The 138,337-nt window shown below is 46.0% G+C and overlaps 10 protein-coding genes and 1 long non-coding RNA gene across 31 annotated transcripts in view; 4 read left to right on the top strand and 7 right to left on the bottom strand.

Moving 5' to 3' along the window:
• The first annotated feature begins 276 nt into the window (after positions 1-276).
• LOC308469654 (uncharacterized protein) lies at positions 277-10,752 on the top strand. Of its 6 annotated transcripts, none has more exons than XM_080992423.1 (5): positions 277-393; positions 4,762-4,845; positions 5,674-6,663; positions 7,514-7,637; positions 8,239-10,752. In XM_080992423.1, the coding sequence occupies exons 3-5, from the start codon at positions 5,905-5,907 to the stop codon at positions 9,054-9,056; spliced, it is 1,701 nt and encodes a 566-aa protein (XP_080848549.1). In that variant the 5' UTR covers positions 277-393; positions 4,762-4,845; positions 5,674-5,904; the 3' UTR covers positions 9,057-10,752. The 6 variants fall into 6 exon arrangements, with proteins under 6 accessions (XP_080848549.1, XP_080848552.1, XP_080848550.1 ...); XM_080992424.1 differs by having other exon boundaries at positions 299-382; XM_080992428.1 differs by lacking the exon at positions 277-393 and adding an exon at positions 4,204-4,302 and having other exon boundaries at positions 4,762-4,849; positions 5,684-6,663.
• A 1,169-nt stretch (positions 10,753-11,921) lies between these two features.
• LOC308465319 (uncharacterized protein) lies at positions 11,922-34,131 on the top strand. Its single transcript, XM_080985186.1, has 7 exons — positions 11,922-12,103; positions 13,385-14,275; positions 15,300-15,429; positions 17,556-18,403; positions 26,138-26,899; positions 28,146-28,278; positions 29,400-34,131. The coding sequence occupies exons 2-7, from the start codon at positions 13,556-13,558 to the stop codon at positions 30,209-30,211; spliced, it is 3,405 nt and encodes a 1,134-aa protein (XP_080841312.1). The 5' UTR covers positions 11,922-12,103; positions 13,385-13,555; the 3' UTR covers positions 30,212-34,131.
• Positions 34,132-36,948: 2,817 nt separating this feature from the next.
• LOC308469581 (uncharacterized protein) lies at positions 36,949-42,313 on the bottom strand. Of its 2 annotated transcripts, none has more exons than XM_080992253.1 (4): positions 42,068-42,313; positions 39,172-39,939; positions 38,906-39,032; positions 36,949-38,022 (listed from the first exon to the last, which is right to left on the bottom strand). In XM_080992253.1, exons 1-4 carry the CDS (start codon positions 42,143-42,145, stop codon positions 37,142-37,144), a joined length of 1,854 nt encoding a protein of 617 aa, XP_080848379.1. In that variant the 5' UTR covers positions 42,146-42,313; the 3' UTR covers positions 36,949-37,141. The 2 variants fall into 2 exon arrangements, with proteins under 2 accessions (XP_080848379.1, XP_080848380.1); XM_080992254.1 differs by lacking the exon at positions 42,068-42,313 and adding an exon at positions 41,922-42,061.
• Positions 42,314-43,601: 1,288 nt separating this feature from the next.
• On the bottom strand, positions 43,602-56,118 carry LOC308469569 (uncharacterized protein). 4 transcript variants are annotated; one of them, XM_080992213.1, is made up of 10 exons: positions 53,772-54,533; positions 53,074-53,214; positions 52,660-52,734; positions 51,012-51,083; positions 50,594-50,665; positions 48,962-49,138; positions 47,615-47,637; positions 47,043-47,155; positions 45,948-45,980; positions 43,602-45,206 (listed from the first exon to the last, which is right to left on the bottom strand). In XM_080992213.1, exons 1-10 carry the CDS (start codon positions 53,787-53,789, stop codon positions 44,080-44,082), a joined length of 1,851 nt encoding a protein of 616 aa, XP_080848339.1. In that variant the 5' UTR covers positions 53,790-54,533; the 3' UTR covers positions 43,602-44,079. The 4 variants fall into 4 exon arrangements, with proteins under 4 accessions (XP_080848339.1, XP_080848340.1, XP_080848341.1 ...); XM_080992214.1 differs by lacking the exons at positions 53,074-53,214; positions 53,772-54,533 and adding an exon at positions 56,045-56,118; XM_080992215.1 differs by lacking the exon at positions 53,074-53,214 and having other exon boundaries at positions 53,772-54,532.
• Positions 56,119-56,580: 462 nt separating this feature from the next.
• On the bottom strand, positions 56,581-61,518 carry LOC308469708 (uncharacterized protein). Of its 2 annotated transcripts, none has more exons than XM_080992562.1 (3): positions 61,406-61,518; positions 60,047-60,079; positions 56,581-58,762 (listed from the first exon to the last, which is right to left on the bottom strand). In XM_080992562.1, exon 3 carries the CDS (start codon positions 58,622-58,624, stop codon positions 57,041-57,043), a length of 1,584 nt encoding a protein of 527 aa, XP_080848688.1. In that variant the 5' UTR covers positions 58,625-58,762; positions 60,047-60,079; positions 61,406-61,518; the 3' UTR covers positions 56,581-57,040. The 2 variants fall into 2 exon arrangements, with proteins under 2 accessions (XP_080848688.1, XP_080848687.1); XM_080992561.1 differs by having other exon boundaries at positions 56,581-58,765.
• A 9,020-nt stretch (positions 61,519-70,538) lies between these two features.
• Positions 70,539-95,678, top strand: LOC308469586 (uncharacterized protein). 3 transcript variants are annotated; one of them, XM_080992263.1, is made up of 11 exons: positions 70,539-70,731; positions 77,077-77,156; positions 79,668-79,742; positions 83,046-83,252; positions 83,901-83,923; positions 84,434-84,546; positions 85,765-85,815; positions 87,595-87,674; positions 89,172-89,298; positions 90,419-90,538; positions 90,922-95,678. In XM_080992263.1, exons 2-11 carry the CDS (start codon positions 77,136-77,138, stop codon positions 91,947-91,949), a joined length of 1,845 nt encoding a protein of 614 aa, XP_080848389.1. In that variant the 5' UTR covers positions 70,539-70,731; positions 77,077-77,135; the 3' UTR covers positions 91,950-95,678. The 3 variants fall into 3 exon arrangements, with proteins under 3 accessions (XP_080848389.1, XP_080848388.1, XP_080848390.1); XM_080992262.1 differs by having other exon boundaries at positions 70,699-70,737; positions 77,086-77,156; XM_080992264.1 differs by having other exon boundaries at positions 70,699-70,737; positions 77,086-77,156; positions 90,419-91,059.
• Positions 95,679-100,472: 4,794 nt separating this feature from the next.
• LOC308469631 (uncharacterized protein) lies at positions 100,473-106,675 on the bottom strand. The gene is made up of 4 exons (XM_080992367.1): positions 106,556-106,675; positions 105,617-105,695; positions 104,295-104,421; positions 100,473-102,337 (listed from the first exon to the last, which is right to left on the bottom strand). The coding sequence occupies exons 2-4, from the start codon at positions 105,689-105,691 to the stop codon at positions 100,794-100,796; spliced, it is 1,746 nt and encodes a 581-aa protein (XP_080848493.1). The 5' UTR covers positions 105,692-105,695; positions 106,556-106,675; the 3' UTR covers positions 100,473-100,793.
• Positions 106,676-107,347: 672 nt separating this feature from the next.
• Positions 107,348-113,832, bottom strand: LOC308469916 (uncharacterized protein). Of its 2 annotated transcripts, none has more exons than XM_080993020.1 (5): positions 113,676-113,832; positions 111,617-111,699; positions 111,183-111,306; positions 110,222-110,308; positions 107,348-110,044 (listed from the first exon to the last, which is right to left on the bottom strand). In XM_080993020.1, the coding sequence occupies exons 2-5, from the start codon at positions 111,629-111,631 to the stop codon at positions 109,086-109,088; spliced, it is 1,185 nt and encodes a 394-aa protein (XP_080849146.1). In that variant the 5' UTR covers positions 111,632-111,699; positions 113,676-113,832; the 3' UTR covers positions 107,348-109,085. The 2 variants fall into 2 exon arrangements, with proteins under 2 accessions (XP_080849146.1, XP_080849145.1); XM_080993019.1 differs by having other exon boundaries at positions 111,183-111,309.
• A 1,623-nt stretch (positions 113,833-115,455) lies between these two features.
• Positions 115,456-122,316, bottom strand: LOC308469855 (uncharacterized protein). Of its 5 annotated transcripts, none has more exons than XM_080992891.1 (3): positions 121,890-122,316; positions 120,071-120,195; positions 115,456-118,112 (listed from the first exon to the last, which is right to left on the bottom strand). In XM_080992891.1, exons 2-3 carry the CDS (start codon positions 120,102-120,104, stop codon positions 116,800-116,802), a joined length of 1,347 nt encoding a protein of 448 aa, XP_080849017.1. In that variant the 5' UTR covers positions 120,105-120,195; positions 121,890-122,316; the 3' UTR covers positions 115,456-116,799. The 5 variants fall into 5 exon arrangements, with proteins under 5 accessions (XP_080849017.1, XP_080849018.1, XP_080849021.1 ...); XM_080992892.1 differs by having other exon boundaries at positions 122,207-122,315; XM_080992895.1 differs by having other exon boundaries at positions 115,456-118,109; positions 121,890-122,315.
• A 65-nt stretch (positions 122,317-122,381) lies between these two features.
• LOC308470229 lies at positions 122,382-134,140 on the top strand. Of its 2 annotated transcripts, XR_013982281.1 has the most exons (5): positions 122,382-123,381; positions 125,667-125,891; positions 126,172-126,248; positions 127,270-127,394; positions 133,998-134,140. It is a non-coding gene; the product is annotated as an uncharacterized lncRNA (long non-coding RNA). The 2 variants fall into 2 exon arrangements; XR_013982282.1 differs by lacking the exon at positions 127,270-127,394 and having other exon boundaries at positions 125,667-125,746.
• The window catches only part of LOC308469726 (uncharacterized protein), a 9,485-nt gene continuing 1,626 nt past the window's right edge, over positions 130,479-138,337 (bottom strand). For 2 of the 3 annotated variants that reach the window (XM_080992599.1, XM_080992600.1), the window contains exons 2-3: positions 137,169-137,294; positions 130,479-133,461 (exon numbers count right to left, since the gene is read on the bottom strand). In XM_080992599.1, coding sequence (XP_080848725.1) covers positions 131,954-133,461; positions 137,169-137,202 — 1,542 coding nt within the window. In that variant the 5' untranslated portion in view covers positions 137,203-137,294 and the 3' untranslated portion in view covers positions 130,479-131,953. The remainder of the gene's footprint in view (positions 133,462-137,168; positions 137,295-138,337) is intronic. The other variant, XM_080992601.1, reaches the window with a different exon arrangement.

Here is a 138,337-nt window from a genome sequence, read left to right on the forward strand (position 1 = left end):
CCATAGATGTCAACGTTTCCCTTTCTTTAAGGGAAATTCCCTTATTCCGAATAGGATTCCTCTCAAGAAAAGGGAAAAGTTGACAGCTATGGCCAAAACGCATCCGTGAAGCAGGCAGGAAAAGAACCACCTGGGATCTGACCCACCCAGAGAAGGAGCTTCTTGTGTTTGGTCCTGTAATGGTTAAATCCAGCAGTCGAGATCGGGGTTCCTAGAGAGGAAGGGGAGGGGGAAATTTGGGGAGGGGGGAGTAGGTGGGATGTCTCTACCATAGAGAGGTCGGGGGTGGGGAGCTCGTGCCTTTTCCGTCCCCTCTATCCGGAAAGCGAAATGGCTCTCTGGATGCAGGCTGGAGTTGGAGGCTGCTGAAATCCAAGCAGCGGTGAGCCGAAGGTGCAAAAAGAGAAATGATGTCGGATATATATATATATATATATATCCATCCAGCTTTTATATTTGGGGGGGGGGGAAGCGTAGGGATGCAAAGAGGTTGGAGGGTGGAAGAACAGAGAGGGGGACCTTTGCAGACCCTCCGCCTAAGGGATAGGAAACTGGGGAGACTGGCTCTGGTTGTAACCTGCTATATGCATATTATTGCATTGCCGGGGTTGGACTAGATGATCCTCAGGGTCCCTTCCAACTCTGTGATTCTATGTAGAAGTCAACTGACTTGTCCCTCCAGCCCCTGCCTTCGCCAGCCTGCTGTCTTCCGCTCCAGGCGTTTTGGGCTACAACTTCCATCAGTCCAAAATCCCTTGACAGAGGAACGGTCTCCCTTGGGAGGTTGTGTGTTCATATCTTTAAAAAACCCATTGGAAAGTAGGATCTCGATGATTAATTGCTGCTTATTGCCCTATGCAGCCTAGGACCCACGTCCCTACGGGACCGCCTCTCCTGGTATGCCCCACGGAGGACCTTAAGGTCCACAAATGACAACATTTCGGAGGTCCCAGGTCGCAAGGTGATTAGATTGGTCTCAACTAGGGCCAGGGTCTTTTCAGTACTGGCCCCGACTTGGTGGAATGCTCTGTCACAAGAGACCAGGGCCCTGCGGGACTTGACATTTTCTTTTCTTTTTTTTAAATGATTATTATTGAAAAAAATTTAGAATTACAAAAAAAGACAAAACAGAAAAAGAAAAAATGAATCCATCATTCCCAAATTCTCAACTTTCATTACCTTCTTTCTTTGACCTCCTCCTCCTCCCTTTTCTTGTATCCTAATTAATAATTATCGCAGCAAATCCTTTCCATAATTCATAATATTCTGTCATTACATTACCTTAATCTATTTTCATCTTATCTTATAAAAAACCTTAAAGCTTAAAACTTAAATCTTATTTTTACCAACTTCTCATTACCATAATATTCTTACCTAATTCTTTAAACATTTTTGCTAGAGCCAAGTAATTTCATTTCAACATTTTTCTAACATTCATCAATTTTATAAAACAATCCTAATGATAGAAAAAAGAAATAAGAACAATCCAATCTTCATCCAGCATCCCTTCCTCCTGGTCCCGGGTTTTGTCAGTCCTTTTTATCCCATCGATCTAGCGCATTAACCTGGTAACCTTATATCCGAGGCCCTCAAGTCTCTTCCATGTCCCTTCCGCGGCTCTTCTTCATATTTTCCTTTCACTCGTGGGAACTCCAGCTTGGTAATGTTTTTGACCCTTTTCAACAAATCAGCCCCTTTTCCATAGTCCAGACTAAACTCCATGTGGTATTTAAAAACATGTTTCAGATTCCCTCCAAAATTGAGAGCCCCCACAGCTCCAAGCATCTGACGGCCCATTGCCAGACTCGGAATGTCCAAACATCCCTGCATGGGGGGGGGGTCAATCCAACCCCCCATTTCCAAACCGATCCAAACTTTATCTTTCCAAATCTGGTTTTTTCCAAGTTCATTTGTCAAATCCAAAGGCTCGTGTTCCTGCAGGGCCGCAGCTTCCTCCATCTCTGGCGCCCAAGATTCAGCAACGTCCTCTTCTCTCATCTGTTCTGTCAGGGCACACTCCTGTTTTAGTTCCTGGGTGGGCTCCATATAGTTTCCCACTGCCTGTTCAAAAGTTCTGACCGCATTAGTCATCAAATCCGTCTTCTGATTTAACTGATCCAGTAGGGCATTTATTTTACAGAGAGCACACAACAGAGCTTCTGAAAACATTGTCCTGCAAGGTCACAAGTCCTTTCCCATGATTGTAATCTGTGACAGCTGCAAGCTCCCTGGAATTAGTTACAGTTTCACAGTCTCCCTCTAGGGGGAAAACTTCTGTTTGTTCTTTCTTTTAAGGACAATAGCAACAAAGTTTCTTTTTTGAGATATTTTGTCAATATTTGTTCCTTTAAGATGCGAAAGGAAACAGTGGAATCACTATGTTACTCTTCTTTTAGTTGTCTGTCAAAAACATTTGTCTCTGGTCAATGAGCTTCAAACGTCAGTCCTGACACCCTGCTCCAGGATCAGGACGGTGGAAAGTTACTTTACTTTAAACTCACTTCTGCAGGTTTAAACAATCCAAAAAAAGATCCCCCTTCTTCTCCTGCTACCGAAGGGGGGTTCAACAATTTTAAATGATGAAAGCCAATCCTTTAGAAGTGATTTTCTAAGCTCTAGTTTACATTGTCTTTGCTTTATTCTGTCTACAAAGAAACGGAAGGCTGACTTCCTGTTTAGACCTTCCCATTTCAGTACGAAATTGAAGTAAATTTTTATGTCCAATTCCTTTCTGCTCGCCAGTCCTTATTTAAAGTCCAATTGTTCAAAGTTTAAGTACTCACGGGTGATTATTTTAGATGCCAAATTGTCCCAGGAAAAAGGCAGCGCTCTCCGGCAACGGCTATGCGGCTTCGCACCACGGAAAAAGCAGTTGACTCACAGCACCGCTCCACTTCCCCCTCTTCGCTTCGGAGCCCGTTAATGGGTTCCTTTGCGGGTTGGGGGGGCGCTAAGGGTGCCCGCCGAGTCCCATGGTCACAGGCTTCCTCCGCCTGTGATTTCTAAAAGGGTCCCCGCTTCGCCGTAGCGGAAAAGACCCGTTTCGCGCGGAGCTGGTCCCTCCAGTTCAGAGGGAGTCCGCCATTGCCGATGGCGCCACCCCGGAAGTGGGACTTGACATTTTCTGCAGGGCCTGCAAGACAGAGCTGTTCCGCCTGGCCTTTGGTTTGGACTCAGTCTGGCCCTTATGTTTCCTTCCCCTTAAGGTTTTGATCTATGGGCTACTTTTAAAATGAGGCTGCATTTTAAATTGCATTTTAACCTACATTTTAAATGCCCCCCCATTATGTTTTTACTGTAATTTTACTGGTGTTAGCCACCCTGAGCCCGGCTCTGACTGGGGAGGGCGGGGTATTAATAATAATAATAATAATAATAATAATAATAATAATAATTACTTTAACGTTGCAAACTGTCCTGTCAGCTGAAGCATTTACCCTCCAGCTCAGTATTGTAATGGACTCCCTTCAGAAGAGGGTGGACTCCCCTTTCTTGAAGGTTTTAAAGCAGAGGTTGGATGGCCATCTGTCATGGATGCTTTAGCTGAGTTTATTCCTGCATTGCAGGGGGTTGGACTAGATGACCCTCAGGGTCCCTTCCCACTCTACAGTTCTATGATCTGGAGGGCACCAGGTCGGTGATTATGGGCTCAGCTATACAGCCACAAATAAAACATTTTAAGTGTGTTTTAAATGCAATATACAGTGTGACACCAGATGGCGATGCTGAGCCTTATGGAAAATTCAATGTATTTCTTTTAAATGCTTTAAGAAGAAAAAAAGCTTTTGAAAGCAGGAGGTCCCAGATTCAATCCCCGGTGTCCCCTGTTAGGGCTGGGAGAGGTGCCTTGTCTGAAGGAGGCATGACAGAGGTGTGTAAAATTAGGCATTTTGCAGAAAAATTGTGGCTGGGAGCGGTTCATCTCACTCGTAAAGCTAGAAGTCAGGGGCATCTAATGAAGCGGAATGTTGGAGGTTTCGGAACGGGCAAAAGGAAGGACTCGTTTACACAGCTCATCGTTAAACTGTGGAACTCCCTCCCACAAGCTGTAATGATAACCACCAACTTGGATGGCTTTTAAAAAGGGTTAGGTAAATTCGTGGAGGATAAGGCTATCTATTGCTACTAGCCATGACGGCTGTTTCCTACCTCCACAGTCAGAGGCGGGATTACTGAAGTTCAGCTGCTGAGAATCGCACGTGAGGAGAATTGTGCTCCGGCGCACTAGTCCTGCTTTCAGGCTTTGCATTGACCGCTGTGAGAACAGGATGTTGGACTTCTTTGGCGATCACTCGTAGCCGAGTAAGATTGTCTTCCATGAACACAGTCTTAACAGTGAGTCCGTAAGTCACTGGGGAGGCCAATTCTGGATCCTCACGTCCTTCCACAGTGGGGACATTGGTTTCCGGGCGGGAGTTGATCACGGTGTGGATTTGCCAAACGTGCCTTCCTCCTAGCACGTTTTTCCCTTGCGTCAAAAGACACCTTTGGTAGAGGCTGTTCTCCAACTGGAGCACTCGCAGGCTAATGTTTCCCAGTTGTCAGTGTTTATACTGCATATTTTTTTATTTGCCTTGAGAGAATCTTTAAACCTCTTTTGTTGACCACCAGCATTACGCTTTCCATTTTTAAGTTCCCTTCCAACTCTACAGTTTTATGAATAGATGGATCTTTGGCCTGATCCAGCAGGTTCTTATGTTCATTATTGTATATATGATTTTTATTTTTATTTGCATTACTTTCACCTGCTTGCCTTACCAGTTCTGGTGTGTTGTGGCTAAGCACTGGACTCAAAACTGGCATCCAGTTCCCCCTTCACTTCCGAAGCTCACCAGCCTGCCTGGGGTAAGTCACCATCTCTCAGCTTATCCTACCTTCTCAGCTTGCTGTTAAGATAAGGCGGTTTTAAACAGCTAGATTCCAGAGAGTTTTCACCAAAAATGTGTTTTCCAGAGATCCCCACTTCCGTTACTTTGTAGGGAAACATTCTGCACTATTATTATTATTATTAATATTATCTGTCCTTCATGCTAAGGTCCAGGATGGGTTACAGCAACAATATTAAAAAACAGTGGTAGGAAGTAGGGGGAGGAGAGGTGGGGAAATATTGTTAAAAAGGTGTAGTCATAGGTATAGTAAGGGTAAAGGGACCCCTGACCATTAGGTCCAGTCGTGACTGACACTGGGGTTGCGGCACTCATCTTGCTTTACTGGCCGAGGGAACAGGCATACAGCTTCCGGGTCATGTGGCCAGCAAGACTAAGCCGCTTCTTGCGAAGCAGAGCAGCTCACGGAAATGCCATTTACCTTCCTGCCGGAGCGATACCTATTTATCTACTTGAACTTTGACATGCTTTTGAACTGCTAGGTTGGCAGGAGCAGGGACCGAGCAACGGGAGCTCACCCTGTCGCGGGGATTCAAACTGCTGACCTTCTGATCGGCAAGTCCTAGGCTCAGTGGTTTAACCCACAGCGCCACCCACATCCCAGTCATAGGTATATCAGTATTCAAATATGAATTGTCAAATTGTGTTATTAGTGTTATTATGGTTTTTGTTGTATGTGTCTTTTGCGGTTGTTGTTTGAATTGAAAAAATGATTAAATAATTTTTTCAAAAATATTAAAAACAGTTTGAAACAACTTAACAGATTGCTCTTGTTTTCTTCTGACAGGAGGAAGAAGCGCTTGGATATCCCATCCGCGGCCAAGGGTAGCTCCCAAGCGCCGTTGCGGAGATAACTTTGCCCTGTATCCCTCTGAACTCTCCCTGTCATACTGTAGTAGCTGGGTGCACTAATCCGATTGGCTGGATTCCTCTCCTGCATTAGCCCTCAGGGGCGGAAGCGCTGCTCTGAGTTCGAATTCCATCTACCCTTCCCAACTGCAAGAGCCCCAGTTCCCAAATGGCGGAAGGGAGGGAGGGGGAGTTGCAGGCCCCAGATCTCCGCTTCCAGGCGGCGCTGGAGCAGGAACTGAAGCTGGGTGTGAAAACGGAGAGGAAGGACCCAGCGGGTCCCAAGTCTGAGATGGGATCCAAGGGACTGAGGAAAAAGCCCCACCCTTCTGCTCAGGCGGGACCTGCGGGGTGCGAGGACCTGCAGCAGGTCTGGGAGGCCCAGTGGCAGGCCTTCCTCAAGGCGATGGAGTCACCCCACTCTGAAGCGGGGAGCTCGCAGCTGGCGGAAATGGCTCCCTGGGCGGACCTGAGGACTTCCCTAGCCCCTTTTGAGGCCATCACTGGAGCCAGCCAGCCTCCAAAAGAAGGGTACCTCCTTCCGATCCTCAACGGGGCGAGCCGCCAGGTCCGCGTCAACCTCGATCTGAGAGAAAAGGGCCCCTACACCAAAGTGAAGGAGGAGAAGGAGGCCCTCAGCACAGAGGGCCACCGGCAACGCTTTAGGCAATCGCACTGCCACCAGGCTGAGAGCCCCCGCCAGGCCTGCAGCCGGCTCTGGGAGCTTTGCCGCCAGTGGTTGAAACCGGAGAGACGTACCAAAGAGGAGATCCTGGACTTGCTGGTCTTGGAGCAGTTCCTGGATGTCCTGCCTCGAGGGATCCAGAATCGGGTGAAGGATCAGGCTCCTGAAACCTGTGCCCAGGCGGTGGCCCTGGCAGAGAATTTCTTGCCGGCTCAGGCAGAGGCAGGGAGTTGGGTAGAGCAGGTGAGGCTGTTTCCTTTCTTTTTAAAATAATAATTACAATAATTTGTACTTTGAAATATGCACAAATCGAAGTCAACAAAGTTCCCAGTCTAATATTTCCAAAATTTGTGTTGCAGTGGTTCACAAAAAATGCCCCCTCTCAACAAATGTGTTGTAAAATATACTGCTCCTCTTATGAGTCAAATCAACTGATTTGTGCATTTTTGCAAATTTAAGACATTTCCATAGGCATTCCCATATAATTGGAACCTGATAATCTTTACACTTTCAAGCCCAGACTGCTCTGGCTGCCATCACAAAGGTTGCTTTTGTTTGTTGGTTGGTTTGTTAAAAGGCTGTTGTTTTGCAGATATTTCCCTCTCAATCAAATAAAAAATAATCAACTGGGGGAGAGTTTTCTCCTGTCATTGAATTTATATGATGCAGGATTTGTCTCCAAAGGCATGCTGACACTCCCACAGCATATACGTTATGTTTGCATTGTCTGTTAAAACAACTTCAGACATTTAAACCAAGTATCCTTATAGGAGGCTGTTTGCATCCTGGGAATCCTGAACTATCCATAGCTAGTAGCGAGATCAAGAACCAAAGGAAGCTACCTTATGTCGTGTCAAACAGTTGATACATCTTGCCCAGTTATCGCAGTGTTCTTCAAAACGTGGGCCTCGGACGTTGTTTGGACTACAAATCCCATCATCCACAGCCATCTTAGCCAACAACGAGGGATGATGGGATTTGTATTCCAGCAACTTCTGGGGACCTAAGCTTGAAGAACTCTGGTCTACACAAAGTGTGTCTAAATGCTGTGAATAACACAAGTCATTGAACAACATGACCCCTGCTGTTTCAGGGCCCAGGTCTCTTTCAGAAGGTGATGGTGAATGTCCCAGGTGAGGCAACTACTTTGGGAGATGCAGGCAGGCAGATCTGGAACATGGTGAAACATGAGCGTGGAGGAAATGCTGGCTCAGGGGGTAAGTAATATAATAATAATAATAATAATAATAATAATAATAATAATAATAAATATTTATACCCTGCCCATCTGGCGGCTCCCAACAGCTTAAAAACAGAATAAAACATCAAACATTAAAAACTTCACTAAACAGGGATTACTCCATGCTAACTGTAGAGCATTCTATAGTCGGGTAGCTACCATGGAAAAGGCCCGTTTTCTTGTTGCCACCCTCCGAACTTCTCTGGGAGGGGGGACATAAAGAAGGGCCTCAGCTGACAAGCGCAGGGTCCAGGTTGTTTTGTATGGGAAGAGGTGATGATGAAGAAGATGGTGATGATTTATACCCCGCCCATCTGGCTGGGTTACCCCAGCCACTCTGGGCGGCTCCCAGCAGAATATTAAAAACACGATAAAAGATCAAACGTTAAAAACTTCCCTAAACAGGGCTGCTTTCAGATGTTTTCTAAAAGTCAGATAGTTGTTTATTTCCTTAACATCTGATGGGAGGGCGTTCCACAGAACGGGCACCACTACCGAGAAGGCCCTCTGCCTGGTACAATACTTGATACTTAAGGTGTTGATGTTCTTATATTTCATCTCTCTCCTTCTTCCTTCAGGTAAGCAGTATGTGATGCAGAAAGAGGATCATGGGCAAGAAAGCTCTGAGCAAGAACCGCAAGGGATGCTGGAGGAGAGAGAGACAGCCAATGGGCTCAAGCCCTGCAAGCAGGCAGGGTCGAATGAGGGTCTGTGTGGGCCATGGAGGCAAGAACAGGCAAGCTGTCCGAGGCAGAGGATGGATCAGCTCATTCCTAGCGTGGGCCTTTACCAAGAACTGAGTGGACTTCTTACCAGGGAGAGGCCTGTGACCCTGACCGAATACAGACGGACTTCCAGCTCCAAGGCAAGCGAGAGGACCGAGGCAGAAGAGAAACCCTTCAAATGTGTGGAGTGCGGGAAGGCCTTCCGCACAAAGGACAAGCTCATCCGACATCACAAGACCCACACGGGAGAGAAGCCGTACGGTTGCTTGGACTGCGGCAAATCCTTCAGCACTAAGTACGGGCTTTTCCGGCACTACCGAATCCACCGGGGAGAGAAGCCGTACGGATGCTCGTACTGCGGCAAGTTCTTCCGGATGAACTACGACCTCATCCGCCATCACCGGGTCCACACAGGGGAGAAGCCCTTTGAGTGCTCGGACTGCGGGAAGTCCTTCGGCATGAACTCCGACCTCGTCAGACACCAGAGGATCCACACGGGGGAGAAGCCCTTCCAGTGCTTGGACTGTGGGAAAACCTTCAACGTCAAGGGCAGCCTTGTCTCCCACGTCCGGATACACAAGGGCCTGAAGCCGTACAGGTGCGGCGAGTGCGGGAAATGCTTCAACCAGAGTTCGAAACTGAAGGCCCACGTGAGAATCCATGCAAGGTAGAAACATGGAACAAACGTCCCGGACTCTGGTAGTCCTAGACCTTCAGTAGTCGCTCCGGTCTCTGACTGCACGGTCGTCTCCTCCTGTATGGATTTTTCCGGATGCGGATGGAGGCATTACTCTGAGCCCCTCTAGGAAGTGAAGTGGTGCAGTGCTGGGATTCAGACCATGACAACTGCGAAGTGCTCTGCCCCAAGAAGCCTACTAAGCCTCTTTGCTAGCTAGCTGGTCTAGACACTCCTATTTCTGAGGGCTGGTGCCAGTGGAGACTAGTCCGTCAGGGTGAATGGGGCACTGTCCCACCAACCTCAGTCTAGCCTTTCTCATGAGAACGTAGTGTCAGGAGCGAGCCAGCAGTCAATCACACTGTGCAAGTTGCCATTAACTCTTTAATATCAAAAACATGATCTGCACCAACTTGGCAGAGTGTCAGGCCTAATGAGCACAGCAACGCATCCCTGGTAGGTCGTGCTCCCATGAAGCAGTTGCTGAGATTGAAGGTTCCTGTCTCCCCATAGCTGCCAAATCCCCTCCTCTCCAGGGTTTTCCCCAAGCAATTGAAGACTGAGTCTGTGCATCACCACTCTCTCCTCCGCCCTTTTGGTTCTGGGAAACTAGGGGAAAAGGGCGCTCGTTGCAGCAGGAAGAGGAGAAACCTGTGACACTTCCCCAGCCTTCTCTACTTCTTGGCTTCCGTCATCTCACCCTCCTGCATCGGCTTCTGCCCCTGATTCTGCACTGCTCTCTGCCTCTGCCTCTCCCAGCTCACTAAGCCCTGTTGCTTCCTCAGCCTCTGACACCTTCTCTTCCCAGTATTCTCCCTTTGACTGCTCATCGTTGTCCCACCACCACTCCCCAGGCTCTGGGTCTTCTTCCCACTACTGGAGCATCCTGTTTCCGAAGCGGATGCCACTGGGAAGCCCATCAGCCCTCTTCCAATTGTTGCTTTCCAGCAACTAGTGTCAACCAGAGGAATGTGGCCTCTGATGCTGGAGGTGGAATTCGTGTCTATAAGATGCTGGATTTCGTGTCTATAAGAACAATTACCCCTAAGTGCACCTCGAGCAGCATACACTCTGAAGTAGCATTAATTGGGGAAATCCTGTGGCAGGGGAGCCATCACTTACTAAGGCCAGGAGAGTGGAGGGCGGGGGCTAATAGGTGGCCCTTCAGCGGCTAAGAACATAAGAAGAGCCTTCTGGATGAGGCCAGAGTGGCCAATCTTAGTGCAGCATCCTGTTCTCTCAGTGGCCACCCAGATGCCTATGGGAAACCTGCAAGCCGAACCTGAGCACAAGAGCTGTCTGATAGCCTTGTCAATTTGTCCCATCTTTTAAAGCCATCCATTTTGTTGTCCATCACTTCCTCCTGTGGGAGCAAATGTCATAGTTCAACTATGGTGGTATTCAACTACTGAAGTTAATGGAACTAACTTAGTCATATTTATTCATTTTAATAGGTCTGCTCTGAGGGAAAGTGAATGCCAACCATGTATTTTTAACTCCTGGTTTAAAAAATAAATAAATGCTTGGGTGTGGTGGGTTGGTGTTTTTTTTATGTCAACTTGTTTTTGACTACTGACTTTGGCTGCTAATTGCATTTTATGTTACATGTAAATCACTTAGAGGTTTCAACAATTAAGTGACATGTCATTTTAAATAAAGAAACAAATACACTGTTCCCGAGCTGTTTTTTAAAAAATGCAATATGTTTGAATCGTGGTTTTTTAATGGAAGTTGTATATGTAAGGTGATGAATAAATCCATAATAAGTAATAGGTTGGGGAAAATGGATAATTTTAGCATTTTTTCTTAGGGTTTGGCAGTATAGTTTTAATTCGCAATCTTGCCACTTTGGCGGCAAGTCCCCTTTCTCAAGTTATCCTGAAGGATGAGAGATCTCTGGTCCTTTAGATAATATCTGGCTCCACACTACACATTTAAAGCACTATGTTGCCACTTTAAAGAGTCAAAAAAATACTGGGAACTGTTGTTTGCTAAAGACACTGAGAGTTTGTTAGGAGACCCCCATTCCCCTCACAGAGCTACAATTTCCAGAGTTCCCTGGGGAGACAGTTTGGTTGTTAAACTGCTCTGGGAATTATAATTCTCTTAGGTGAATTCAGAACCCTGAAGAAAACTACAGTTCCCATAATTCTTTGCGGGCAAAGACTTGGCCATTTAAAGTGGGGTCATTGTGCTTTAAATGTATGGTTTTGAATGTGGTCCTTAAGATGTGGGAGAACAAACGGATAGCTCAGTCGGTAGACCATGAGACTTTATCTCTGGGCCATGGGTTCAAGCCCCATATTGGGTTAAAGATTCCTGCATTGCAGAGGGTTGGACTAGATGACCCTCACGGTCCCTTGCAAATTTATGGATCTAGGAAATAAATAAACAAGAAGTCATCATGCAGTAATGAGAGGGCCTTTCCCTGAGCTGGACCAGCAGAGGGCTCTAGTGCAGAGGAGCTGGAGGATAATTTGGTTCCCTCTGTTTGAAAGTTCCTCTTTCACCCATCTCCTGCCCCAGCTTCCTAGGTCAATCCCCCAAAGAATCATGGGAACTGTAGTTTGCTAAGGGTGCTGGGAATTGTAGCTCCATGAAGGGGTAAACTACAGTTTCCAGGATTGGGTGTGTGTGTTGAATGTGCTTTAAATGTGTCTTAAGTGCATGGTATGTATGTAGCCCTGGGCACAGCTTTTCATAGCAAAACATAATCCAGTTCTGTAGCAAATCACAGAGGGGCATTTTTTTTTTTTTAAGTTGAGAGATGCACCCAATGGGTTAAACCTATCGAGTTCTGGTCTGAGCCCTAGAAAGGAAATTGTGGGGGAGGCGAGGAAGGGAAGAAGGAATCCTTTTTCTTTGTTATGGAAGAAACGTGCTGGGTGATGTCATTTCTGGTGCCCTTTCTTCCCTCCTCTTCCTGGTGGGAATCTGACTTTTGAAATTTCCTCCTCCTTCCTTCTTTGTCAAAGCACTGTGGAACTGCAGCAGGTGCTGCTCAGGCAAATTGGTGGTGCACTGCTTAGCTTATAGGGAGAGGTGAGTTGTATTATTATTATTACTATTCTTATTATTATTAGTTCCAGAGTGCTGCAGAGAAAAAAAAGAAATTGCAGATAAAGTAGGAGAAACCCTGCTTCAAAAAATAATAATAATAATAATGAACGTGGACACTGAGCTGAAGGTGGGCAGAGTAAGCTAAAAGCCAGTTCACCTTTAAAAGCTAAGCTGTTCTTCATCAGGATCTCAAAGGTAGCTTGCTTCTGGACTTGGAGGTTCTATGGAACACAAGAGTAGCCCTTCTGGATCAGAGCAGTGGCCCATCTAGTCCCACACCCTGCGGCCAGTCAGATGCCTCTTGGAAAGCCTCCATGAGCCACTCTCCCCAGCATTCTTGCCTCTGGGCACGGAGGCAGAGAATGGTCCTCATAGCTTGTAGCCACCAGTAGCCTTTGTTATTGTTGTTTAGTTGTGTCCGACTCTTCATGACCCCATGGACCAGAGCACGCCAGGCACTCCTGTCTTCCACTGCCTCCCGCAGTTTGGACAAACTAATGTTTGTAGCTTTGAGAACATTGTCCAACCATCTCGTCCTCTGTCGTCCCCTTCTCCTTGTGCCCTCCATCTTTCCCAACATCAGGGTCTTTTCCAGGGAGTCTTCTCTTCTCATGAGGTGGCCAAAGTCTTGGAGCCTCAGCTTCAGGATCTGTCCTTCCAGTGAGCAATCAGGGCTGATTTCCAGCCTTTACCTCCATGAATTTGTCTAATCCTGGGCCACATTCAGGTCAGTCTCAGTGCTATAGCCAGGTTCTCCTCCTCTTCAGTTGATTTGATTTGTTATAATTCTATTCCACTTTTCATTCAAATGAATCACAAAGCAGCTTACGAACAATAGAATCAGAGTTGGAAGGCACCACAAGGGTCATCTAGCCCAACCCGAATCTTTTTGCCCAGTGTGGAGCTTGAACCCGCAACCCTGAGATTTAAGAGCCTCATGCTGAGCTATCCCATGGATAGATAAGTAACAATAACACAACAGAATATCACAAATACGTGGCATATAGAATGAGCAACAAATCACCAGCAAAAGAATTACAAATAATCAGTAAAACAATTACAATATATAAAACACAATTAACACCACCACCACCACCACCACCCGAAGAAACCAGCACAATGCCAGCAAAAGTCTTACAGGATTCACAAAGTACTACAGCAGTCATAATCTATAAAACCATATTGACAACACTGACAAAGTAACAAGCAAAAAATAAAATCAGCACTGTTTCCTCTCACTTATTTTTTGTTTCTTGCTGTTAGGAGGAGGAGCCTCCCTCGCTGGCTTGGCTTGAGAATTTCTGGCCGTCGCTTAGAAATAAACCACTTCTACTGATTTTGCAGATCCCCCTGAGGGTCTTGGACCTCCTCCATTTTTGACAAGAGACGGGAGAGAAAACGAGAGGCGGAGGAAGGGGCAGTCCGGTTCTCAAAATGGACATGCAGAACGTGACAGGCTCCAAAGCATGGGAAGAAATGGAAGGTGTAGCAAAAGCCCCACATCACAGGGGCACAGGGCATTTCCTTATTGGGACACCTTCCCATTATATAAAACGTGAGCCGGAAGAAGGGGCGCTGGAACGCTGGGAAGCCCAGTTGCAGGAGTTTCTGACGATGCTGCAGGCCCCTCACTCAGGATGGGGGAATCATCAGGTATCCCCCTCCCCATGGGAGGATGCTAAGGCCTTCCTGGCCTCCTTTGAGCAAGTAGCCTCAGCCTGCCGGTGGCCTCGGGACAAGTGGGTGACCCTCCTCCTGCCGGCTCTCAGCGGAGAGCCTGAGCAGGCCTTCAGCGGCCTCAGTGCCCAGGACAAGGGAGACTACAGGAAGGTGAAGGCGGCCATCTTGGAAGGGGAAGCCATTGCAAGGGAGAAGCAGCGGCAGCACTTCAGGCAACTCCGCTATCGGGAGGCGGAGGGTCCGAGAGGCATTTATGGCCGGCTCCGTGAGCTTTGTGGCCAGTGGCTGAAAATAGAGAGGCACACGAAGGATGAGATTCTGGAGTTGTTGATCTTGGAGCAGCTCCTGAGCATCCTACCGGGAGACATGCAGAGCTGGGTCAGGGAGCGAAAGCCGGAGACCTGCGCCCAGGCGGTGGCCCTGGCGGAGGGATTCCTCTTGGGGCAGGACGAGAGGGAGGGTCCGGAACAGAAGGTGAGAAATTCTGAAGGTGTACAGCAGCAGTGGGGAAGCCCTCTCTGGCTGGTTCATTTAGACCAGGCACCCCCAAACTCGGTCCTCCAGATATTTTGGGACTACAACTCCCATCATCCCTAGCTAACAGGACCAGTGGTCAGGGATGATGGGAATTGTAGTCCCAAAACTTCTGGAGGGCCGAGTTTGGGGGTGCCTGATTTAGACCTTCCAGGACTCCATTGGGCCTGTGGTCAGCTAATGGTGAGTGTTTGCAAATGACGATCACCTGGTTGTTAGAACTTGCACATGGCTGCATGTGTGGGCGCCTCATCATGTCACTGTGATGTCGGGGATTGACAGGTGGGCAGCCCCGCCTACCTGTCAAATTTCGCCTGTGGGGTGGGAGGGGGGGATAAGTATCCAGACTGCTAGACACATCCAGTTTTTCACCTGCTGGCATATGGTGTCTATGATATATATGGTGCTGAAATGGATTTCTACTGGTTACCGTATTGGCCCGAATATAAGCCGCACTTTCCCCCCAAAGTCTGATCGTGAAAGTCAAGTGTGGCTTATATTCATGACTTTTCCTGCCAGCAAAGTGGCGCAGTCCCCCCCCCCCCGAAGCAGCCCAGGAGCGCAGGACAACGGCACCCAGCCCGCCCACCGCTCCCAAGTCTCCCCCGAGCCGTTGGAATGAAGGGGGGTTGGGGCAGAGGCTGCTGGCAAAGCTGCCCAGCTCCCCCCCAAGAGCAGCCCGGGGGCAACGTGGCGCGTCCCATCCGCTGCTCTCAAGCCGCTTCTAAGCCGCTGAATTTTAACGGTGCGGCTTACTTGCAGGTGCGGCTTATATTGGAGCCAATACAGTAATTTGCTATTTCAAGTGTCTGGGTCTTAAGTAACCCATGGAAATTAATGTATTTGGAGGGATTTGCTCTAGCCCAGATCTTGGTAGCCAGAAAGTATATGTCATGTTGGGTTCCTTCAGACCATTGCTTGTTATCCAACTTCAGGCTCATGATCTTCCTCACTGCTGTTTCAGGTACCTGTGCCTTTTGCAGTGATGGCTGCGGATCCTTCTGAGACGGGCCAGCTTCTGCCACGGGACACCTGGGCTGGGCAGGTCTTCAGAGAAGCCGCGGACAGGCCGAGTGAAGTGACGAGATTGTCGAGTAAGGATTCACCATGCTCAGGCGGCGGTTTTCATGAGGCGGTTTCTCCTCTCACTCCTCCCCCCCCCCCGGCAAACATGCACTTGTCTGTCATTGTTATTATTATCATTATCCCGCGTCGGTCCCTACAGCCACAGCAGGCGCTGCAACTTCCAACAGGTTGACTTCACCCCTCAAGGCAAACTGCTCCATTGCCTCCCAAGACAGATGGGTGCCAACAATCCTATCATTGCTGCTGCTGCTACTTCTAGGGGCTGACACTCATGCTAAGTTCTGCTCACCCCCCCTACCCCCCCACTTTAGCTCACTCCATGCCAAAGCCTCCCACCCCAAGCTCCTCCTCACCAAACCTCCACATAGGAGCCAACTCCTAGGGGATGAGATCCCCCCGGTCTCCCAATAAAATATTTGAGGGGTGTCTCTACCCCAAGTTGATGGGTGTTGCCATTCAAATAGAGTAAGTGCACTGCATCATGTGATCTATTATGTGGGGTGGGGCTTACCTGACCCCCCCCCCAATATTTTATTAAAGTTGGCACCCCTGTCCACAGTTCTCCCTCACCACGGTGCTGCCCCTGTCGCACAACACCCTCACTGCCACAAGCCCTTGTTCAATTCCATTGGATGTCTCCAGGTTCTAATATTATGAGATGTAGTGTTCCCAAAGCAAAGAAGGATTGGACTCTGATTAATAAAATACACGCAAGGCTTGACCAGCAAGACTCTGGGAGGAGTGCCAATAATAATTCTCTCCACCCCTCAGTCCAGGTCGTTTTATTCACAAAAGGACTTTTTACACAGTGTTCGTAAGAACCAGTCAGATTTCCTCTAAGCATTTCAAAAAACCCCACATGGGACAAAGTCAGATGAGAGAAATTCTTTTAACTACAAAGAAACTATTTCCTACTTGAGCATGCATATGTCATTCAGTGTTAATAAAAGAGGAAGCAAGGAGGAATGCTTTTAGGAAACCCCAGAGGTCATAAACAGGAGTAAACAGGAGAGGCAAGATGGCAGTATTTACCATCTCTTTGTGAACTCTCTTCCTGGCCCTTAAGATCTATCTAAAGATTAACAAACTACATCAAAGTAACCTACTATCTTTATGTACTGAGGATGCGCAGTGAAGCAACTGGCCTGTGTTTAGAATGCTTATACTCCTGTCAGGCGTAGAAAATGAACAGTAGAGAAAATGGGCAGAGATGCAGAGGCTTGTGGGATTTGATCAGAAATTATTGTCAATGAATCAAACCCAGTCAATGCAATGCTTTCATTGCTGACACAATGGCTTGCTCCATATTTCATAATTCCTCATAGTAATCCCACCTGACCACTACAATGAGATAAGGTGGAAAATGTCTCTGTTCACTTTCTCCATATCACAATCACATCCCTTACTCCTCTTTCTTCTAAACTAAAAAGTTCTAAAAGCTGTAACCTTTACTCAAGCTGGGTTTATAGGCCTCAGCCCTCTATTTTCTGGGTTGTTGTTGTTTTACTCTAGCATCTGATATTCATAGCTGGACAATATTTGACTAGAGAGATCCAGTACAATATGACTGACCTGTTTTCCAGTGTGGTGTAGTGGTGTAAAGCCAGTGTGGTGTAGTGGTTAAGAGCGATAGACTCGTAATCTGGGGAACCGGGTTCGCGTCTCCGCTCCTCCACATGCAGCTGCTGGGTGACCTTGGGCCAGTCACACTTCTTTGAAGTCTCTCAGCCTCACTCACCTCACAGAGTGTTTGTTGTGGGGGAGGAAGGGAAAGGAGAATGTTAGCTGCTTTGAGACTCCTTAAAGGGAGTGAAAGGCGGGATATCAAATCCAAACTCTTCTTCTTCTTCTTCTAATTTCTCTAATCCGTAAAAAACTCCCATAAACTAAGCCAGCAGCCATTGCCTTGTCTAGTAGTTTTAAAATTTAATTAGAAGTGCTTTCTATTGTCTGCACTGAAGCTACGACTACACAGTTTCAGTGGAAGACTTTAATTCTCGTATTATGAGGGGGAAAGAGAATATTCTCACATATTCTGCCTGCAACAGCTCTGATACTAAACTCTGTTGATTTTCTGTTTGGAATAATCACTCCAGAACAGATAAGATTCTCTGGGATTTTTTTATTCCTACAGGTAATGAGCAGGTATTGGAGAATGAGACAAATACCCTCCACCAGCAAGGTTCTGTGCAAGGAGAAGCAAACAATGCCTGTTTGGGAAGAGAGGAGGATTTCCATGACCATCAAAAGCGAATAATGTTTGAGAATCAGCCAGGGTTGTTGAATGATGAAGAAAGAAGCTATGAGAGTGGTCTGGTGGAAAAATCCACTTTCTATGCAGAAGTTAGCAGAGAGGAGAGAGAATCCGCTGACTCACAAATAATAGAGTGTAGTGAGGTACAAAAAGCATCATCTGACTGTCGAAGAGACTTTGAACGGAGCTCAGACCTTATGGTACAGCAGAGCATTCACATCAGAGAGAAGCCGTACCTGTCATTCTATTGTGGAAACAGTTTCATTAAGACGCAGGGCCTTCTTGCACATGAGAGAACCCACACAGGATTGTGGAACACATATAATTACTCTAACGGTGGGAAAAACTTCAGTTGCAGTTCAGGCTCCATGCAGCACATGAGAATCCACACAGGAGAATCTCTGTACACGTGCTCTCACTGCGGCAAAAACTTTGACAATTGTTCAGTCTTCCAGGAACATGCCAGGCTACACACACTGGAGACACCGTACAAGTGCTCAGACTGCGGGAAGAGCTTCGACAAAAAGCGTTACCTTAACAACCACGTGAGGAAGCACAGAGGGGAGAAGCCGTATGAGTGCCTGCAATGTGGGAAAAGCTTCCCTATAAAGTCCAAACTTGTAAAACACGAGATAATACACATGAGGGAGAAGCCATACAAGTGCACCCTCTGTGGGAAAACATTCGTTCGGAAGACAGACCTTTGTGCACATGATAAAATCCACACAGTACAGTAGATATTTCAAAATTTATCTGGCAGGGGAAGAAGCCAAGAATAAAACACAAATCATTAATAGATTCTAAGGATAGAGGTGGCTTTTCCCTGCCAGATTTAAGGTTATATTATGAGGTGTCCTGCCTTTGCTGGCCCCGAGAATGGATACCACTACAAAATACAGATATTTTAGATTTGGAGGGTCACGATAATAGATTTGGTTGCATTCATATTTATGGTATGAAAAAGTCAAAGTACACAGAGATTTCCTGAACCACTTAGTAAGAAAGTCACTATATGTTGTATGAGAAAAATACAAAAATCTCTTCGAGCAGAAAACACTATGGTGGCTCTCCCCGCTAGAAGCGATTTATGTGAAAAAATTGAATATGAGAAAGGGTTGGGCAACATATAAGGGATTATTAGTAGAAGAAGAGCACCAGTTGAAATTGAAAAAATTGAGGATATAAGAGATCTTTTAACGGATTGGTAACAGTATCACCAGTTAAAGAGATGTTTTTAAAACAGATAAAAGAAAGGGATTTTCTAATGAAATATTGAAGTCTGAGAGAGTATTGTTGGAGAATAATGTGAAATTACTCTCTAAAATGTATAAATTGTTATTGGAATGGTTTACTAAAGATGAAAAAGTTAAACTGGTTATGATACAATGGGCAAGGGATTTTGGATACAACACACAGCTTTCAACATGCGGAAAACTACGTAGAAAGGATTTGAAATTTACAGTGTATTATACATTAAAAGAAAACTATGAAAATGATGTACCACTGGTATTTAACTCCAAGTAAATTAGCAGCAATGTATAGGACAAGCTCAAATATTTGCTAGAAATGTAAAGAAAAGTTAGGCACCTTTTACCATATGTGGTGGAACTGTAAAGTAATAAAGGAATTCTGGGAAATGATATACAATGAACTGAAAAAAAGTTTAAAATAACGTTTGTTAAAAAAACCCAGAAGCCTTTTTGTTAGGAATTGTGGGTGCAGAGATACTGAGAACACTGTTTATGTATGCTACAACAGTGGCAAGAATGCCACTGTTGGAAAGAAAGCAAGGTCCTACCAGAGTGGACTGGCAGAGCAAAATATTGGCTTATGCAGAGATGGCAAAAATGACAGGGAAAATCAGAAACCAGGAGGATCAAAACTTCAACAAAGAATGGGAGAAAATTATACTATACTTGACAGACCACTGTAAACACTTGAACACTTTGGCAGGTCTTAAATAACTCTTGTAATGTTATATAGACTTTGGATACAATGGAGGGCTGAAAATTAGGAGGACTTATAGTATACAATTGAAAAAGTTAACTAAAGAACCCACAGAGGGGAGTGGGGAGGTCTTGAGATTTGGAAGAATCTTGTGTATTTTTTATTATCTGTGATTTTGAATGTGAATGAATTTGTAAAATCAAGTAAAAATTCTTCCCCCTCCCCCCCAAAAAATCCACACAGGACTGGGTAAAGGTTATAACACTGGATGCGCAGCTTGTGCGTTGAAAGCGTCAGTAAATTTTATTTTATATATTTAGGATATATAAAGAAATGCCTTTCCTGGGGGGGGGGGGTGGAAATCAAGGCAACTAAAAGAAGTAATTTTCAACAATTAAAGCTTTTAAAATAAAACTAGTCTTACAGAAATAACTATGCAGGAGTCAACCCCTCCACATCGGTGAGCAAAAGCAGTGAATGCTATCGCCCATCTCCAAAATGTTCTGAAAAAGCCTGTGTGATGGACAGTGAGCAGTGGCATAGCTACATCTGTTTCTCTTGGGAGGGCATTCCACAGCGAATGGTGCCACGCTCAAAAAGACCCCGTCTTTCCCACCCACCCACCCAAACTCAGGCAGCATGGGGGGATAGGAAGAAGGGAATGGATTCAGCAAAGCCAGAGCCTCACCCCACAAGAATGATCCCACACAGAAGGAAACGTGTGTAAGTGCTCTCTGGACTTCTCCGCGACCCTTCCCCTCTGCAGGGAGGTGGGACCGATTCGGATGGTCCGCCCCCGCCACTTAATGGATCCAGTTGGCTTCCAGAGAGTGGTAGGGGATGTTTTATCCCACGTTGATGGCCTTTCAGCCGATTCCCTGGTGGCCCGCTGGAATGTGGAGTTAACCAGGGCTTTCGACTGTCTGGCTCCAAAGCGCCCTCTCCGATTGCATGGAGCCCGGACAGCCCCGTGGTTTTCCCCGGAGCTGAGGGCGATGAAACAATCGCTGAGACGGCTAGAGCGCCGGTGGCGGAAAACTCATTCTGAATCAGACCGGACACGGGTTAGAGCTCAGCGTTGAGCCTACCAAGTGGCAATGGCGACGGCGAAGAGGGCCTTCTTCGCCACCTCCATTGCATCTGCAGAAAACAGCAGCAGGAGACTTTTTCAGGTGGTTCGCAACCTATCGGAACCACCTGCACCACCGGGGCCTGGTAGGGACCCCAAGATCTCCTGCAATGCTTTTGCAAAGTTTTTTGCAGATAAAGTCGCTCAGATTCAGAAGGAGGTAGACTCCACCGTGGGAGCAGGGCCAGGGCGGGAGAGTGCTAGAGTTCTGTCTAGTCCTGTTACATGGGATCAATTCCAATCTGTTACCTCCGAGGATGTGGACAGGCTGCCTGGACAAGTGAAACTGACCACCTGTCTCCTTGATCCTTGCCCATCCTGGCTGATAAAAGCGAGCCGGGAAGGGCTGGGCGATGGGCTCTTCGGTGTGGTGAATGCTTCCCTCTGTGAGGGAGCCTTCCCAGACCCGCTGAAAGAGGCGGTCATTAAACCGCTTCTTAAAAAAAACATCTTTAGACCCAGCCAATTTGGCCAACTATCGCCCAGTCTCAAATTTACCATTCTTGGGCAAGGTGATTGAGCGGGTGGTTGCCAAACAACCCCAAGCATGCCTGGAGGATGCGGACCATTTGGATCCCTTCCAATCGGGATTCAGGCCTCACCATGGGACTGAAACTGCCTTGGTCGCGCTGGTTGATGATCTCCGGCGGGCTAGGGACAAAGGTGAGAGCTGTTTCCTAGTTCTGCTGGATCTCTCAGTGGCCTTTGACACCATCGACCATAACATCCTTCTGGACCGTCTAGAGGGGCTGGGAGCTGGGGGCACTGTTATACGGTGGTTCCGCTCCTTTCTCCTGGGCCATGTCCAGAAAGTGGGGGGGGGGATGAGTGTTCAGACCCCTGGGCCCTTACTTGTGGGGTGCCTCGGGGTTCCGTCCTCCCCTTCATGCTTTTTAACATCTACATGAAGCTGCTGGGAGAGATCATCAGGGAGTTTGGGCTCGGTGCCCATCAATATACGGATGATACCCAGTTCTACCTCTCTTTCAACTCAGAACCAGTGAAGGCGGTGAAGGTCCTGTGTGAGTGCTTGGAGGCGGTTGGAGGATGGATGGCAGCTAATGGATTGAGGTTGAATCCTGACAATATGGAAGTACTGTTCTTGGGGGACGGGGGGGGGGACTGGTGTGAAGGACTCCCTGGTCCTGTATGGGGTAACTGTGCCCCTGAAGGACCAGGTGCGCAGCCCGGGAGTCATTTTGGACTCACAGCTGTCCATGGAGGCACAGGTTAATTCTGTGTCCAGGGCAGCTGTCTACCAGCTCCACCTGGTACGCAGGCTAAGACCCTACCTGCCCGCAGACTGTCTTGCCAGAGTGGTGCATGCTCTGGTTATCTCCCGCTTGGACTACTGCAACACGCTCTACGTGGGGCTACCTTTGAAGGTGACCCGGAAACTGCAATTAATCCAGAATGCGGCAGCTAGACTGGTGACTGGGAGTGGCCGCCGGGACCACATAACACCGGTTCTGAGAGATCTGCATTGGCTCCCAGTACGTTTCCGAGCACAATTCAAAGTGTTGGTGCTGACCTTTAAAGCCCTAAACGGCCTCGGTCCTGTATACCTGAAGGAGCGTCTCCACCCCCATCGTTCAGCCCTGAGATCCAGCGCCTTCTGGCGGTCCCCTCATTGCGAGAAGTAAGGTTACAGGGAACCAGACAGAGGGCCTTCTCGGTAGTGGCACCTGCCCTGTGGAACACCCTCCCAGTAGATGTCAAGGCAATAAACAACTATTTTACTTTCAAAAGACAACTGAAGGCAGCCCTCTTTAGGGAAGTTTTTAATGTCTGATGCTGTATTGTTTTTAATATTCAGTTGGAAGCCGCCCAGAGTGACTGGGGAAACCCAGCCAGATGGCCGGGGTATAAATATATTATTATTATTATTATTATTATTATTATTATTATTATTATTATTTTGGGAAGGCAAAGTTGATGACTTGAGTCATGATTTAAGATGCTGGGTAGCAGAGAAGATACAGGCCACATTCACACCATACGTTTAAAGCACTGTGATGTCACTTGGAACAGCCATGTCTTCCCCCCAAATAATCCTGGGAGCTGTTAAGGGTGCTGGGAATTGTCAGGAGATGTCCTAGTCCCATCACAGAACTACAACTCTCAGAGTGGTGTAACAATATCTCTTCACAGGAAGCCTTGAGAATTGTAGCTCTGACAGAATAGTCTTCTCAGGAGTTTGGACACACTCATTTTGCAGGGTGGCAGCAGGTTTAAATTCATCCAAATGAAGTTGGGAAATCTAAATAATAATACAGTGGTACCTTGGGTTACATACGCTTCAGGTTACAGATTCCGCTAACCCAGAAATAGTACCTCGGGTCAAGAACTTTGCTTCAGGATGAGAACAGAAATCGTGCTCCAGGAGCGCAGCAGCGGGAGGCCCTAAGAATGGACCTCCGGAACGAATTAAGTTCTTAACCCGAGGTACCACTGTAAATAATAATGTTGTTGTTGTTGTTGTTGTTGTTGTTGTTTAGACATTTAGTCGTGCCCGACTCTTCGTGACCCCATTGACCAGCGCACGCCAGGCACTCCTGTCTTCCACAGCCTCCCGCAGTTTGGCATCAGCAATAAAAACAATGGCACAATTTTATTTCTAAGCCATTACAATGATTAAAAATGTATATGTAAAAAACGCTTTCAGCTCCAAAAACAATTTCGAATCCGATACAGATGCAGGGAGGGATAGAAGTCCAAGAACAGCTCTTTCCAGTGACCCTCCAGGTGTTAATGAACTACAACTCCCATCAGCCTCCAGCAGGAATGGCCTAATGGCCAGGACTTCTGGGAGGTGTAGTCCAAGCAACATCTGACGACCCGCAGGATTCCCCAGCCCTCTTCTTGCCCGAGAAAGCTCACAGAAAAGCAGCCCAGGCCTGTTTGGAAAAGGTTAAATCTACCGAGTGCAACCACGATTCCTAGCAGCGCCTGGCAATGTCAGAAGGGAAGTATCAGGAATTGCGAAGCCACTTCCTCCCCCCCCCAACAAACCCCACTTTCTAAGAGAGCCCTGGTGGGAAACATTTTTTAAAAAATGAAATAAAATATAAATATAAATTTCTCAGCTGCTGAGAGTGAGTCTGGATCAAAAGTGCCCTTATTCATGGGCCATGCACAGCGCAGATTGCATTGCTAAGCCAGCCAAGGAGAGGTGAGTGCAAAAAGTGGGGGGCGGTGAGCATTGAAAGCTGAGAAATAATTTCCAGGGGGGCATAAAGGAACAGCACCAGCCGCTGCAAAGGGGCGAAACCACTTTTGCAGGGGGAGAGAGGAGAACAGCCTGCTGAGAGATGCAACAATAGGGGCGGGGGAGGAACACAAAACCCTGACACTTCAATTTCGTTTGGGTCTGACCTCCACATCTGTGGCTTCTTGCTAGTAAGGGTTGTTGTTGTTGTTTAGTCGTTTAGTCGTGTCCGACTCTTCGTGACCCCATGGACCAGAGCACGCCAGGCACTCCTGTCTTCCACTGCCTCCCGCAGTTTGGTCAAACTCATGCTGGTAGCTTCGAGAACACTGTCCAACCATCTCGTCCTCTGTCGTCCCCTTCTCCTTGTGCCCTCCATCTTTCCCAACATCAGGGTCTTTTCCAGGGAGTCTTCTCTTCTCATGAAGTGGCCAAAGTACTGGAGTCTCAGCTTCAGGATCTGTCCTTCCAGTGAGCACTCAGGGCTGATTTCCTTCAGAATGGAGAGGTTTGATCTTCTTGCAGTCTATGGGACTCTCAAGAGTCTCCTCCAGCACCATAATTCAAAAGTATCAATTCTTCGGCGATCAGCCTTCTTTATGGTCCAGCTCTCACTTCCATACATCACTACTGGGAAAACCATAGCTTTAACTATACAAACCTTTGTTGGCAAGGTGATGTCTCTGCTTTTTAAGATGCTGTCTAGGTTTATCATTGCTTTTCTCCCAAGAAGCAGGCGTCTTTTAATTTCGTGGCTGCTGTCACCATCTGCAGTGATCATGGAGCCCAAGAAAGTAAAATCTCTCATTGCCTCCATTTCTTCCAGTTCTATTTGCCAGGAGGTGATGGGACCAGTGGCCATGATCTTACTTTTTTTGATGGTGGAAACCTGCAAAGGCGAGATTTTGCCCCCCCTTGAAAACCAGTGGGATAGGGAGCTGGAGTCTAGGAGACAGTGACACTTGGAGGGCTTCAACAGACGATTAGACAAATTCATGGAGGAGAGGGTCTTGCTTGAAACCTCCAGGCATTGTGAGCAGTGTTAGAAATTAGCCAGCTGCCTGGCGCAGTTTGCTACTGGCATAGGTCCAGTCATGACTATGTGGAGATCTCTGGGTGCCAGACTGACGACTGACATCTCCATCTGACTGCCCCCCCCAGCTTTCTTAAGGAGAAGAGCTTGTTTATTGCATTTATATCCCGCCTTTTTATCCAAGGAGTACATGGTTCACACACACACCCTCAGTTGATCCTCACAACGACTCTGTGAGGTAGGTAAAGAGGCTGCGACTGGCCCAAGGCCACCCAGTGAGCTTCATGACTGAGTGGGGATTCGAACGCTGATCTCCCAGGTCCTTTGCCGACACTCTAACCCAGCGCCTCCCAAATTTTGGTCTCCAGCTGTTTTTGGACTACAACTCCCATCATCCCTAGCTGGCAAGACTAGTGGTCAGGGATGATGGGAACTGTAGTTCGAAAGCAGCTGGAAACCTAAGTTTGGGAAACACTGCTCTAATCACAACAACATCCTGGCTTCCTGGGGAACTTCTGCTATGGGGCAGATCTATAAATTAAGTTGGTAAATAAATATGGGCAGAACAGAATGTCATTTAGAGAAGGATCTGAAATACTTTCCTTGAAGCTTGAATTTGTTTTACTCTGAATCGGGCATAGGCAAACGCCGGCCCTCCAGATGTTTGGGACTACAGTTCCCATCACCCCTAGCTAACAGGATCAGCGGTCAGGGATGATGGGAATTGTAGTCCCAAACATCTGGAGGGCCAGAGTTTGCCTATGCCTGCTCTGGATTGGTTTATTTGGTGTTTTAATGCGTTGTAAACCAGAGCAGGGTTCTTCCTTTTTTAATTTTAATTTTTGATTTTCAGCTTTTACAAACACTTCAGGCAGAAAAACAAAGTCTTTACAAATCCACTTCTTATGTTCTTTTGCTTTGCAGCTATCACTGCCCTGTGGGGCTTACTATTTACCATTCTTATTCTCCCTCTCTCTCCCCCCCCCCCGCCTTTGTCTCTCTTCCTGTTTAGGAGAAGTGCATCTTCCTTCCTGAGAACCAAACGGGAGACCCTTGATTGTGACTCCAAGAGAAGCCCCTTATCTCTAGAGGGTTAAGACATTGAGGCTGTCCCGCGTTGGAAGCGGGAGACTGGAATAGTTTGAAAGAGAAGCAGGGGAACGCAGCTAGCTGCAGGCACCCCAGAGCCTCTGAAAATGGAGGAGCAGGACACGGCCGGCTCCAAATTGTGGCAGGGGATGCAGGGGGAAGGAAAGAGAGTCCCGCAAGTGGTCCATGTGGGGAGCATCGGGACCTTCGTGAGCAAGGAGCTCCCACCACAGATCAAGCGGGAGCCAGAGGAGGGGCTGCAGCAGCAGCACTGGGAGACCCAGTGGCAGCAGTTCTTGCAGAGCGTGCAGGCCCCAGACTCCAGATCGCAGCCTCATTCCGTCTCTGGGGAGGAGGCCAAGGAGATCCAGGCCTCATTCCAAGGTGTTGCCAATGCCGTGCAGTGGCCGAAAGGTGGATGGGTGACCCAGGCAGTGCCGGGCCTCGGCGGGGAAGCCCAGAAGGTCTACCGAAGCCTGGACTCCTTTGCGAAGGTGAAGGAGGAGGCCGCGAGCGAGGGGGCCCTGCGGCCAGAGACACGGCGCCAGCGCTTCCGCCACTTCTGCTACCAGGAGGCCAAAGGGCCCCGCGAGGTTTGCCAAAGGCTCCGGGAGCTGTGCTGCCAGTGGCTGAAACCGGAGAGGCAGACCAAGGAGCAGATCCTGGAGCTGCTGATCCTGGAGCAGTTCTTGATCATCCTGCCCCTGGAGATGCAGAGCTGGGTACGCGAGAGCGAGCCAGAGAGCTGTGCCCAGGCAGTGGCCCTGGCAGAAGGCTTCCTGATGGGGCGGCAAAACGGCAAGAGATGCGGCCAGCAGGTGAGAGGCCTCGATGGCGGGCAGATCGCAAGAAGGAGTGTGGGTTGGGTTTGGAGGTGACCCACTTTGTGTGTTGCTTGATTTATTATTTACTAAATTGATCGGTTGCTTTTTTGCCGTAGAAACTCAAAGCAGCTTACAGCATTTTAAGCAACACAACGAAACATCCTTCCCATGCAGAAAGGCCATAGATAGTTAAAAGCCAAAGGCCTGGGGAGAGATAAATGTTTTTGTCTGGTGCCCATAGGAGCCAACGTCTAGGAGCTAAGGTCTTTTTGGCCCCCCATAAAATATTTCAGGGGTCTGGGCCCCCCTAAAGTTGATGGGCATTGCCATTCAAATGGTGTGTGTATGCCGTGTCATATGATCAATTATGCGGAGCAGGGCTTACCTGACACGCCCCACCAATATTTTATTCAGGTTGGCACCCCTGCTGCCACCTAAAGATATGTAAGGAAGGCACCTGGCAAGCCTCCCTGGGGAGAGCATTCCACAAGCGGGGAGCCACCGCAGAAAAGGCCCTCTTCTAGTGTTGCCATTATTACTACAGTGGTACCTCGGGTTAAGTACTTAATTCGTTCCGGAGGTCCGTTCTTAACCTGAAACTGTTCTTAACCTGAAGCACCACTTTAGCTAATGGGGCCTCCTGCTGCTGCCGCACCGCCAGAGCACAATTTCTGTTCTCCTCCTGAAGCAAAGTTCTTAACCCGAGGTACTATTTCTGGGTTAGCGGAGTCTGTAACCTGAAGCGTATGTAACCCGAGGTACCACTGTATTATAGTAACACTCACACATAACAGGCAAAATGTAGGTTAGCAGCAGCATCTGGTTCCCCATCGCATTTACTAACAGCCTGACGGCCACCAGGGAGTGGGGGTGGGCAGGCAAATAGTGGCTGTGGTGGTGAAGGCGCCACACGTAAAATAGTTGCTTTCCCAAATGTGGCCTCAACAGTGTCCGTAAACACCCCCCTTGGAGCTGTCTACCAGTGCACCTGGAGGAGCAACGGTGTAACAATTCTAAATATCACTTCATTATTATTCACGTACCGCCGGTTGTAAGGAGGAGAGGCAGAGGGCTCTTGTGTTCGAATCCTGCTTGCTGGTTTCCCACAGGCATCTGGTGAGCCACTGTGAGAACAGGATGCTGGGCTTAGATGGGCCATTGACCTGGTATCTAGCTGCGTTCTTAGGTTTTTAATGTATGTTCTTAATGTCTGTCCATCCGTCTCCCCGCTCTCTTTCAGCTGCCAGCACCTTTTGCGGAGGTGGCTGTGAATTCCTCTGAAGTGGACCAGATCCTGTCCGACACTTGGAACAGGCAGTTCTGCAGAATAGCCAAGCAGGATCAGAGCAAGGAGGAAAACCAACTCAGTAATGGTGAACACGGAGGGTCTGTTTGATCAGGGGGTGGGAAAACTTTTCCAGCCTGGGGGTTTGAACTCTCTCCTGGCCTGGGCAACCTCTTGAGACCTGCATCCCAGTGGTGGGTGGTGCCAGCGGCAAAAGAAGTGTTGTATTATTATTATTATTATTATTATTATTATTATTAGACATCCCTTCATCTGTAGATCTCAGGGCGGTTCACAACGTAAAATTACGATATAAAAAACCACAAAATACATTATAAAAAGAACAACAAAACAAACCAATAATCCCTGCATTTATCTCAGATTTTAATCTTCAAGCTGTTGTTGTACAATGTTTTAAATGTATTTTTTATTCTTGTGAAAGCTGTCCCAGTTCTGCTTTTTGAGCTGGTTTTTGACCGTAATAAAATTATGTATGTATGTATGTATGTATGTACCGTATTTTTCGCTCTATAACACGCACCAGACCATAACACGCACATAGTTTTTAGAGGCGGAAAAGAAAAAAAATATTCTAAACAAAATAGTGGATATATGATTTTTGTGGTTCATGCTGTGGCCACAGACATGTGATCTGACAGTGAGTTTGGAGTAGCCCAATGCAAAAATCCTGAGGATCCATGCATTGTAACCACGGAGGAGGGAAGGAAGGGGAACCATGGATCCTCTGCTCACGACTGCAGCAGATCCCCCCCCCCCCGCCACCCACAGGCATTTGCTCCATAACACGCACAGACATTTCCCCTTACTTTCTAGGAGGAAAAAAGTGAGTGTTATGGTGCAAAAAATACGATAATCCCCGCTCCCATAACACATTTAAATAGGCATCGGATGTCAGTCAGCCAAAGGCCTGGCTGAAGAGGAAAGTTTTTACCTGGTGCCTAAATATGCATAATGAAGGCACCAGGTGAACCTCCCTAGGGAGAGCACACCACAAACAGGGAGCCACCACAGAAAAGGCCCCTTCTCATGTTACCACCCTCTGGACCTCTTGTGGAGGAGGCACACGAATAAGGGCCTCAATTGACGATCACAGGCTCTGGGACGGTTCATATGGGAAGAGGTGGTCCTTGAGATACTGCAATTCTGAGCATTTTGCCTCTGTGTAATAAGCTCTTCTTATCTCCGCAGCCGACCAGCAGGTGGGAGATAACCATCGCCAGGAAGGCTCCGAGCAGGTGGAACCACACGATGCATCCATGAGAATCGGCTTGGTCTTCCAGAATTACGAGGAGGGAACTGGGTTGTTGGGTCAGAAGGCACTGGCAGGCAAGCAGGACCCTGAAAGTAGAAGGGGTGGAGCTGTAGCCTGTTGGGAAGGCGGCTTCCGCAGGAAGGAACCCAAAGCCCAGGATTGTGTGGAGGTGAAACCGCACAGCGACACCAATGGAAGCTTCCGGCCGAGCCAAGGCATCCTTAAGCAGGAAGCAGTCGCCGGGGACGAGAAACCGTTCAAGTCCTCGGCCTTTCCTCCGAGCCCAGGCCTCCTCGTCCCACATGAGAGGAGCCACGCGGGGGACAGGCGATATAAATGCTCCGAGTGTGGGAAGAGTTTCAACCAAAAGCGGTACCTGGCGGGGCACCGGAGAATCCACCGAGGGGAAACCCCATACAAATGCTCAGACTGCGGGAGGAGCTTCAACCGGAAGTGGAACCTCATTGCTCACAAGAGAATCCACTCGGGGGAGAACCCGTACAAGTGCTCGGACTGCGGGAAAACATTCAGCCAGAAGGGTAACCTTATGACCCACGTGAGGATCCACACGGGGGAGAAGCCCTACAAGTGCGCTGAGTGCGGGAAGCGCTTCAGCCAGAGGGCGGGCCTCACCTCACACAGGAAGAGCCACATAAAAATCAACAGCGTAGGAAAAGCCACCTTGGGGTATCTGATTTTCCTAAACCTCAGTGAATCTGGGAAAGAGGGGAGCCCCGTAGAAGCTTAGGAGTTGGGCGGGAAGCTCCGTGCAGAGCTCGAAAACATTCTTTGTCCGGGAAAAAGGAAAGGAAGGAGGAAACCCTTAGAATTCCCAACTGTGATAGAAACAGGCTGCGGATGCGTAGGATTGAGAGGAAGTTCTGTAAATGCTGCGACTGAATGACACTGGGACAGAACTATCATTCGCAACTCATCAAACGGCAGGCTGTGTGGCACGAGACTCTTAATTGTAGGTTCGAGCTGCATGTTGGGCAAAGGCCGGGGGTTGGACTAGATGACCCATGTGGTCCCTTCTGACTCTGCAATCCTATGAAAAGTGTTCTGGGCTGTATGGGAAGGGCTGCATCTCAGTGGTAGAGCATGTGCGTTCAGTTTCTGACATCTCCAGTTAGCGTCAACGATGCTAAGCTCGATGGACCAGTGGTCTGCCACAGAATGAAGCAGCGTCCTTTGTTTAAGCAGCTCTCATTTAGAAGGACTGGGATCTCACTTAGTCTTTAAGAAAATAGACCGAAACTCAGAGGTAGAGCATCTGCTTTTACATGCAGGTCTCAGGTTTGATTCCCGGCCTCTCCAGGTAGGGCATTTCTCTGCAGAACCAATGCTCAGTAAAGGCCAGGCGTAGTCTGACCTCTGCGTAAGCAAATCGGAATGAATGCTGAAAAAACAGGTTGCCTGGAGGAGCCCAGGTCTGACCAGGGTTTACGTGGGTGGAGGTGGGCAGATGCCCTGCAGTTAAACTTGGTGGGCCTGTGGACTTTGCTGCAGAACAGCATGTCTTAAAGGCACACCAACAGGCTGCTTCAAAAGTTGACAGTCGTAGTTTATGGCCCTGAGGGTCTTGATTCAGCATCAGAAGGCTCTGGGTAGGGGATACAGTGGTACTTTGGTTCTTGAACTTAATCCATTCCTGGAGTCCATTCGACTACCGAAACTGTTCAAAAACCAAGGCACAGTTTCCAATTGGCTGCAGGAGCTCAAGCGGAAGCCACATGGGATGTTCGGCTTCTGAAAAGCTTTCGCAAACCGGAACACTTACTTCCGGGTTTGCGGCGTTTGGGAGCCGATTTGTTCGGGAGCAAAGCCCTTCAGGAACCAAGGTACCATCGTATTCTTCTGCAAGCCAGCTGCTATGTTTTCTGCAAGGTATTAACGTAGTCAAGGGCACCCTTGGAATCTTTAGGCACCCCACACAATTATTCTCTAGGCTGCCTCCATGGTGCAACCGGCGCAGACCATTTGTTTGTGCTGCATTCAAAATGATTTTTGTTTTTTATAAAAAAAATCAAAAGCCAGAGCACAGCTTCAAAAGGTTAGTGGGAAATGATTTGGTTTTTTTTAACGAACCACCTTCTAGAATCCAGTGTTTTCGGATTGTAGTTACATATACCAAATAATTACAAAAACAATCTATGCAGACCATGAGAGGGTTCCATGCGATTAATGCGCCACAACATTCACCAGCTTGATTTTGCCCATCTCTCATCAGCCCCAGCTGTAGTCCAAATCATCTCAAGGGTGCCTGGTTGAAGAAGACTGACACACTGAACAGATTAGACTGGCCTCTGTGCTTTGCCTTCCCAGCCTCCAAAACTCACTTTCCCTCCAGAGCTTCACACCATTCCTGTTCCCTAGAATTCCTGTTCCCTAGAATTTTCTTACAGCCCAGCCGACATCCTGTTCATCATCTCAGCAGAAGTTTGATTATTGCCAACGATCTGTAGCTGGTCAGTCCCCCTCTGTGACCTCACAGGGGCTCAGCCAATGGCTGCAAGGAGGGAATGGGCACCAAAAAAGCAAAATGGGACGCTGTTAATGTGGGAGAGGGAATAATAAAATCCCAGGAAGATACTTTAAAAATGTAAAGATACTTTAATTGGGAAAGGGCACAACAAAGGAAGGAAAAAAACCTGTGTTGTAAAGCTTAACTCTCAAAAGTTTGCTCACATTGCAATAAAATTTGTTTGCCTCTTTGTTTTTCTTGCATTGGTGGATTAACATATTTGCTTATATGAAATTGATATCTGGGCAAGGTCTATGTTGCAGTTTTCTAGTATTCCCTTTCTAAGCCCTAGATCATGGGTAGGCAAACTAAGGCCCGGGGGCGGGATCAGGCCCAATCGCCTTCTAAATTAGGCCTGCGGACGGTCCAGGAATCAGTGTGTTTTTACATGAGTAGAATGTGTCCTTTTATTTAAAATACATCTCTGGGTTATTTGTAGGGCATAGGGATTCATCCATATATATTTTTTTCAAAATATTGTCTGGCCCTCCACAAGGCCTGAAGGACAGTGGTCTGGCCCCCTGCTGAAAAAGTTTGCTGACCCCTGCCCTAGATTCCAGGACGGTGCAAAGGAATTGATTGGCAGAAAGAGTCCAAAGCAGACAAAAGCTTCAGAAAAGTGGAGCAACCATATTCCAAGGCAGTGTACCTCTGCTGATTGGTTGATGCTGTAGCCCAAGAGGGTGGGATTTTTTTCCGGCCAGAGGGCTGAATTCCCTTCTGAGCAAATTTATCAGGAAGTTGCATGCCAGGGGTGAGTGGGCCCAGAGGCAAAAGTGGGGGGGGGGCGAGTAGGCTAGTTTCTACAGCTGGTTAGAGCGAGGGGCTGATAACGCCAAGGTTGCAGGTTCAATCCCCGTCAGGGACAGCTGCATACTCCTGCATCACAGGAGGTTGGACTCGATGATCCTCAGGGTCCCTTCCAACTCTACAATTCTATGATTGTAAGACTTACACCCCACTCCAGCCTCCTTCCAGGGTAGCAAGCAACATCGTCCGAGTTCAAGGACACATTCCAGCCAGGCATAAACACTCAAGGAGCGTGTGGAGCAAGGTGGCTCAGGGGGGTGTTGAGTGAACGTTCAGAGCAGCAGGTGGAGAGGCCTAGCAAGCCACCTTTGCCCATCCAGCATGGAGCCAGACAAGGGAGAGCTTCCACCTGGAAGCCTTGCTTGCGAGTTTCCAGAGTTACCTGTGTATTTGCTCTTGGAAGAAAACCATGGCAAGGTGTGCTCCAGAAGGGCTTTATACATTTTTATCCCTCTGTGGGCACCTCACAGCCCCGAGGTAGATCTGACCAGTGCTTCATTCATGCCACAAGTTGCAAAACCTCCAGCAGGGAGCTTTAAAAATTGTCTTTGATCCTATTGGTAAGGGGTTTGTGTTCATAATAAAAATACAGCATTTCCCCCTCCGCTACTCTGTATGTGGAGCATTATTTCGGATGCATCCAGCAACTAGGGGTTGGGGAACATCTGGACCTCAGGTCTAATCCAGCTGCCCAGGTTTCCTTGTTTAGCCTGCTGGGTCTTTGGAGCAAGCCCCACCCAGCTGTCCTACAGCCGGATGTCTACCGTGGAGCAGGTAAAAGGGTAGGTAGCTGGGAAGGACATAAAGGGGTTTTGCAAAGCTCCATTGCCCAGCTCTGCCCCTCTGCCCAGAACCCAACTGGATGTTGGGAAGAGCTGCACAAAGGACTTTTGGCAGGTGTCAATCACCTGACAACATTACAACATTGGATGGTGGAGAGCTGGGTTGTCCCTAAGAGGCAGAAGCCAACAATGGGGAGAAAAATCTGTAGGACTGGAAGCTTAAAAGAAATGTTGAGCTAATAGTAAGGCCAGTTTAGATAAATGCTTTTATTATGCACAATGCATGCATATAAAAATTGAAGACAGCATGCGCCATCTTTCGAGAGGCATTCCTGAAATGCCTCATATATATGAATAATCTCAGAACAAAGATTGTCTTTTCTCCCTTTAGAGCATTTCTTTTTCTTCTATGCACATTTATTTGATGAATGTGATTCATTGAACAACTTTGCTTTAAACTCTTCGCTGTGCACCACCCCAGTGCCAATTTATGAGGTAACACGGCCCTTGCCAATGGTGTGTGACCAAGTGCTTTCATTTACATGCCCCAAACCTATCCCTGTTGCAGGGTTCTGTCCCTACCTGCCTGAAGACATCGATTATAGTGCCAGTCCCCAAGCAGTCAGTGGTGGTATCTCTCAATGACTATAGACCAATAGCCCTAACATCTGTCGTTATGAAATGTTTTGAGAGATTGGTGCTAGATCATATTAAGGCTGGTCTTCCATCCACTCTAGACCCGTTCCAGTTTGCATACAGAAGAAATAGGTCTACTGATGATGCTATTTCCATCGCTGTCCATACTGTACTGAGTCATCTAGAACGACAGGGAACCTACGCAAGGCTGTTGTTTGTGGACTACAGTTCTGCCTTCAATACAATTCTGCCAGACAGGTTATTTCTTAAAATGACCAATTTGGGTATACATCAGAAGATCTGTCTGTGGGTAAGGAATTTCCTGACTGATAGGCCGCAGACAGTGAGAATGGGCCCTTACTATTCTTCTACTCTAGTATTAAGCACAGGAGCCCCTCAGGGATGTGTGCTAAGTCCCTTTCTCTATTCCCTGTACACATTTGATTGCACCCCACTGTATAAGTCCAACACAATCATCAAATTTGCGGATGATACAACAGTGGTGGGGCTCATTAGTGAGAACGATGAGACTGCTTATAGGAAAGAAGTACAGGGGTTAATTCAATGGTGTAAAGAAAACAATCTTATGCTTAACACCAAAAAAACCAAAGAACTCATAATTGACTTTAGGAGAAAGAAAAGTGTATTTTTACCATTGCACATAAATGGCGAGGAGGTGGAGAGGGTTGGTAGTTTTAAATACCTGGGCATTTACATCTCTGAGGACCTCTCATGGACTGCAAATATTAATATGGTTGTGAGGAAGGTGCAGGGGAGGTTGTATTTCCTGAGAATGCTCAGGGGACTGAATCTATCTCAGCACCTACTTCTGTCCTATTATCACAGTACCATCGAGAGTGTCTTAACCTATAGTATATTATCGTGGTATGGGAGCAGCTCTGAAACGGATAAAAAAGCTTTACAGAGAATAATTAAAATTGCCCAGAATGTTATTGGGCTCCAACTACCAACCCTGGATGAGATCTTCACGTCTCGCACCTTGAAGAAGTCACACAATATCCTGAGAGATCCCACCCATCCTGCTCACAACTTCTTTGAACTGTTGCCTTCGGGCAGAAGATATAGGACAATGAAAACACGAACCACACGCCTTCTGAATAGTTTCTATCCAAGAGCTCTGATTGCACTAAATAATGATCTCAGGGCCAGTTGCAAGAAATAGCAAGTAGGGAGTAGGAAGGAATGAGACAGGTTTTTAGGTTATGTTATGCTTTTAATAGGTTATGTTACATTCTGGAGTATGATATGTTTTTATAGATTATGTCTGAATAGGATGAGAGTGTTGGAGATACGTGCAAATGTGTATGTGAACCCGGTCTTTGGGTGGGTGTTTGATTTTCGTTGTTGTGTATACTGTGTATATACGGACAATGACAATAAATTTATCTTAATCTTAAATCTTTCTGCGTTCAGCTTCCTTGGACCTCGTGGATGGAGAACAGAGGCAGAACGCTAAGAAGCATAAGTTTTACTTTGACATTTCCAGAGCCCAAATCACTTTAGATCAGGGTCTGTGGAACCTTTTGGCCCCCCAGATGGTGCTGGGACTCCAACTCCCATCAGTCCCTGCAGCCACCATGGCCAATGATCAAGGAGGATGGGAGCTGGAGTCCAGCAACATCTGGGGCGCCAGGGGTTTCCCATCCCTGACTTACACTATACCGGTGGTCAGGTTAATGGAAATAAAAGCTATTAGTTTGGACTAGGGAAAAAGCAATGTTTGTTATGCCTGTTATACAGAAGTATCTTTAAGCCAGGGACGGGGAATCTGCAGCCCTCCCGCTGTGGCTCCTAGTTTCCATAATGCCAAACTGCAGGTTATGCTGCCTAGCGGCAGATGGGAGGGCTGCCCCATCCATGAGTCTGGCCTCAGGATAGGAGGCTCAGAGGTGGGGCAGAAGATCCAGGCCCACGAGGAGTGAACCATTCTCCTGATCTGCCACTGTTGCGGCCTACTCCATTGTGCCCCATCCGCCGCAGCCTTTTCAGTCTCCATTTTCTTCCCTTTGTCTTGGGGGGGGGGGAAGAATGGCACCATTGGAGTTGGCAGTGTCATCTGTGGGGGACACAGGGAGTCACCCTCAGCAGGTGTGGGGGGCAGGACTCGTTGAGGGTGAAGCAGCACCGCTGTTTTGCCTCAGCGGCAGCCCTGGGAGTCCAAATATCGTCTGGAGGACTACCAGCCCCTCACACCCACAAGCCATACCACACTACTATACCCATAAGTGGCTAAACCAGACGTGGCGCCTGCCACAAAATGTCGTACTGTGTAGTGTGGGTATTCCCTCCCGTTCGCAGACCTACAATCCCCTGAGTATTTTAAACACTCAGTCCCTCTTGGCAGAAAACTATGGGCATGGTAGTTCTGTGAGGGGGTTCATAGAAGCTGTCAATGTCCTAAAAGGACAGTTCCCAGGATGCTTTGGGGCAGCCAGTGTACACTACTTTGGAAGTATACACTAGATTCTGACCAAACCAAGCCTCCTGGAGCACAATATACTCCCATCAAGTATAGTTTGGTTCAACAGATCAGGGGCTGGGGATCAAGGAGATTGGGCAAGGAGCTTCCACGGGTTATTGGGATGCCAGCTCCCATCAGCAGCACCCAGCACAGCCAATGGCCATGTGCTCTACCTATTGCCACCCAGGAGAAGGAGGTGAAATTTTCATGGGGGAAATTTCCAGCTCAAAATTGACACAAGAAGAATCATGTAGGATCAGAGCAAAGGCCCATCTTCATGAGAATCTTGTTCCTCACAATGGCCAAGCAGATGCCCCAATGAGAAGCCCAAAAGCAGGACAAAGCAACAACAGCTCCCCGAAATCATTCCCCAACCACTGCCGTTCAGAGTCATGCAGTTTATCCTCTCACAAATTTGTCTTAACCTCAATTCTCCTACAAAACCTACGTATTCTCCTCCGTTGTACCAAATGCTTCGGTATGCATTTTTTCGTGTACAAGGAGTTTGGCCCTCTGAGAGAAGCTTTTCATGCAAAGCAGGCATTTGAAAGGCTTCTCTCCGGTGTGGATTCTCATGTGTGTCCTAAGGTTCCCCTTTTGGCTGAAGCTTTTCCCACACTCAGGGCACTTGAAGGGAGTCTCTCCCGTGTGGGTCCTCTCATGTATGATGAGCTTGGACTTCTGGGAGAAACTTTTGTCACAGTGACTGCATTTGTACGGGATTTCCCCTGTGTGGCTCCGCTCGTGGGCAATGAGGCTGGCCCTCTGAGAGAAGCTTTTCCCACAATAAAGGCACAGAGGCGGGTTTTCCCCCGTGTGGATTCTCTCATGAGTGATAAGGTAGCGTTTCCGGTTGAAGCTCTTCCCGCAGTGAGAACACTTGTAGGGCCTCTCACCCGTGTGAGTTCTCACGTGTTCCCTGAAGAGTGAACCGCGGCTGAAGCTTTTCCCACAGTAGGAGCACTTATATGGGGCCTCCCCGGTGTGGATCCTCGTGTGTACCAGGAGGTCCCACGTGCGAGTGAAGCTATTCCCGCAGAAAGAGCACTTATAGGGTTTCTCTCCAGTGGGGATTCTCTGATGGTTAAGTGTGGGCCGGAAGCTTCTCTTGGGATCCACACAGGTTGTTTGCCTCTCATGAAGCTGGACCCTGTTTTCTTCCCCATCCTCGTTATCCTCCAGACAGGGAACAGTTTTCTCTAGAGTTCTCTTTGGTTCTCTTTCCACTTCCTGCTGACTTCCAAATGTTATTCCCTTCCTGTACATCTTGAAACCTTTTTCTCTTCTCAAGGTTGCCGCCTCCTTCTCATGCACTTGCCTGTCACCTGCAGCAGTAAACAATGGTCAAATGAGCAATTCCCATATTGTGTCCATTTTTACACAGCTACAATAGCTAAACTGACTCATTAGATTAGAGTTAAGGGTGTGGGGCAGGGAAGGGAACAGAGGCGTGATAGTTTTGTGACAAGACGGGGGGAAAGTCATTGATCACAGTAAAAAAAATTAAGACCTTACCAGAAAGGAATGATCTAAATATAATGTTTTCAAAGAATAATGTTTAGAACATAAGTTGGTATTGTCTTATTATATTACAGTGTTGTTTACTGGACAGCATTGATAACCATTATGTCTCTAATTAGACATGTAATATAACTCCCTGTTTATTTTTTATTTATAAAAAAATAGTTGTATACTGCTGGATCATACAATAAAACTATTAAAAGCTATTGTGAATATATCATTTATTATTATTATTATTATTATTATGAATAATTACTAATTGTTTTATTCATAAAAATGACTTAAAGTGACTTATGAACATAATAGAAGTAGTAATTAAATTATGAGGTATGTTACGTTTAAGTTTTGGGGTATTCCCCTCTCCCCATCCCGGTAGTCTTAAATATTATTTTTATGTATGGAATTGTTTTAGGTTAATACTTTTACTGTAACACTGCATAAATATTTTTTGGGGAACAGATTCAGAAATGGAATCTAATAAATAAAGAAATATTGTAAATAAATGAAAACACATTTTTTAAAAGGAAGCCATTTCCTCTTTTTTTATTTTGTCTTACACATGTTCTGAACTGATGCAGGCAGGCTGCCTGAGCTTAAGAAACAAGAGAGACGAGGAAATTCCTGAAGGGGGAAATTCCCCAGGGGTTGAAAAGCATCAAGTAGATTCCATGTGTGGAGATTCCTTACCTGTCAAGTCTGCAGCTTTGTCCTCTACCTGACCAGCCGCTCTGCAGAGTTGCCCTTTCCAAAAGTTGGGAGGAACCTGGCTTGCCTCACAGGAATTCGCAGCAGTTTCTCCAGAAGGCCTCAGCATCTGAAACAGCCACGGGAGTCCCGTTGATCCACTTTTATTTAACAAAACGCGTCTACCGCTAGATTGTACACAAAACATCTAAGCCCGGGGAAGCCAACATGGTGCTCTCAAGATGCTGTTGGCAGCGTACAGACCTTACCTGCTGATCCCAACTCCTGGCATCTTGGACTTCCTGCCTCATCAGGAAATCCTCCACGAGGGTCACCACCTGGGTGCAGGTCTCTGGGTCCTGCTCCCTGACTTGGCCCTGTATTCCCTGGGGCAGGACGGCCAGGAACTGCTCCAGAACCACCAGCTCCAGGATCTGCTCCTTGGTGTGTCTCTCCGGCTTCAGCCACCGGCGACAAAGCTCCCAGAGTCGGCTCAAGACTTCTCGGGGGCCCTTGGCTTTCTCATAGCGGAACTGCCTGAAATGCCGGCGTCGCACCTCCAGGTCCACGGTGTCCTTGTCCAGAACCTCTACTTTGACCTGTTCTCCAGAGGAGTCCAGGATCTCATCGCTGCTTTCTCCTCGGGGCCGTTGGCCAGCTTTGGCCACTCCCTCAGAAGTGACCTGACATTCATTGATGTCTTCCCTCGGTGCAGGCCGGGGCACCTGCAGATTGATCCCTCCCAAGCAAGGGGACCGCACAGCCTTCAGGAAGGCCTGCCATTGGCCTTCCCAGCACTGCTGGAGCACACCCTCGCTCGGTTCCTGCTTAACCCGCTTCAACGCTTCCTCTGTCAAAACCAACTTGGCTCCGCCGACCAAATTTTTAACGGCTGGGCCTTCGCTTGTGCCTTCCTCCATGCCATCCCATAACCTGGAGCCTGCCGGATCCTGTTCCTCTGTTTTCAGATTGGCTATCCTCTCCCCTTCGGCCATTTCCTTCAGCGAGGTGAAGCACAGATGGATTAGACCGAGGATCTGGACACAAAAAGAGTGCAAGTCTGTCAGTGGTGTTAGTGCTACTCAAGAGTAGACCCACTGACATTAAGCAAAAGGACAAACTTAGGTTTATTCATTTCAAAGGGCCTACTCCAAATATAGTAAGCTGTGGGTTAAACCACAGAGCCTAGGACTTGCCGATCAGAAGGTCACGGTTCAAATCCCCGCGACGGGGTGAGCTCCCGTTGCTCGGTCCCAGCTCCTGCCAACCTAGCAGTTTGAAAGCACGTCAAAGTGCAAGTAGATAAATAGGTACCGCTCCGGCGGGAAGGTAAACGGCATTTCCGTGCGCTGCTCTGGTTCGCCAGAAGCGGCTTAGTCCTGCTGGCCACATGACCTGGAAGCTGTATGCCGGCTCCCTCGGCCAATAAAGCAACATGAGCGCCGCAACCCCAGAGTCGGCCATGACTGGACCTAATGGTCCCTTTACCTTTACTCCGAATATCCACATCTACACTATACATTTAAAGCGGTATCGTGTCACTTTAAATAGTTGTGGCTTCCTGCAAAGAATATTGGAAAATGCAGTTCTTTTATAGTGCTGAGATGTTAGGAGGCCCCTATTCCACTCACAGAACTCCCTGGGATGATGGATTGATTGTTAAACCACTCTGGAAAGTGTAGCTCTGTGAGGGGACTTTCCTAACCACTCTCAGCACCCTTAAGAAACATACATTTATTGATTGATTGAATTTATATACTACCCTATACCCCGAGGTCTCAAGGCAGGTCACAAAGAAGATCACAATATATAAAATAAAAATACAAATAACCCAATAAGGCCCCCCCACCAAAAAAGTCACTTTTTAAAAGGGTATAGGATGTTGATCAGGTCAATCAAAGGCCTGGTTAAAAAGAAATGTTTTTGCCTGGTGCCTAAAGGTGTATAATGAAGGCGCCAGGTGAACTTCCCTGGGGAGAGCATTCCACAAACGGGGAGCCACTGCAGAGAAGGCCCTGTCCTCGTGTTGCCACCCTCCGAACCTCTCGAGGAGGAGGCACACGAAGAAGGGCCTCAGAAGATGATCTCAGGGTCTAAGTGGGTCCATATGGGAAGAGGCGGTCCTTGAGGTGTTGCGGTCCTGAGCCATTTAAGGCTTTATAGGTCAAAAACAGCACTTTGAATTGGGCCTGGAAACTAACTGATTCTGGTGAGCAACCTGACCGCTCAATTCTGCACCAACTGAAGTTTCCAAACCATCTTCAGAGGCAGCCCTACGTATAGTGCATTGCAGTTATACTACAATTCCCAGGATTCTTTGGTGGAAGCCATGACTGTTTAAAGTGGGACGATACGGCTTTAAATATACAGTGAACTTGTAGACTTAGCGGGCAACAACCCAGTGGTTTTCTGTCCCACTTCCAATGTTAATAACAGTACTTATGATGACTGCATTATCAACAATTACAGTTGTTGTGAAGAATTAACTGTGTCATTTCATCTTTAATTGCATATACATAAAACTTTTCAATTGTCACATTTTGCATTTTGCCCATGTGTACACTGTTGTTAGCTTTCAGAGGTTGCCACAAGTCTCTTCTGTCACTCTGCATTTACTCAAAGATGCCCTTGTCTGTACGGCAGTCTGCTCTGATCTGCCAATGAGTTTGCCAACTGAAAAACAACAACAGCAACTGAAAAGCGCCCCATGTATTCAACATTTCCAGACAGGAAGAAATTCAACAGGCAGAGCTTCCCAAGCTTAGAGAGGCAATTAAGAAGGCTGTACCTGTTGAATTCCCCTCCGCATGCCATGCAGCGGTTTCAAAAGCATGAAGACTGCTCTATGCATTAAACAACAGTATATTGAAACTTATCTCAGAAATGAGAGGGCTGATTTGGACTACAGGATCCAACGCTTCCTCTTCCATACTTTTGCATTCCCCTCCCCAATCCGGGAGAGATTTTCCTCCCTCCCTCCTCCCTACCACCCTCTCCCCAAATCCTGGAAAGCAGTTACCAGACTTGTTGGTCTAACTCGGTACAAAGGCGCTTCCTATGTCCTTTTCGCAGCCACTGACGCCCTCGGTCTCCTGGGATTTTCTATCAGTTTCTCCCAACTTTTCTGCAAATGGCCCCTCCCTCCTAAATTCCCCTTTAGCTCACCTCTCCCTGCAAGCTGAGAGCAGCAATCCCCCGTTTCCCCCAAGGAAAGGGCAAGGTGGGGACAGGAAGTGGCTTCATCAGCTTCTCAAATGGCCTTGCCGATCTAGGCACCACGCCTGCAGATCTCTATCAGCATAACCCTTCACGCACCGTGCTACAGAGGCTGCTTTCAGCAGTAGATGCTGTGGTTCAAGGCACCAGAGCAGGGACCAGATGCTTTTCTTTCTATCAGTTGGCAACCTTAGCTGCCACCTTTTAAAAAGAAGAAAAAAGAGTAGATGCTGCTTGCTTGAATTGTGACAGATCAGGCAAATAAGTTAACAATTCATGCAGCCATAAGTCTGTTGGGGGAAAATCACATGGGAATGGGTTGTATCAAACTTTATGGTTGGGGCTTACTTCTGAGTAAGCATGCACAGGTTTAGAACACACATCACACACCATCTTATTGCTGCTCTTTATAGGTTATCTGAGTGACTGAAAATTTAAGATCAGAGCTCAGGTCAGCTAGCTCTGGAGATTTCATTAACCTACTTTCAAGCCAACCCGCTCAGCCTTATGGACTAGAAACCTGGGTATCTCTGTGCATGTGTTTGTTTGGAATGTTTTTGTACTCAGTGTTCAAGCCTGCACAAATGCAGCGCCTCAGCTTAATTCTTACGAATGTTATAAGAATTTTATTTGACACCTGCCTGCCATTTCGCCAACTCCAGGGCATGTAAATAAATGCCTGATGATACCTCAACTCCTTCCCTGCCCTTCCTAGAATAGAACCCTGCCTCCTAGCTGTCAAGTTCCTGCTCAGCCTCTTTTGCAGAGCCTGCCTGGAGCTGCCATAGAACGCAGGGAAACAGTTTAATAAGCAGCATCTACCCTCAAACCTGCAGGGTTCCAATTGCGGTTGCTAACTTCCAGTGGCTCTGGGTTGCCCCCAAGTTTGGGGGAAGGGGGAGTGGCGCACAGTGCACAATGTCATACACATTTCGCCCAGTCCATCCTTCTGCTAGGCCCTGCCGTTCCCTGAAGCATCAGAAGATGCTCTGCAGCCCAATGCAGCGTCATGCGTTGACATTGACCAGGCCCCCTCAATATGGGGGGTGGGGCGGCCTGGGCCCCTAGAGTTGGAGCTGCCTGGTAACTTCATATTAGGTAAAGGTAAAGGGACCCCTGACCATTAGGTCCAGTCATGACCGACTCTGGGGTTGCGGTGCTCATCTCGCTTTACTGGCCGAGGGAGCCGGCGTACAGCTTCCGGGTCATGTGGCCAGCATGACTAAGTCGCTTCTGGCGAACCAGAGCAACGCATGGAAACGCCATTTACCTGCCCGCCAGAGCGGTATCTATTTATCTACTTGCACTTTGACGTGCTTTCAAACTGCTAGGTTGGCAGGAGCAGGAGCTCACCCCGTCACAGGGATTCGAACCACCGACCTTTTGATCGGCAAGTTCTAGGCTCTGTGGTTTAACCCACAGCGCCACCCGCATCCCATAACTTCGTATTAAATGCTGTCAAATAAAGGAAACAATCCATTCATGCTGCACAAATGTGAAAAAATGCCTTTATTCCAATGTTTCAAGACTGCATAAATTAAACTGCTTCTCTCTGTATGTAACAAATGCATTTAACGTGCCACCTGGAAATTGGAACGACTTTTCCCTTTGTGTAAACTGTGTCCCCTGGGTGGGAACAAAACTTAATCTGCACCTTGGTTTGTATCTGTATGTTTATCTCCTGCTATGTAAGATTCTGAAGACACCATTGTCAATGTCAGCACATAATCCATTTTAAATAATCAGCCAAACCTTTCGTTTCAGCCCTCGAACCTAGAGCTACAGCACCATTTTATAATGATGGCGTCCCGTAATGACATACACCAACACCCACATATGTCTGTCAGCAGCAGAAGCAGCAACAACAGAAACAACAACAACAAACCCCTCAAACCGGGAACAAAGAGCGCTATGCAAAACCACTATTTATTTAAAAGAACTTTTCCTAATAATTGGGCTGCTCACAAGTTCTCTCCTGTGTGGATTCTCTGATGTCTGCTAAGATCTGAGCTCCCTTTGAAGCTTTTCCCACAGTCCGAGCACATGTAAGGCTTTGCTCCAGTGTGGGCCCTTTCGTGGGCAATGAGGTTGGAGCTCCACTTAAAGCCTTTCCCACACACTGAGCACTTGTAGGGCTTGTCTCTGATGTGGGTCCTTTTGTGGGACTTGAGGTTGGAGCTGCTCCGGAAGCTCTTCCCGCATTCAACACATGGGTAGAGCTTCTTCAAGTGGGTCCTTTCATGGGCACGCAGGCTTGGCTGCTGGCTGAAGCGCTTCCTGCAGTACGCACACTCGTACGATGTCTCCCCCGTGTGGTTCCGGCGGTGCGCAGTGAGGTCCAGTTTCCGGCCAAAGCTTTCCCCGCAGTCCAGGCACTCAAACGCCTTCTGTTCCATGTGGGTCATCTCATGCAGAGCGAGGTGAGAGGCATGGCTGAAGCACGCGTCGCAAACCACGCATCTGAACGGCTTCTCCTTCGTGTGGCTCCGCTCGTGCGCAATCAGGCCCGAAATCTGGCTGAAGTTTCTCCCGCAGTCGGGGCACTTGTACGGCTTGTCCCCTGTGTGGGTTCTCTCGTGGACAATGAGGCCCGGTCTCCTGCTGAAACCCTTGCCGCACTCAGCACACTTGTACGGCTTCTCTTCCTGATGAGTCCCTTTGTGGCTGAAGAGGCCCGACTGGTTGCTGAAGCCCTTCCCGCAAAGCGGGCACTTGAAGGGCTTCTCCCCTGTGTGGATCCTCCCGTGCGTAATGAGGTTGGAGCGGAAGCGGAAGGTCTTCCCGCAATCTGCGCACTTGTACGGCTTCTCGCCCGTGTGGGTTCTCTGGTGTGTGATAAGGTTTGACTTCTGGCTGAAGCTCTTCCTGCACAAGCCACACACCTTCTGCTTCTTGACCTGTTGCGTTCTTGGCTGAATTTTGTGCCCATCAAGGTCACAGTTGTTTTCTTCACAGGGAACAGATTTCCCCGCCTCCCCTTTGTCCAGACACTTCCTCGGCTCTCTTTTTGAGCCATGTTCACCCTCAGAAGCTGCTTCCGATTCAGGAAGTTTCTCATCCTCCATTTTGCTCACCTGCCCTTCTCCTGCTAGGGAGAAAAGCAAGTTGGATACTGTTATGCAGCAAAATCTGATTGATTGTGTGATTGAAATCATTATGGCAAAAGGCTGTAGCTAAGCAGCAGAGCAACTGCTTTGAATGCACAAGGTCCCAATTTCAGTCCCCAAGGGCATTCCTAAGTCGGGCTGAGAGAGACTTGTTATGTATTCAGTGGTCTGTGTTTGCCTGAGCTTGAGTCTGGACTAAAGACTCTGAGCTCCTGTGTTCTGATTTGATACATGATATCCAATCACAGAACAATTCTGGATTTGGACCTCTGCCATTGGCCCTTAAACTTTGATTCATGATTTGCAGCTTGGAAGTTTAGACAGCCAATCACGTTGGGAGTGGGAGTGGCCCAGGCCTTCACAAATGTATATAAGCAGTTGCTTTGCCCCTGTTATCCGATAATGTAGTTCAACAAAGGTTCTTGCTGTGATCACTGTGTCTTGCCTCATGGGAACCCACCTATACTTCAAGACTCACTGTCTGAAACCCGGGAGAGCCACTGCCAATCAGTGTCGAAAATACTGAGTTAGATGGACTAACGTTTGGATTCAGTATAAGGCAATTTCCTGTGTTCCTATCTTCATGAAACTTTGCAAGATTTTAGATGTTGAACTATAAATGTGCTTATATACTATAATCCTTCCCTTCAGGCAGTAAAATATAACTGAGGGCATCTAGTATCCATATATAAAAAATTATGTATGTTAAAGTGGGCGTGTACCTCCATTCTTCTTCAACTCCAGATGCAGATTTTCTAGGGAAGGAAATTAGACAATTAACAACCTGCACCATTTTGCAGTTTCTTTCTCTCTCAGGACCCCTTCAGACTTGCTGGTGGGGTTTTTGGGGGGCAACGAAAGCTGGACAAAAAATTTAAACCGGATCATGTGCTGTACAAGATTTTAACAGGAAATTAGGGAACACGCTCAGATTGGAAACAGGTCAGTAGGTCTGTCTTAAAACCTTTTCAGGCACAAACAGTATTGAAAGCAGTCGAGGATAACTGCCCTGAAGGACATAAAGGAGAAGGACCTCTCCACACCCTTCGCCATCTGTGGCATGGTGACAGACAAACAGCAGACAACAGTTCTCAGGGTGATTTAACAATCAATCTTCTCTTCCCAGAGAACTCTGGGAGTTGTAACTCTGTGAGGTAAACAGGGGTGCCCCAAAAACTCTCAGAACCCTTAGCAAACTACACTTCCCAAGGATCTGAGATCTAGCGCCGAGGGCCTTCTGGCGGTTCCCTCATTACGAGAAGTGACATTACAGGGGACCAGGCAGAGGGCCTTCTCGGTAGTGGCGCCCGCCCTGTGGAACGCCCTCCCTTCAGATGTGAAGGAAATAAGCAGCTATCTTCTCTTTAAAAGACATCTGAAGGCAGCCCTGTTTAGAGAAGTTTTTAATATTTAATGCTGTATTGTTTTTAACACTTGATTGGGAGCCGCCCAGAGTGGCTGGGGAAACTCAGCCAGATGGGCGGGGTATAAATAATAAATTATTATTATTATTATTATCATCATCATCTTTGGGAAAAGCCATGCTTACTTCAAGTGGTATGATACAGCTTTAAATATATGGTGTGGAAGGGGCCTTAGCCCTTTGCATTAATTCCAATGGGTCTTCTTTGCATACAACTGTGAACTGTTTCTTTTCACTTTACTTACATGTCATTTTTTAAAAGATGCTATGACATGGATGAAAATGCCGTTTGCTAGGTTTGAAAAACCTTCTTATTTTCATGAGCTGCTTTGAGCTCAACTTTACTGTGGGGGAACACATGCCAGGGTGCAACCAAATCAAAACCCTTCTTCACCTTTGAACGCCAACAGAGTTTCCAGAAAAGCAGCCCTTTTGTGGGAGAAATCGCTCAACCTCTGCTCCAGCTCCCCCAAACCCGGCTGTGGTTTCGGGAAGAAGGTATCATCTCTGTGAAAAAGAAAGAAAGAATAGATGTTGCTGTTGGAGGAAGAGAAGGCTAAACATGAATGAACTGCCCTGTTGGATCCAGGCCAAATGATTCACACTGACAAAGATTGAAGCTTCTAGAATTCCCAGGATTCTTTGGGAAGGGGGAGCCATTACTGCTTAAAGTGTGATGATACAGCTTTCAATTTATAGTGCAGGTGGTAGTCAGGAAGATGCCATTCTACTCCAACTCCCATGAGCCCACAATCAGAACAGCCAATGGTCAGGGGTGGTGGGAGCTGGAGTGCCACAGCATCTGAAGGAAATCATGTTGGCTGCTCCTGGTACAAGGACATTTTAAGGAACTGTGTGTGGGCTCTCCCTCAAATTCCTCCCCCACCCACTGATCCCAGCACCTCATAGTTCAGAGAAGATTGCTGCCCAATAGCAGGAGCTAGTAAAATTGAATTCAGAGCTCACCTGCCGCCAGTGCTGTGTAAACCCTGCGATAAAGAAAAGATGAAAAGAACAGTTTATGGAGCTGCCAGAGAAGATTCTGGTTCTGCTGTGCATGACAGGCTGAGCCATTTGAAGCCAATTCTTTCTCTCAAAGAATGACAGGTAATAATAATAATAATAATAATAATAATAATAATAATATCTTTATTGTCATTGCCCCCTTCGGGGACAACGAAATTACAGGTACTGTAGTTTGTTAAGTGTACCTGGCAATTGTACCCCTCTGAGGGGTTAACTGCACTGCCCAGAATTCACTGAGAGGAGAAATGTGCTTTGAATGTGTTTTAAAGATATTGTGTGCATGCAGCCTAAAACTTGATCAGAACCAAAAAGGAAGAAAACGCTGCATATTACAGCCAGCATGTTCATGGCAGATTCAACCGTCAGTCAGAGGGGTCCTAATTTTGCCTCCGAGGCTGTTTTGCTTACATGACACCAGGTCTGGGACAGATAATTGCACAGCTGACTTTGAACACCCTACGCTGCCTGGCTGGTATGGGCAAAAGAAAATTTTTCACCTGGTGTCATGCGAACTATGTCCTCCTGTCAGAAATGGCCCATTAGGGGAGGTCAGGATCTGAACCCACTTCTTCACTCTGCTATAATCAATTAAAAATCATAACAACAACAACAGCAGCAACAACAACAACAACACCCATCTGGCTGGGTTTCCCTAGTCACTCCGGGCGGCTCCCAACAGAATATTAAAAACGTGGTAAAACATCAAACATTAAAAACTTCCCTAAACAGTGCTGGCTTCAGATGTCTTCTAAAAGTCAGATAGTTGTTTATTTCCTTGACATCTGATTGGAGAGTGTTCCACTGGGCAGGCGCCACCACTGAGAAGGCCCTCTGCCTGGTTCCCTGTAACCTCACTTCTCACAGTGAGGGAACTGCCGGAAGGCCCTTGGTGCTTGACCTCAGTGTCCGGGCTGAACGATGGGGGTGGAGATGCTCCTTCAGGTATACAGTGGTACCTCAAGTTACATACACTTCAGGTTACATACGCTTCAGGTTACAGACTCCGCTAACCCAGAAATATTACCTTGGGTTAAGAACATTGCTTCAGGATGAGAACAGAAATCGCGCGGCAGCAGCGCGGCGGCAACAGGGGCCCCATTAGCTAAAGTGGTGCTTCAGGTTAAGAACAGTTTCATGTTAAGAACGGACCTCCGGAATGAATTAAGTTCTTAACCTGAGGTACCACTGTACTGGGCCTCAGGTATGCTGTTAATCAACAGCAGGAGCATTGTTGGGCAATGTAACATTATTTTTACTACAACCTTATTTTTGCAACACTCTTCCTACCGGCAACGGCTGCTGTGCCTTTTCCCTTCCTGGTTCACTGTGGAGGGAAGTCTCCCTGGAGACCCGGAGAACCTCGTTCTTTAGCCAGCTCAGCAGGACCTGCTGCTGTTCGTCAAGAACCTGGTGCATCTCCTTCCACTCCTTGACAATCGTCATCTTCTCCGCTTTGATCTCTCTCTGCCAGAAGAGAAGATTATAGAAAGGGGGACGGTGAGCTTAGGAGAAGATCCCACAGATCAGAGAATCCCTAGGCCTATGAGCGTTGACCAGGCATGCTGGATCAGGCCAAAGACCCATCTAGTCCAGGATCCTGTTCTCACAGTGGCCATCCAGAGCTGCTGTCAGTGCGTGTAGATAATACCTAGCTGGGCGGACCAGTGAACTACAAGGCAGCTGTCTCTGCTTCTGCTGGAGCCCCTGGAAGGACCCTCGTACCTACGGGACCGCCTCTCCTGGTATGTCCCACGGAGGACCTTACAGTCTTCAAACAAAAACACCTTGGAGGTCCCGGGCCACAGAGAGGTTAGGCTGGCCTCAACCAGAGCCAGAGCTTTTTCGGCTGTGGCCCCAATCTGGTAGAACGCTCTATCACAAGAGACTAGGGCCCTGCGGGACTTGACATCTTTCCGCAGGGCCTGCAAGATACAGCTCTTCCACCAGGCCTTTGGCCAAGGCACAGTCTGACCCCCTCCTTTGGCAGTCCTCACAGAACTCTAGCCCAATGGTTGATATTAAACTGATCTGAACTGATTTTAGAATGAATAGATTTTAGAATGCTGTATTATTTTACTGTTGTTAGCCTCTCTGACCCTGGCTTCGGCTGGGGAGGGCGGGATATAAATAAATTATTATTATTATTATTATTATTATTATTATTATTATTATCTGTTCAACAGCTGGCAGGAACCTCAAGGTGGGATAGCATCCTGATGGGCTGTTGAAAGCGCTCTCAGGTTTGGGAAAGTGGCTGTTTGGGAGAAGTGTGTTGCTTTCAGGGAACTGCAGATTCGCAGGCGTGACTAAGGCAAACTATAACCAATGGTTTTTATTCATGCTTTGGATGATGAAACAAACCATGCTTAAACAAACCACAGTTTGATGAGCCATGGTTTAGCACAGGGGTAGGGGAACAGGATCCAGCCAGTGGCTCAGAGCCTGACCTTCCACAGGACATTTTGACAGGTGGCTGGGGCTGCCCACCTTGCCAGTCGCCAAAAGGGCTGTATCTCAGTAGCAGAGCATCTGCTCTGCACACAGAAGGTCCCGGGTTCAAATCCCAGCACCTCCAGAAAGGGCTGGGAATGAACTCCTTGCTTGGAGCCCTGGAGAAATGGTGCCAGTCACTGCAGCCGGACCAATTTGGTTTGATTGACAGAATCATAGAATTGTAAAGTTGGAAGGGACCCCAAGGGTCATCTAGTCCACCCCCCATAATGCAGGAATCTCACCTAAAGCATCCATGACAGCCAGCCAGACTCACTATAAGGCAGCTTCCTATGTCCCCATGAACTCGTGTTATCTGCTCTTAAACCCACTCAAGTCTGTGACCATCACCACATCATGTGGCGGGCAGTTCCATGCATTAATGATTTCTTTCTTTCCCACTCAAGTGGGTGGTTCACAGATACCTACCAGCAGATCTTCGCTTCTCTTTTGCTCCTCGATTTTGATGTCTCCTTCCCTTGCCAGGCGACCCAGGCGATCCTGTAACAAAAGGAATGAAAGCGGGCACCTTTTGAAACGTTAAAACCACTCTGATTAAAATAGTCCACTGGGAAAAGACTCTAGCTTCTCACCAGGGTTTATGGCTGGTGAAAGACCTTTTAGCGGATCTTAGTTTCTCCACCTCCCTCCTAGCCCTTTTTCCTCATATGCTGTGTCATGAAAACATACAAAGAGCTCTAAACTATCAGAACCCGCTCCTGAAGCTCCTTATGCCTGCAACTGTTACCTCACCATGTGGTGGGGAGTTCCACACATTAATGATGGACTGTGTGAAGAAGTTCCTTTCTTTCCTTCTCACTCAAGCAGGTGGCTAACGGATGCATACCTGTAGCTCTTTGCAGCTTTTTTCTTCCTCGATTTTGACGTCTCCCTCTCCTGTCAGGAAAACCAGATGATCCTGTAACAAAAGGGGTGAAAGGAGGCACATTTTGAAACCTTAAAACTGCCGCGATTGAAATAGTACAGAGTTTGCAATGTTTTGCTGTTCTGCGGTGCTTTTGTGATTATCGTGAGCTGCTCCGAGCTCAACATTTGTTGCTGGAAAAATTAGAATGGAAAAATCAAATCAAATCAATTCAATCTTTCATTTTTAGAAATTAAGCACACAGGGTGTGGGTGGGTGTAAAGGCAAGTTTGGTGCTGCTGTTGCTTTCACAAGCAAGTTGCTTTCACACATTACGTTTCTAGATGTGTGTTGAAAAGATGTGTGATCACCATCTCAGGACCTTCTCCTTGTGCCCCCTTCCATGAGAGGTCTGGAGGGTGGCAAGAACAGGCCTTTTCAGTGGTGAGCCCATAGCTGTCAGCTTTCCCCTTTTCTTGCGAGGAATCCTATTCGGAATAAGGGAATTTCCCTTAAAAAAGGGAAACGTTGATAGCTATGGGTGAGCCCCCACCCCCAGCCTGTGGTATGTTCTTCCCAGGGAGGTATGCTTGGTGCTACCTTCAGTTACCTTTAAGCAACAGCAAAACCTTTTATCTTTACCCAGAGAGTAGTGGTTAGAGCGTCACACTAAAGCCTGGGAGAACAGGGTTCGAAACCCCATGTGGGCCAGTCACTCACTCTCAGCCTAACCTACCTCTCAGGGTCGTTGTGGGGATTATAGGAGAAGGGGAGAAGCATGCAAGCTACCTTGAGTTCCATGGAGAAAAAGGTGGGATATGAATACAATAAAATAAAATGAAAGGTGGCATTGTGGCCCCTCTTGTGAGGCAGGATCAGTTAGTCTGCCTTTTAATTATAGACTACAGCTGTACTCTTCGTTTGTTTATAACCAGTGCTTTTTTCAGGGAGGGGGGTACACAGGGGTACACATACCCCTAAACATTTTGTGAATCTATGTACTTTTGTTCATTTACTGTATTTATTTTTCCCAATCTGAACTATAAAATGGTGATTTTCTTGAGTCAAAATGAGAGTACAGTGGTACTTCGGGTTACAGATGCTTCAGGTTACAGACACCGCTAACCCAGAAATAGTACCTCGGGTTAAGAACTTTGCTTCAGGATGAGAACAGAAATCGTGCGGTGGCAGCAGGAGGCCCCATTAGCTAAAGTGGTGCTTCAGGTTAAGAACAGTTTCAGGTTAAGAATGGACCTCCAGAACGAATTAAGTTCTTAACCCAAGGTACCACTGTACCCCTAAACATTTTTTTTTAGAAAAAAGCACTGTTTATAACAATTAACGTGAGCTGCTTTGAGTCACTCTGTCAGAAAAGCGTCTGACAAATATAATAAATTATAATCTCAGATGTACTCCTAGGAACTAAGGGAGGCTGGTCCTCAGTTTTGCCCTCTAGAAGAGAGGAGGAGGATGGGGACAAACCATTAGAATTACCGGTAGTTGGCTCTGCTGGTCACTGGCTCTCTGGCGCCGCCTACTGTTGGGCTCCTGGGCTTCCGCCCTACCTGTCCCAAGGGGCACCAGCCACCACTGCTGGGAAGGAAAGAGGAGGCGTTTGGTGGGTCCCTACCTGCGCTTCCTCTGTGTCAGTCATTCTCCTTCCAGGGTTGGGGTTCCAGAGTGAACTAAGGTGGACAACCCGGATCTGCAGCAAAGAGAAGCAGCTGGCAAATTCAGAAGGGGCAGAGGAGAAACAGAAGTATATGGTATTGGGAGCGACAGAGGAACATGAAATCACAGGGACTGAACCTGGAACCTTCTGCATGCAAAGCAGGTTCTCTGCCACCGATCCACAGCCCTTCCCAAAACAGACAAAGCCTTGACATGACATGAAATTTATTACAGTCTGAGACCAGCTTGAGAAACACAAATGGAACTACAATACCAAAAGCAAAACGAACATTTAAAACAATATACAACAATGGATTTTAAGTTTAAAAGTGTGATAGGCATATAAACACATAAAAACTTTAAAACAGGCTACCTTAGAGAAATGACCCAAAGTCACCCGTGGATCCGGGTTTGGGAATTTTCTTAACAAACTAGATTGAATCAGGGGATGGTCTGCGCCTACAGATCTGTGCGCAGAATCTGGCGACAATCTGGGTCGTCTTGTGGTCTTTGCCTAACAGGAGAAGATCGACTTTTTGCTTTACCGGGAGGTCAGCAAGCCTCACCAGCAGGGGGTCAATGGTTTCTCTACGTGCCTCATTGTAAAAGGGACATCTGAAAAATATGTGTTCAGGGCTTCCTATATCCCCCAGGCACAAATTATCTGGACAATGCCTTAAATTTGATAGAGGCTTTCAGGGGTGAGCTCCCTGGCAACTGCTTTCAAGTTTCCCCCTGCTCAGCCCTGGAAGGTGTGCCTTGATGAACGACACCAAGGGCGCCTCTGAGCTTGCGCAAAGTGTTTATCTGCTCCGTAGCTGTAACGGATTGGAGGCGGAGGGGGATCCACTGAGGCATTTGTGCGTCAAAACCAGATCAGCAAGAGCATCTAATAATTTAAATCTCCCATCGTGGCCTCTTGATGCTCCCCAACCCTTCTGAAATCTGCTCCAAGGCCTGGACGAAGGCAAGGGCAAAGGGACTCTGAGCTCTCCCTGCCTGATCTTCGGTGCATTTCCCCCCTGGAAAAAAATTTCCCCTCTTCCCTCTCCCTCCCTGTATTTCTCTCACCGGATGCAGCATCTTCATGGGAAGCCCAGCCCCTCTTGGCGTTGCATTTCACAACACAGAGAGGCAATTTCAGAAGCAGCACAAAACGCCTCTGGATTTTAGGAAAGGAGAAAATACGAAAAGAGCCCTCTAGCGGCTATTTTGTATAATTTTTTTAACAGGAGGCCCTCTCAGACATCCTTTCTATTCAAGAAATAAGTTGCTGGATCAGGCCAATAATCCATCAAATGCCAACAGTGCCCTTCAGCTCTCTATATTGGACAAACAGGCGAAACCCTACGCCAAAGGATAAATGGACATAAATCTGACATCAGGAATCACAAGACAAAGAAACCAGTAGAAGAACACTTCAGTCTCCCAGGACATTCTATACAAGATCTCAAAGTAGCTGTCTTATTACAAAATAATTTCAGAAATAGACTGGAAAGAGAAGTCTGAATAAAGACATTGGATTCTTATCTCATTATACATGATAAAGCTATTTTTAGCCATCTCACCATTTGCTTTTTCCTGTTAAGATCAATTGCAGGCGTTAACAGTCGTCAACAGGCTCATCACAGCTATCTGCCAATCACCCATTCCCACCACCCTTCTGAGTAATACCCCTCCCCACCCTCTCACTATATATAAGGGTCTGGTGACTTCTGTTTCAGTGCATCTGAAGAAGTGTGCATGCACACGAAAGCTCAAACTTAGTTGGTCTCTAAGGTGCTACTAGAAGGATTTTTTAAAATTTTGTTTCAACTACGGCAGACCAACACGGCTACCTACCTGTAAATAATCCAACTGTTCAACTATTCATTTTTATTTTAGATCATCATTACCAGCATCATCATCCTGACCTTCTCCCTGCAGTGCCAGTGCAGGTTGGAACAAACATAGTGTTTTAATTTATTGGAAGCTGCTGCCCAGAGTAGCTGGGGTAACCTTATCAGGTGGGCAACATAAATAATAATTTTTGATGATAATAATTGAACTCCCTTATTGTGCAACGGTAAAAATTACATTTCTTGCTCTGCCCATATTGCCTTTGGCCACGCCACCATGGGAAAGTATATCGTTTTCCCTGACTTGTGCCTGTATGAACAATTAACTTTTTGCCTGTTCTGTCATTATTAAAACACACAGCTTGCTGTCCATCTAGGGATTTTAAATCAGGGGTAGAAACTTCAGGCTTGAGGCCCAAATGTGCCCCCTTGAACCTCTCTCCCCTTCGCACCAGCTCCTGGAATTATCACATTGGACTCGCTTTCGGTGCCCTGAAAGGGACAGCCTCAGAATGCAGCCAGTGGGCATTCAGATCTTTCCCAACCCTCGCTAGAAACTGTCTTCTAGGTTTTAACAGGAAGGTTTTAACTTGTATGTGCACACATGATGTTGCAAAATATCTGCCCGTGTTTGTGTGTGAGAGAGACAGAGATCTTGGAAAATATCTGGCCCTGTGTAAGGTAAAAGGTAAAGGACCCCTGGATGGTTAAGTCCAGTCAAATCCAACTATGGGGATGCGGCGCTCATCTCGCTTTCAGGTTGAGGGAGCCAGCATTTGTCTGCAGACAGCTTTCCGGGTCATGTGGCCAGCATGACTAAACTGCTACTGGCGCATGGAGGACCGTGATGTGTGCCAGAGTGCATAGAAACACCGTTTACCTTCCCGCCGCAGTGGTACCTATTTATCTGCTTGTACTGGCATGCTTTTGAACTGCTAAGTTGGCAGGAGCTGTGACAGAGCAACAGGAGCTCACTCCATCGCGGGGATTCGAACTGCTGACCTTCTGACTGGCAAACCCAAGAGGCTCAGTGGTTTAGACCACAGCGCCACCCGAGCCTGGCCTGGTGTATGGGCACACAAGGGCAGATATTTTGCAAGATCTCTGTCACACACACAGGCAGATGTTTTGCAAGATCACATGCACAAGTACACTGATATTTTGCTTCCTGTAAAAACCATATGTAGGTGAAGCCCTGCGGTTCCCTCAGTTCCCTGATAAGAGGGAGTGACGTTAAGCTACTTTGGAATGGCAGTTCTGGGAGGGCATTAAGCAGGGTCTCCTAACTGTTGGTGAAAGAGGTTTGAAAAAGATTATTATTCTCTCGTAGCAGAGTTAGCACAATGGCCGATTGCTCCAAGTACATTAAAACTTGGATGAGATTTTACATCTGCTCTCATCCGCCTTTAAACGTTGCCCATGAAAATACTTAGATTAGAATACATCACAGACACTTAGCTTTGCAAATAAGGGAATGTTTTACTTTCAAATAAGGGAATATCTTACTTTCAGAGTTTTGGCTGTTACAGTAAACAAGTCCCCATCCATTGGGAGTAAAAGTAAAAGGTGGGGGGATGGTTCCAAATGATTTAAAAAGAAGAAAACTTTGTTTCATTAGAAAAAAGAATCACACAGTCCATCTGTTAGAACAATATGCAGGTTTTAAATGAGCGGGGGAAGGGGGGGAACCATGTATGCCAGCTTGAGCTCCCTGAAGAAAAAGGTGTGATATAAATATATTATGTTCCATAATAATAATAAAACAATGTATGCAGGGCTGCAGGTTCCCCATCCATGGTCCAGAGGAAACTAAGAAGGAATTGTCTGAGAAGGGGAGTGAAATGAGGATGAGAGAAGAACACTGGAAGCTGTAGAGGCAAGGAGAGTGGGTGGACCTATTCCATTTTAAATAATCAGCCAGACCTTTCAGCCCTCTTGCTTGAGCCTAGAGCTACAGCACCATTTTATAATGATGGCATCCCATAATGCCATGCACCAACACCCACATACGCCAGTCAACAGCCAACAGTGAACAAAGCCAGCACTGTGCAAAACCACTGTTTATTTAAAATAAGTTTTCCAAATAATTGGGCTGCTCGTGAGCTCTCTCCTGTGTGGAATCTCTGATGTCTGCTAAGATCCAAACTCCCCAGGAAGCTTTTCCCACACTCCGAGCACCTGCAAGACTTCACTTTGGAGTGGGCCCTTCGGTGTGACTTCAGGTTGGAGCTGTTCTGGAAGCTCTTCTCGCACTTGACACACAGGTAGAGCCTCTTGCCCAGGTGGGTCCTCTCATGCGTACACAGGCTTGGCCTCTGGCTGACTTTCCACAGTCCACACATTCGTATGGTTTCTCTGCTGTGTGGTTCCGGCAGTGCGCGGTGAGATCCAGTTTCCAGTCAAAGCTTTTCCCACAGTCCAGGCACTTAAATGGCTGCTTTTCCACGGGTCATCTCAAAGGTGCGAGGCACGGCTGAAGCTCTTGTCGCAAACCACACATTTCTACGACTTTTCCTCTGTGTGGGTCCTCTGGTGCACGTTCAGGCCTGGCTTCTGCCTGAAGCTTTTCTCGCAGTGAGGGCACTTGTACGGTTTTTCCCCAGTGTGGGTCCTCTCGTGCACGATGAGATCCGTCCTCCTCCTGAACCCCTTCCCACACTCCGCGCACTTGTACGGTTTTTCCCCCGTGTGGGTCCTCTCGTGCACGATGAGGTCCGGCTTCCTCCTGAAACCCTTCCCACAGTCTGCGCACTTGTACGGCTTCTCTTCTCGGTGGGTACGTCCGTGACTGAGGAGGCCCGACATCTGGCTGAAGCTTTTCCCGCAGTCTGCGCACTTGTACGGCTTCTCGCCCGTGTGGATCCTCTCGTGGATGATGAGCTCCGGCTTCCTTCTGAAGCGCTTCCCGCACTGAGGGCACTTGTATGGCTTCTCCCCCGTGTGGGTCATCAGGTGGACGAGGAGCTCTGAGCTCCGGCAGAAGCTTTTCCCACACTCGGAGCACTTGTACGGCTTCTCTTCCTGGTGAGTCCCTTCATGACCTTTGAGGGCCGACCGCTGACTGAAGCCCTTCCCACAACGCGAGCATTTGAACGGCTTTTCCCCTGTGTGGATTCTCTCGTGTGCGATGAGGTAGGACCGGAAGCCGAAGCTCTTCTCGCAGTGAGAGCATTTGTACGGCTTCTCACGCACGTGGGTTCTCTGGTGGACGGCGAGTTTCGATCTCTGGCAGAAGCTCTTCCCGCAGTCTGCACATTCGTACGGCTTCTCGCCCGTGCGATGTGTGGTGAGGTCTGGCTTCTCATGCATGGCAAGGTGTGCGGTGTAGCTGAAGCCCTTGTCGCACACCACACACTCGTGCAGCTTCTCTGCTGTGTGCGTCCGCTCGTGCGCAATTAAGCCCGACCTCTGGCTGAAGCTTTTCCCGCAATCGGGGCAGCCGTACGGCTTCTCTCCCGTGTGGGTCCTCTCATGCACAATGAGGTCCGCCCTCCTCCTGAACCCTTTCCCGCATTGGAGGCACTTGTATGGCTTTTCCCCCGTGTGGGTCATCTTGTGGACTGTGAGCTCTGAGCTCCGGCGGAAGCTTTTCCCGCACTCGGAACACTTGCACGGCTTCTCTTGCCGGTGGGTCCCTTTGTGACTGACGAGGTTCGACCGCTGGTTGAAGCGCTTCCCGCAATGCGAGCACTTGTACGGCTTCTCCTCCGTGTGGGTCCTCTCGTGCATGATGAGGTTGGAGTGGAAGCGGAAGCTTTTCTCGCAGTGCAAGCATTTGTGTGGCCTTTCGCCCGTGTGGGTTCTCTGGTGCGAAATGAGTCCTGATCTCTGGCAGAAGCTCTTTCCGCAGTCTGCACACTCGTACGGCTTCTCACCGGTGTGGATTCTCTGATGTGTAATAAGGTTTGACTTCTGACTGAAGCATTTCCCGCACTCGGCACACATCCTTTGCTTCTTGATCTGTTGAGTCCTTGGCAGAACTTTGTGCCCATCAAGGTCACAGTCGTTTCCTTTGCAGGGAATAGATTTTGTCCTCCTCCCCTTTGTCCAGACACTTCCTCTGCTCTCTTTTTGAGCCATCTTCATCCTCAGAAGTGGCCTTCGGTTCAGGGCACAGAGACCTTTCCTCCACTGCTCCTTCCGTTGTCCTATCGTTCTGTTCCTGTTGCTCAGTATGATCCATCAGAGGTTTCTCATCCTCCATGTTGCTCACCTGGCCGTCTCCTGCTAGAAATAAGCAAGTTGGATACTGTTCTATGAATGCAGCAAAATCTGATAAATTCTATGATTTCAATCATTGTGGGAAGGGGTTTTAGCTAAGTAGCAGAGCATCTGCTTTGCATATAAGGTCCCAGCTTCAGGCAGGGACTCTCTCTCTGAAACCCATGTAAGCCACTGCCAGTCAAAGTAAACAATACAGTGGTACCTCGGGTTACAGACGCTTCAGGTTACAGACTCCGCTAACCCAGAAATAGTACCTCGGGTTAAGAACTTTGCTTAAGGATGAGAACAGAAATCACACGGCAGCAGCGGGAGGCCCCATTAGCTAAAGTGGTACCTCAGGTTAAGAACAGTTTCAGGTTAAGAACGGACCTCCAGAACGAATTAAGTTCTTAACCCGAGGTACCACTGTACTGAGCCAGACGGGCCAATGGTTTTGAGTCAGGATAAAGCAGTTTCCTGTGTTCCTATCTTCATGAAATTTATTTAAGAATAAAAGAAAATTATTATAAATTAGTTTGGAGATGGTATTTAACACCAGTCAGATTAAATCAAATAAACAATGAATATTCGGTGTTATGTTGGAGGGGATGCCAGGAAACCAGGAATTATATTCACATGTGGTGGGGGTGTAAATAAGAACAATTTTTTTGGCAAAGGGTGTTTAAGGAGATAACAGAAATCACTGGGTTAAAGCCGACCAAAAGTCCAGAGGTAGCATTATTAAACATTTACGATGGGATGGAAGGTTTGCAGGCTATGAAGGACTTGCTCACAAATTTATTGACAGTCGCACAAATTATTATAACTAGGAAGTGGAAGGGGCAAGCAGAATATAAAATGGAAGAATGGTATAAAGAGGTGTGGGATATAGCTATTAACGATAAATTAGCATGTGCCATTAAGGTAAGACAGGGAATATGCAGGATAAATGATTGTGAGGAGATATGGAAGGTGTTTGTAGAATTTGTACTGTTAAAACAGAAAGGGGTCAAACCATGGCGAGAGTTGTTGAAATTTTGGGAGTTTGGATAGTTACAGTGGAATGGTCTCAGTGGTGGGGTGCACATTTTTATTCTTGTTTATTTATGATTATTACTTTGTCATAATAATAATAATACTGTAGTAATAATAATAATAATATAAAAAGAAATTTAAACCTTGCAAGGTTAGAAATGTTGAGCTATAAGAATACTTATATATTATCATCCTTCATTCAGGCAGCAAAACGTGTTGGTCTCTAGTATGTAATTTTATTTTACTTTTAAAGTTAAAGTGTGTATGTACCTCCATTTCTCTTCAACTCCAGATGCAGATTTCCTGCAGAAAGAAAGAAAAAAAATTAACATCCTTCACAATTTTGTCCTTTTTCTCTTTCTCTCTCAGGGCCCCTTCCAACTGCTGGCGGACTTTCTGGCAATTAAAACACTTATTAGCCGATTCATGCTGTATTCATACTGGACCAAACAGAGGTCATTCTCCTTTACTTGTAGCCCTGTGATGCTTTCCCAACATTACCACAATATTATCATCTGGAGCGACCCTCCTGGGTTTACAGCACCACAAAAGCAGGTCAAATAAATAAACTGGAACATGTGTGGTGTAAAAAGTTACAGGATTCCAGCAGGAAGTTGGGGAACATGCTGACTGGAAACTTCTCAGTAGGTCCGCCCTAAAACGTTTGCAGGCTGTAACAGTATTGAAAGCAAGTATAACCTCCCCAATGTCATCATGAGCCCAAATCATCATGCATGCACAATTTTAAAAGACTTATGGAGAAGCCTTGCCTCTCCATACGTCTGCGGCATGGTGACACCGATGTCACAGACAAACAGTAGACAAGAGTCCTCAGCGTGGCTTAACAAACAATCCCTCTTTGCAGGAACTCTGAGGAGAATGGGGTACCCCAGCAACTCTCAGAACCCTTAACAAACTACACTTCCCAGAATTATTTGAGGGAAGCCATTCTCATTTAAAACAGTATGCTACTACTTTGTACAGTCAAACCTTTGTTCCCAAACGGCTCTGTTTTGGAATGTTTTGGCTCCTGAACACCAAAAACCCGAAGTAAATGCTCCGGTTTTCGAATGTTTTTCAGAAGCCAAACATCCAGGGCGGCTTCTGTTTGAGTGCAGGAAGCTCTTGCAACCAATCGGAAGCCGCACCTTGGTTGTTGGAATATTTCAGAAGCCGAACGGGCTTCTAGAACAGATTACATTTGACAACCGAGGTTTGACTGTATATTTAATTTCAGAAGAGGCCATAGTCCTCTGCATTAATTCCAATAGGTCCACTTTGCATAGGATTAACGTTAGACACAACTGTGCATTTTTTGTTTTCACTTCACCTATACAGTGGTACCTCGGGTTACATACGCTTCAGGTTACATACGCTTCAGGTTACAGACTCCGCAAACCCAGAAATAGTGCCTCGGGTTAAGAACTTTGCTTCAGGATGAGAACAGAAATTGGGCTCCGGACGCACGGCAGCAGCAGGAGGCCCCATTAGCTAAAGTGGTGCTTCAGGTTAAGAACAGTTTCAGGTTAAGAACGGACCTCCAGAACGAATTAAGTACTTAACCTGAGGTACCACTGTATGTCATTGTGGCTTTTCGAAAGATCCTAGCAAATAAAAATCCTTCTTCACCTTTGAATGCCAGCAGTGTTTCCAGCAAAGCAGCCCTTTTGTGGGAGAAATCGCTCAACCTCTGCTGCAGCTCCCCCAAATCTGGCTGTGGTTTCGGGAAGAATGTATTGTCTCTGCAAAGAAAGAAAGAGAGAGAGAGAGAGAGAGAGAGAGAGAGAGAGAGAGAATGTGTCTCTGTTGGAGGAGGAGGAGGCGAAACATCCATGAACTCTTGGATCAGGCCAAAGAGCCCGTCCAGTCCAACACCCTGACATAAGGATAGAACCTTCTAGAATTCATAGGAATCTTTGTGGGAAGGGGAGCCATGACTGTCTTAAGTGACATGATATTGCTTTCAATTTATAGTGCAGGACCCAGGACAGGGATGGCTAAGAATATGTTGTTGTCCAGGGATGATGGCAGCTGGAGTTCAACAGTATTTGGAGGACAAAATGTTGGCTGCTCCTGGTACAAGGACATTTTAAGAAACTGTGTGTGGGCTCTCCCTCAAATTCCTTCCCCCACCCGCTGATCCCAGCACCTCATAGTTCAGAGAAGATTGCTGCCCAATAGGAGGAGCTAGTAAAATTGAATTCAGAGCTCACCTGCGGCCAGTGCTGTGTAAACCCTGCAATAAAGAAAAGATGAAAAGAACAGTTTATGGAGTTGCCAGAAAATATTCTTGCTGTGTTGTGCAAGACAGGCAGGGCCATTTGAAGCTAATTTTTCAAAGAATAATAGACACTGTAGTTTGTTAAGTGTACCTGGTAATTGTAACTCTGTGCAGGGTTAACTTACAGCGCCAGAAATCATTGAGAGGGGAAATGTGCTTTTAAAATGTAGAGGGTATGCAGCCTAGAACAATTAGAAATAATAATAATAATAATAATAATAATAATAAGCATATTACAGCCCAAATGTTCATGGCAGATTCAATTGTCAGTTGAAGAGGTCCTAATTTGGCCCCCGAGGCTGTTTTATTCAAGCCACACCCACCTACCCCATATGACACCAGGTGTGGGGCAAGTAAGGACACAGCTGACCTTCAACTTTGCCAGGTGGTTTGGTTACAAACGGTACGGGCAAAAGAAAATGCTTCATCTGATGTCATGATAACTATGTCCACTCGTCAGAAATGGCCCCTTAGGGGAGGTCAGGATCTGAACACATTTCCCCACCCCTGCTATAATCAATGAAAAATCCTTTTAATCAATAATAGGAGCATTGTTGGGCAAGGTAACATTTTTATTATACTAAAAGCTACAAGGAAAACAAATTTATTTTTTCTTCAGAACCATTTTCATCTGCACTTTTTAAGCAATCAAGTAACTGATTAATCAGTGAAAATACATTTACAGTGGTACCTCGGGTTAAGAACTTAAATCGTTCTGGAGGTCTGTTCCTAACATGAAACTGTTCTTAACCTGAAGCACCACTTTAGCTAATGGGGCCTCCTGCCGCCGCTGCACAATTTCTGTTTTCACCCTGAAGCAAAGTTCTTAACCCGAGGCACTATTTCTGGGTTAGCGGAGTCTGTAACCTGAAGTGTCTGTAACCCAAGGTACCACTGTAATTAATTTAATTAAGTTTTAGCTCCCATCAGCCCCAGGTGGCATGATGGGAGTTGTACTCCAGCAACAGTCAGAAGCCCACAGATTCCCAGTTTGCCACTGACTTTCCAAGATGCCACTCTTCCTACCAGTAATGACTGCTGTGCCTTCTTCTCCTTTTCCAGTTCACCGAGGAGGGAAGTCTCCCTGGTGATTCGGACAACCTCCTTCTTTCTGCGGAGAACGTCACCTTCCATGTTATGTAGCCACCTCAGCAGGAGCTGCTGCTGCTCATCGAGAATCTGGTGCATCTCCTTCCACTCCTGGACAATCTTAAGCCTCTCAGCTTCTATTTCTCTCTGTCAGAAGGCAAGATTTAAGAAGTGGGCGGTGAGCCTGGGAGAAAATCCCATAGATCAGAGAATCCATAGCTCTATGAGCTATGACTAGGGACTGCCATAAAAATAATCCTGCTGGATCAGGCCAATGGCCCATCTAGTCCACCATCCTGTTCTCACAGTGGCCAACAAGATGCCTCAGTCAAGAGGCCTCTAAGCAGCACCTGAGCATAACAGCAAATAACCCTTTACTATCATAAACATATATTTACAATATCATGCTCAGGTTTCTCCCTATTAACATTTAGGAAATCTCCTCTGTCCGATTCACTTCAGAAAGATGACACTAACACACACTGTCCTTAGCAGATCCTGAGAAACCTCTCTCAGCAGCCATTCCCCTTCACACACAGAAGCAGAAAGCCAGTTAAAAACGACAGTTACTTGAATAACAGTCACAACAGAATGGAATGCCTCTCTCATGTGACTCACAGTCAGCCAATCACATGAGAGAGCTACAAAGGAAAAAAGAGCCCATGCTAAAAATACACACCAATTCAACAGAAGCAAACATTCCCATTTCAGGCAATTAAACCGTTATCCTTAACAAATATTGCCTCAGAAGTGAAGGTAGAGAACAGCCATCATAGCTAGTAACCATTGGTAGCCTTATCTTTCATAAATTTGTCTGAGCCTCTCTTAAAGATGCTAATCCTCTTCTCAATTGGTAGCCATCTCAATTGGTAGCCTTCACTGCCTCTGGTGGGAGCAACTGCCATAGTTCAACTGTGTGAAGAAACCCTTTGGTTTGTCTGCCCTGCATCTCCCAATGTTCTTTTTGAATGGTCCTGGGTTCTAGTATTATGAGAGAGGAAGAAGAACTGCCTGCTCACGTGGTCTCTGCCCATGCCTTCTCAGTCGTATCTTGACAGCAGTGCTAGCAGTGTGTATTTTACATCACAAATAAAAAGAAAGAAGCTGAGATTCTCAGGATGTAGAATTCTTACTTCACATTTTTTGTTTGTTTAACTGGTATCCCACATTGCCCCTCTAAAAAGACTCAGACAACCTATAGAATGTTCCAGGTTTAACCCCCAGGATCTCCAGGCATGGCTAGTAAAAAATTATTGCCTGAAGCCCTGGTCAGCTGCTCCCATTCAGTGTAGAAAATACTGAGCTAGCAAGACCAGTTTGGTTTGACTTGTTATATGGCAGCTTCCTATGTCCCTGTGAACGGGTGTTATCCACTCTTAAATCCACTCAAGCCTGTGGCCGTCAGGACACCATGTGGCGGGTAGTTCCATGCATTAATGATGCACTGGGTGAAGAAAGAAAGAGAAAGAGTTTGGATTTAATATCCCGCTTTATCACTACCCGAAGGAGTCTCAAAGCGACTCACATTCTCCTTTCCCTTCCTCCCCCACAACAAACACTCTGTGAGGTGAGTGGGGCTGAGAGACTTCAGAGAAGTGTGACTAGCCCAAGGTCACCCAGCAGCTGCATATGGAGGAGCGGAGACGCGAACCCAGTTCACCAGATTACGAGTCTATCGCTCTTAACCACTACACCACACTGGCTCTCCCTGGCTCTCCTCAAGTTCCTTCCATTGTTTTACTTAAGTGAGTGGATTAAGGATGCCTACCGGCAGGTCTTCACTACTCTGCTGATCCTCAGTTTTGATGTCTCCCTCTTTTGTCGGGCAAACCGGATGATCCTGTAACAAAAGGGGTGAAAGGGGGCACATTTTGAAACATTAAAACCTCTCTTGATTAAAATAGCCTCAACTAGCTAGTCCACTGGGGAAAGACTTGAGTTCTCATTTCTGAGCACGGTTTTTGGCGAGTGAAAGATGTTTCAGCGGAGCTTGGTTTCCCCTCCTCCCTCCCAGTCCTTTTTCCTCATATGCTGTGTCATGAGAATGTAAGAAGAGCTCTGCTAGATTTGTCGGATGACCCATCAGACAATTTTAATAAATTACAATTTCTGGTATACTTCGAGTGTGACGTTAACATATGAGAGTGCTGGAGGTGAAATAGTTAAACAAATTACCCAATCAGAACCCAGGGGGGTGGAGTCAGAGGGACTATAAAACCAGCTCTGTGAGGGGCGAAGGGGAGTTCTTTGGGAGGTTGGTTGGAGTGGGAGTGAATTGGGATAGAGTCTGTGGGTAGGTTGAGTTAGTGTAGCAAAATAAACTGAGTCAGGAACAGTTAGGGGCTAGGAAGACAAGTAAATATCTGAGAGGTGGTTTAGTGAGTGAGAGCAGGTAGCGGAAGTTATAGGTCTGGATAGGCACCCCATGATTGTAATTGACCGATACCGTTTATGAAACCACAGGCTTGTCAAACTACAATAAATAAACAGAAGTTTATGTTCCAATTTAACCCTGACTGGACTCTGTATTGTACCAGGTAGGGCCTGGGTGGTGGCAGCGAGAAATAAAGTGGTGGCACAGGGATCAATAGACAGTGAAACGTCCGGGGACCCTGTGTGATTGCCACACCGAGAAAGCAGGGAAGGCTGGTCCATGATTAGGGTAATGAAAGGACTGCCCCATCTACCTCAGTTTGTCCTCAACCTGCTGCTCCCTGCCTGCTTGCCTTCTTAAAAATGAGGCCAGGGGGTGCACTGCTTGTTCCTCCTCCTCCCTCTCAGTTTTGCCTTCATATCAGGGAGGAGGAGGACAGGGATAAACCTAGATTAGTTGGCTCTGCCTGTCATTTGGCTCTGTGTAACCACCTCTTCTTCAGCTCCCTGCCTCCTGCACTACCTGTCCCAGGGGGCACCAGCCACCACTGCTGGAACAAAATGAGAGGGGGGGAGTATCTGTGGGTCCCTACCTGTGCTTCAGCCATTCTCCTTCAAGGGTTGGATCCAGACCAAACTATGACCGGAATCTGCAGCAAGGCAAAGCAGCTGGCAGAGGAGTAAATTCAGATGGGCCAGTGCATTTTCTGAGCAGAGCAGAAACAAAAATATTTGATATTGGAGTTTACAGAAGAACATAAGGAAGATGTCAGGCAGGGAATGTCGGGACTTTCTGCATGCAAGGGCGCTGCTGTACCATTCCAGCAATCTTAGCACCCTGTTCTCTCACCCCACCTGCAAATCCCAGAGAGTTGCATTAATGATGATGATGATGATGATAATAATAATTTATTATTTATTATTTATACCCCGCCCATCTGGCTGGGCTTCCCTAGCCACTCTGGGCAGCTTCCAACAAAATATTAAAATACAGTAATGCATCAAACATTAAAAGCTTCCTTAAACATTGACAAGGTCCTTTTTACTCAGGCCCCAGCTGACTCTGCATCACTGCATAAGGTGCTAACCTCGACTGGCAGATATTTGTACATTTGCTTGCTATATAGCATGTCTCCACTACTACAGAACAAAAAACTGGATCATACCAAAATACAGGCAGCCCAAGCTACGCGTAAAAATAAGCCAACCCAATTTAATCCTCAGTCACCTTGCAGCCTCCCTTTGAAGTTCATGAACAAAGCAGAGAAAAGAATTCATTCACCTTCTCCTCAAACTGTTTATTTTCTCTGCATAAAAAAAGAAATAAAATTAGCTGTACTGAGCTGACTCAGTACAAAGGAGCTTCCTATGTCCTTTTTGCAGCCACTGACACCCTTGATCTTCTGGGATTGTCTATCATTTTCTCCCAACTTTCCTGCAAATGGCCCCTCCCTCCTAAATTCCCCTGTAACTCACCTCTCCCTGCAAGCTGGGAGCTGCAACCCCCACTTTTCCCCCAGGAAAGGGCAAGGTGGGGACAGGAAGTGGCTTCACCAGCTTCTCAAATTGCCTGGTCGATCTAGGCGTGATTGTGTATATCTATCAGCATAACCCTTTGTGAGCCAGTGTGGAGCTTTGTTCTAAATCAGGGGTCAGCAGTCTTTTTCAGCCGTGGTCCACCGTCCCTCAGACCATGCCGTGGGCCGGACTATATTTTGAAAAAAATAAAAATGAACGAATTCCTATGCCCCACAAATAACGCAGAGATGCATTTTAAATAAAAGGACACATTCTACTCATGTAAAAGCACGCTGATTCCTGGACCGTCTGCGGGCCGGATTGAGAGGGTGATTGGGCCGCATCCAGCCCACAGGCCTTAGTTTGCCTAGCAAAGGGACCCCTGACCATTAGGTCCAGTCATGGCCAACTTTGGGGTTGCGGCGCTCATCTCACTTTATTGGCCGAGGGAGCAGGCGTACAGCTTCCAGGTCATGTGGCCATCATGACTAAGCCGCTTCTGGCGACCCAGAGCAGCACATGGAAATGCCATTTACCTTCCCGCCGGAGCGGTACCTATTTATCTACTTGCACTTTGACGTGCTTTCAAACTGCTAAGTGGGCAGGAGCAGGGACCGAGCAACGGGAGCTCACCCCGTCACGGGGATTCGAACTGCCGACCTTGTGATCGGCAAGTCCTAGGCTCTGTGGTTTAACCCACAGCGCCACCCGCGTCCCTTAGTTTGCCTACCCCTGTTTAAATCTCTTCATATCTTTAAGCAGATTTGCAAAGCTGCCTTACGCAATGCTAGACCATTGGCCCATCTAGCAAAGTACTGACAGGCACTGACTGGCAGTAGCAGCTCTCCAGGGTTTCAGGCAGCTGTTTTCCCCAGCCATACTTAGTGATCGCAGGGATTGGACCTGGGGCCTTCTGCATGCAAAGCAGTTTCCCTGCCACTGGCCCGCAGCCCTTTCCAAACCAACTGACGCCTTAAATTTGATGGGAGGCTTTCAGGGGATGAGCTCCCTGGCAACTGCTTTCAATTTCTGCCCTGCTCAGACTTGGAACGTGTGCACTGATGAACGACACCAAAGGCGCCTCTGAGCTTGTGCAAAGTGTGTCTCTGCTCAGTAGCTAGAATTGATTGTAGTGAAGCTTCCAAGGCAGAGAATGCTCACACCAGGACCCTCACATTGTCTGGATGTGTCACAACACACTGGGGATCCACATAAGTGTTGTGGGTTAAATCTAGACCCCCTTCCACAACAGCCTCTTGATGCCCCAGCTTCCCCAGCCCCCCTGAAATCTGCTCCAAGGCCTGGATGGAGGCAAAGGCAAGGGACTCTGAACTCTCCCTGCCTGATTTGCTGGTGCAGAACTGAGAAGGTAAGCCAAGGATTGCATTCTTATGGAGGCACTGTGTAAGGTGCTGCCCTCAGTTGGCAGATATTTATACTTTTTTTTTTTTTTTTTTACGATACAGTGAATTTCCACTAATATAAAGCAAAAATCCCCTTTAAAAATCAAATCACATCAGAGTACAGGCAGTTCAAGCTAATCATCAAGCCAAGAGTAAAAATAACCAAACTGGGAGGCAGGTGCGAACCACCCCAATTTAATCCTTAATCACCTTGCAGTCTCCTTTTTATGTTCATGAACAAAGGAGCAGGAAGAATTCATTCAGCTCCTCTTTAGTCTCCTCCAGCACGCTTGCAATTACCTTGTTCTCCAATGGCCTTCCTAGTCTGTTTCCAGCTTTTGATGTGGTTGCAGAATTGCTATGGTTGGTTTTAACTCTTTTTTTTAATCAATATGCTCCTATAACAAATGGCAAAATGAATGAATTCTTTATATCCCTTTCCGTCTGCTTTCTTTTGCTTAAGCTTTGTCCTCCTCATTTGAACGAGACTTCCATTTTCTGAAGGAAGCCTTCCTGCCTCTAAAAGCTGCCTTGACTCTGATCATCAGCCATGCTGGCATCCTCTTAGCCCTGGTAGTACTTTTCCTGGTCTACATTCAATCAACTTCCAATATCACGGTTTTAAAGAATTTCCAAGCCTCTGGAAAAGATTTGACCATCTTCGCTTGGCCTTTCAACTCCCTTTTTACTACTCTCCTCATTCGGGAGGAAAGTTCCCTCTTTTGAAGTCAAATGTGGCTGTGCTGGCAATTTCCCACTTACATGGTTTGGCTGGCATCCTTCTGTCTTGAGCATGGGTAGGCAAACTAAGGCCCGGGTGCCGGCTGCGGCCCAATCACCTTCTAAATCCGACCCGCGGACGGTCCGGGAATCAGCGTGTTTTTACAGGAGTAGAATGTGTCCTTTTATTTAAAATGCATTTCTGGGTGATTTGTGGGGCCTCCATAAACTGTTCTTTTCATCTTTTCTTTTGTTGCAGGGTTTACACAGCACTGGCCGCAGATGAGCCCTGAATTCAATTTTACTAGCTCCTCCTATTGGGCAGCAATCTTCTCTGAACTATGAGGTGCTGGGATCAGTGGGTGGGGGAAGGAAATTGAGGGAGAGCCCACACACAGTTTCTTAAAATGTCCTTGTACCAGGAGCAGCCAACATTTTGTCCTCCAAATACTGTTGAACTCCAGCTGCCATCATCCCTGGACAACAACATATTCTTAGCCATCCCTGTCCTGGGTCCTGCACTATAAATTGAAAGCAATATCATGTCACTTAAGACAGTCATGGCTCCCCTTCCCACAAAGATTCCTGTGAATTCTGGAAGCTTCTATCCTTATGTCAGGGTGTTGGACTGGACGGGTTCTTTGGCCTGATCCAAGAGTTCATGGATGTTTCACCTCCTCCTCCTCCTCCAACGGTTTATGGAGTTGCCATAGAATATTCTTGCAAGAAGATCAAACCTATCCATTCTTAAGGAAATCAGCCCTGAGTGCTCACTGGAAGGACAGATCCTGCAGCTGAGGCTCCAATACTTTGGCCACCTCAGGAGAAGAGAAGACTCCCTGGAAAAGACCCTGATGCTGGGAAAGATGGAGGGCACAAGGAGAAGGGGATGGCAGAGCACGAGATGGCTGGATAATGTTCTCGAAGCTACCAGCATGAGTTTGACCAAACTGCGGGAGGCAGTGGAAGACAGGAGTGCCTAGCGTGCTCTGGTCCATGGGGTCACGAAGAGTCGGACACGACTAAACAACTAAACAACAACAACAGAAACGTTACTTCTTTGCAGCTACCCAACAATTCATTTAGCCAATCTACCTATTTGATTGTCTTCATTATTATGGCTCATTTATTATTGCACCTTTCCTCCAAGGAGCTGAAGGTGTGGGGGTACCGAGCTCTTCCCCAAACCACAACAACCTGCGAGGCAGGTTGGGCGGAGAGGCTGCAACTTTTCAGTTTAAAATCTGGACCGCGCATCTTGGCCTGGGCTGAGCCTTCCCTGCGGCCAGCAGAGGGCTGTCTAAAATCCTCGCCAGGCGAGGGAGCTGGTCGCTTGCTTGCTCCTCTCTCCGTCTCTGATTTCGGCTGAGATGAACGCGGCTTTTCCCAGAACTTTGTTTTGAAGCGGCATCCGGCATCCGCGCCCACCCGCCCGGCAGCCCCCCTTCCCGGCACCCGGGCAATTGAGGAGCGAGGCGCGGCGGCGGCGGCATCTTCTCCCCATCAGCAACAGGGAGCCCACGGAGGAAGGACCCGCTGCGGCAGAAAGGCGTTGAAAAAGTCTGGGAAGGGTAAGTGTGAAGGGGGGGAAAGCAAAGATCTGAAGATCTGATTTGTTATGCTGAACGGGCAGGCCGTGGTGCTCACCGCAGCCTATTGTTCAGTTCAGCTTGCAATGCAGTCCTTTGCATTTTTACCCAGAAGTAAATCCTACCGAGTTCAATAGGACGTACTTTCTGGTATGTGCCCGATCATTCTTGCAGCTTATCATCATCATCAACAACAGCAACAATAATAATATCTTTTCCCCTGGCAGATGTAAAGTGGCTTACAGCTAAAATAGAAAGAGCGAAAAAGATTAGGGGGGGGGGAGGGAAACAAGCATTTGAAAGCAATTAATCACTAACAGAATATCTTTCTATCTCTCTATCTGATCTATTAAAACATACCGATCATTGAAATAAAAACATCACAGCACCAGCCCTTTCCTTAAAATAAGTCAGTTTCCCTGAAAGCCTGCTGGAACAAGAGAGGCAGTCTAATTTTAAGAGGCTTAATCCAAAATGAAAAGACTCTGCGGTTCTACGAAACACCCCAAAAGTAATAAAAACATTTAGTAATCCTGCTGTTCTCCTTCAAGGAAAAAGGAAGTTCTGCGAACATGTTTCACAATAACTGAATTTTGATTTTAAACCTAAATGGCACAAGCTTTCTGTCTTTCATGGAGAGAAACCGCCTAATAATACTCCCCCCACCCACCCCTGTTGAGGATGCTGTTCAAATATTAAACTATTACTGTACTATCCATTGTAAAAGTTGCTTCATGTCACTCAGCCTTTAGGATTCACAGCAGAAACCTATGCATGCTTACTCAGAGGTCAGTCTCACTATGTTCATTTGGGCTTACTCACAGGTAAGTGTTCATAGGATTGCAGATGGAGCTGCCTTCCCAGGCCCAGGGTCTCCGTAAAATTAATCTCAAGACTGGGCATTGGATACAACTTATCTTTGTATGTACATATGTTGATATGTACATACTGCAAGGCATCACGCAATTAATTATCAAATTGTTAGCTAGCACTTTCTCTTATTTATGTATTTACTGGGTTTAAATTTCATTTATTTATTTGAAGCGTCTGAACAAATTATCCTACTTGTAAGCAAAAATTTAAAAAATAAAAATAAAAAAAGGTTCTCCAGCAGCTTGCAAATAGAAATTAAATCAGCTTACAAATTAAGTCAGCTTACAAATCCAACAGACATGACACAAAAGGAAAAACAGGACTGGGAGGGAAGAGGAAAAACACAACTCAGGCACTAGGTCTTAGTTATGGAGTTGTTGCAATGGCCAGCTGGAATGGAGGAATTGGTGGGGAGGAGCCAAAACTTGTTAAGTCTTTCAGCAGAGCCAGTGGGGAAACAGAATTGATAAGAATTGAAATTAGGGTTCTTTTTCTTTCTTTCTTTTTGCATGTAAGGCTTATGGCTAGTGTTAGGTCGTGGGTTGACATAGCAGCCGGCACAGCGATTTCTTCAAGTAGCTCTTTATTATGGCAAGCTGGAATAGAACTGACTGCGAACAGCTCAGCCGGCCTGTATTTATAGGCAGCTGGCTATCAACATTGTAACCACAACAGCCCAGAGTTCCCGCCAAAAATAACTGGCGCGGACCTGAGTGAAAACTATCTACAGACCTGAGTGAAAACTATATACAGTATCCCCCTGTTGGCCCAGGGTGAAACTACACTACATAACACCCCTCCCCACCGAGATAAGGCGTTAGTTACAATCGTAATGGTTTCCTTATATACAGCACTACGCGTAATGGTTCAATTAGGCACAAAAGCATATCGGTTACATTTCCCATACTTAGACCAACAGTGATACCTGTCCAACAACATAGTCCTTTAAATGAGTTGGGCGCTTGGAAACTCTGCCAGACCGCCGGGGGCTGGTAGCCAAGTCCGGAGGGCCACACAGTTCTCGCTGAGGCTGTGGTGCGACCCTAGGTGGCGTTGGAACCAACTCCCCTGGATCCGCTGCTGTGAGTGGAGCCTCCGCAAGTGGAGTGGTCTGAGTCTGTTCTGAAACGGCTTGGTTCGGCTCCACGCTGGCAGTTTGCGAGGGAGGTGTAGGTGGGGCCTCGCCATCTGTACGTGTCTCTTCTGGAGCCGCAAGCGCAGTTGGGGGCACCTCGGTAGTGTCCAAGTCCCCAACCCTGCGCCTAAGCTGGTCTATGTGCCGTCGCCACAAGCGTCCGTCTTCGAGTGCCACCTGGTACGAGCGAGGTCCAGTGACTCCCACTACTGTGGCCGGCACCCAAGGGATGTCCCCCACATAGTTCCGGGCAAAGACCTGGTTTCCTGGGACAAATGACCGTGGTGCGTTGGCACAGCCTGGGGGTTCAGCCACGGCAAAGTCTGGGTGTAGCCGGTCGAGTGGTGACCTGAGGCGGCGGCCCATAAGCAGTTCAGCAGGACTCCTCCCTGTGGCCACATGAGGGGTGATGTGTTGCACGAACAAGTATTCGGCGACCCGCTCATGCCAGTCTCCCCGGTCCAGGCGCGCCAGTGCCTCTTTTGTCGAGCGCACCATTCTTTCCGCTTGCCCGTTGCTGGATGGATGAAAGGGTGCCGTTAGGGCATGGCGGATGCCCAGTCCCAAAAGATACCGCTCAAACGTGCCTGACGTGAACTGCGGTCCGTTGTCAGAGACAAGGACATCAGGACACCCATGCGTTGCAAACAGGCCCCGCAGCACCCGGATGACAGCTTCGGTAGTGGTGGAGGGCATCAGGGCGACCTCCAGCCATTTGGAATAGGCGTCCACCACTACCATAAAGGTCCGGCCGTGAAAGGGGCCAGCCAGATCGATGTGCACCCTCGACCAGGGTGTCTTTGGCGTCTCCCAGGTGTGTCCCTTAGCTGCCGGTGGTGCAGGCCTCGACTCCTGGCACGCTTGACAGGCGGACACCCAGGCAGTGATGGCATCGTCCATATTAGGCCACCAGACGTAACACCGAGCCAACGCCTTCATTTTGACAATTCCCGGGTGGCCAACGTGCAGAGCCTCCAGGACGCGCTGACGGAGTCCCTGGGGAATCACGACGCGGTCTCCCCACAGCAGACAGCCGCGATGAGCTGAGAGTTCATGTTGTCTGGTTGCGAAGGGCTGGAACTCCGATGCAAAGGGCCCTTGTGGCCACCCCCTCCACACCCAGTTGAGCACCCGGCTGATGGTGCGATCCTGGGCAGATGCGGAGGCCACAGTGGCAGCCGATACAGGCGCTGCCGGAAGATCCTCAATCAGAAGGAGCGATGAAGCTGGAGCCGGGTCTTCCACAAATGCTGGAAGAGGGCAACGGCTGAGGGCGTCGGCATGGCCCATCGATTTCCCCGGGCGATGGATGAGCCGGTAGTGGTAGGCAGCCAGGAAAACAGTCCATCGCAGCATGCGTGGTGAGAGGACCGGTGGAGTTGGACGATCACCGGCGAGGAGGCCCAGGAGTGGCTTGTGGTCAGTGATGAGGTCAAAAGTCCTGCCATAGAGGTATTCATGGAACCTCTTCACTCCAGCCACAAGTGCCAATGCCTCCTTGTCGAGCTGGCTGTAATTCCGTTCCGTCGGAGATAGTGTCCTGGAAAAGTAGGCGAGCGGTGCTTCTCTTCCATCTGGAAAACGGTGACTAAGGACAGCACCGATGCCAAAAGGTGAGGCGTCGCAGGCAAGGACCAGCGGCCTGGATTCACTGTACTGTACCAGCACACTGTCTGAAGAAAGGAGAGCCTTGACCGCGTTGAAGGCCGCCGTCTCCCGATGACCCCAGGCCCAAGGCGTCTTAGTGCTAAGGAGTCGGTGAAGAGGCTCAGCCACTGTGGCTTTGTGGGGCAGGAACATGTTATAAAAGTTCAGCAGCCCCAGGAATGCCTGCAACTCCGTTTTGTTCTTTGGAGTGGGGGCCTGCTGGATAGCGTGGATCTTGGATGTGGTTGGATGAAGACCGGAGGCATCGATAAGATAGCCCAGGAACTCTACCTGTGGAACGGCGATCTGGCACTTCTCCCTCTTTACCTTGAGCCCGGCCTCCTGGAACCTGGTCAGCACGGCACGGAGGCGCTCGAACAGCTGCTGGTGTGAGTCTGCAGACACCAAGACGTCATCAAAATATGGTACCACGCCCGGAAGCCCTTGCAGGAGACGCTCCATAAGGCTTTGGAAGATGCCAGGAGCCACACTCACCCCGAACTGCAACCGGCGGCAACGGAATGCCCCCCGGTGGGTGACGATCGTCTGGGCTTCAGCAGTGGCATCATCGACTGGCAGTTGTTGATAGGCTTGGGCAAGGTCCAGCTTAGCGAAGACCTTACCCTCACCCAGGGAATGCAGCAGGTGTTGGACAACAGGAACCGGATAAGCGTGCTGCTGAAGTGCCTTGTTGATCGTGCACTTGTAGTCAGCGCAGATTCTCACCGACCCATCTGGCTTGACAGGCGTGACGATGGGGGTTTCCCACTTTGCGTGGTCAACCGGCTCCAAAACTCCTTGGGCGATCAGTTTGTCCAGTTGTTCGTCCACCTTAGCCTTGAGAGCAAAGGGAACCCGGCGTGGCTTTAGCTTGATGGGGGCGACTTGTGGATCAAGGCTAAAGGAGATGGGCGTACCTGTATATTGGCCCAAGGTGCCGTCAAAAACCTCGGCAAAGTCTTTGACCAGACCCTCAGTCTCTGCGTTAGAGATGCAGTTGATGCCGGTGACTTCCAGGCCGAGGGCATCAAACCAGTCTAGCCCTAGGAGGCTTGGCCGCTGACCTTCGACCACCACCAACCGGAGCAGGCCCGAAAAATCCTTGAAGGCGATCCGGAACCGGCCAACGCCTACCACGGGAATGTCGTTTCCCTGGTAGTCTCTCAGGTGTACGCGGTGAGAGTCGAGTTGCCTTTTGGACACTCTGGGTACCAGTCTTTTGATGGTGCGATCCTGGGCAGATGCGGAGGCCACAGTGGCAGCCGATACAGGCGCTGCCGGAAGATCCTCAATCAGAAGGAGCGATGAAGCTGGAGCCGGGTCTTCCACAAATGCTGGAAGAGGGCAACGGCTGAGGGCGTCGGCATGGCCCATCGATTTCCCCGGGCGATGGATGAGCCGGTAGTGGTAGGCAGCCAGGAAAACAGTCCATCGCAGCATGCGTGGTGAGAGGACCGGTGGAGTTGGACGATCACCGGCGAGGAGGCCCAGGAGTGGCTTGTGGTCAGTGATGAGGTCAAAAGTCCTGCCATAGAGGTATTCATGGAACCTCTTCACTCCAGCCACAAGTGCCAATGCCTCCTTGTCGAGCTGGCTGTAATCCCATCCTCGTCGCCAGTGTTGCGCAAACGGCGGTAGAGGCACAAGTGAAGCCATGATTCCGATGCCGGCGTGAAGGGCGATGGATGGAACACAGTGCTCTAGCCAGAACAGTCAGCTCTGAATTGGTTCTGCCCAGTGATTTCGCTCAGTGATTTCGCTCTGTGATTCAGCTCAGTGATTCAGCTCAGTTCAGAGGCTGGCCGCATCTGGCTGTGCTCTGATGTCCATCGATCCCACCTTCGTCGCCAGTGTTAAGTCGTGGGTTGACATAGCAGCCGGCACAGCGATTTCTTCAAGTAGCTCTTTATTATGGCAAGCTGGAATAGAACTGACTGCGAACAGCTCAGCCGGCCTGTATTTATAGGCAGCTGGCTATCAACATTGTAACCACAACAGCCCAGAGTTCCCGCCAAAAATAACTGGCGCGGACCTGAGTGAAAACTATCTACAGACCTGAGTGAAAACTATATACAGTATCCCCCTGTTGGCCCAGGGTGAAACTACACTACATAACAGCTAGGGCTGGTGAGAGTTGTTCGACAACACATGGAAGGCACCACGTTGGGTAGTCCTACTGTAGGTGCCAACTCCCTGGGGCCCTGTGTGCCCAAGCACCCACAAAATTCCCCATGAAGGGGCTGGGCACCCACAAATTTCAGTGGCAGGGCCATGCACGCTGCATGGCACCCACAGCCCCGGGCACCCACAGTTGCGGGGCCAAGCTGGCACTCCCAAGCCCTAGTATGGAATCATTTAGGTTTTAGATGTCGTTCTGCTGTTTTTTAAGATACGTGTTATTTATTGTTTTAAGTTGCTTTGAGTTACTTCGTTAAAACACCCCCCCCCCACAAAACTACTGTAATACGTTTAATCAATAACAATATAAAGGGGTACAGGCTTTACTTCAGTAGCAAACTACACAATTTTCATGCAAAATGTCCCAGGGATCTGCCTGTAGGGTAGGAATTTTCCCCTGCCTGAAAGCTTGGAGTGCAGGCAGACCACACCGATAATTGCTTTATCAAGCTTTGTTTTTCAATTCCTTCTCTGTTCTTCTTTCTTCCGGACAGGCGGCGGAGGCATCTGGTCCATATTTCTCCCCAGAGATCCTGTTGACTTTTGCAGCAAGATGGAAGGTGATGCAACTTGGGTAAGAGAGCATTAAAATGAGCAGGCAACAAATTTATTTATTTATCTACCTATTTATTATATCTCACTTTTCCCCCAAGCAGCTGCATACACAGTTCTTCCCCTGTCACCCGCTATTTAATCCCCACGATGACCCTGTGAGGTATGTTTTGGCTGAGAGGCAGTGACTGGCTCAAGATCACCCAGTGAGCTGTGCGGGGATTTGAATTCTGGTCTCTCAGATCCTGGTCCAACATTCTAACCTGGCGTTTCTCAGTCTTGGGTCCCACAATGCTGTTGGACTACAACTCCCATCATTCCTAGCCAGCATGGCTATAAAGTGGTACCTCGGGTTACATACGCTTCAGGTTACAGACTCCGCTAACTCAGAAATATTACCTCGGGTTAAGAACTTTGCTTCAGGATGAGAACAGAAATCGTGCTCTGGCAGCGCGACGGCAGCAGGAGGCCCCATTAGCTAAAGTGGTACTTCAGGTTAAGAACAGTTTCAGGTTAAGAACGGACTTCCAGAATGAATTAAGTACTTAACCCGAGGTGCCACTGTACAAATGTAAGGGATATAATAAATGTATAAAAGATGGGATATAAATGTAACAAATAAATAAAAAAAAAGAATCCTGGGAAGTGCAGTTTACCCCTAACAGAGCTACAATTCCTAGCACCCTCTTAACAAGCTAAAGTTCCTAGGATTCTTTGGGGGGAATCATGCACTTTAAATGTGTGGTTGCGGCCTGAGAATTCCAGTTTTATTCTGCCTGTCAACAAATGACCAGGGAGGCGGGAAGCCTCAGCCAGCTGCTCCTGCTGATGCAACCCTTGCATGTCTCAGAGGCGAAGGTTAAAACACTTGTTTTTGTCCGTTCAAAGAAGAAAGGACTGAGGAAAGCACAGCTGGCGCATGGTTTTTCTGCCTCTCAAGGAAAGGATACATCTCCTTTCGCTCTGCCTTTTCAGACAGAAAGGATCAGTCTTGCTGCTGAGAGGAAGCCAGGCTGAGCAAGGAAGTGAGTTGCAGGAGGAGTTACCTATTAATATTAGTATTATTATTAATTAAATTTGTATGCTGCTCTTTATCCAAAGATCACATAAAAGTCCACATAAAAATAAAAAATGAGAACACAAAATCCTAATAAAACAAAAGCAAACCAATTACCCCCCTCCCACATTTAAGAGGCTATAGAAGAGTGGTTCCCAATTAGCTAAGGACCGTGGGCCTCCTGTTTTTCATGGACCCCCTACTTTTGAAAATTTAGATATCTCTGTGGTAGTTTTTGTTATGGGAAACACTGGCCTGCGAGAGCTCCAATTGGAGAACAGCCTTTACCAAAGATGTCATGGGCTTTGAAGAAGCTCGAACTCAGGATGAAAGCAAGAAGCGTGCTAAGAGAGCCAGTGTGGTGTAATGGTTAAGAGCAGTAGATTCGTAATCTGGGGAACCGGGTTCGCGTCTCCACTCCTCTACATGCAGCTGCTGGGTGACCTTGGGCTAGTCACACTTCTCTGAAGTCTCTCAGCCCCACTCACCTCACAGAGTGTTTGTTGTGGGGGAGGAAGGGAAAGGAGAATGTTAGCCGCTTTGAGACTCCATCGGGTAGTGATAAAGCGGGATATCAAATCCAAACTCTTCTTCTTCTTCTAAGAGGAAGGCATGTTTGGCAAATCCTCACCATGATCAACTTCCATCTGGAAACCTATGTCCCCACTGTGGAAAAATGTGCGGATCCAGAACTGGCCTCCACAGTCACTTACAGTCTCACTGTTAAGACCGTGTTCATGAAAGACAATCTTATTCGGCTACGAGTGATCGCCAGAGAAGAAGAAAAATAGATGATCTCGGGAAACCCACTAGTGGGACACAGAGAAATAGCCCTTTCCCCCCACAGCACAGCACCTGGTGGTCAGTGGCATACTGACCCTTTAAAGACAAAGAGGCTAAATATTCTCTCATTTGCTAAGGCGATTCTTCTAGAATCCATTGCAAATATCCAAAGGCATTTTCAGCTTCCTAGTAGAATTTGAGAGCTGCTCAATGAGCTAGTTTGAGCGCTTGTTTCTGTTTACATGGACAAGCTCCACAATATATTGTTTGTGGTCCTTGGAATTTAAAAGAAAGGTTTTAAGGAAACTGTGAAGGTTCAAGACCTTTATGTGTGCCCTAGTTTGGATTATCTGTGTTATTTCATATGAAAACCATTACTCCCTTCTTTCAGATATCTCTTGAAGACTTTCCTATTTAGGCTGCCCTTTGCAAGATAAATTTTCTTTGTAATCCAATCAGTTATGTTGATGCTTTAATGATGATGACTTTTGTGGATATATTTGTTGATTTTGTTTTTATATTTTGTCTTCTGCCTTGTTATTACATTTCTTATGAAAGTGTAGCTTGCAAATTGGTAAATAAATAAACAAAACTTAATTAAAAAGCAACCCTATACTTCTATTGGGATATATGTGGGAATGTTCCTTAATTAAAATGATCATAGCCTCCCTCCCTCCACCCCTGTACCTTTAGGTGCTGCAGGACAGCGTGAATGACAAGAGAGAAGAAATCAAAGCACAACGTCGAAGAAAAAGTGAGGATTTGCTGGTAAGCAGATGAGGATGGAAATTTTTTAAATGATGCCCAGAAATTTGCTAATCCCTTTGCCTGAATCCAGTTTGGATGCAGAGGGCACTTTAGTGATCTGAAAAGTGCTGAAAATTGGGCAAAGGGGAGGCAGATTATTACTTTCATGGGGACTTCTTAACAGCCATATATTTTTCTGCCACTACTGTGGCCTAGTTCAGCGCCCCTCAGAATTGACACTGTCCTGGCATGGCGTCATTCCAGGGCATTTGGAGCATGTGGCGGAAAAACAGAGGGTGCCAGGATGACGTTGAGCAAGCAAAACAGTTGTAACAGCTTGCCAGAGTACAGCTCCCATGATACCTGGCTGTTGACCAGGCTTGTTAGACTTGGTGGGAGTTGTAGTTTGGCACTTGCAGAAGGTGTTAGGGTTTCCCCACTCTCAAATTAAGGGATTGTGTTTGTATGTGTTTTATGGATGAGATTTTTGTGTCCTCTCCAAGCCTGGGGTTTTATATCAGTGAGATGGGATCCTGAAGTCTTCTTTTTCTTTGGCAATCACTCGTAGTCGAGTAAGATTGTCTTCCATGAGCATGGTTTTAATGGTGTGTCTGTAAGTGACTGTGGAGGCCAGTTCTGGATCCACACGTCCTTCCACAGTGGGGACATAGGTTTCCGGGCAGGAGTTGATCATGGTGAGGGTTTGCCAAACATGTCTTCCTCTTAGCACGTTTCTCCCTTTTGTCCTGAGTTTGAGCCACTTCAGAGCCCATAACACCTTTCGTAAAGGCTGTTCTCCAGCTGGAGCGCTCACAGGCCAGTGTTTCCCAGTTGTTGGTGTTTAGCTTACATTTTCTATTTGCCTTGAGAGCATCTTTAAACCTCTTTTGTTGTCCACTGGCATTTCGCTTTCCATTTTTAAGTTCAGAATAGAGTACAGGTATGGGGAAACCTCAGTGCTGTGGGTGGGGAATAATGCTGTCTCCCAGGTGTCTCAGGCCTGTGTCTACATCATTTTAGGGCTCTGTTTTGCCCCTTCCTCTACTAATTTTGTGTGGCTGGAATGTGCCCTTGAGCCCTAATGGAGGATGGAGAGGCCTGGAAGGCTTAACACTGGTATGCGGAGCCCCTCTTCACAATCACTGAAGTGGTCAAACCAGTCTCTTTGTGTTAAACCAGTCTCTTTGTTAAGTTAATGGCCTTAGGGAAGCCTTGAACAGCATTTTTTGTTAAAGGGGATTAAAGAGTTGGCCTGGTACAGGTGTGTTGCCATAGAAACGGCTAGCCTCGGATGCTTTTCAGGAGGAGTGCACAGGCCTTCCCTCCCGCACCACACCTGGCTAGAGGGTAGGAGAACAATAGGCGATGAGCCAGGAAACCTAATGCAGTGGGGGGGGGGTGACATCTTTTGTGGTGCTAATGTCATGAGCCCTATAACACAAAGGCTGCATACACACCATACATTTAAAGCAAACGGCTGCTCCCGAAGAATCCTGGGAACTGTAGTTTGCCCCACACGGATCTGCCTTTCCCAGCACCCTTAACAAGCTACAGTTTCTAGGGTTGGTTGTTTGGGGAAGGGCGTGGAGAATGTGCTTTAAAAGTGTGGGGTGTACGTAGCCGAAGACACCACCAATGGCCTTCGTTCCAAGGAAACGGATCCGAGGTATGCGGTGGTACCCCTTAAACCTCTCACCACTCAGAGACATAGCTGTCAACCTTCCCTTTTTTGGCGGGAAATTCCCTTATTCCAGCGCCATTTCCTGCTGCTATCCCGGATTGTTAGATATCCCGTAGACTGTCCCCGGGACAGGTGAGGCTGCTGATCCCTTATTTTCGAGGCTGCTGACCCCTTATTTTCAAATCTGAAAGTTGACAGCTATGCTTAGAGATTGGCCACACGCAGCAAAACTGAGCCAACTGACTGTGCCGCTCACTCTGGCACACTCCCGCTGCGGGTGTTTGAAGCCAAGTACATGTGACATTGGCCACCATCTGTAGGTATCTGGTAGCTATTGTGAGAAATACTCTTGTATGGTGAGCTTTCCCTCAAACCAGCTTCCGTCCAGCTGCGGTTAAGCTGAGGTGTGCACAGTTCAGGAAGCCATTGAGCATGTGCAGATGGCAGCTTCAGTGAACTGGATTTTAGGGCAGGGAAGCCTGAAATCAGGCAAGGGGCATCAGCTGAAGACATCCCCAACCCCTCTGTGATGTGCACAGCAACTTTTCCCTTCACAGTGCTACAATTCTTAGAGTTTCCTGTGAAAGGGGATTGATTGTTAAACCACTCTGAGAATTGTAGCCCAGTGAGAAGAACTCTCAGCACCTTTAAAAGACTTTGGCTCCTATAATTCTTTGTGGGAAGCCATGACGGTTTAAAGTATCACAGTGCTTTCAAAGTATGGCGTGAGTATGGTCAAAGAAACATCACATAGGAGGGGGCAATTTCCACCCTTTGTGGCAGCAGATTTCGGGGGGGGGGGACGACGACGACGACTTTTTGGACCTCTGTCAGGCTCATGGTCGCCATTTTGGATTTTTGAAACCCCAATTGGCCATTGCCAGCCTCATGTAATTTAGAATCACAGAAATCTAGAGTTGGAAGGAATCCCAAGGATCATCTAGTCAAACCGCCTACAGACACAGGAACTTCAAGAGGTTCAATGAATTTTAGCACTCTCCTCGGTTTTGCAGAAGTCCTCATTGAAGAACAAAAGGGGAGGGGGTTCCCTTTCTTTTGATCCTGGGAAAACAATTCATAAAGTTAAAATATCACCCCCTCCCCTCAATAAGGCTGGGCTAAGCTTTCGGTGGTTTGCTTGCTTGACTAATCTGTGGAACAGGAGTTGCCAACTTTTCTGGGCCAGTGGGCACATTTGGGGTTTTGAGAAAGTGCTGGAGGTGCCTTTCACAAAATGGCTGCTGCATGACACAAAATGGCCAACACATCTAAAAGAACAGGGGGGAAAAGGCAGGAACACAAAATGGCATGGCATTTCTTCTCCCCATCCCACAAATTATTGGGAAAAAGAGAGGAACCTATAGCAGCTAAGGTTGTGCTTGCTCACAGGGACTTCTTTATTCAAAACCAGGAAGAGAGTGTCCAAGTCTTGGCAACCATTGGAGCAGGCTCACATTTAAGGGAGTGTGTTCAATGTAGTGGAGGCCAAGCCAGTGAAGCACAAACTGAGCAGTATTGTGGGTTTTTTGAGAGGATATTTAGGTGCTTTAGGTGGTGTTAGTGAGTACACTGATAGCCCCAAATTGGTCAACCCCAATAGGGAGAGTGTGACGCCACAATGATTTTCCCCCTATGAATTGCAGAGGGAGACAGAAGCTGAGAGGAAGAACATAATCCGGGAGTGGGAAGAGCTGCGAAGGTTTGTCGAAGACCAAGAAAAACTCGTGTTGAGGAGGCTGCAAAAGCTGGACAATGACATTGTTAGGAGGAGAGATGAGAGAGTTTGGGAAGGTTCTGAGCAAGCAACATTTCATGAAAGCAGAGAAAGCAACCAGAATCCACTTGTGAAGGTGGGGAATCCCTGTCTTATTTCATTCCATTTGTATCCTGCCTTTCCTCGAAGTCAAGGTGGCACACGTGGTTCTCCCCTCGTTTTAGCCTCACAACAACCCTCCGATGTGGTTTAGGCTGAGAGATGGCAACTGACTTTAGGTCACCCAACAAGCTTCATGGCCAATTGGGGATTGAGCTTTTGTCTCCCAGGCACCCTAACCACTATGCCACACTGTGCCAAGGAAAAGTCAAAAGTTTTAAACAGTGCAATTCTTTATGTGTCTTCTCAGATGCAAGCACCATTGAATTCAATGGGGCTTACACCCAAGTAAGTGAGCATAGGGTTGCAGCCATATTGGATTAATTGGCTCAGTGGTGACACCCCCCCCCCCTTTTCTCTCTCCCTCTATAGAAAAAATAATAGAGGATGAACTACTTGTTGCTGTGTACTTAATTAAAACTGGAAGCCACGTATCTATTTATTTTTAAAAAATAAATATTTTGTTTTATTGAAGTTTTTAGAAGATAGATGCAAACCAAAATAAGAGAATAAAAAAAACCAGCTATGTTCATTTTTATGGGGAAAGTTACAGGAAGGGGTTAACCAGAATGATACAGATGCCTGATTCATGTCTTCTCTCCCCGCTTTCTCTTTTTTCCTGCAGAGCATCAGAACGGCTGAAAGCAGGTATGTTTTGCCTAATATTTATCTTTCAATGTGTTAAACTACTTTGGAACTGCCTTGGACAATGTTGTAGATAGAAGTGGAACTAGAACAGGGGGTGAGGTCCGTTTCCCTAAATTCCTTTATCATTATCAAAAGGTCCCATCCTCTGGGGATATTGAGGAGCGGGGTGGTTCACTGCAAAATATTTCTACAGCCAGTCCAGGAAGCACTGCTGCCTGTCAAAACAATTAGTATGCCCCAAATGCTTTATCACATTTCATATAGGGGCTCTGATTGGTTGGGGTCTCTGGTTGGGATCACTCAAGAAGAACGAAGCAGGAAATAAATGACATCAAAACAGCCACAGGGAGACAAAATTGTATGGGAAAGTGGTATAGGAAAAGTAGGGTTAAAGGGGTTTAGGGGTGTTCAGCTCCAGGAAGTTGCTAATTACAAGATGACAATAAATCAGGAGAACCTTTGCAACAATACTAAGTGGGAACAATTATTGACTTACTGTCTCTTCATCAGGAAGAATGGGGCATTTCCTGAGTTTGAAAGCGGTTTTCTAGAACTGGAACAGAGGATAAGGCATTTTTCAGAGAAGAGGATGGTATTGCAAGAGGTGCTACTGGCATTTAAAGGTGAGGTCAGCCTGCTGGAGTCTGAATTAAAAGAGTTGATATCCACACAGGGTATTAATTCAATAAAATGATTATGAAATCTCATACCCTCCAACATTTCTCTGATGAAAATAGGGACGTCCCATTCCATAATGATAATCTCACTATTTATACCTCACACATATTATTGTGTTGCCCCAGCACCTTAGGCAGCTTCCAGCATATATAAAAATATAATAAAACATTAAACATTTAAAAAACTTCCTATACAGGATTGCCTTTAGACAGCTTGGGGTTTGGATAACTCCATACACTCCAACATTTTCCCAATGAAAATAGGGACATCCTATGGAAAAGTGGGACATTCAGAAACCAGCATGGCTTCTCTAAATCAGGGGTGTCCCTGGAAAATAGGGTCACATGGAGAGTATGAAATCTTCAGGTGGAATTCTGTCTTGAAATTCACATTTTCGGCTCAAAGTAATTCTGCCTCTACTTTTGGATTTTTGCTGATTTTGCTCATGAGATCATACGTTTGACGTTTGCAGTTGTAGCCCTCAAATATTTTTGCACAGGTGCATTTTGCTTACGCTTGTACTGCATCGTGCATTTTGTAGGCTTATGGCTGCGTAAACAGGGAACTGAATGTTTACAGATTTTTAAATGGGCCTTGCTGAAAGGCTGTCACAGGATTCAGGATTACAGAAGGTCAGCATGAGAGGAATATAACATCTTGAGAATAGTATTCGTATTGCACCGTCTTTAAAGAACAATGACATTAATGTACAACAGTGGATTAAGCGGCATAGATTTGAGAGAAGGAGATCCCATTGAGTAGATGCACTCCAGTATTGCACATACAAAAATTTGGCAGACTCTTATGTACATATATGTCTCCCTGCTCTCCCCCTTTAAGGTTTTGGCAATAAGAAGCAATTCTCTAAGTGCCAATCTGTGGGACCCCAAGGTTTGCAGAAGTGTCAAGATGCCATTAGAAAAAGAGCCCTAAGGGGAAGACGAAATCTTCCCAAACAGCCCAATGAAAATAGAGCATGTTCAGTGGCCACTGAACGCTGACTGGCTGTTGGGGGAGGGGATGGAATGGAGTATCCTGAAAAAGGCCTAGCTGAAACTCGAAAAACAAGAGCAATCCACCCTGCAAAATTTTGTTGCAAGTTCCATGGGTAAGGACCAAACATGGGGGAGGGTTATTATCTTTCCCATTCTTTCTTTCCTCAGAGATTTTGCAGCTGGAGCTGGGGAACGATGCAGACCCATCTTTCTTATCTGGTAAGGCAGCATGAATATTTCCAAATGGCCTAAGGCTTGTAGATTTTGACAGTACTAGGCTTGAAGGATCATCTAGTCTTGAGATGGTACGAGGCAGCTTTTTAAATTCCTGGGTGGATGTTAAACCTCAGATTATAAATTTAGTAGTCTCAGAGCCAATCTATATATACAGTGGTACCTCGGGTTACATACGCTTCAGGTTACAGACTCTGCTAACCCAGAAATAGTGCTTCAGGTTAAGAACTTTGCTTCAGGATGAGAACAGAAATCGTGCTCCGGCAGCGTGGCGGCAGCAGGAGGCCCCATTAACTAAAGTGGTGCTTCAGGTTAAGAACAGTTTCAGATTAAGAACAGACCTCCGGAACAAATTAAGTACTTAACCCGACGTACCACTGTATAGTTATGTATGCCAACAGTCTGCTATCAGTGTATATAGCACCTTCCAGACTTCTACAATCAAACCGGATTCAGCTCTGTCAACTGGAGGCTGAGGTAGCGTTAGCAGCTAGAAATGCCAAGACAGGTGGCATTTTTCCATCTCCACTTTTAACTTTTGCGTGTTTTAAAGTATGGCTGTGGATTTTTCCTCAATTTTATGTTTTTGTAAATTGCTTTGAAGTTGTTGGGTTTCTTTTTTTTACAAACAAGCAGTGTATAAATTGTATGAAATAAATAAGATGAATAAATGTGGGCTGGTCTCTGCCCTCAAGGAGCCTACAATAGAAAATCAGCGGTGGACAAAAGTACAGTGGGAGATGGAGAAATAAGGGTAGGAATGGATGAGTGCAAGCAATTGCTATTGAATGTACATTTTATTTTTAATCAAGCAGGATTCTGATCGCTTTAAATTGAGCAATCAAAAATAAAATCAGCCACTTAAGAACAATTATGCATAATGAAATTTGATTTTAAAATGACATCAAATTGCATCTGCCAAGGGTCAATGAATAAGGGGTTAAGCCAATGGCTTTGCATTGGCTTTTGATTGACTATTGTTCATTGAGGGGATTGATTATATTCTTAAAATTTGCTAAGAAGAGCATGTGGAACATCTTTCCGGAGACTGTGCAAGTTGCAAACAAAGGTATTGGTGGTGGGAAATCACAAGCTGGAATGCTCCGTAATGTCAAAAAATCTCCCTGCACATAGAAAGTTAGTATCTCAGGGAAAAGGCTGGGGAAATGGTCACAGGGGACTATACCTCCTTGGGGAGCTCCATTCCATAGGATTTCTTTTGATACTTGTTTCTGCTATTTCATGAACTGGATTTCCTGCTGGTTGGGTTCTTCCTGCCCAATGGCAGCAGGTGGGGAACCTCAGGCCCCAGAGACCAAACATGACTGTCCAGGCTTTGCTGTCCAGCCCTTGGAACTCTTTCCTAGCCATACCCCTGACCGGCCTGGCTTCGCACCCTCCTTGGGAGTTCTTGCCTGGCTGGAACGTGCCCTTCAATGTTTCTTCTTTGCTCAGATGGAAGAAAGAGAGAGTTGTGTGTGTGGAAACCACATTGGTGTACAAAGGTAAAAATTTGCATTTGTTGCTCCACCCACTTTTGCCTCTGGCTCTTGGAAGATTGCTCAGTAAAGGTTCCTAACCTCTCTGCCCCGTGATGTTTTAATTGTACTGTTTCATGTTGCTGTTTTAATGGGCTTCATTTTCCTCTGTCTGTGCAAGCTGCCTTGAGAGACCATTGAAATGGGTGTATTGCTGAGTAGAGAAATGAATGAATAGACAATGATATGCAACAGACATCTGAAAAATCACCCTCTCTTTCCCCAGGGTGCCAAGGAAGGTCATCATTCTACTCCAGATTTCTACATCTTCACAGAAGATGTGGAGGAAAAATAGAGCTGGTTCAGGTAAAGGGATTTGCAAATATGTCTGGTCTCGTGTCCTGTTCTCAACCAGCTGAGTATGGGAAGCCGCCAAGCAGGACTTGAGCACAATAGCTCCCCTGCAATTTCCAGCAGCTGGTGTTCAGAAATCTACTACCTTTGACCATGGAAGCAGACGATCGCAATCATGGCTAGTAGCCATTGATTGTCTTAACCTCCATGAATGGCAGCAGGGGAGAGACTAACAACAACAACAATTTTATTTATTTATACATACATACATACATACATACATACATACATACATACCCCACCCATCTGGCTGGGTTTTCCCAGCAACTCTGGGCGGCTCCCAACATAACATTATCAATAATAATTATTAAAAAGCAATAAAACATCAAACATTAAAAACTTCCCTAAACAGGGCTGCCTTCAGATGTCTTCTAAAAATCAGATAGTTGTTTATTTCCTTGACATCTGATGGGAGGGCGTTCCACAAGGCAGGTGCCACTACCGAGAAGGCCCTCTGCCTGGTTCTCTGTAACCTCACTTCTCGCAATGAGGGAACTGCCAGAAGGCCCTCGGAGCTGGACCTCAGTGTCTGGGCAGAATGATGGGGGGTGGAGATGCTCCTTCAGGTATACTGGGCCAAGAACGTTTAGGGCTTTAAAGGTCAGCATCAACACTTTGAATTGTGCTCGAAAATGTACTGGGAGCCAATGATGTATGCCTTTTTCAAGACCAGTGTTATGTGGTCTCGGCAGCCACTCCCAGTCACCCATCTAGCTGCCGCATTCTGGATTAGTTGTAGTTTCTGGGTCACCTTCAAAGGTAGCCCCACATAGAGTGCGTTGCAGTAGTCCAAGCAGGAGATAACCAGAGCATGCACCACTCTTGTGAGACAGTTCACGGACAGGTAGCGTCTCAGCTTGCATACCAGACAGAGCAGGTACACAGCTGCCCTAGACACAGAATTGACCTGCGCCTCCATGTACAGCTGAGAGTCCAAAATGACTCCCAGGGACAAGGTGATCCCTTAAGTTACCTAGTTCTGAGCCATTAAGGTTTTATAAACCAATAGTTTATAAAATTGATGCTTTTAAATTATGGTGCTGGAGGAGAGACTTGAGAGTCCCATGGACTGCTAGAAAATCAAACCTATCCATTCTGAAGGAAATCAGCCCTGAGTGCTTACTGGAAGGACAGATCCTGCAGCTGAGGCTCCAATACTTTGGCCACCTCATGAGAAGAGAAGACTAAACGACTAAACAACAACAACGAATCAATAGTATCACCTTGAACTTGGACCAGTAATGAAATGGCAGCTGGTACAACCATGACATGATTGTGATACATAGTGTTCTGCTTGACCACAAGCCGAAAGGCCTCTGCATCTCTTCAGAGGTGCCGTCTTCCTTGATGCTTCACATGTCATTGGAAGGAAGAGCGCCATGTGTCAACAAGCAAGGCAGAAGTGGCCCTGTGTTCCTTCATCCTTGTTGACTGTCTTTTGTGTTTCAGGAACCTGTGTCATTCGAGGAGATAGCTGTACATTTCACTGAAGGTGAATGGGCTCTCCTGGACCCCCCTCAGAGAGCCTTATACAGGGATGTCATGCAGGAGAACTATGAAAATGTGACCTCTTTGGGTAAGAATTCCTTTATCTTCTATTTTGAGTGTGGAGTGTGTGCATCATTGAACCCAGTTGATCCCCTCCTGGTGTTATGGGATTCAAGAAAGTTTGCATGGGTTTGTTTATTTACAAGTGCCTTCAGACCATACCTTGAGACCATGCTTACCCTTTCCAAATGTTTTTATCCCCCTCACTCTCTATTCACACAGCTGCTTCTTTGTCTACCTGCACCTTTGATGCTGTTTTTCTTTTTTAAAACAAGGGCTTCATGGGAAGGCAATCACAGCCAATCAGAAATCACACAGGTAGCATAAGAAGAAATTCATTCTGGCTACACAGTGGCATTATGAAGCCAAATCAAAGCTAGGACACAAATCAGGCCTTTACTCTGATTTGGCTTAATAACATTATAGCATAGAAAAATGTGATCAGGCCCCTAGCATTGTCAAATTAATCTGCTCGGTTAGATTTGGCTATGTTGACTGTCTATCAGTCAGATTTTCTTTATTTGTAGCCAATTGCCAATATAACATAACAAGCAAGACAATACAGGAATATGTTAAACATATACATTTCTTTGTATCCAACACTGTTATTCCACTTGCGCAATGAAATTCTGCTTGCACAACCAAACTTCCCCCTCCTCTCACCTGCAGCAAGCCTAGTGTACCCTCAAAATCTTCTCCAGAGGGTTGGAGGACTCTCTGGAGCAGATTTTGAGGACTTGTGGGGAAAAGAGAAGTCCCATTGTGTGAGCAACTTGTGTGGTGTTGAACACAACCATTTGTCTTCTAAATTTACTCCAATTCATTTACGTTAAATTAAAAAAAAAATCACATTGGGAGTCTCAGCACTGTTTTGGTTCAAAAAAAATCTTATAGCTTCTCGGTGCCAGTGCATATAAATAACAAACCAGAAATTTCTAAATCATTTCAGTTATTGACCCTCTATAAAATCCTGACATGAATAGAGGAATCCATCCAAATTGCCGTGTGAAAGTGTCATAAAGCGAAATGATGCAGGAATAACAACTAAAGGCACACTGTTAAATTTTATTAGGGTGGTTCAGCAAAAAACCTTCAAGTTGAATTAACAACACATTTTTTCTTCTTTCTGATTTCACTTTTGCGCCCAGTTCTTTCCCTCACCAATTCGGATCGAAACTCCTGGGTGGAGGAAGGGGACGAGTTGATCTCCCTGGGTCTTCACCCTCTGCGCTCTGAGAAAGGGAACAAACATGAAGTCACCAGAACAGGTGAGAGAAAGGGAAGTACAAGACAGACCAGCACTGGCAATGGCTACTGGCAATGGTGGCTAGGATATGCCTCCAGCGTTTGTGACTGTATAATTCTGAATGCTAGGAATTGCAACTAAAGAGAGTGCTTTTGCACTCAGGTCCTGGTTGTGGGCTTTCCATTGGCTAGCCGCTGAGAGAAACTATGGCAGAGTTGATGCCAGGAGAGAGCATTCCATAGACTAGGGGCTACTATAGAGAAGACCTGTTCTGTTGTCCTCACTCTCCAGACCCCTCTCTGAGTGGCACTCAGCTGACTGTCTCAGGGTCCAGGCAGGTTCATATGTGGAATTGCTGCAGTCCTTCAGGTATTCACTGACCTGTCTTTCCTCTCTTTATTGCAGTGCAAGATGGGCAGGAGAAAAAGGAGGAGGAGACTCCAGCAGCGGAAAATGCTAAAGGAGATGACAATCCTAAGAAAGGCAATGTAAGAAAGGCAAGGAAGAACGTAGTGCCAGGAAATCCTAAGGTGGTTGAAAAGTCTAAGGAATACATTCTTAGGAGGAAAAATCAAGTCCCTGGAAATTCTAAGGAAATTGGGCAGTCTGAGAGAGATGTTCTGAGGAAAAATCAAGTCCCTGGAAGTTCTAAGGAAACTGGACGTTCTAGAGGAGAAGTTCTGAGGAAAAATCGAGTTCCCAGAAATTCTAAGGAAATTGTCCATTCTAGGAGAAATATTCAAAGGAAGAATCTAGTGTTGAGAAATTCTAAGGAAATTGGGAATTCTGGGGGGGATGTTCTGAGGGAGAATCTGGTGCCAGAAAATTCTAAGGAAATTGAGTGTTCTAGGGGAGATGTTCTCAGAGAGAATCTATTTCCTGGAAATCCTAAGGAAATTGGGCATTCTTCGGGAGATATTCCAAAGAAAAATCTAGTGCTGAGAAATGCTAAGGAAATTGGGAATTCTAGGAGAGATGTTCTGAGGAAAAACCAAGTTCCCAGAAATTCTAAGGAAACTGGACATTCTAGGAGAGACGTTCTGAGGAAAAATCGAGTCCCCAGAAATTCTAAGGAAACTAGACATTCTGGAGGAGAAGTTCTGAGGAAAAATCAAGTTCCTGGAAATTCTGAGGAAATTGACTATTCTAGGAGAGATATTCAAAGGAAGAATCTAGTGTTGAGAAATTCTAAGGAAATTGGGAATTCTGGGGGGGATGTTCTGAGGGAGAATCTGGTGCCAGAAAATTCTAAGGAAATTGAGTGTTCTAGGGGAGATGTTCTCAGAGAGAATCTATTTCCTGGAAATCCTAAGGAAATTGGGGATTCTACCGGAGACATTCCAAAGAAAAATCTAGTGCTGAGAAATGCTAAGGAAATTGGGAATTCTAGGAGAGGTGTTCTGAAGAAAAACCAAGTTTCCCAGAAATTCTAAGGAAACTGGACATTCTAAGGGAGATGTTCTGAGGGAGAATCTGGTGCCAGAAATTCTAAAGAAGACACCTCTTTCAGAATGTGCAAAGAAAATTTTTTCCAGGGTCATGATAGGAAAGATGCAACTTGTCATCAGCACAGATCAGAAAGGCAGCAGAAAGCTGCACAAAAGACCAGCCAGGAGAAACCAATTCCTTCTCAGGATGACGGTGGGGACATTGGTCAAACCACTGCCCAGAAGGAGATCTGCAGGGACAGGAGGCAAAAAGCATGCCCTAAATGTGGGAAAGTTTTTAGTCAGAGTATACTGCTTCTTAAGCATAAGAGAACCCACACGGGAATGAAGCCGTATCAGTGTTTGGACTGTGGAAAAATCTTCAGCCAGCGTTCCCACCTTAATATACATAGGAGAACTCACCGCAGAGAGAAACCATATGAATGCTTGGACTGTGGGAAAGCTTTCCATCGGAGCTCCCACCTTGCTTCACACCGGGGAATCCACACAGGAATCAAACCTTACAAATGTTCAAGTTGTGAGAAGAGCTTTCGTCGGGGGCCTGACCTCAGGAGGCACCAGAAAACCCACACAGGAGAGAAATTACATAAATGTTTGCATTGTGGGAAAAGCTTTGGTCTGAGCTCTAGCCTTATTAAACACGAAAGAATCCACACAGGAGAAAGGCCATATAAATGTCCAGACTGCCCGAAAGGTTTCAGCCAGATGTCTCATCTTATTGTACACAAGAGGATTCACACGAAGGACAAACCATACAAATGCTCTGTCTGTGGCCATGGCTTTAGCCAGAAAGCACATCTCATTTCACATCAGAGAATCCACACGGGAGAGAAACCTTTTAAGTGCTCGGAATGTGGCAAAAGCTTTAAACTGAACTCAGCTTGTATGAGCCACGAGAGACGACACAGAAACAACTTGGATGCTCAGACTGCTGGGAAAGTTTCTGACGAGGCTACTGCTTCACTTGACGCCACAGGACCGACAAGGAAGTCAAACCGTAGAAATGTTCAGAGAGTGGCCAAAGCTTAATTGTGCTTAAGGAAATGTATTGTGAAAGAGAGATTACATGGGTCCAGAGCAGATGTGCCATGGGAGAGTTGTGATGCAATCTCCTAGTTTCTTCTTTATCTTGAAAGAAACAGTAAGTGGTTCTGCTTTCGATTCCCTGTGACAAAAGGCAGATTCACACCATAGCTTTAAAGCATATCCAACACACAGGGGTTTGTTTGTTTGTTTGTTTACTTACAACACACATTTAAAGCAGAAGACTTCCCCATCAAGCATTCTGGGATTTCCCCCCTCACAGAGCTACAAGCATCCTTAACAAACTACAGTTCCCATGATTCTCTGGAGGAAGCAATGTGCTTTAAATGTGTGGTGTGGATCTGCTCCAAATTTAAATGCTCTCCCCCCCCCGCCTGCACCACCCCCAACCACATTCCAGTTAGTGGTGCAGCTAGGCCTGTAGGATACTGGAGCTTAGCCCCTATGGCTACCCTAGAATGGCAGATGACGAGAGGTTACCACAGCATCCTTTGTTAACTATCTTATGTGGCAGGATGCGGGTGGCACTGTGATCTAAACCACTGAGCCTCTTGGGCTTGCTGATGAGGAGGTCGGCGGTTTGAATCCCCACAATGGCATGAGCTCCCATTGCTCTGTCCCAGCTCCTGCCAACCTAGCAGTTCGAAAGTACGCCAGTTCAAGTAGATAAATAGGTACCGCTGTGGCAGGAAGGTAAACGGTGTTTCTGTGCACTCTGGTTTCCGTCACGGTGTCCCGTTGCACCAGAAGTGGTTTAGTCATGCTGGTCATATGACCCAGAAAGCTGTCTCTGGACAAACGCCGGCTCCCTCGGCCTGAAGCAAAATGAGCACCACAACCCTATACAGCGGTACCTCGGGTTAAGAACTTAATTCGTTCCGGAGGTCCGTTCTTAACCTGAAACTGTTCTTAACCTGAGGTACCACTTTAGCTAATGGGGCCTCCCGCTGCCACTGCACCGCCGGAGCACGATTTCTGTTCTCATCCTGAAGCAAAGTTCTTAACCTGAGGTACTATTTCTGGGTTAGCGGAGTCTGTAACCTGAAGCATCTGTAACCTGAAGCGTCTGTAACCCGAGGTACCACTATAGTCGCCTTTGACTGGTAAAGGGGTCCTTTAGCTTACCTATGTAAATTGCCTTGTGGTGGTTGTTCAGGAGGGAATTGATGATGATGATGATGATGATGATATTATATGACTGTCTAAGGGAAGAGGCTCTCCATAAATTTTGGATCCATGGTCTGAAATTACCCTGCGTAATTATTAGGACAAAATTTTCCAAAGCTGATATGGCGGGTACATGGGACGAGGGGACAGGAACTTGTGTCATGCCTATGCTTCCTATGTATGTCTGACAGCTTCAAGAGATGATTTAATTAAACAGGATGGGGGGAAACAGGTTATCTCTTCCCCAGTGCCATGCCCCAATCAGTGGGGAGATTTATCACAGGGATGCCTGCGCCTTCAGTGCTAATGAGTGGTGATGATGACAGAACCACTTGTCCAAAGAACCCAGGAAATCACAATTCGTTAGCCTAACAACTCTCAGCACCTAACACAGAGATGCCAGGATACTTTGCCAGGTGTGTGTATGTGGAGGGAGGCCATGACTATTTTAAATGGTATAAGAGTACTTTAAATGGGTGGTGTGGAGATAAGACAAGTTGATGTTTGACTGCAGACCAGAATCCTTCAACCAGTAGTGGACTCTCCTTCATTAGGGGTTTTTGGGAGATGGCTGGATGACTATCAGGGATCGATCATTAGCAGACCCAAGGGTCATCTAGTCCAACCCCCTGCAATGCAGGAATCTCAGCTAAAGCATCCGTGACAGATGGCCATCCAACCTCTGCTGAAAAACCTCCAAGGAAGGAGAGTTCACCACCTCTCGTGGGAGTCCGTTCTACTGTCGAACAGCTCTTACTGTCAGAAAGTTTTCTTCTGATGTTTAGTAGGAATCTCCTTTCTTGTAACACAAAGAAGAAGAAGAAGAAGAAGAAGAGGAGGAGGAGGAGTTTGGACTTGATATCCCGCTTTTCACTCCCCTTAAGGAGTCTCAAAGCGGCTAACAATCTCCTTTCCTTTCCTCCCCCACAACAAACACTCTGTGAGGTGAGTGAGGCTGAGAGACTTCAGAGAAGTGTGACTAGCCCAAGGTCACCCAGCAGCTGCATATGGAGGAGCGGGGAAGCAAACCCAGTTCACCAGATTACGAGTCCACTGCACTTAACCACTACACCACTGCAATGAAGCCATTGGTTTGAGTCCTACCCTCCAGTGCAGGAGAAAACAAACTTGCTCCTTCTTCAGTGTGACAGCCCTTGAGATATTTGAAGATGGCTATCATATCTCCTCTCAGTTTTCTCTTCTCCATGCTAAACGTCCCTAGCTCCTTCAACTGGTCCTCATAAGGGTTGGTTTCCAGACCCTTGATCATCTTGGTTGTCCTCCTTTGCACACATTCCAGCTTGTCAACATCCTTCTTAAACTGTGGTGCCCAGAACTGGATATAGGAAGATATCTGGGGTTCCTTCCAGCTCTGATTCTATGCCTTGGGGTAGGTTAGCTTTCCCTCTCCCCAAAATACACATTTCCCCTTTCCTCTAAAAATTGGTCTCTCTGTCCCCCCTTCTTCATTTGTGATTGGGGCAGACCTCTTTCACTTTTTTTTTTTTAAACATTCCTCCCAGCTACATGCCATGGAGATGGGAGGAAGTGATGGGTCCCTGAGGTAATAGAATGGACTGCATCCCCTTAGGCGTGCAGATAAGGAGGGAGTGCTTCTTTTTGAATGTTTATTTCCATTCAAACAAGACCCTGTAAGTAGAAAACAAGCCTATCACAGAGGGAGCTTGCTTCATTCATTCAGAGCGATTGCTGCCCACTCTTCAGCAGGAAAAGCTCCAAGAGAAGCTTAGAAATCAGTAATAAATAAATGAGCATGCCCTTCCTTCAAGATTTACAATCTAAAAAGGCATGGCAAAAAATGAAATGAGGGAAGAGGTTAGTCCAGGTTTTCATCTGCTGTGCTTTTTTCTGTCTGCCTCTTGTAGGAGCTAATTCTGTATTTTAACTATAGGCTGTGTTCCGTACTTTAACTATGGGCTGTGTGAAGAATACTTTTATCGGTTCTTCTAAATCTTTCAACGTTCATTGGATGTCTCCAAGTTCTCTCTATCCATTTTCCTCCCTCTCCTGCTGTAAAGAATCTTCTATTGCCCAGGATTTTTGACTGATTAGCCTAGCATTAATTTGGTTTATATGTAACATTTTAGTAATAATTTAACTGAGGAAAGTGTGTAAAGTTGTTTAGAGTTACTGCATTGCTGGTTTTTATTCTTAACTGTTGCCTTTGGCATTTTAGCTGTTTTGACAATTGTATTTTTTCATAACTACATTTTTTAATTGTTGTAATTTAATTTTGCTAGTAGAAATGGTAAAAAAGGCAAGGTATCGATCACTATTTTAAATAAATGCATAATTTTAAAGAATTCATTTATTTTATTTTAAAAAGGTTATCTGCCCACTTTGGCTATATCCACTTACCAAAAGCATTCAGTGGTATTTACTTCCCCAAACACACATTCTGCTGGTCATGCCTCGCCCCCCCCCCCCCCCAGCAGGAGCAGGAAGATCTACTGGTAGAAATGGCGATCTACTGCTAGCTCTCCAGGTGATTTGCCATAGATCAGCAAGGGTTTCTGCCCATTTATTTATTTATTTATTTAAATTTGAACACCACTTTTCCATATAAACTGCTGCATTAATCAAAACAAAATGTTACCGAAGTTTGGCTGGGCTATCTCTGTCCCAGAGGAAGCAGCCTGAACCGTCATGCAACGAAGCCACTTTGGTGTCCAAAGATAAGGCTGGATTTAATAGCAACCACTCCCTGCCCTATACGGGACGCGGGTGGCGCTGTGGTCTAAACCACTGAGCCTAGGGCTTGCCGATCAGAAGGTCGCGGTTCGAATCCTTGCAACGGGGTGAGCGCCCGTTGTTCGGTCCCAGCTCCTGCCAACCTAGCACGTCCAAAAGTGCAAGTAGATAAATAGATACCGCTCCGGCAGGAAGGTAAAGTGTTTCTGTGCGCTGCTCTGGTTTTGCCAGAAGCGACTTAGTCATGCTGGCCACATGACCCGGAAAAACTCTGTGGACAAACGTCAGCTCCCTTGGCCTGTAAAGCAAGTTGAGCACTGCAACCCCAGAGTTGTTCGTGACTGTACTTAGCTGTCAGGGGTCCCTTTACCCTTTACCTTTACCCCCTGCCCTAACTGCATATTTGAGACTGCAACCTTATCTAGAATAAGACCAGAGACACCTTCTGACGAAAGGTGGGCTTCACCCAACAATATTGCGATGGCAGGCGCTTATAGGGCAAAATATGGGACAGGAGGGGGGAATTGGGGCCCTAAAATTTACTTTGCTTGGTGCAGAAATGACTTCAAAACAATCCATTACAATTGCCCACAGTTTACAGTGCTTTATTCAATGGGGGGGACGAGCCAAAATGTGTGGTTCGAGAGTGTATTTAATATTGCCACATTGGAAACAAAACTAGTGTACCTTTTGTCTCATGCAACCCCAAACCTGAGGGACCCATCTTTTTAAAGGAATAGGGAACTTCAGCTGCAGGGCCCAAATGTGGCCTTCTGGTCCCATCTAGTCCTCAGACTCTCTTGACAGACCACAACTTTTCTGAGCTGGACCCTTCACACCAGCCTTGCTTCGCACCCACACCTGGCCAAAAAAGGTTCGCCACCCATTTTAGAGCGTGACTCTGGGGCCATCTCCTTTTACAGAGATTGCCCAGAATGCTGTACTTATTGCCTCCTCAGGCCTTTGCTTCTTATTTGTGTTCATTATTTCCATCAACTTTCTCAGAAACTGTGAGGAAACACAAGCTATAGTACATTTTCTCCCTTAATGAAACTATTTCCATGTGCTGCTGAGGCAACACGTAGCCCAAAACATCTTGGGAAGAGCCTCCTATTATCCTGTCATGGTACTCCAGCTGCACCCTGGATCATCTACCATGAGGCAAAGTGAAATCTGGGCAAAACAGAGCATTCCCCTCTTGTTTTTATTCCTGCTTTTTGCTGCTACCAGGTGAAATATTTTGCCAGGCTGCCTTTTACTAAACATCCTAAAATAAACAATAGTTAAATATACTTCTTCTGTCTCTTTGAGAACACTTTGTGGTAGAGTATGAGGTTTGGCTTCGGGGTGGATATAAATTAAGAGACCACACAGTTTTATGAATTAAGTTCAAAGATTTACTGTAAGTTTAGAAAAGGCTGTTCTTAGGGGGAAAGGTTTAACATAAGAATGGTTACATACAGTCAAGGCTGGACAAGCAGCGTCATGTGATAGGACTCCATCATCACATGGGAATATCTCATCCTAGATTCAGGATTTTTCTGTCAAATCTTTTCGTGTTGGGGAGGTGATATATTTCCGTTACAAAGCGACAGACCGCCACAGCATCCTAAGCTACCTTGCACCTGCCAACTGACATTCAGTGCTTTTCCAACTGCACTGGCTCCTGGTGGAGTACAGGGTCAGATTTAAGGTGCTGCTTTTGACCTTTAAAGCCCTTCATGGCCTAGGACCCTTGTATCTACGGCACCGCCTCTCCCAGTATGCCCTACGGAGAGCCTTAAGGTCCATAAATAGCAACACCCTAGTGGTCCGGGGCCCTAAGGAAGTTAGATTAGCTTCAACCAGAGCCAGGGCCTTTTCAACACTGGCTCCGGCCTGGTGGAACGCTCTGTCTCATGAGACCAGGGCCCTGCAGGATCTGATTTCTTCCCGCAGGGCCTGTAAGACAGAGCTGTTCTGCCTGGCGCTTTGGCTTGGAGCCAATTTGATTCCCTCCCCCTCTTTCTTTTTTCTTTCTCCTCCTGTGATGATTTTTAATATTTTAATGTTGTATTTTAATCTTGTTTTTAAGTTGTATTCATTCAACTTGTTTTTATTATTGCTTGTTAGCCGCCCTGAGCCCAGCCTTGGCTGGGGAGGGCGGGGTATAAATAAAAATAATAATAATTATTATTATTAATAAGAGTGGAAGTGTAGCTGTAAGAAAGCTTCCCACAGAGCCTAGGGCTTGACCCAATCAGGTCTAGTCTGAAGCCAAAGGGGGTCCCTTGTGTACTTCGAAACCCTGCAAGGTTATAATATAGTAATTTATTAATTATGCCCTGCCCATCTGGCTGGGTTTCCAACAAAATAAAAAAGCGATTAAATATAAAATATTAAAAACTTCCCTAAACAGGGCTGCCTTCAGATGTCTTCTAAAAGTCAGATAGTCGTTTATCTGTTTGACATCTGATGGGAGGGTGTTCCAAAGGGCAGACACCACCACCGAGAAGGCCCTCTGCCTGCTTCCCTGTAACCTCCTATCTTGCAGGAAGTGAACCGCCAGAAGATCCTCGGAGCTGGACCTCAGTGTCCGGGCTGAAAGATGAGGGAGAAGACATTCTGAAGCAGCTGGCCTATAGGTTTTCATTCTGCAGCCCTTGTCACAGAGCCCAGTTACCACCTGGCCAGTGAGAGAAAGGGAGGCCCTCCTTTCCTGGGACCTTTCCACTGCTGCCAGGTAGAAGTCTTTAATGTTCTGTGATGCCTCTCTACCAAACAGCCTAAGCTCCCCTGGGTCTTCTTGAGGACACCCTTTACATAGGGCGGGGTTTAACTTTTAAGCATGGGGTGAGCAAAACAGCCGGCAGGGAAACTGCTAGGTTTCATTTGCTTTAAAAAACAAAAAAAAGGAGACTCTTCAGAAAGAGGTTTTAACATCTAAATTGTTACGTGCATACAAAACTATCTCAAAGGAGCAAAAGGGTACTGAAAATAAAACCGGATAAATACACTTAGCTAGCCCACATCTCTCTAAACTGGTTAGTAGCTCTCCTATTTCTTCAAGTGCAAGGCTTGAATTCCACCTGCAGCACAGATTGTTTAAACTGACTGATAGCTGTTTTACGGGATTTCAGGCAGAAGTATCTCCTGGCCCTCCCTTGAGATGTCAGGGATTGAACCTGTGTCCTTCTGCTTGCAAGGTGCTATTCCACTGAGCTATGACTCTTTCACTCCAGGAAGCAAATTAACAACCCAAGGCTGCTGTTCCACTTAAGCAACAGAACTCCCCTCTCCCTTCCCTTGCAACCCCACTCCCAGGCTAGAGATGTGAAGGCCTGTATAAACTCTGGAATCCGCCCTCCCCCCACCCCAACATTTGTTTCCAAAATATTGGGGGAAACCAGGGAAAAATAAGGGAAAAAACCCTATGTCATGTCCCCCCAATTTCTAAGTTCTTTTCTGGGACTTCACATCTCTGCCCCGGGCTCTCTCAAGATTTGCTCCAAAGGATTGAGGGAGCTTCTACAATAGATGTTAGGAGCAGTTGGGGAGAGGAAGGCGAGGTCCCATTGCATGAGCAGTGATGGATACAACTCCAAATTTCCAAACTGAACTGTATACAAGATTTATTTTTTTAAAAAATGTCCAATTCCTTCAATGCTATTGGGAACTTTTGGCATAGTTTCAGGTTCTCTTCCAGTTCCTGGTACTAATTGGTCTTCCATGGCATTAGTGCCTTTCCGGAATCAGTGCTGTGGATCCTGCTTTTATACCAGCTATACCCCTGATCCTGACTGAGTGCTAGCTAAGTTGGCGACTAGGTAAGAAAAATGGCACTAGGACAAGTTTCTCCCTCATGTGGGTTCTGTGAATTATAGTAAGGTTTCTGTTTTTGCTGGAGTTCTGACATTCCATGTATTTTTATGGTTTCTCACTTATGTGTATTCTTTGATGTGAAATAAGGTTACTTCTCTGAGTGAAGGCCTTTCCACACACCAAACATTTATAGGGTTTCTCTCCTGTGTGGGTTCTCTGGTGTGAAATAAGGTGACCTTTCTGTGTGAAGGTCTTTGCGCACACCAAACATTCATACGGCTTCTCTCCTGTGTGCCTTCTTTCATGTCTAACAAGATACACTCTTTCACAAAAACCTTTTCCACACTCCATACATTTATATGGTTTTTCCCCTGTGTGAGTTTTTTGATGTACAATAAGGCTTCTCCTATCACTGAAGCTCTTTTCACACTCCGTGCATTCATGTGGTTTTTGCCCTGTGTGGGTGTTTTGATGCACAGTAAGACTTCTCCTATCACTAAAGCTCTTTTCACACTCCATGCATTGATATGGTTTCTCCCCTGTGTGTGTTCTTTGATGTGAAATAAGGTTACTCCTCTGAGTGAAGGTATTTCCACACACCAAGCATTTATAGGGTTTCTCTCCTGTGTGGGTTCTTTGATGTGAAATAAGGTGATCTCTCTGAGTGAAGGTCTTTCTACATACCACACATTCATATGGTTTCTCCCCTGTGTGGGTTCTCAAATGTACATTAAGGCTTCCACTATGAGTGAAGCTTTTTCCACACTCCTTGCATTGATATGGCTTCTCCCCCGTGTGGGTTCTTTGATGCTTAGAACAAGCTCGTGAATCACTGAAGCTTTTTCCACACTCCATGCACTGATATGGTTTCTCTCCTGTGTGATTTCTTTGATGCCTTGCAAGATGTCCCCTTTCAAGGAAGCTCTTTCCACATTCCATACATTTATATGGTTTCTCTCCTGTGTGTCTTCTTTGATGCCTAGCAAGATACCCTCTGTCAATAAAACTGTGTCCACACTCCATACACTGATATGGTTTCTCCCCTGTGTGGGTTCTTTGATGTGAAGTAAGGCTACGATGCACAGTGAAGCTCTTTCCACACTCCATGCACTTATATGGTTTCTCCCCTGTGTGGGTTTTCTGATGTACAAAAAGACTTCTTCTGTCACTGAAGCTCTTTCCACACTCCAGGCATTCATACGGTTTCTCCCCTGTGTGGATTCTTTGATGTACAATGAGACTTCTCCTATCACTGAGGTTTTTCCCACACTCCATGCATTTAAAAGGTTTCTCCCCTGTGTGGGTTCTTTGATGTACAATGAAGTTTCCTCTCTTGTTGAAGCTCTTTCCACATTCTGTGCATTTATATAGGATCTGCCCTGTGCGGGTTCTGAAATGTCTATTTAATACAGATTTATCTTTGCATATTTCCCCATTCACTATCCACTTTTTCAGTTGATTTCTTTTGTGGTCTTCTGGGTTTAGAACTTCATGGTCATCTGCACCTTGAGAAATAGAATAATTCTTCCTCCCATTCTTCAATCGGTATCCTTCTAGCCTATTTCTCCCGCTTTGATGTCCAAACATCTCTTCGGCTTTATGCCGGCCTGTTTCCAGTAGCTCACTATAACTCTTGTCCCGCTGATTAGCTATTTGGAGATAAAAGGAAAACACTTATTTCCTGTTAGGACTTCAATGCTAAAAGCATCATGAGTTATCAAGCCCAATTACCCTTTTCTTTTTTCTGATTTCCTAGGTTGTCCCCTCCCCTCTCTGGACACCTTGCCGAAACCTATGTCACCTTTTGAATCTGTTACTCAACAGCATTAATGCCTTTCTTATTTATTTCCCATCGATTAAACAAGACACAGAAGTGTGTGCATGTGTGGATTATCTGATATAACAATGAAATGGGGTTCCACAAGGTTATGTAAAGTGGGGGGTGGGGGTGGAATGAAACTGCAAAAAAGCTTGGAGAAGGGACACACCAAACTGAAAAAAGATAACTGTTCTATGGATTCTATTAAATAGGCCGTAATTTTTTAAAAAAAGTAGATGGTGAGAAACAACACAGTTACATAGTCCAAAGCAGACTGTGGATATTCCGGTACACCAAATGGGCAATGAGAAAAGCAAATAAAAATGGTTATCACTGAAGGGAAGTGGTCGCCAATACTTACCTCTCCTACTCCCAATGGGCCAACTTTGACAGGTGGATGGGGCCATTCACCTGTCAATCACTTGAAATCACAATAACCCCTACGCACAGCAATTTGGAGGAGCCACTCACCAGCTGACTGTCAGGTGCAGGGAAGGTGGGCATGGTTTAACCCAAGCAGACCAATGGCCCATATGGGGAGGTCTTGCTGGCCTAATTAGGCCTGTGTGCCAGAGGGTCTTCACCTCTGTTTTAAGGTAGGGTATGAAGGGATGTGCCTTTGTTTGCAAAACAGTTCTCTGCTTTTGCTAGCTACTCTGACAAGGAAATTCAAAAGGTTGTGTGTGTGTCAAATACTCAACCCTAGAATCCGAGATCTAATGGGGAAATGGATTCTAAACACTGAAAGAGGGAGGGGAAACAGACTGTCCCGTAAGGAAGGTGAGCAGAACATAAAAGAAGCCTTGCTTCATCAAGCCCAAGCCACTGGACATGCTTGCTGGGGCTGATGGGAGTTGTAGTTCTGCAACATCTAGAGCAGGCATAGGCAAACTTGGCCTTCCAGATGCTTTGGGACTACAACTCCCATCATTCCTAGCTAACAGGACCAGTGGTCAGGGATGATGGGAGTTGTAGTCCCAAAACTTCTGAAGGGGCAAGTTTGCCTATGCCTGTTCTAGAGAGCCAGTGGTTCCCTAGTTTTAACTAAGGGAGACTTAGTGAGTGTCAAATCTACATCAGTGGGAAGGAGGAAGCCTTAAGTTATGTCTACCAGGAATTTAAACACAGAATTAAGGAATGCCCTGAACACCCAGAGAAGAACTGACCCATCACAGAGTCAATCTCTCTGCTTCCTCACAGTCCCTCAGAAGTGGATCTTCCCCTTTCTCTAGCCAGAGGTCTGATTTGGAATTTCTTTCAACGAAACAAGGCAGACTAATAACCACGAAATATTCAGGCATTTCAAATTCACCCACTGCTCTGACCCCCTCCCAAATGTAGCGGGAGATTAGTCCGTTGCACCCTCTTCTTGTTGAGTATGACGGGGCAACTGGGCACCCAGTGTTCATTAAGTCCAGTTCATTGATAATGTAGCAGTAGCAGCAGCAACTTCAAATACTGGACACCTCTCAACATGGTGTCCAGCATTCCCTCCGTGGCCTACGAACTGCCTCTGGGAAGCCTCCAAAGCGATACATGAAGACTGTGAAATGAAAGCACTCCAAATGCTAAGGAAAGGGTTAATGCTCACAAGGTCTTTAGAGCTCTGTGACGTCATGTGCCTGAGGCAGTTATGGCAGTTGGTACAGTTAGAGCAGCAGGTCTGTTCTGTTGCGCTGCTGTCTGCCTCAGTTAAGTCAGTCTGTAACAGTATTTATCTTAGATCCAAATCTACATAAGATGCATTAGCAACAGCACTTGTCAACCAAGGGACAAGACATCCTTACCCAGAAACATTACATTTGCGTAATTTTCCAGCATCACTTCCTTGTAGAGAGCTCTCTGGCAGGGGCCCAGCAGATCCCACTCCCCCTTGCTGAAATACACGGCCACCTCCTCAAAGGACACCAGCCGCTGAAAGGAAAAGATAGATTCTCTACTCAGAAATGAACTCTTATGTAGATAAAATAATAAACGTATATCTGACAGGCTCCCAGCGTGAAAATAAAAGGGCTAACCTGGTAGCTTTATTGCTCTTGCTATTATTAATAATGTTATTTATTAATCACGTTCTACATACAGTGGTACCTCAGTTCTGAAATGCCGAAAACCCAGAAGTAAGTGTTTCGGGTTTTGAACGTTTTTCGGAAGCCGAACGTCCGATGCGGCTATCAGCTATTGTTTCTGAGGTACCTCCACCAATCAGAAGCTGCGCCTTGGTTTTAGAACATTTCGGAAGTCAAACAGACTTCCGGAATGGATTAAATTTGGTGCTTTTGTTTTTGCTATATATATCTGAAGGCAGCCCTGTTTAGGGAAGCTTTTAATGTTTGATGTATCATTGTATTTTAATATTCTTTTGGAAGCCGCCCAGAGTGGCTGGGGAAACTCAGCCAGATGGGCGGGGTATAAATAATAAATTATTATTATTATTATTATTATTATTTTGCGTTTTTGTTTTTGAGGCTTTTTGGTTAATTTGTTTTTGTGACTGTGTGGAACCCAGTTCAGCTACTGACTGATTGATTGATTGATTGATTGTGTGACTGTGGAAATGGATAAAAGCCCCCCATCAAAACAATGACTATCAACAGTGCAGGTAAGAAAAAAAATTATTTAAATGTTATCATCTACAATCTTATTTATTTTATAGTACAGTACATTGATTATTGCTTTCATTTTATGGATCAATTATCTTGTCAGACAGTAAAATTCATGTTAAATTGCTGTTTTAGGGGTTGTTTTTAAAAGTCTGGAACAGATTAATCCGTTTTGCATTACTTTCTGTGGGAAAGTGCACCTTGGTTTTGGAACGTTTGGTTTTGGGACAGACGTCGGGAACAGATTAAGTTTGAGAACCAAGGTACCACTGTGTTGTACAAAATGTAATGTAAAGTGGACACCGATGGCAGAAAGCTTTGCAAAATCCAGCTAGGAAAGCTTTAATTTTTTTCTGCAGGACGGTAGACATCACGCAAGAGTTCATAGTTTAAGTTGGGTCACCTAGACATTTTGTAGCAGCAACAGAGAAGGGGCAGCGCACGTTTCCTGCAAACCTCGCAGCCCCAGGCTGTGCCCTGCCTGTCTCCACAAGGAACCTGCCTCTTACCTGAGATGGGTCCATGGCAGAAGTTTCCACTCCAGCTCCAGCAAGCGATGATCCAGATTGGGCCTCTGATACCATTGTTCTGTCATGGGGGGAGAGGGAGAGAAAGAAGAGGTAAACCAGGCCATCTCTGGGACACGGCTGGAAGGAAAGTCCCAATCTGGGGGCAACTGAGAAGTGGAGTTATTCACATTTCAGCTGAACGGTGAGGGCAAGACTTTCACCCTTTGGTTTCCCGGCTTTTCACATAATTAAAATGAATTTCACTTACCCTCCTTTAAATTTATTCCACATTGTCCTGCCTGGGACTCTCTTGTCTCTCTCTCTCTCACACACACACACCCTCAATCAATCAAAATATACTGATGTCGTATTCTATCCACTCCTGTTTCTTCAAAACCTTCCCACTCCCTCAAGCCCAGAGGGAAACATTGAAAATTTTCCCACGTGCAAAGGAACATAAGAAGCTGTTTATTTACACAAAAGCACAGGCGGAGTGGGGAGGGAATAGGTACCTAATTTGAAGCTATTCACAACATGTATCTGGGGTTATGAGCATCAACATTTAGTAGTAGTAGTAGTAGTAGTAATAACAATAATAATGATAATAATAAAAAATGACTTATACCCCACCCCAATTTGGCCAGGTCTCCCCAGCAACAACATTTTATAAATGTTGATTATGCTTGGGGGGGGGGGGTGGAGGTGGGGTGACAGAGGGAAAATTGGAGGTGGGGTGACCCACCACCACCCAAGGGCCTTTCCCTTCCCGCGCGCCCAGAACAAGGGGGAAGAGAGGCTTCAAAGTGCAGCTCTTGGGGGGCGCCTCCTTTTGCAGCTGGATTTGGGCGCATCAGCCTCAAACATTAAGACAACTCCCCTCCCCAGCCTTCCCCCCAAATGCAAGCTCCGCGTCTCCCACCGCCGCCCGCCGCGTGGCACCTCGCCGCCTCTTTCGTCTCCTGCCCGCCGCTCCTCGCCTGGGAATCCCGACGACGAGCCTCTTTCCTCCAAATCCGAATGGAGGTGCGTCGGCGACGGTCTTCCCCCACTTTCAAAACTTCCTGCCTCTCTAGGAACCACAGCTCGGTTTGGTTAACCCTCGCAGGGCTGCATCTCTCAGCTCCTCCCTGTTCGCAAAGCGGCGCCCTGCGCGCGCGCGCGCCGTTCTTCATTCCAGGGGGAAGCAAATTTTGGGTTGTGGTTGCTTTTGGGTTGTGGTTGCTTTTGATGCATTTATACATCAAATTTATGCATCCGTCAAACCAGGGAGCAGTTCAGCCACAAAGCATATAGGAAATCTTATGCAAACATCATATGGGAAATCTTATGCAAACAGATGGAGTTATGCTTTCCAACTCAGGGTAACTGAACCCAGAATTATAAATGAGTATATAATGTAATAATTATTAAGTTTCCTTCTCCCCCCCCCAAAAAAAAACATGTTAAACCCGTAACAAATAAAGGAAAGAAATCTCTGTCTCTTACAATACTACATAAATATATTCAATCTTGACCCCCGCAAAAATCCCATCTTAGATTTTGCGCTTTGGATCTATTATGTTAAGTTTTTGCCATCACTGCATGGTCCCAATAAATTTTTGCACAGTTCTTCAGTGATGGGTCTTTTAAAAATTTTTGGCTGTAAGGAATTAAAGCCTGCTGTTCTTTTTGTGATTGGACAACATTTAGCTCAGTGAGTCTATGTTTGGTAAAGAAGCACATAAACTGCTGTTGGAAACCCAAAGAATTTTATTTTTACTTTCTGAAAATGTCAGGCAAAGCTTAATAATAATAATAATAATAATAATAAGTACTTAGCAATCATTTTTAATGATTTCTATGCAATTTTACACACATTTTGCTTACCAAGCAAATTATATCAATTTAACCAAAATATCTTTTGAATTCTCAAGTCATGTTACAACTTTTTAGCATCCCTCATTTTTTGAATTGGAAAGTTGAAAAATTCAACACACCCTAATACACCAGTATAGATGTACAGTGCAACTTCCTATGGCATGGCATGTCACAACTCTGATCTCAAAATATCACTCCCCATACACAAGTTCAGGTGTAACATGTGGTCAGCAGAAACACCATTAGGCTTGGTGACATCTGACAGTCAGATCCTTAATCTGCCCCAGTCCACAGGAAGGTTTCTGACCAGAAGCTGAAATCAGCTTGAATAATGTATTTAAACTACAATAGCAGGAAATAAGTGAATTTCAGTTTATGAAGCACATCTACATAATAATATTATCAAAAACAGTAATATGCACGTTGCACAAAAAAGGAATCCTGGGAAACTGCGAATGCAAGGGAAAAAATTGGATACAAGAATTACTGTACACAGGACACAAAATATGAAGAGCATAATAATTATACTGAAATAGAAGGAAATTTTGAAGCATTGAATAAAATGTCTATTAGAAGCCATATGGTATACAAACTAGTAATGATTTACTAAATTATTCCCAACAGGTCAAACCGGTCAGTGGCCCTGCTACATTTCCACTATTCAGTCACTTTTTAAAAAACATTCAGACATGAATTTTTTAACTGCCTATGTAAGCAGACGTTTGAAGGGTTCTGTGGATTTTTGGAGATTTAAGAGGTGAATCTAGGATCCAAAGAGCTTAGATGGGGAGGGCAAATTATATATGTATACACACAGAGACACTCTTCTTATTTCATGCTAAAAACTACAAAAAGCTAAGTCTGATCAAAATTATTCCTGAAGCCCCATATCCAAAAGGACAGGTTAAGAGGGAAATCGCAAAAAAAAAAAAAAAAAAAAAAAAGCTTCAAACTCTCTGAAAGAGAGGGTGGAAGGTCAGCTGGGCTCCAAAAAGCTGCAGAAGAGAAATCTAGCAGCCAACCTGAAGTTCAGCAAGCAAATGGAGTGAGCGGGAAAGGTTTGCCAACACTGAATTTGTGAGTTTTTGCCATGGATTCAAAATGTGGCCTGGCCATATTTTACTTGAAGAATGAAAAAGAGATTAGGAAGATCTGAAGGACTCTTCAATGCTTTTTACTGTTTATATTAGTGTGTGTGTGTGTGTGTGTGTGTGTGTGTGTGTGTTTGTCTAAATTAAACGGCTTATAAAAATACTATGGGACTATATAAATTAACACTGGACCAGTAGCCTCACCAGATGCGTCCATTCTGTCAAGAGAATATCTATCACTTCAGATGACAACCTAGCTCCTAACACAGGTGTGAGAAATGTAACTTAGATAACTTTCTCCCATGTATTTTTTTAAAAAATGTGTATCAAACATTTGTTCTCACGTTCTTTCAATGCGGCATGCATTTTTATGGTTTCCCTACGGGGGTTCTCTGATGTGAAGCAAGGCTTCTCCGAATAGAAGTATTTCCACAAACTCTGCATTTATATGGTTTTTCTCTTAGATGGGGAATCCCCCTCAAAGTATATAAAGGCTTCCACAGTGCCGAACTTTTTCTAGTCTATACATTCATGTGGGTTCTTTCATGTTTTCTAAGAGTTCCACCATCACGGAAGCTCTTTCCACAGGCCATACATTTATATGGTTTCTCGCCTGTGTGGATTCTTTTATGTTTAGTAAGACTTCCATTCACACTAAAACTTTTTCCACACTCTTCACACTTATACGGTCTCATTCCTGTGTGGGTTCTTGCATGTATGACAAGATTTCCACTGTCACGGAAGCTCTTTCCACATTCCATACATATGTATGGTTTCTCCCCCGTGTGCTTTCTTTCATGTGTTTTAAGGCTTCCACTCACGCTGAAGCTTTTCCCACATACCAAGCATTTATATGGTTTCTCCCCTGTGTGAGTTCTTTCATGCTCACTAAGCGTTCCACTGTTTCTGAAGCTCTTTCCACACTCCATGCACTTATATGGTTTCTCCCCCGTGTGGATTCTTTTATGTGCTTTAAGGTTTCCATTCGCACTGAAGCTTTTCCCACATTCCAAGCATTTATATGGTCTCTCCCCTGTGTGAGTTCTTTTGTGTTCAGTAAGACTACCCCTATCTCTAAAGCTCTTTCCACACTCCATGCACTTGTATGGTTTCTCCCCTGTGTGGGTTTTGCAGTGTCTAGTGAGAGTTCCCCTATCTCTAAAGCTCTTCCCACACTTCATGCAATCGTATAGTTTCACCCCTGTGGGGGTTCTGTGGTATCTGTTTAGTACTGGTTTATCTTTGATCATTTCCCCAAAGACGGGACACTTTTTTAGTTGCTTTCTTTGGTGATATTCTGGGTTCAGAAGTTCAAGGTCATCAGCACCCAGAGAAGTAGAGGATTCTTTCCTTCCATTCTTTGATTGATTTCCCTCAGCTCTCTTTTGTCCTGATGGATTTCCAAGCATCTCCTTTCCTGCTTTCTGCTTACATGTTCCTGCTGGCTGACTATAGTTTTCACTGTTGTACTGATCACCTCCTTGGAGGAAAAAAAACAGGAAAAAAGCCAATTTTGTTAGGACTTCAAAGCCAAAATCAAGGATTTCATTAGACATCAAGACTGATTACCCCTGACATGTTTAAAAAGCAAGATCATCAAGGAATCTGCCTGAATACCCAGACAAGACCAGGTCCCACCACAAACTGAAGCACATACCTGCCAAACTCTCTCCTTCCTCACAGATCCAGACAAATGGCTCTTCACCTCCTTCCAGCCGGGAGATGAGGTCTGGTTTGGGAATTTCTTTCAAAGAAACAGACAAAATATTCAAGCATTATCTCATTCATTAATTGCCTTCCAAATATATGAGTTGAGCTACAGAACATAGCAAGAACAGTTAGAAAGTGGGTGTCTTACCAACAAAAGTTGGTTAAAGGCACTCCAAGCCACCAAAGACCAGTGTCTGTAGGGGCAGGGCTGGATCCAGGAGCACCCCTAAACTGCGCACTTGCTCCTTCCGAGAAAGTGCAACAACATCCAAGGAAGATCAGTTCCTGACTTCCCAGACTCAGGGCACTCATCCACCAAGCCTCTGTCTTGTCAGGATTCAGATTCAGTTTATTTGTTCTCATCCAGTCCACCACTGTATCCAGACTCCAGACTAGGGCCTTCAGCCACTCCCAGTTAGGATGTTACAAAGAAAAAGAGTTGGGCATTATTAGGCAATTACTGAAGGATGCAATGGAAGCAGCAAAGTATGCCCTCCTCACAGTTTCACTGCCATACGACAGACACGGTTGTGTTCTCTAGCTCATAACTACAGTGGGACTTTTGCCCCTTGTGCTGTAGCCGTCATCTGGCTAGTTTCATAACATGTAGCTCCTCAGTATACCAGGTAGGCAGACATACTCCACAGCATCGGAAAGGCTGCTCATATCCATGCTCCTCTGCATTATGCCATTCCATGGCTAGTCACCAGCTCTAACCACTGAAAAAATCCCCCCAAAGATTCAGGAATCCATTGCACTCCATAGGTCTCTCGGGGCAGACGATCCTAACCGGTCCCTCATTCCTACCGGAAATTGGAAATGGAAGCCCAAACGTCACCAGGAAGTGGTCTGGCCATGACAATGGGGCTTTACTTTCTTTTTCTCAACAAATGAATAAGCATCCTCACCTGGAGAGGCCACACTCTCATAATTCTCCAGCATGACTTCCTTGTAGAGAGCTCTTTGGCTTGGACCCAGGAGATCCCACTCCCCCTTGCTGAAATACACAGCCACTGCTTCAAAGGACACCAGCTGCTGGGAAAAAGAACAACACACCATAATGGCCTGTACTCAGAAATGTACTCCCCATGTATGCAAAAATCTCTGTGTATTAAACAGGGCTCCGAGTTTGAAAGGGGAAGGACTAACCGGGTGGTTTGTGTGCACTTCCTAATTTTTTTCTGCAGGACTCAAGGCATTATGGAAGGGATACTGCAGAGTTCATAGCCTTACTTGGACAACTTGACTTCTCCTAAGAACAAAAGCTAAAGAGGCACATTCCTTGAAGATCTAACACCCCCAAGGTGTCCCCAACCTCTCTTCACAAGGATTCCACTCCTACCTGAGATGAGTGCATGGCAGCTCCTTCCGCTGTGCCACAAGGAAGTTATGGCCCAGACGGCACCCCTGATGCCATTGTTCTGCCTGTGGGGGAAGACAAAAGTGAGGAAAGAGAGTCTGGGTCTAGGGGCAGCAGTGACATTGTGTCATTCATGTCCCCATTTGCGGGCGGGGTAGAGAAGGAAAGGTGACGAGAACAGTTTCATCCTTTGGGAAACTCATTCGGGTTTCACGGCTTTAACGCTCCTGAGCTGACCCATATTTTTGGACCATGTAAATAACTGGAAAGAAGGGTCCGGAGGCTGCAGCAAGTGCACAATATGGCTGCTAGGTTGGTGAGTGGGCAGCCAATGGGACCTTGTGATACCAATCCTGAAAGCATTGCACTTGAGCTACTGGACCCCATTCAAGGTGTCAGTACCAGCACATAAAACCCTAAATGGCTAGGGACTCAAAGTACTTAAAAGAGTGCCTTTCTAGTCATCTCAGATCTTACAACTGGCAGGTGAGGCTTTGCTGGTGCTGCTGCAATCAAGGGCTTCCCTGTGACAGGGCCTTTCCAGTGGTGGTTCCCCAGTTGTGATATGACCTCCCTAGTGAGGTGCACCTGTCTCAATCACTATTAACTTTCAGGAGGAATTTGAAAACATTCCTGCTTACTCAGGCCTTTGTTGTGTGAGAACTACTATTCCGGGCAATCTTGAGCACACTGGATGAAATAAATGTTTTTAGTCATGTTTTTAACTGTAACTGCTTTTAGAAGTTTCTTATTGCAATTGTCTTCAGAACGCTTTAACTGTTTTCCAGTTTTGTTTTTGAAATGTTGACGTATTTGCCACCCTGGGCTCCTTCAGCAAGAAGGGGGAAGATATAAATTAAATTCAATAAATAAATAAAACAATTTAGTCTCTGCCTTTTGACAGTAGCTTTAGAAAACAGCAGCCTGGTTGGTTTCAACACACAAATCCCTTACTTGTGCCTTGCTCTACTCGGAACTTTTTCCACAAAAAAAGTTAGATGAAAGATTCCTTTTATTCTCTGTTGTCCATTGTAAAGGCCTTTGGTTATATACAATAAAAATTGATTGATTGATTGATTGATTGACAGTGGCCAACCAGATGCCTCTTCTGGGAAATACAGAAGCGGGATGTGAGTACAAGAGCACTCTCCAGAAACTGGTTTTCAGAAGCATTGCTCCCTCCCACTGTAGAGACAGAACATAGAGCCATCGTGGCTAGTAGCCATGACAGCCCTCTCCCTCCATGAATTTATCTGATCCTCTTTTGAAGCCATTAAGGTTCATGGCTATCACTGCCTCCTGTGGGAGAGAGTCCCATAGTTTGTGCAATAGCAAGTCAAAGTAAGCAAAGATTACACAGCTGCACAAACACTTATAAAACATTACAGCTTATAGTTAAATGTTCTTATTCTTTAAATTCTTAAAATGGAGTTCTTATTTCCTTGGATACACATTTAAAGTCTACTTAATTAGTAGATTGTTAAATTCCACCTTGATAGTTTCTATTGTTTTTGTAAAGAACTATGCACAAATTTTGGTTTTAGTATGCTGGCCGTTTGGCTGCAATAATAAACATTTAACGTTCCGCAGTTTGCAAGTGAATCTGCTTCAGTGGACTTAGGAGAAAAGTGGTTTGGTGAGGGGTGGAAAGCCTTTTTCTAACCACTTTCTCCCTGCCATGCAGAATTTTCTTAACATGTCACTTCTTACCTCTCTATTTAGCTGTAATTCTAATTAGTGCTTAATTGCCTTTTAATGAATATTCCACTCCTCCCCTCCCCAATGTTGGAAAAGGCCAAGATAGAAATAAATATAATAGCAATAGCAATAGCAATATTTTTCTTTAAACTAAGGAGTCCCGAAAGCTGCAAGCTTCGCTCCTTGCAGGGTGGGGGAGTCGTTCCCCGCCCTTGGTTGTTTTTTATTGCCCTTTTCTGAATCTTTTCCACCGCCTTCCTCCTCCCTATGGAGACGAGGGGCTTCCCTTCCCCGAAATAGCAGGGCCTCGGCCTCCCTTACTCGCAAGCGGGGCAGCCTTTACCTTCCTGACGGGCCCGTTACGCGCACAAAGCTCTCCTTTCCGCGCGAAGGAATCCCAGGAATCCTCTCTCCCTTCCGGGAATAACAATCATAAAAATACTGTAATAACAACAACCATACAAGTGCATCCGATATTATCGTCCCCGTTGTGACATTTCCTGCCTCTCCAGGAACCAGGTCTCTATGGGTTTAACCCTTGGAGGACTAGAATCTCATTCTCCAGCATGGGTAGGCAAGCTAAGGCCCGGGGGCCGGATCTGGCCCAATCGCCTTCTAAATCCGGCCCGCGAATCAGTGTGTTTTTACATGAGTAGAATGTGCTCTTTTATTTAAAATGCATCTCTGGGTTATTTGTGGGGCATAGGAATTTGTTCATTTCCCCCCCCCCCACCGAAATATAGTCCGGCCCCCACAAGGTCTGAGGGATAGTGGACAGGCCCCCTGCTGAAAAAGTTTGCTGACCCCTGCTCTAGAGAGTTTTGCCCGTGCACAGAACTTTTAAGCTGGCATGTAGCTGGGAGGAATGTTAAAAAAAAAAAAAAAGCAGAAAGAGGTCTGCCCCAATCACATATGAAGAAGGGGGACAGAGAGACCAATTTTTAGAGCAAAGGGAAAACGTGTGTTTTGGAGGGAGGGAAAGCTAACCTCATCCAAAGGCAAAAAACCGTAAGAGCTGGAAGGAACCTTGGAGATCTTCCTATAGCCAGTTCTGGGCACCACAATTTATGAAGGATGTTGACAAGCTGGAATGTGTACAAAGGAGGACAACAAAAATGATCAAGGGTCTGGAAACCAAGCCTTATGAGGAACGGTTGAAGGAGCTGGGTATGTTTGACATGGTGAAGAGATATGATAGCCACCTTCAAATATCTCAAGGGCTGTCACATGGAAGAGGGAACAAGCTTGATTTCTCCTGCACTGGAGGGTAGGACTCAAAGTTACAAGAAAGGAAATTCCAACTAAACATCAGGTAGAATTTTCTGGCGGAAAGAGCCGTTTGACAGTGGAATGGTCTCCCTCGAGAGGTTGTGGACTCTCCTTCCTTGGAGGTTTTTAAGCAGAGGTTGGACGCCCATCTGTCATGGATGCTTTAGCTGAGATTCCTGCAATGCAGGGGTTGGGCTAGATGACCCTTGGGGTCCTTCCAGCTGTGATTCTGTGAGGACAATCACATATTGTTGCGAACAGGGTTTTTCAACTCTGACAAATATGAAAGATCAGAAGAGAAAGGCTTCTTTGTGTTGATGAGAAGATCTCAAAGCCACACAAATGGCCTGGATGAGAGGGTCAATATTGCAAAACAGTTGGAAGCCCTTGATCATTTGTTAGCTGAAGAGGGAGGGGTATGTCAAAAAACTCAGTTGGTCTGACTGCGTCTGAGGGTAGTCCTTCTAGGACGTTGTCACAAACTGTCACCTGTACAATGACCCCAAATTTCTGCTAGTTACCACTTACCGTTTTCCTTTGGTAAACAGAAATAATCTCGGGCATAAAATTACCCAGAAATGCATTGAATTTTGCCATTAGGCAAATGTTTCTCTAGGTAATGTTTCCCTCTCTTCTCAGTTTTGTTTTCTGTGTGTTTTTGCAACCTTTCATTTATTCTTGTATAATAAAGAACAGCAGCTTTTGTCCTCCACATGTAATGAATGAAATGAAATGTTGTAAAACTACACAGAATTTTGTTTGTTGCCCTCCACCCCCAAATCTCTGAGCTACAAGAGAATCCAGGCATTCCAATGCTTACCCATCCTTCCGATCCCTTGGAATAAAGACGATAGTTATCTTTAGGATATATGGTTTTATTTGCACATATATACAGCCTTAATAAAGGATGCAGGGGCTCACAGCCCAAACACTCAGATCTTGCCTTCCCATTAGGTTTCCAGGGTCAGTCTCCAGCTTCCAGCATCACACACCAAAAACAAACTCCCCCTAGGATGACTCAGCATGCAATCAGGTGAGGAGTGGGTGGTGAGGTGCTTATCCCTTCCTGGAAGCATCTTCTGTTGTCACTACGCCAACACATATCTTCCTACCTAACTCTTCAAGATGCTGATGACACCAGTGAGGGCAATTACTTTAACAAAGGACTTGACTTGTTTCACCAGGTTTTCTCTTGTAGATTCTAACCTTTCTTCACGGAGCTAAGAAGGCAGAAAACCCAGTGGGAATAATCTAGTTGCATGTCTACCTAGCTGAATCACCTAGAGCATGTGGCCCTCCAGGCCTTTTTGGTGGCCCTCAGCAACGATTGATACTCCCCCTCCCAGCCACCTAGCAAGTAACAAGGAGGGCTCATAAGGAGCAGAAATACCTGTCTCTCCTGGGCCTTTGTTGAGATAACAGCTCATCACAGGTCTTCTTTGGGCAGTCCTAGTTATTTTGGGGCCTTGGTCGCCTTTGGTGCCCCCTCTCCCTGTGCATCAGTATGTATAATAATAATAATAAATTTTATTTATACCCCACATACACACCCAGCCAAGACCGGGCTCAGGGCAGCTAACACCCGATATAAAAACAAATTGATTGAAATACAACTTAAAAACAAAATTAAAATACAACATTAAAGCATTAAAATACAGCCTCATTTCAATAGAAACTCAAATCAAAAACTTTTTGGGGGATGAAAACGTCAAGTCTTCACCAAGGCTAACTTTCCAGACTGGTCCTACATGGGCCAGAAAAAAGCCAGGGAAGTCCCCAAATAGGAGTTCCATCGCAGGAGGAGAAAGGAAAAAAGAAAGAGGGGGAGGGAATCAAATTGGCTCCAAGCCAAAGGCCGGGTGGAACAACTCTGTCTTACAGGCCCTGCGGAAAGAAATCAGATCCCGCAGGGCCCTGGTCTCATGAGACAAAGCGTTCCACCAGGCTGGAGCCAGTGTTGAAAAGGCCCTGGCTCTGGTTGAGGCTAATCTGACTTCCTTAGGGCCCGGGACCTCTAGTGTGTTGCTATTTATGAACCTTAAGGTCCTCCATGGGGCATAGCAGGAGAGGCAGTCCTGTAGGTACAAGGGTCCTAGGCCGTGAAGGGCTATGTGTTGTGAATCCTGCTTCTGTACTAGCTATGCCCGCACAATTGCTAAGGCCTAGCTTGTTTAGTCTGAAAGTCTAAGGAACAGACCTCAGGCAGGTTTCTTCATTGTGTGGGTTTTCTGATGTATTTTAAGGTTTCTGCTTTTGCTAAACCTCTTCCCACACTCCTTACATTGATAGGGTTTCTCACCTGTGTGAGTTCTTTGATGTAAAGTTAGACTACTGCTCACGCTGAAGCTCCTTCCACACTCCACACATTTATATGGTTGCTCTCCTGTGTGGGTTCTTTGATGTGCAGAAAGGCTTCCACTCACACTGAAACTTTTCCCACATTCCATACATTGATACGGTTTCTCTCCTGTGTGGATTCTCTGATGTGCAGTAAGGTTTCCGCACTGACTGAAAGTCTTTTCACATACCAGGCATTTATATGGTTTTTCTCCTGTGTGGGTTCTTTTGTGAGCAGTAAGACTTCCACCATCACTGAAGCTCATTCCACACTCCATACATTTATATGGTTTTTCCCCTGTGTGGGTTCTTACGTGTGAAGTGAGGTGTTGATGTTGACTGAAGGTCTTTCCACATTCCAAACATTTATATGGCTTTTCGCCCATGTGAGTTTGTCGGTGTGTATTAAGGTTTCCACTTTTGTTAAAGCTTTTCCCACACTCCATGCATACATATGGTTTCTCCCCTGTGTGGGTCCTTAAATGTAAAGTAAGGCTACTGCTTACAGTGAAGCTCTTTCCACACTCCATGCATTTATATGGCTTCTCCCCAGTGTGAATTCTTTGATGTGAAGCAAGGCTCCCACTCACACTGAAGCTTTTTCCACATTCCAGGCATGTATATGGTTTCTCCCCTGTATGGGTCCTTTGATGTGAAGCCAGACTTCCACTTACACTGAAGCATTTACCACATTCCAAGCATTTATATGGTTTCTCTCCTGTGTGGGTTCTTGCATGTGCACAAAGACTCCCACTGTCAATGAAACTTTTCCCACACTCCAGGCATGTATATGGTTTCTCGCCTGTGTGGGTTCTTTGATGTGTAGCAAGACTACTGCTCACGCTGAAGCTTTTCCCGCATTCCATACATCTATACGGTTTCTCTCCTGTTTGTTTTCTGCAGTGTCCATTTAATATTGGTTCATTTTTTAATATTTCCTCCTCTACTAGAATATTTTCGCTTCTCTTTCCTTTCTGATCTTGTGCAGCCAGAAGCTTGTGGATGCCAGCATCCTGAGAAGCGCTGGGCATGTTCACATTCTTTGAATGGTTTCCTTTGAGCCTCTTTTGTTCCATTTGATTTCCAAATATCTCTGTTCTGGCTTCAGCTTGGGTTGTTTCTAGTGACACCACAGGTGGGGTCCTATAATTCACGTTGTCTTGCTCATCATCTGCTTGGGGGTGGAAATCCCATAAAGAGATTAATACAGTAACCAAAGATTTCAACAAGGACAGTTTTTAAAAACTCAAAAATCTCCCCTTCCTGAAACCTGTATGAATATGCTACTGTCTCAGAAAATAACCTGAGTTCCTTTTGGTCCATTTTCTACTTGAGTTCAGTAGGTGTAAAAATGGTGGGTGGGTTTTTTTCTTCTTCTTCTTCTGTGATACAACTGTGATCTCAATTTCTGCAACTTAATATAATAAGGGTGTTTGTGTGTATCAGAACCCCAGCAACATATGCACTCTGTATATTTATAAAGGACCTTGAAAGCGACTGAGAGGGTGGTGCAACTCTCCTGAGAGGAGATGTGACAATGAACCAAGCTTTATAGGCAAGAAAAATGGCAAATAAAGCAGGTACAGTGGTGCCTCGCAAGACGAAATTAATCCGTTCCGCGAGTCTCTTCGTCTTGTGGTTTTTTCGTCTTGCGAAGCACGGCTATTAGTGGCTTAGCGGCTATTAGGGCTTAGCGGCTATTAACAGCTTAGCGGCTATTAGCGGCTTAGCAGCTATTAACGGCTTAGCGGCTTAGCGGCTATTAGCGGCTTAGCGGCTATTAACAGCTTAGCGGCTATTAGCGGCTTAGCGGCTTTAAGAAAAAGGAAACAAACTCGCAAGAACTTGCAAGACGTTTCGTCTTGCGAAGCAAGCCCATAGGGAAATTCGTCTTGCGGAACGACTCAAAAAACGGAAAACTCTTTCGTCTTGTGCGTTTTTCGTCTTGCGAGGCATTCGTCTTGCGAGGTACCACTGTATATGATGCAAATAGCATAATGCATGATGGAGAGAGAGATTAAGAGAGATCTTCTCCCCTTAGCATAATACTATAACTCTGGGTCAGCCCAGGAAGCTGAATGTGGGAAGACTCAGGATGGCAAGAGAAAGCTCTTCTTCACATGACACGTAATTCCACTATGGAATTCGCTCCCGTAAGAGGCCTGGGCAGTGTGTGATTCCGGTGTGTGATTTCAGGCTGCAGGGCAAGTGCTCGCATTATGGAAGGCACACAAAAACGAAAATAAAAGAAAGCAACGCATCTGTTCACACACACAAAGCCAGCATGTCAGGGACACAGCTTGGTAAGGCTTGCTCCCTTACAGCTAGCTTTCTACATGCATTGATATTTTTCTTTTCTTTTTGCAATGGGTGTGTGAAAGGGAGGATTAAATTCCACTTGCTGTTGTTGTTTAGTCGTTTAGTTGTGTCCGACTCTTCGTGACCCCATGGACCAGAGCACGCCAGGCACTCCTGTCTTCTAAATCCCACTTAGTTCCTACTAAGAACCTGAGGTTTACCACCTCATCTACTGTTTGGAAGAAAAACGCTGTGGCAGGAGGATATAGCATTACACTCACATCCATGACTAACACTGCAAGCATCACTTCTCCCTCAATCGAAGTGTAAGTGTGTGTGTGTGTGTGTGTGTGGCAACAGCCAAGGCCAGGTCTAACACAGTGTAGCAGGGAAGGCATGTCCAGAGCACATAGCCCAGCCTCCCATTTCCACACTGGCATCCCTACAGGGCCCTGAGAAGTATCACAAAAAGGACCAACAGTGGGTGATCTTGGGCCAGTAGCTGCCTCTAAGCATAACCTATATCACAGGGTTGCTGTGAAGATAAAATGGGGAGGAGGAGAGCTATGTACACCTGGAGGAAAGGTGGGACAGAAATATAATGTTGTTGTTGTTGTTGTTTAGTCATTTAATCGTGTCCGACTCTTTGTGACCCCATGGACCAGAGCACGTCAGGCACTCCTGTCTTCCACTGCCTCCCGCAGTTTGGTCAAACTCATGTTGGTAGCTTCAAGAACACTGTCCAACCATCTCGTCCTCTGTCATCCCCTTCTTCTTGTGCCCTCCATCTTTCCCAACATAAACATGTATCAACCAAGGAAAAGGAATCCTTACCCAGAGTGGCCATATTCCCACAATTCTCTGGCATGGCTTTCTTGAAGAGCTCTTTAGCCTGGATCAAGGAGATCTCACTCCACTTTGGTGAAATACACAGCTGCCTCCTCAAAGGATTCTAGCCCCTGAAAAAATAAAGAAAATTCTCTATTATGAAATAAACGCCCATGGACATAAAAAAATATTACTATGGTTCCCAGAAAAGAATGAAAGGGTGCTATAACTGAAGAGATTTGTGTCTAGTTTTTATTTGATTATTAATATTTCTTTCATTTCTATACTACCCTTGATCAAAGGGAGGTTTACGACATAAAAGCACAGAAATGCATACCACAGTAACAAGCAATAACAATAAGCCTCCCTGCAAATATTATTATTTCAATTGTGCAGGAGTCAAGACTTCATGAGAGAGACCTTGAAGAACATACACCCTTCTCAGCTGGTTCACCTTAACATCTTGCAGTGCCAAAAAATGAAAGAGGCAAATCCTTTCAGACACACACTCACAACAAAGCAACATGTCACCTCCACACCATACATTTAAAACACATTCAAAGCACATGGCTTTCCCCAAGGTATCTTGGGGGTAGTAGTTTGTTAAATTCGGTGGGAAGGGGAACACTACCGTTCCTAGGACCCATTGGGCGTATCCATGGTGCCCCTCACAAGGATACATTTTACAACTGGCTTAAGTATGACTGAAGAAGCAAAAATAAAAAATACTTGTGATCTATTGTGGTGAGGCTCACAACCCATGCAGAATGACAAAGCTCAAAACCTCTCAGTCACTTTGCACAAGCCAAAGCTCAAAAAGCCACAACATCTGCAGCAGCTGTGCACTGCGAAGCACAGCAGAACCATCACAGTACTTACTTTTCACGATGAATGTCTGGCAAATAGTAAATATAATAATAATAATAATAATAATAATAATTAATAATAATTTTTATATTTAAAAATAATAACAAAAAAATCAAAACAAAGGAAATGTACCCAGTTGATCCCTTACAGCTTAATTTATTATTTTTATTATTACAGTGGTACCTCGGGTTACATACGCTTCAGGTTACATACGCTTCAGGTTACAGACTCCACTAACCCAGAAATATTACCTCAGGTTAAGAACTTTGCTTCAGGATAAGAACAGAAATTGGGTGGCAGCGGCGCAGTGGCAGCAGGAGGCCCCATTAGCTAAAGTGGTGCTTCAGGTTAAGAACGGTTTCAGGTTAATAACAGACCTCCGGAACGAATTAAGTACTTAACCCGAGGTACCACTGTATTACTATTACTATAGAGCTTGCACGGTTAAATGCTGGTCTATGACTGTAATAAACTGACTGAATCGAATGAAGCACTAAGTGCTCTGGTTAAGTTGCCTCTGGTTTTTACCTAGTGCAAATGACATCAAGATGGAAATTGAAAAAGAAACACACTTTAAAACTAAATGAAGGAAATCCTTTTTTTAAAAAAATTGGTACCCAAACAACCTGCAGAGCTTTGCGGGGGGGGGGGAAGGTTATCCACAGAATCATAGAGTTGGAAGGGATCACGAGAGTCATCTAGTCCACCCCGCTTGCTTGTTGCCACCTTCGCTCACTGCGGACAGTCCACGAGAACACCCACCCACCCACCCAGTCCCTGAGCTGAGCTTTGCATCCCTCTCAGCCTGCAGGTCTCCTCAGCGCCCTCTCAGTGAGGACTGAGCTAATCTTGCGGTTGGCAAGGGAGGGTGAAGCATTCAAGAGGCTCTTGCAATGGAAAGAATGCCGATATTTGGGGCCCACTTTGGATTTGGACGCATCAGCCCCCCATGACCTACCTCCCCTTGCTGCAGAGCGCAAAACTGTGGCGGGGTTGCCCCCTTCCTTGCCATTTGGGGTGTCCCCTCCCTGCCGCCTCTCAGGTTGTTTCTGCTGCGTTTGCAGCACCCAAGTGGCCTTCCGGGGGGGGGGGCGCAAGCCTGGGCCGTGTTTCTGGAGGTCCTGGGGTGCCCGGGGGACACGCCCCCCCTCTCAGCCTCTCTGATGTGCTGCAAAGGAAAGCAGAGCCATGCATTTGACACCAGCTGGGCTGCAGCAGTTGCCAGGGGGAGGCATACAGGATCCAAGCATCTTTCACCCAACGCTGAGGCTTTACCTCTTTGATCTCAGGAGGCTCAGACCCTTTCCTGGAACATAAAAAGGAGCGCGCTTTACTATTGCCTTGCCCACTTCGCTTTCTTTCCCCAGCACTCCCCACTTCTCTCTCCTGCCTCTCTAGGAATCTCAACTCAATTGATTTAACCTTTGGAGAGCCGGGCAGGACTCTCTCTCTCTCTCTCTCTCTCTCTCTCTCTCTCTCTCTCTCTCTGTCTCTCTCTCTCTCCACTCCCATGTCGCATTCTGCAAACCTTCACAATTCTGAGCGGTTTTAACAGTCAGGGTACTCCGGGAATTGTAGCTCTGGCTGGGGAATGGGAGGTCTGCCAGCACCCCTCAGCACCCAGAGCAAACTACAGGAGGAGGCAGCCAGCAAAAATTAGGGCAGGAAGGTTGGCACAGGAAAAAGGTCAACGTAAGAGCTGTTTGACAGTGGAAAAATCTCCCTCGGGAGGTGGTGGACACTCCTGCCTGGGAGGTGTTTAAGCAGCGGTTGGATGGCCATCTGACACAGATGCTTTAGCTGTGATTCCTGCATTGTGCGGGGTTGGACTAGATGACCCTTGGGGCGCCCCTCCCAACTCTACAATTCTGTGATTCTGTTGTAAACAAAATCTGCCCTTTTTCCCTTATGGGGTATCCAAGAGCTCGGATAGAGTCCTTACGTGGGTTCCCTATTGGTAGGAGAAAATAACAGGCCAACCAGAGAATATTGAGAAGCAAGGCAGCTAGTAAGCCTGATCTTTATTGATCTGTTGCAGCAGATCACAGGCAAGAGAGGAGGACCCAGAACAAACGTGTTCCTGCCCTTATATAGACATTTTAAATTCCCTTCCCTGGATCTCAAGACCACCCCTCCATACATCATACATACATCACAGAAGGGGTGTAACCCAAGACCACCCCCCACAAACATCATACCTACATCACAGAAAAGGTGGTCTACAACAGAAATTTGAGTGTTGTTGTTTTTCCTGTCTGTCAGGTTATCTGATAATGTCTTATCTGATTGCCTTTCCTGAGAGTGAGAGTCTGCCCATTCCTTTGAAATGGTGATTACTAAATTCCTGTAACAAGGAAGGGTTTTTTTCACCTCCTCCCTCCTTGCAGAGAAACATTTGGTCAGCTTGGGAGTCAAAATGGTTTCAGGACTGTCTTCCTGTGCTGCTCTATGTACGTGCTTGGTTGGTTTTTTTTATGAACATTTGTTAAATATATAAGACCTTAAATTTTATTATTACTATTCTAGGGTTGCCATATTTAAAAAGCCAGGACACCCCAATATTATTTTTTTTTGAAAACCCAAAAATTGTTGCACTTTTCCCCAAGAACTCCCAAAGTTGTTGAGCTTGGGACCCTGAGCCTAGCCTTGGATGCTCTCCTCCAGTTGAGGTGAATGGGGTCTTTGGAATAGATGGGGAAAGGGCAGAATTCCAGGAGGAGCTCAGGTTGGGGAAGAGCTGGGGGGGGGGGGGGCTTGGGGCAAGGGAGACTCAAAGGAGGAAGCGCCTAATATTCTCCCCTCCTCCAGCATCATGAGGCTGAACAGGCAGTTCTTGGTGTGGCCGAGGAAGAGGATGAGGATGATAATGATGATGATGATGATGATGATAATATTTTATTTATACCCCGCCCATCTGGCTTGGTTTCCCCAGCCACTCTGGGCAGCTCCCAATGAAATAGTAAAGACACGATAAAACATGAAAAACTTCCCCAAACAGGGCTGCCTTCAGATGTCTTCAAAAAGTCAGATAGTTGTTTATTTCCTTGACATCTGATGGGAGGGCATTCCACAGGGTGGGCGCCACTACCAAGAAGGCCCTCTGCTTGATTCCCTGTAACCTTGCTTCTTGCAGTAAGGGAATGACCAGAAGACCCTTGGAGCTGGACCTCAGTGTCCGGGCTGAACGATGGGGTTGGAGATGCTCCTTCAGGCATACTGGACCAAGGGTATTTCGGGCTTTAAAAGTCAGCACCAACACTTTGAATTGTGCTCGGAAATGCACTGGGAGCCAAGGAAGATTCTTAAGGACTAGTGTTATATGGTCCCAGTGGCCGCTCCCAGTCACCCATCTAGCTGCCGCATTCTGTGTGTTGCGGGGGGGGGGAGAGAATCTCAGGGTGGGGAATAGCAGTCAATCTAACGCTATTCCCTACATCTCTCCAGCTTCATGAAGCTGGACTTTGGATCAGTGGTGTTAGGGACCCCCAAAGAGAGGTGGGTGCGTGGGAGGGACATATATCACCCCAGCAGCCAACCCGTTTTGTGGCATTTCTGGAGGAATCTGTGGCAGAGGCAGCTGATTGGACAGGGCTGGGGGGCAGCAGTCAGCTGGAGGGCCACCTTCTCTGAGGAGCCACCTTCTGGGGGCTGCAGGCCAGGACTGTACCCAAGGAAGCATAGCTGTCAACGTTTCCCTTTTTTTAAGGGAAATTCCCTTATTCCGAATAGGATTCCTCACAAGAAAAGGGAAAAGTTGACAGCTATGCAAGGAATCAAGGTCCGTATAGTTAAAGCTATGGTTTTCCCAGTAGTGATGTATGGAAGTTAGAGCTGGACCATAAAGAAGGCTGATCGCCGAAGAATTGATGCTTTTGAATTATGGTGCTGGAGGAGACTCTTAAGAGTCCCATGGACTGCAAGAAGATCAAACCTCTCCATTCTTAAGAAAATCAGCCCTGAGTGCTCATTGGAAGGACAGATCCTGAAGCTGAGGCTCCAATACTTTGGCCACCTCATGAGAAGAGAAGACTCCCTAGAAAAGACCCTGATGTTGGGAACGATGGAGGGCACAAGGAGAAGGGGACGACAGAGGACGAGATGGTTGGACAGTTTTCTCGAAGCTACGAACATGAGTTTGACCAAACTGCGGGAGGCAGTGGAAGACAGGAGTGCCTGGCGTGCTCTGGTCCATGGGGTCACGAAGAGTTGGACACGACTAAACGACTAAACAACAACAACATGCAAGGAATCCAGGAGATGACTCTTGGAAGAACCTTGCCTGGTGCTCTAAGAGGAACTCACCTGTTCCCGTGTCCTTCTCTTGTTGCAGATCTACCACGGGTATTTTCCCCAGCACCAGTTGTGAGCATTGGAGAAAACAAGAGCTGGGACTGGATCCCTCAGACCTGCCCCCCCCCCCCCCCGCCCTGGCTCTTTGCTTCCCACTCTGCACTCTCAGATGCGGAAAAGCCCACCCCCTTATGCGGAACTGAAAGCCTGACTTGCCATTTCAGCAACTGGAGCAAGAACAAGTTTTCTTGCTCTAGGTCATCCAGACCTGCCACGCAGCCATGAAAGGCCTCTGCAGTATTCAGTGCTCCAAGTTGTGGACGATGGAAGGAGGTGGGTGGGTGGGAGGTTTGGGGATGGAGAAGCCAAGCCTGGCGTTTGGGGTTGGAGCCGTCCTCTGGAGGCCCCTGGAGGGAGCTGACCTTTCTCCTCTGCTCTCTTCCAGAACATCCTGGGGCACCTGGAGTGCTTTGAAGATCACCCCCTGATTTTGGCCTTGACCCTGGAGGCTCTTTTCCAGCTGAGGTGAACGGGGTCTTTTGAATGGACACTTTGCAAGGAACTGACAGCCTGACTTTTGCATTTCAGCAACTGGAGCAAGAACAGCTGTTCAGCCCGGACACTGAGATCCAGCGCCAAGGGCCTTCTGGCGGTTGCCTCATTGCGAAAAGTGAGGTTACAGGGAACCAGACAGAGGGCCTTATCGGCAGTGGCGCCTGCCCTGTGGAATGCCCTCCCATCAGATGTGAAGGAAATAAGCAGCTATCTTCTCTTTAAAAGACATCTGAAGGCAGCCCTGTTTAGGGAAGTTTTTAATAATTAATGCTGTATTGTTTTTAACACTTGATTGGAAGCTGCCCAGAGTGGCTGGGGAAACTCAGCCAGATGGGCGGGGTATAAATAAATAATAATAATAATAATAATAATAATAATAATAATAATTGCTCCAGGTGATCGAGAACTGCCAGGCAGCAGGGGGCTCCGAACCCTCAAGCGCTCCAAGCACCTTAAGACGGAAACCATTCTGGTGAGTGATGAATGGTGTGAGGGACCCCCTCGGGGAGGTGGGGGGAGGGCAGGGCAGGGGGTTGGGGAAGGGGTTGTGCATCTGCCCAAGAGGAGGACCCTGCCAGCTTAGGGCATGGGGTTGCCATTCCCCTGGAAAGCCAAGCGTGGTGTTTGGGGCTGGAGGTTCCCGGAAGCAGCTGACTTTTCTCCTCTGCTCTCTTCTGGACGTATGACAGCCCTGGTGATTCTATTTTCAAGAACTTCACATACCACAATATTCTGCATTGGTCAGACCACTACAGATATAATTTATGACACGGGTAATAACCCCCGGCTTGCAGGCCAAACCCATAGTCTCCAGGCCCCTCCTCCTGGCCCTGGGGATGCTCCCCTTGTCAGGCCCCTGTTAAGCCTTGCACCTGACCCACCTCAAGTGTTTTCCCCCAGAGCTTCCTAGAATTGAGATACAGTTGTACCTTGGATCCCGAACACCTTGCAAGTCGAATCTTTTGGCTCCCAAATGACTGAAACCCGGAAGTGAGTGTTCTGGTTTTCGATTGTACTTTTGGAAGCCAAACATATGAAAGGGCTTCCGCGGCTTCTGATTGGCTGCAGGAGCTTCCTGCAGCCAATTGGAAGCTGTGCTTTGGTTTTCGAACGTTTTGGAAGTCAAACGGACTTCCAGAATGGATTCCGTTCAACTTCCAAGGTACGACTGTACTGCTTCCAGAGGTGGGTTTAGAGGAGCTCAACTGGTTCGCCCACACTGGGTGCCAAGCCAAGAAGGAATTTTATTTATTTTTGTTTGAACATTATTTATATACCCCTTGATGGTAATAAAAATAATTTAAGATGCTATAAAACAATAAACATGCTTGCCTAAACAATTAAAATAATTAACAGGCTTGCCTGAACAAAAAAATGTTTTAAATAGGTGCCAAAGAGTTTGGCAAATGTGCCTTCCTGGGGTCAATAGGCAGGGAGCTTCAAAGTGTTGGTGCAACCACACTGACATGCTGATTTCTCCCTATATGGGACAGTTGCATATTCCTGCACTGTAGGAGGGGTTGGACTAGATGATCCTTAGGGTCCCTTCCAAGTCTACAATTCAATGATTCAACAAGTGTCTCGTCAGCCACACTTTATGACTCCTTTCACGAGCCAGGTAGGACAGCTTTTGTAGTGGGTCTGTGGCAGCATCCAGTAGCTGAGGAGGGAGAAGAAAGGGGCACTAAGAGATGCAGAGGGAATGAATAAAGCTCTCTTTGAGAATTGTTTATTTCTTATGGTTGGAAGGGTAGACAGGAAAACAGGATGCCTGTACCCTAGCCTTAACTGCCTTGTCTCATACACAAATGTGGAAAGTTAATCCCTCTCCTAAACTAATTCCTCTACTTCGAGGACATAAGCTTTGTCCAGCTGCTTTTTTTTAGATAAGTACTTTTAAAAAAATCTATTGTTGGCATCCATTCATCTTGAGAGACAATGGAGTGTGCCTCTGGAGGTGAAGCCAAACTGCTGCACTAGGAGCACCAAGCCAGCGCAAGTGCGTATGGAGGTCCTGGGCTGCCCAGATGACAAGACTCAGCCATTTACTTTTTTTAAAAAAAATAGTATTTATTAAAAGTTTAAGAATTACAGAAAGAAGTAAAAAAGAAAAAGAGAAAATAAACAATACAAATCAATACATTACAATACATATAAAAAAAATCAACAGACACAATACATCAAAACAAAAACAAAAGCAAAAAACAATTAAAAACACATCCAATATTTCCATATCTTTATCTTTCATTAACTTGTTTCATCGACCTCCTCACACCTCCCTTTTTTGTATTCTAGTTATTAATTATTTCAGCAAATCCTTTCCATCTTTCACTATTTTCTGTCATTTAATTGTCTTAACTTATTTTAACCTTATCTTACCATTAAAACCCTAAAATTTATTTATACTTAACTCCTTATAACATTTCTACTAAAGCCGTATAATTTCGTTCCAACATTTTTCTAGCACTCATTAATTTTACAATATTTTTCTAAATAAATTTTAAAAACTTTTTTCCAATCTTCTTCCACCGTCTCTTCTCCCTGGTCTCGGGTTCTGTCAGTCCTTTCTATCAATTCCATATGGTCCATCAACCTGGTGATCTTCTGTCCGAGGCTCTTAACTCTTTTCCATGTCCCTTCTGCAGATCTTCTTCATATTTATACATGCACTTTACTTTATCTTCTGCTGATCTTGTTCTTAATTTCCTTCCTTTGGCACTGAGGAGTAGATCTCGGGGAAACTCCAACCTAACAATGTCTTTACTCCTTCTCGACAGGTCAGCCCATTCTCCATAGTCAGAACTAAAGTCCAAAAGATATTTCAGAGCATGTTTCAAAATCCCTCCGAAGCTAAAGGCCCCCACAACTCCAATCTCCCCCTGACCCAAATCCAGATCCCAAAAGCCAGAACATCCCTGGAGATCTGACCAACCTTCCTTCTCCAAACCAAGCAGGACTCCATCCCTCCAAATCTGGCTTTCTCTAGATTCAATCGTAGAAGGCCACAGCTTATATTCATCAAATTGCCTCTGTAAGGCCGGGGCTCTCTCAATTTGAATTACTTGAGATTCAATGACAGCTTTCTCCTTCATCTTCTCCACAGCTTGCCATGTCAAAACAGATTCCTGAATCAATTCCTGGGTAGTTTCTGTATAGGTATTCACTTTTTGTCCCAAATCAGTCATTTTTTGTCCCAAATTGTCAATTTTAATAATCCTCACATCCATCTTCTCATGAAGCTGTTCCAATAAAGCACTTGTCTTGCAAAATGTAATCACTAAGGCTTCTTCTGTCAACATTCTTGTTAAGGTCAGTCTCTGTTTCTCACGGTCTTTAATCTCTACAGCTGGAAAATTCCCCAGCTCCACTCCTGCAACAGTTTCAAAAGCTCCCTCTAGGGGAAGCAATTTACATTTGTATCCATCCTTTTAATCGCAGATCCAGCAACAAAGTTAGTTTCAATTTTCCTTTTTAAGTGCAAAAGGAAACAATGGAAACAATATATTTCTCTTATTTAACTATCTGTCAACATACGTTTATTCACAGTCAATGAACTTTCCCAAAACGTCGATCTTACTGACAGCCCGTTCCCAGGTTCGAAACGGTGGTAATTTATCTTTCTTCACTCTCTCTCCTGCAGGCTTAGACGATCTAAAATTTCCCCCCTCTTCTCCTGCTTCCAAGGGGGGTTTAGTGATTTTAACCGATGGAGATTAAATCCTTTACAAAAGGCTTTCCAGGCTTTAGCTTGCAACGTCTTTGCTTCAATTTATTTACAAAAGAGGAAGGCGGACTTCCTGTTTGAAACCTTCCCGTTACGATGCCAAATTAAGATGTTTAAAGATCCAATTTTCCGTTCTACTCACGGGTAGTTGTTTAAAGTCCAATTGTTCACAGGAAAAAGTCAGCGCTCTCCGGCAACAGCAATGCGGCTTCACTCCATGAAAGAAGCAGTCGATTTGAAGCACCGCGCCGCTCACCCCACGTCGCTCCGGATCCCTGAAACCGGGTTTCCCCGCGAGTAGGGGAGGCGCAAAAGGTGCCAGCCGAATCCCACGTCCACAGGCTTCTCCCGCCTGTGGTTTTTAGTGGGTCTCCGCCTCGCCGTGGCGGTCCAGACCCTGATTTCCACAGAGCGGATTCCTCCAGATCAGAGGAAATCTGCCATTGCCGGAGGCGCTAACCCGGAAGTCCCAAGACTCAGCCATTTACCTTCCTGCCAGAGTGGTACCTATTTCTCTACTTGCACTTTGACGTGCTTTCAAACTGCTAGGTGGGCAGGAGCAGGGACCGAACAACGGGAGCTCACCCCGTCGCGGGGATTTGAACTGCTGACCTTCTGATCGGCAAGTCCTAGGCTCTGTGGTTTAACCCATAGCACCACCCGCGTCCCTTTATCAGAAAGGATAGACCTCTTTTATTAAGGTAGCTTTGTGATCACTCAGCACCTACTAATGTCAGTGGCATCATCAAAGGTTTGTTCCCCTGCTCATCTTCCAAGGTGGTATATGCTGCTAATTGCCACCATTACCACTCTGCATTCCACACGCAAACAGGTCAGCATTTACACAGAATAAAGCGATGGCAACCTGAAATCAGAAAGACCAGTGTCGAGAAATTGGGTTAGCTTATGAACTTTCTCAAGACTCTGGCCGTTCATTACCACACTGATCTTGTTTTTTAAAAAAATACACTTTCGAAGTTTCACAATTCACCACTTGAATCTTTTATTGTGTATTTAAAGCATAAACGTTAGTAGTGAAGTTTTCAGGTGCAACTGATCCTATTTTCTTGATTACATCTCAACTGCTACATTAAAAATGGACCAAACACAAATCACCAACAACCTCTAATCTCTAAAGTAACTTTGACAGGAAATGCAATTTGCAAAGGATGGAGTTCCGTGACGCACCATTACAAATGTTTCACTTGCACAAGCATTCCAGGTAGCTGGTTGCAACACCCCCCCTCCCCCTATGCTCTACTTTGGGGTTTCTCCTGACTGCCGCTTCAGCCAATTTTGGGGGCTTGGGTGGGGCCACCCCCATTACATACGACTTCTGCTGATGGGATTGATTAGGTGAATCTCAACCAGTGTTGGAAAGTGTGCAGTGGGTCTCAAAAATGCACCTAAGAAATAGATCAAGTATAAGAAAACTAGGGAAGATGGAAAACCAGCCACCATATATATTTTGACTACTTCTACACTATCTAATAACTGGAGCTTTTATACACTTGGTCCCCTCTCTCAAATACAGACTGGTCACACATTTCCTTCCCCCATTAATTACTGCAACGCATTATTAGTCTCACTGCTTCCTTTCTCAAATCTGCCCACTCAAATCTTCTAATCTAATCTACACTGTCCAACTTTACAACCGATTATTTCCTACTATTCATATCCTCTCTTTCTAATCCACCCCGTTAACCTTGGATGTGGGTTATATTTTCCAAAGACATTTACCATGCAATGTGTGTTCCCAATAGACAACCTTTCTTACTGCACAAATAAAAACTGTAATCCAAAGAGCAAATTCTAGTGTAGGCACACTGATGGAAGGGATAATCCCCAGAAGCATGAGTGAGGAATACCTACTGTATTTGCAGGAAACAGAGAAAAACATAATCTTAATAAATCCTAAAATATCAAAGAATTTGTCACAGAAGCATGCCAGTGGGTTCTCATCTGCGTAGGTTCTCTGAAGTCTAAGAAGATTTGTGTTGATTCACAATGTGTTGATCCCAGATGTTTCTTCCTTATGTGGATTCTTTGATGTCCCCTGTGAAACTCATTTCATATACCATACATTCATATGGCTTCCTCCCTGTGTGGGTTCTTTCCTGCGTAGCAAGTCTGCTCTCAGAGTGCATGTATTTAAATAATTTCACTCCTGCCTGCATAAAATGAGAAACCACGCTATCTAAATCTTTCTTAATTTATACATTTATTATTTCTTCCCTGTGTTTTTTGAATATTTCGTAATCATTTTGCTGTGCTCTTTCCACTACCCAGGGATTTATAGTCTCTCTTATGCAATTTCCTTTGATCCATACTAAGATCTTTATGGATCATGGGTCATATTAGAGTTGGAATACAACTTCTGTGGGAAACCAGGGTGGGAAAGGCTTTCTTAGGCATTTATATTATTCTCACATATTTTGCTGCCAAGATAGCTTTCAATCAAGATTGAGGCTTGGTTCAAACTCCATGCATTTATATAGTTGTTTCTTTGTGTGGGTTCTTTGATGGGTAGTAACACTTCCACTCTGACTGAAGCTTTTTCCACACACTAAGCATTTATATGGTTTCTCTCCTGTGTGAGTTCTCTGATGTGAAGTAAGGGTGCTGCTCACACTAAAGCTCTTTCCACATATCATGCATTTATAAGGTTTCTCCCCTGTGTGGGTTCTCTGATGTTTAGTAAGGTTTCCACTATCATGGAAGCATTTCCCACACATTAAGCATTTATATGGTTTCTCTCCTGTGTGAGTTCTTTGATGTGTATTAACGTGTGCACTCTGGCTAAAACATTTTCCACACTCCATGCATTTAAATGGCTTCTCTCCTGTGTGGGTTCTTTGATGTGAACTAAGCTTTTCACTATTAATGAAGCTCTTTCCACACTCCACACATTTATAAGGTTTCTCTCCTGTATGGGTTGTTTGATGTGTTTTAAGGTTTGCACTTTGGCTGAAGCACTTTCCACACTCCATACATTTATATGGTTTCTCCCCAGTGTGGATTCTTTGATGTAGAGTAAGGCTACCACTCACACTGAAGCCTTTTCCACATTCCATGCATTTATATGGTTTCTCCATAGTGTGCATTTTTTTATGTTTAGTAAGGCTTCCACTACCATGGAAGCACTTTCCACACAGTAAGCATTTATATGGTTTGTCTCCTGTGTGAGTTCTTTCATGTGTTTTTAGATTTACGCTCTGGGTGAAGCACTTTCCACACTCCCTACATTTATATGGTTTCTCACCTGTGTGGGTCCTCTGATGTGTATTTAGGTTTGCACATTGGCTGAAGCACTTTCCACACTCCATACATTTATATGGTTTCTCCCCAGTGTGGATTATTTGATGTGCAATAAGGCTATTGCTCACACAAAAGCCTTTTCCACATTCCATACATTTATAAGGTTTTTCCCCTCTGTGGATCCTTTCATGTGAAGTGAGACTTCCGCTATCACTAAAGCACTTTCCACACTCCGTACATTTATACGGTTTCTCTCCTGTGTGGGTTCTTTGATGTTTAGTAAGGTTACAGCTGACACTGAAGCTCTTTCCACATTCCATACACTTAAATGGTTTCTCTCCTGTGTGGGTTCTTTGATGGATAGTAAGGTTACCACTCACACTGAAGCCCTTTCCACATTGCATGCATTTATAGGGTTTCTCCCCTGTGTGGGTTCTGCGATGATTATTTAGTGTTGATTTGTCTTTGAACATTTTTCCACACACTGGACACTTTTTCACTCTTTCAGTATCTGGTGGAAGTTGAGGGTGTTCTGAACATGGAGAAGCAGAGTATTTCTTCCTCCAATTCTTTGACCGCTTTCTGTCCTGCCTTTTTGATGTCCTTTGGTTTCCAAATGTATTCTTCCCCACTTCATGCTTGATTGTTTTCAATGAATCCAAAGATGGCTCATCATGAATTTCATTATCCTTCGCATCACCTGCTTGGGAAGAAGAAAGGAAAGGGGGGGGGGAATGTTATTCAGTTATTCAGCTGAATAACTCAGCTGAATAATTCAGCTGAATTTCTCAGACACTGAGGTTCTGAGGCAATGACCTACAAGATGTTACAGAACAGAATGGAAGAATTTTGGTCCAGAAAATCACTTGTCTATAACAGTGTTTCCTAATAATTACTCTGTTTTTTCCCTGCAGAGCTGTTCTGTTCTGTGTTCCATTTTTTAAAAAAAAGAACTTAGACATTCATTTGCGTATTTTTTCCTCCCTCCTAATCCATTTCCCTTTTGCCTTTTCAAACTGCAAATCTGAGGCAGGGACTGACTCACTTCTTTTAGCCATCTGTATGGCCACTCTGAGAGGCTTTCTTTTGGCTGAAGAATAGGATAAACAAACTAACTAATGAAGGAGTATGATTACCAGTCAGCAATAAAGACATCTGTTTATATGCGAGTGTGACTGTATATTCATGGAATACTTGACTTCAGGAATAATTCTGAATTCTGTTTTATTTATTTTCTAGCTGTAATCTACAACACCTCACCACCAACAGGCAACACAGCAGATGAGACTTAGCAATGTTTGGGAAAGGAGATTGCTGGAACCTGCTGCTCTGTTTATCAGGTTCAAACCTTTAAAAAATAAATAAAGTTTTCCATATTAGCACAGTTCTATAATCCTACCTCTTATTCTGCTCTATTAGATGCAGCAGACATTTTGTGTTATGCCATGCCAAAAGAGCAATTTTACGCTATGCCACACTCCCACAGGGACATTTTTGTGACTAGAGCTCACAACACATTCTCATAATTCTGAATGTGTCCAGGGCTCCAACAAGATTTAGCCACCACTGACCTCAAGAGTCCCTGAATGTTATGCTGATGCCTGGGCTGGTGACTCCTCCCAGAACCGCCCAGTTTGCCAAATGTAGCTTGCACCAGTGAAGAACCACAGAGAAGAGGGCTCAAGTAGCAAGTTGGGAAGCCCCATATTTATAAGTCTGAAAGGGCCTTTGAGTGGAAAGAGCCGCAGGGGAAATGCCTGAATGACTAGCAAATTAGGTGAGGAATGTCTAAAGTAACTAATGAGGTTAAGGACGGAAATGTCAAAGCGGCTATTAAAGGTCAAAAATACTATATTCTGTAACAGAAACACCACACTGCACTAAGCCTGCATGATCAAGGCATTACATTACTCAATGTATATGGGAGCTACTTCTCTCCCTTTCCAAAGAGACAGCTGCCTCCCCTCACATGTCAACAGTTCTTTTCTGCCATTTGCTCCCAGAAAAAAGTGCCAGCACTGCATTTTTTTCTGCCTGCAGCACACTGAAGGGAACCTGAGCAGTGTAGTTCTGCCTTTGTTTCAGAGAGAGAGAGAGAGAGAGAGAGAGAGAGAGAGAGAAAGAGAGAGAGAGAGAGAGAGACCAGGTGGATAGTCAGTCTCTCACTGATTGGAACTGGAATTAATTTTGATCGGTTCTCCTGTTGGAACAAAACACACACTCATAGAGTCACTTAAGTGTAATCTTGCTTATTTGAATCCTGTCATGCAATAACCATTGTAGGGTTACTTATTTAAAAATTGTTTAGATTTTACACTCTCCAAGTTTTATTTACATATAATGTACTTTTGATTTCTCTATCAAATAGTTATCCTCTATTATGCATAACAAACCACACATTATCAAACAGACACCGTATACAAATTATGCAAAATACAAGTTCAGCATAACAAGGTTTGTCCCGGTCAGATCTTTAACTCCAGAGAAAATCAATTTGCATAAACAATACAGTACAGCACAACTGCACTACTGAATCCCTGATCAATTAAGAACCACTAATTCTCTTTATAATGACCCAGTCTTTCTACATGGACAGCACTCAAAAATTCAGCCACTACTAAAGTAATATCAGCCTATTGAGTTGTAAGGCCTCTAATACTTGTCTTCTGGCATAAATGCCAAAATCACAAGAAAAGAAAATATGCTCCAAAGTATCAGGTTCCTGTTTACTACATTTGCAGAGACACTCTGATTCTGGGAGAGCTAAATATCTTCCTCTCACTATCATCGAGGGAAACATATTAAATCTGGCTTGAAGAAGGAACTGGAGGAATTTTACCCTTATGCTTTTCATATAATCAGTTATCCATATAATCAGTTATCAGTTTTCAATATATTCATTTATAACCAGATATTTTTATAATGATTTTATAATCCATGTTTGAACCGTGAAAGCTTCTGCTTAGCTTAGCAAATTGCTTAAATCTGCAAAGTCTTAGATGAACTTTGTCCCAGTACCTCCTTGTTCTCTCTCTATCTCACCGAACAAGAAGGGAAGCGATAAATCTGATGTGCTGGCACATTTCCCCCCCTTGTCCAGACAAAGTCTGTACAGTGAAACAGGAAACCGCAGAATGTCCCTTATAGCAGATGGTCTGTAGGAGCTCAACAGCCGAAGTTCCTCTTTGCCCTAAGTGTCTATTTCTTGCAATAAATCTAGGGGAAAGGTCGGACTGGTGTTCAAACTAAAAAGCAGAAGTTGGGAGAGAACTCTTTGTACGGTCAGGAGTAAGGCTTGTATGCGCTCATTAGCTTATTTTGCTGCCGTTCGCAATTGTATCCCATTATGTCATGATCTGTGATGTATGTACTCAGGTATAAAGCCCCAGGGCAATAGGTCTCGAGGCCCAGTCTTTTGGAAAGGATTCCACTGGGTCAATTATTGCTCACTTTCTTTTTCTCCAATTGCTGCATCTGTCAATTTTTGGACTCTATTTGAGTTGGTCACTGGTACCTTTTAAAATCCTTGCAACACGCTAACATAAACAGCCTGCACAATTCATGATTCTTCAGATTTCTCATAATATTTGTCATAATATTGTCTTTTCATAACATGAGCTGCATTCACTGGTCCACTGCTGATACATTTAAAATAAAACTTTATTAAAGGGTTTTAGCCTCTGGGCCACAAGGATATAGAAAGAGCTCTGCTGGATGAGGCCAGTGGCCCATCTAGTCCAGCACCCTGTTCTCACAGTGGCCAGCCAGATACCTGTTGGGAACCTGCAAGCTAATGAGAACCCTCTCCTCCTGCAGTTTCCAGAAGTGGTTTTCAGAAGCACTAAAGGTAAAGGTAAAGGGACCCCTGACCATTAGGTCCAGTCGTGACCGACTCTGGGGTTGCGGCGCTCATCTCGCTTTACTGGCCGAGGGAGTCGGCATACAGCTTCCAGGTCATGTGGCCAGCATGACTAAGCTGCTTCTGGCGAACCAGAGCTGCGCACGGAAACGCCGTTTACCTTCCCGCTGGAGTGGTACCTATTTATCTACTTGCACTTTGATGTGCTTTCGAACTGCTAGGTTGGCAGGAGCAGGGACCGAGCAATGGGAGCTCACCCCGTCGCGGGGATTCGAACTGCCGACCTTCTGATCGGCAAGCCCTAGGGTCTGTGGTTTAACCCACAGCGCGACCCGCTGCCTCCAAATTTGGAGGCAGAGCATAGCCATCATGGCTACTGGCCAATGATAGTCTTATCCTCCATGAATTTGCTCATTCTTCTTTTAAAGCCATCTAGGTTGGTGGCAATCACTGCCTTCTGTGGGCCATGTTTGGTCACCACTCGCTTGCCCACTGGTGTGATTTAAGAACTTCATTTTCAATACCATCCAAGGGGGAAAAGACATTCTTACCTACAGATGCCATGTTCTCATTGTCTTCTGGCATGACTTCCTTGTGAAGAAATCTATGCTCTGAATTTTGGAGATCTCACCCACCTTGGTGAAATACACAGCCACTGGCTCAAAGTACACCACCCACTGAAAGAAAGAAGGAAAGATTCTCTAATCAGAAATAATATATTCCTGAACTCTATATTTCCATTGAGTTCTTGCATTTCAATATTCACCACTAAATACCATTTCTTATACCTGCTTATTCAGAAATGTTTTAGCTGTCCATTTCACCCGGGATCCAGTAACCCTCATTATATGATAGATGCACAGATTCTCTGGACTTTGTTTTTGAGCTGTTTACACACCCCATGCTTTGAAGGGGTTTTTGTCATATACAGTACTATACATAATTAACTTATGGAATTTGCTGTCTTAACTTGTACAAGCTGGCAAGAGCTTTGATGTCCTTAAAAAGGAGATAAAACCAGGTAACAGAGTTTCAGTATACTGTGACCCAGAATCGCCCTGCCCCTTCACGCCTGCTTGACAGCATCAATGTCCAGAAATTGCACTTTTACAAGGCACTCTTTTGGTGAGGCAGCAGCTGTGCTTTGGGAAATTAGGCAGGTATCCTTACTATATAATTTAGTTACACATACTTGCTTTCAATTTTTGCTAATTTTAGTCAATGAAATAATAATAATAATAATAATAATAATAATAATAATAATAATTTTATTTATACCCCGCCCTCCCTGGCCAGAGCCGGGCTCAGGGCGGCTAACTTCAATAAAATTTCAGTAAAAACATAATAAGAAAAAACAAAACACCAACTTAAAATACAGGTTAAAATGCAATTTAAAATGCAGCCTCATAATTATTAACAATTATGTATTGTTTGGTTATTTATAAAACATATTTATATACCATTATATAACCAACAATATAGCAAAGTGGTTTACATCAGTAAAACATAAAACTTCAATAAAAACCATAAAAAGTTATAAACAGACAGCAATTAACCATTGTGGAAGGATGTTAACTTTTATGCTGTTCTATGTATACCACCGATTCTTTGACTGAGCCCTTTATAACTCTCTCTAAGTAACTATTATCTGGCCTAAAAAGAGGGTAGGTAATCTATTCTCCACGCTACTTCTTTCTCAGGGCACGCTCATACCCAGCGA

Source organism: Podarcis pityusensis (genome assembly GCF_964106645.2).
Source record: "Podarcis pityusensis genome assembly, chromosome: 2".
Lineage (NCBI taxonomy): Eukaryota > Metazoa > Chordata > Lepidosauria > Squamata > Lacertidae > Podarcis > Podarcis pityusensis.

Coding starts and splice junctions, on each gene's coding strand:
- LOC308465319 (XM_080985186.1), top strand. CDS start 13,556: ATGGACATGCAGAACGTGACAGGCTCCAAAGCATGGGAAGAAATGGAA. Junction 18,404..26,137: donor CACATGATAAAATCCACACA/GTACAGTAGATA, acceptor GGAATAGTTTGA/AAGAGAAGCAGGGGAACGCA. Junction 28,279..29,399: donor GGAAAACCAACTCAGTAATG/GTGAACACGGAG, acceptor TTATCTCCGCAG/CCGACCAGCAGGTGGGAGAT.
- LOC308469569 (XM_080992212.1), bottom strand. CDS start 52,920: ATGTCATGTCAAGGCTTTGTCTGTTTTGGGAAGGGCTGTGGATCGGTG. Junction 50,666..51,011: donor AAAGCTGCAAAGAGCTACAG/GTATGCATCCGT, acceptor CTTTTGTTACAG/GATCGCCTGGGTCGCCTGGC. Junction 47,156..47,614: donor TTACACAGCACTGGCGGCAG/GTGAGCTCTGAA, acceptor TCTTTTTCACAG/AGATGATACCTTCTTCCCGA.
- LOC308469916 (XM_080993019.1), bottom strand. Junction 110,309..111,182: donor TGAGAGTGTGGCCTCTCCAG/GTGAGGATGCTT, acceptor TTTCTTTGAAAG/AAATTCCCAAACCAGACCTC. Junction 110,045..110,221: donor GGAAGGAGAGAGTTTGGCAG/GTATGTGCTTCA, acceptor TTTTCCTCCAAG/GAGGTGATCAGTACAACAGT.
- LOC308469586 (XM_080992263.1), top strand. CDS start 77,136: ATGGAAGGTGATGCAACTTGG. Junction 79,743..83,045: donor GAAAAAGTGAGGATTTGCTG/GTAAGCAGATGA, acceptor TATGAATTGCAG/AGGGAGACAGAAGCTGAGAG. Junction 83,924..84,433: donor ATCAGAACGGCTGAAAGCAG/GTATGTTTTGCC, acceptor TCTCTTCATCAG/GAAGAATGGGGCATTTCCTG.
- LOC308469581 (XM_080992253.1), bottom strand. CDS start 42,145: ATGAAGCCACTTCCTGTCCCCACCTTGCCCTTTCCTTGGGGGAAACGG. Junction 39,940..42,067: donor CTCTCAGCTTGCAGGGAGAG/GTGAGCTAAAGG, acceptor TTTTGTGTCCAG/ATCCTCGGTCTAATCCATCT. Junction 39,033..39,171: donor CCAGGAGTTGGGATCAGCAG/GTAAGGTCTGTA, acceptor TGGCTGTTTCAG/ATGCTGAGGCCTTCTGGAGA.
- LOC308469631 (XM_080992367.1), bottom strand. CDS start 105,691: ATGGTATCAGAGGCCCAATCTGGATCATCGCTTGCTGGAGCTGGAGTG. Junction 104,422..105,616: donor CTGCCATGGACCCATCTCAG/GTAAGAGGCAGG, acceptor TTTTCCTTTCAG/CGGCTGGTGTCCTTTGAGGA. Junction 102,338..104,294: donor CGCAAATGTAATGTTTCTGG/GTAAGGATGTCT, acceptor ATCTCCAAATAG/CTAATCAGCGGGACAAGAGT.
- LOC308469708 (XM_080992562.1), bottom strand. CDS start 58,624: ATGAAGATGGCTCAAAAAGAGAGCAGAGGAAGTGTCTGGACAAAGGGG.
- LOC308469654 (XM_080992423.1), top strand. CDS start 5,905: ATGGCGGAAGGGAGGGAGGGGGAGTTGCAGGCCCCAGATCTCCGCTTC. Junction 6,664..7,513: donor CAGGGAGTTGGGTAGAGCAG/GTGAGGCTGTTT, acceptor CTGCTGTTTCAG/GGCCCAGGTCTCTTTCAGAA. Junction 7,638..8,238: donor AGGAAATGCTGGCTCAGGGG/GTAAGTAATATA, acceptor TTCTTCCTTCAG/GTAAGCAGTATGTGATGCAG.
- LOC308469855 (XM_080992891.1), bottom strand. CDS start 120,104: ATGCCAGAGAATTGTGGGAATATGGCCACTCTGG. Junction 118,113..120,070: donor TGGGAATATGGCCACTCTGG/GTAAGGATTCCT, acceptor TCCACCCCCAAG/CAGATGATGAGCAAGACAAC.